Source organism: Hyalella azteca, unplaced genomic scaffold, assembly GCF_000764305.2.
Source record: "Hyalella azteca isolate HAZT.00-mixed unplaced genomic scaffold, Hazt_2.0.2 contig9912, whole genome shotgun sequence".
NCBI lineage: Eukaryota > Metazoa > Arthropoda > Malacostraca > Amphipoda > Hyalellidae > Hyalella > Hyalella azteca.
In genome coordinates this window covers 67568-196657 of record NW_025939968.1, presented here as the reverse complement: position 1 = coordinate 196657, position 129090 = coordinate 67568, and the positions used below count along the sequence as shown (strand labels likewise).

The 129090-nt window shown below is 40.2% G+C and overlaps 2 protein-coding genes across 12 annotated transcripts; one reads left to right on the top strand and one right to left on the bottom strand.

Annotated features, from left to right (window-relative positions):
• Window positions 1–7524: 7524 nt before the first annotated feature.
• LOC108680119 (nuclear pore glycoprotein p62) lies at window positions 7525–10209 on the top strand (the record flags this gene model as incomplete). The annotated part of the gene is given in 4 exon segments (XM_018168884.1): window positions 7525–7574; window positions 8439–8646; window positions 9085–9258; window positions 9907–10209. Coding segments are annotated over 4 exon segments (642 nt in total), but the record flags the coding sequence as incomplete, so codon positions are not given.
• On the bottom strand, window positions 10183–110739 carry LOC108680118 (MAP7 domain-containing protein 1). Of its 11 annotated transcripts, none has more exons than XM_018168874.2 (19): window positions 110073–110739; window positions 29465–29632; window positions 28226–28438; window positions 25881–26006; window positions 24557–24669; window positions 24099–24119; window positions 22774–22938; window positions 21854–21978; window positions 20845–21026; window positions 20156–20230; window positions 17726–18136; window positions 15931–16149; window positions 15345–15481; window positions 14184–15071; window positions 13873–14040; window positions 13197–13337; window positions 12575–13077; window positions 12092–12318; window positions 10183–11401 (listed from the first exon to the last, which is right to left on the bottom strand). In XM_018168874.2, exons 1-19 carry the CDS (start codon window positions 110506–110508, stop codon window positions 11388–11390), a joined length of 4332 nt encoding a protein of 1443 aa, XP_018024363.1. In that variant the 5' UTR covers window positions 110509–110739; the 3' UTR covers window positions 10183–11387. The 11 variants fall into 11 exon arrangements, with proteins under 11 accessions (XP_018024363.1, XP_018024370.1, XP_047738169.1 ...); XM_018168881.2 differs by having other exon boundaries at window positions 18017–18136; window positions 110073–110738; XM_047882213.1 differs by lacking the exon at window positions 110073–110739 and adding an exon at window positions 66837–66909.
• Window positions 110740–129090: the final 18351 nt, after the last annotated feature.

The following is a 129090-nucleotide window of genomic DNA, read 5'->3' as shown; positions in this document are numbered from 1 at the left end:
CTAGATCTGAGTCCTCAACAATAGTACCCTGAACATCCACTCCATCAATCACAATGACCCCTGAGCCAGAGTCAGCTGGAGGGCCAAAACCTGACCCAGCAAGACAGTCTGAGTCCATACCTAACAGTAACAACAAAGAACTAAACTAACAAAAAGATGGCAACTTGCAGTCAAAAGGAAGGAAGTAGGAAAGAGTAGAAAAAAAAGGAAAAAAAACGAATGACTGACAAACCCTTGTGGCGTTGTGGGAGAAAGCCAGTCGTGTTACTACTTACTTAATGACTTTGGTCTGGAAAATCTTTCAAAAATTAACTCTAAGAGAACTTTTAGCAGTAAATCAATCAGAGAGCGCAAAATGGCACACGTGCTTACACAACGAACGCAACTGACTTTCTCGTACCCTCTGATAGTGATAGCAGGCGGTTAACAGTCAAGTGATCGATAATCCTATCCGTCACAACAGATTCCCATTCCATTACATTACCAGCAATACTTGTAAGTTGTAAGACTGACAGGGCGATAGCATGGTAAAACTATATAAGGTTGACCCACGAGCCTACGAGGACATCCGTCTTTCAGTTCAGCTTTCTTGTTACGTCACTGAAATCGAAAAACGTAAAAAATCCCGTCATTCCCACGACGGATTGGTTGACTTGTTTGACCGAATTTCAGTGATTGGTCGATTCCCGTGACGTCATTTAGATCCATGGTTGAACTATTATAAGCTTCACCCATGAGATACTCATTTTTGGGTATGTAGCTTGTTGTTCGTCTGTGACGTCACTGATCTCAGTGACGTAACAAGAACGCTGAACTGAAAGACGGATGACCTCGTGGGTCAACCTTACATTGTTCAACCATGACTTAGATCAGTGACATCACAGATGAACAACAACCTATATCCGCAAAAATGAGCATCTCATGGGTCAACCTTATGCTAGTTCAACCATGAGTTCAACAATGGGGCGATAGCACCCCAAATAAAAATTTCCAGCGAACAGAATTTAAGATATTGCATACATATTTACATTACATAAGTTGCTGAAAGAACGATTGCCAATGTCGTATATCACAATCTTCCATCGGCAAAGCATACATAATTTAATGCCAACAGAGCCTGAGCTGTATCGTGTCTCCAAGAAGTATCATGTTGAGTTTGGATAACTTTTTGAACTACTAGCTATACATCGTAAAATTACGTAGAAATGTACGTCTCGGACAAATCTACGGCCGTCACCCGGAACGACTTGCAGCCGGTCTCCTCAAATTCAGTGAACATGGAATGTCTCCCAAAGTAAAGAACGTAGCTCGATAAAACTTGGTACACGTATTCATTAGGACCTACCGGTGATGTTTAGCTCGTGAACATTTTTGTACTTTCACCTTAATTCGTGAGTTATTTGACGATACGTGCCAAAATTTGCGGTGAGCATGAAATTTCTTCTAAACTACTGTACAGATTTGAACGAAACTTTGCATATAGAAACCTAACCTCCCAACGGTGATGTTTAGCTCGGGACAATTTTTTAGATTTTGCCTTCGTTACCGAGTTTTTTCCACTTTCACCTCATTCGTGATTTAGACAGCAATTCGTGCTTAATTCAGTGCGCCAAAATCGAACTTATTTCGCGAGCGTAGGCCCGCGTAATTGAACTAAAAACATAGTCATTTAACTCGCCTTCGCGCCGAAGGTGAGGTTTTCTTTTCGGTTAAGTCAGGTAAAACCCAAAGAGGGCATTTTCGCCGAGCCCACTTTTGCAAAGGCCTACAGGCGGATCGCGATTTTCCGGCCGAAAACTTTTCTCTGAAATCCGGCGCTTTTTATCAAACAATCAAATCTTTTGAACCAACAGTCAAAATTTTGTGAAATTTTCACAGCACCTAGAGAATTCTTGGGACTATCTAAAATTTTTGAACCAGAAAGTTTTATAGTGTATTTCATTAATTATGACCGAAAAACTGAACTTTACGTTTTTCTCAAAATTTTTCTAATAAAGCCGTGCCTCAAATTTTATTTCTAAGCTTTTTAGGCCTGGGCGCACATTTTATCACGAATAAATTTTTTTGTACGACCCGTATTTGAAAAGTTAAAAAATGCATTTTACAAAAAAGTTAATAATTATGGAAGGACTGCTTGGATCAATTTCGTTATATCGAGTGAAAATATTCTTTGGGTTCTGGTGCATCCAAAAATTTTTGTTGGAAAAAATCGAATATATAGTTTTTTCTCCACAGCCGGTTAAAAGTGCGAAAATTATAAAAAAAAACGCTCAACATGGTCTCACTCGAGAGGCGCTGGCGGCGCAACCGTTTGACTTGGAGGATTAGTTTTAATTCAGAATTATAGGTTTTAATACAAGCTACAACTCTTGTTTAGACGCTCTTTTCAATTGTCTTGGCAACTTTTTTAGTTAGGAGTCGAAAACCAAAAAAAAGTTTAGGCGTGTCGGAAAAAAAATTATCATACGTGACATGAATAGATATAAATGCTCGAGAAGATGTATCTCGACGAGATCTTCCGATCTGTATAAACAATTTTTCATTAAATTGATTTTTTTCCGCTTTTATTTGCATCTTCAGTTCTTCGATTATTCGTCCATAGTTGCCAAACGGATGCGGTTAGAGGAAAAAGTTACTTGGAAAAAATATTGTTAACTAATATATCTACATTTATGTCTCCGTCCATTTCTCTCTAAAACGTATATTTCTTATAGATATTTAAGAATAAACCACCGGAGTATAATGGTCACCGGAGGCAAAGTTAAAAAACGCTATAAATCCACGGGTTTTACGACCACGATATAACTTGCATTGTATCTTTATTTTTACTCGAGCTGTGTGAGGCGTAGAGAACAAACAAATATATCATCAAATAGAACGCGTTCAGACGCACCTGCCTGTCATAAAACGAGTTTTTCAAAATAATTCGTTCGGCCGTGAAACGGGGCCAACTTTGGCATCCTGAAAGTCACTCAAAACGAAATTCACTGACTTGCCCTTGGTTTCTAACGATGCAAAACTATCACACGTAATTGCGTTGTTCGAGGTAATTTTTCTCTTTGTTTTTTTTTTACCGATTTTTTTACAATTTTCTAATTTTTTTTAATTGGCAAAAAATGCATCTTTTAGGCTTTTATGGAAAAATTTTATAGAAGATGAAAACGTTTTCCCTGACGTTTCCTATAAGATGACGTTGGAAAACTCGAGTCGTTGTTTAGATTTTTTCTTCAGAAAAACATGGTAAAGATTTCATCGTCCAGGACGTTTCACAGACATCCTGGAAAAATCTTTATGGAATAAAAAAATGTGTCTTTTAACGTCTTTTATTAGATGCCGCATGAAAAAATTAGTCATCATTTGGAATTTTTTCAAAAAAATCGAAAATCCAAAAAAACGAAAAAATATGAAAAAAATACATTTTCCAGGCACTTATCTGGAAACTTCTTTGAATCAACAATGTTTCCTCAAGCAAGTTTTATGTTATGCTGCAAAAAAACGGAGACACGGTTCTTTTAGTTCGGCCACAAACTCCAAAAAACTGAAAACGACGAAAAAACGAAAAAAATCCATTTTCCAAGCATTTTTTGTGAAAATTTCACTGAAGTCGAAAACGTTCCCCCCAACGAGTTCTATCAGACTGCTTTGGACAAATATCGTCATCATTTGGACTTTTTCTTCAGAAAACGGACAAAACCGATTCATCGCCCAAAAACTAAGTCCAGCGCCAAGTTAGAGTACAAGATTGGCAAAAGTTAGAGTCCAGAATTGACATAAGTGCAGATAAAACGTTTTCTATGCATCCTGGAGAGACCTTTATTTAGTCGAAAAAGAACCCCAGACGTATTAAGTCGAATGGCGATGTAAAAATAGTCATTATTTTCCATTTTTTTCCAGAAAATCAAAAAAACTGAAAATGACGAAACTAAAAAAATTCATCTTCTAGGCATCTGATCGAAATCTTTATTTAGTGAAAAACGCTTGCAAGGACGAGTTCTATTATATGCCGTTTAGAAAACGTGGTCTTCATTTAGACTATTTTCGAGAAAATCGAGAACAAACAAAATTCGTTCAGATTCCAAGTCCCGTCGAAAATTAGAGTCCCCAATTCACATAGCCGCCAAAAAATACATCTTCCTGGCATGCTACAAAAATATTTCCTTAATCAAGCATGACTCTTCAGACTTGCTCTCCAAGATGCTGTCAGAAAAATTAGTGTTCGTTTGGACTTTTCTCAAAAATGTAAATAACTTGAAATGACATAATTGCAAATAAGTCATTTTCCAGGCATCTTGCATCAATCTTTACTTAGTCAAAATGTTTCCCTACACGGGTACTATGAGATGCCGTTGATAAATATCAATCGTCATATGGAATAATTTTCCAAAAAATCGAAAAAACTGAAAATGACGAAACTCAAGAAATGTGTATTTCCAGGAACCTGATCGAAATCTTTATTTAGTGAAAATTATTTCTCAAGACGAGTTTTATGAGATGCCATTGCTAAGATATAGTCTTACTTTGAACTTTTTTTCGAAAAATCGAAATAAATGAAAAATCGTTCAGAGACTAGGTGTTGTCGAAAGTTAGAGTCCCTGATTGACACATTTGAAAAAAAAAACACATTTTCCAGGCATCATACAAAAATCTTTATGGAATCAAATATGACTCAAATAGTCAAATATGTAGCTCTCTAAGATGCCGTTATAAAAAATTGCTTGCCAACTGGACTTTTGCCATGAATAGAGAAAAACGTAAAATGACATAACTGCAATAAATACATTTACAGGCAATTTGAGAAAATCTTTATATAGTCAAAAAAGTTCCTCCAGATGTGTTCTATGAGATGTCTAAGGAGAACAGTTAGGCATCATTTGGACTTTTTTTTAGGAAATAGCAAAAACCTAAAATTCATGCCAAGTTCAAGTTTCGCTGAAAGTTTGAGTCCACGATTGACATAACCGCAAAAAATACATGTTCCAAGAATCGCACATGAATATTTATAGAGTCAAAAGAGCTTCTCCAAGTATGTTTAATGAGATGCTGTTGCAGAAATATGGTCAATACGTGGACTTTCTTCATAAATTGAAAAACCTGGAGCACCCGTTCAAAATCGAACTTTCATGTAAAATCAAACTCCAAGCTCTTATGTAATTGACTCCCTATTTGGAGATGGGTGAAATGGGGTACACATTAACAGTCATTTTTTCGGTCATGACGGAAGACGCAGGTTCCAAACTTTGCACGCATGTCAGCATAATCATATGCCCTCTTTTAAATTCCTTAGGCCAGGCAACTGGCCAGAGGGCAGTTGCCTGGCCCCTTGACCATGTCACAGTGCTCCCTTATAATATCTATCGCTCCCGTGAGGGGGCGGGCGGAGTTGGAGAAATAGATATTGATGTGACTGCAAATAAATAAATATTCAATCCATATATAATAGTGATTAGGTCGTGCATTTTGGGATGAATTGTGGTAAAAACTTTTATTGGGTAAAGGCATCGGGAGCTTACCTGTTTGTGGCAATGAAACTGTGTGTCTGAGCCACATTTAACGCGCAATAGGATGCAAGATATTGACTTTGCAACAGATTAGCATGAGGAAGGTTTCTTAACGCCAGGGCTATATATGCCAGTTATCGCTCTCTCTTAAATCACATGTGAGAATCGTGCTTGGGCGAGGTACAACGGTGACATCAGATCGCATTTCGATATATTTTCGTGATCAATTATTGTGATGAACTTTACTGACTGGGATGCAAATTTAAACTGACACTAGATATATTTAACCAGATTTCGTCTCTTGTAGTGATAGTGAGACGTTTTAACACTATCATAGGTTAGATTAGGCTAGGTGTTGTCGGGTTAAAGGAGGTCAAGGTATAGGTAAGGGTTGGTTAGGAAAGGTTAGGTAAGGTTAGGATGGGTTATGTTACGTTAAACTAGGTCAAGTTTGGCTACTTTATGTTAGAAAAGGTTAGGTGGGGATGAACTAGGTTAGATTTGTATTTTTTATATATGTTAGATCATTTTAGGTTTGTTTACGTTAGATTAAGTTAGGTCAGGTTAGATCATGTTAGGTAAGGGTAGGTTAGGTAAAGTTAGGTGAAGTTAGGTTAGGTTAGACCAGGTTAGGTAAGGGTAGGTTAGGTTAAGTTAGGTAAAGTTAGGTTAGGTTAGATCAGATTAGGTTAGGGTAGGTTAGGTTAAGTTAGGCAAAGTTAGGTTAGGTTAGATTAGGTTAGGTTAGGTTAGGTAAAGTTCATTTTGGTTAGATCAGTTCAGGTAAAGTTAGGTTAGGCTGGGTAATGTTATAATAGGTTAGGTTAAGTTAGGTTAGGTTAGGTTAGGTTAGGTTAGGTTAGGTTAGAATAGGTCAGAATAGGTCAGGTTATGTAAGAGTATGTTAAGATAGGATAGGATATTTTAGGGTAGGTTACCTTAGGTTGGGTTACGTTAGTTAAAGTTTGGTTAGGGGACGTTAGATAAAGTTAGTTCATTTCAGATCAGGTCAATTTAGGTTGGCTCAAGGGAGGTTAGGTTAGGTTATGTAAGGTTATATCGCATTACGTTGTGTTTAGTTATGGTATGGAATGTTATTATATGTTTCGTTATAATAAGTTATGTCATGTGTTGTTGTGAGAGTTTGGTGATAAAGTAGGAGAGTATTATAAATTAGTTTTGAGAATACACGGCCGGTGTTTGTTAGATGTTTTATTTTTTTTCATTTATGGTGTTTTTTAATGGAAGTAAGTATAGCTATGAGTGACGGGTGGTGAGAGAAATGTGCGCGGGCATGTATTTTGATAGTGCGTGTGTTTTGTGGTGTTTAAATTTCATTGTTGTGTTTGTTGTTAATAGTATTTAATGTATTGTATGTATTGTTTTGAGAGTATGTAGTTGTTTTATGTTGTATATTAAGATAGATTGGGGGTTTGTTCGGTTATCTGGTTATCTCTAACACAACTTGTGTTATTTTAAGTGCAGTAATAGCTTTCAGTTTTTTCAGTGTTGCTAAACTAATACAAGGACACTACTTCTTGAATTGAATGCTAAATAGACCAAATTCTAAGAAACCATTGAATTCCAATTGATCCCATATGACAGGATTCTTTAGCGAGGGATTAGACATGTTGTGATCTCTCTTACCTCCCGTCAATGACACGCTTAGGTCGCCACCCATGAGATTCCGCACTTAACTTGCCGTTCATCGTTAAAAACCACGAACGTAATTCTTGTCAGAACTACGATTTGTAAGGATCGATAACCACATGACTAAAAAATTGTTCTGATCGCGCCAGAAAGATGTGGTTCGGTTGCCATTGACGGTAGTTAGCTGCACAAAAGATTTGCGTCCTGATGAGTCACTTGGGTTTGGTCTTAGAATGAAGAATTCATGGTTGCTCGAGATGGAAGCTGTTGGCTCAATTAGTTCACCAATTTTGAAGCAACATTTTGTGCAAATGATACCTAAGTTAGCAAGTTTTATCCATGCATCCTAATGTGTAATTACCGGACAGGTTTTGGAATCACGAGCACTGCCAGTAGTGGGACCGCCTCTCTCACCACTGCTACCACGTGAGATATCATTCCAGCAAAGTCTTTGCTAGAAACTATTTTAAATTGTTCGTATTAATCTCGGTGATAGAGGCATAGAGGTATTTGATTGACTCATTTCATCTTCTAATGACACAACTCTAATTCAGTAATTAGGCAGTGAATGAATACAGCTTACTAGATGAAAATGTCATTTGTACTGTGTACAAATAACTTGAACTTGTGCATCGTTCTAATCTGGCCTAGTTTTTTTCCTCTAAATGTACCGGGTCTTCCAATTAAAATTAAGACTTCGGTAAATATTTCGTTGGTTGTGAAAAGAATGAAATTGTGCAGTGTTGTGAAAGAAAAAAATGAAACTGTGTTGTGAAAGTGACGTATGCTTGAGCAGTTGCTTGATTTCGTTGAATTAGCTATGTACGTTTATCGTTGGTGTGTGTAGCGAGAGGCTATGTATGCATGATAAATTTATCCTGATAACAATATTCATATTGTACATAATAGGAAACCCATGCAACAACATGACAAAAAATACTCGTGCTTAATTTCATGGAAGTTTTGGGAATTTTACCATAATTTTAATTCAAATTTTGCGGCACGGATTTGCGACTATAAATAAACTCTTAACACATGTGTCAAATTTTCATGTTACTTAGGTTAGGCATTAGTACTGTCTCCACATAAAAGGTTAGGCATTGGTTCTGTCGCCACATCAAAGGTCAGGCACTAGTTACATCGCTACAACAAATGTTAGGCATTTGTTATGTCGCCACAACATAATTTTTTCATCATTTACGTTTCTATCTCATAGATTTGTCAATGCATAATCGGGCAACATCTGAGTTGAACATTATAAATTTATGTTAAAGAGTTTTATCTTGTCAGGACGAGCAGTTGGGGAGGCAGTGGTGCCGGCGGTGGAGGTGTGACAGTGCGTCAGTTGGAGGAGAGATTGAACAAGTGGCTGCTTGAGGCTCGGGAACAAGAGGAACGCTTCTTGAAGCAGGCGCAGCACGTCAACGCGTGGGACCGCGTGCTGCAGCAAGGACACGCGCAAGTGCACAGCCTGCGAAACGCTCTTGACGCAGTCCAGGTGCCGCTAGGGGCATGTGGCCTACGCGGTCATACTATGTGTTGCCTCTAGTTGTAGGAATCTGTTTGTAATTGTTTTGAACAGCGTTTAATGTGCAACTTGAGCACAGTGCTTGATAAAATTTAATCTAACATTACAACATTTATAAAGTACATGTAGCTGAACCGGTATTTCACTACCAGTTTTCTTTTATCAAACATCCAGTCAAGTTTTATAATTTGCATATATGTATAAGGTTGTCGTTTGTTAATAAATTCATCTGGGTGAAAGGATTAAAGATGCAGTTTAACGGCGTTTTAGCTCGTCGTCACAAGTTTGAGCGATGCTTCTGCTTACAATGTGAGTCATGAAGACAGTTAATTTAATTTCATATCGTTCCCTTAAACACTCTTGTACTTTTCAATAACTACGCTAAATTCACCAAGCATTTTTTCGCAGAGCGATCAAAATCGACTAGAAGCCGAGTTAGATTTTATTCGAGGTCAACAAAATGAGCTGGAGCAGCTCTTAGCCCCGCTAGAAGAAGCGGTGGGCAAGCCTGAGATTGTAGGCATGGGTTCGGGCATACATCAGGGCGACCGACAGCGAGAAAACATGTACCACATGGCACAGGTTAGCCCTACTTGACTTTGACATTCTCAACTTTTACTCTCTTCTTAACTTCGGCTTATCATACTAAACTTTAACTTGCCCTTTCTAACTTTGACTTGCTCTACAGAACTTTGACTTCATTGTTGTGCCGTAATCTCGCGTATATTGCTTTTGCTGTTATTAAATTAAACAAAATGTCTTGTTTCATATTGAGTTAAAGTATTGTGTCAATCAATTTACTTCTGTACTAAGTCTTTATTGAAGTCAATGTCGCATCTTTAAGAACAAAGCTACTCTAGCTATGCTAAAAGCTTCCGTTCGCTTACGATTAAGTCCGTGTAAGATAACGGTAATCTCATTACACCAAAACGCCATTGACTTGAAAACTTCTGGACATCGGCTGATTTTTGTAAATTACCAATCTTACCTAGATGCGCATTTTCGAAGTTCATCATAATGAAACAATAAAGTACTTGGAAGCGATATAACGCCATCATTTGACATGTTCATAGTCAATCCCGTTCCTTATATTCATCTAATATGTGTAATCTACTAATATCATCAGACATAACTTCCTCGATATAGTCAGAAATGCTTTTAGAATGTATCTAGATTTGTCGCGATTGAGTTCTCTCGTCACTAGCTTCTAACAATCTTAACATTTTTCAGAATTTGGACGGTCAGTTAAGACAGATGTCAGAAGACTTGGTTAAGGTGATCGAGCACGTGAATGCAATCAACGGGACTGCCGAGAAGCAAGATTCACCTGTAAGTCTTGTAGCCAAGATACTGTCTGCGCACATGGACACACTCAAATGGGTAGATCAGAATGCCTTACTACTTTCTCAGAAAGTAGATGAAGTTTCAAAACATTTTTAGACTTGATTCGATCAATCTGGACATTACTATTCCTCTCTTGCCAGGTTATAGAATTAACGCTCATCATTGATATGGAATAAAAGAAAACGTTTATTCGTTCATCATTTTTCACATAAGCATTTTTACACGGTTATTGAGTGTAGATACAAGAAAGCGGAGTGTCCGCACAAAGCCAAGGGGAAGCTGATGCCTGCAATTTAACCTTCTAGTTAATCAATCGTAAAATAACCAATTCCTACGTAAAAGCTAGCTTCAAATTGATCTATTAGATAAGTTGATCTCGGATCGAGACAAGCTGGTTGAATGAATTTATAGATGCCATTTTTTCGAATTGACCCTCAAATGTAACTAATAAGTGTTAGATGATTAGTTAAAATTCAGGATTTGAAACCTATCAATATCTAATACGATTACTCGCACTTTCATGCTGAAATGTGAAGCCCTTAATATGAAGTTAGTGTAATTAAATCTCTGTACATTATTAGCTTATGTCTTGATTATTACATAAAAAAGATATTTCCACTATCTAAGAAATTACCTAAGATAACGACGATAAACAAGAAGTTGCTATGCGGATAGGGAAGCACATCAAGCCCATTAAATTAAGACAATAATTGCCAGCTCGATCACATGCACATCCTTCACAACTCTTCATATTTAAAGATTTTCAAGATAACTCAATTAAGGCATTAGTTCACATCATTTCATGATAGTCTGTTCATAGATCAAGACGAGTACGATGATATTTATCTGGTACTCTAATCAAGTGCACCACACCGCATGCTCGACGCAATAAATCTAAGCAAGGCCTCAATAACGAGGTGTGGCGGCTGGCGGGGCTATCACTATTAAACTTGTTATCCTATCAAGGGGCACCACAACGCTCGGTTACTAGTGCCTTCAACATGGTACAAGTAATGGACAGATAGGCTAAGAATACTTGATTCTCATGTTAAGAGACAAATAACATTTTACTATTAATTCATCACAAATGTCACTCGAGTCATATGATATCGGTTTACTATAATCAATCACAAAAAACACTCGAGATACTTGAATCTAACTAGAATTGAAAACAATGGAGAAAAAAATTGAATGAACATCGCACGAAAATGGCTTCATTTTTATGCCACTAGAATCTAATGACTAAGAATTGGTTTTCCCCGACGGCTTGACTGCGGGCGGTGTGAAGAACGAGACCACATCGGCCTTTTGGAGCCGGGGAAACGTAAACGTAACACTTCCGACGTATCGTCTGTGAGGAGCAGCGCTCACATCAGAATATCTGCACAGGTGTAAAATTTGTCAAATCGGGGAAAATTCGAAGACTTGCATTTTTGTCGATAATCTCGAGTGTAACTGTTTAAAGAAAGGCCATTCATCAATCTTGAAACGTACAATTTCCACGGTTAGAAGACCAAGTTGAGCAATCCAAGTTTGAAATTATTGCTAAAAAACCGGCTCTGTTACCACATGACTGCTAAGCAATGCTCTTCTGTCGCTCACAAAAGGCTTTATGTGCATTTAAGCAATAATTTTAACATAATATACATCAATAATTTTCATTCCTAAATAACGAGCATTCGCTGATGCAGATTCAAAGCAGCAGTGAATACTGGAATTAAAAAAAAAATACGAAATATTTCAGTGTTGTCTACTAGTTCGAGTTTTCATGGTTTAATGGCTAGGAAATAGTTAATAAATGTATCCAAAAATGGAGTGAGAAAGAATTTGTTTTGTACGGTCGCTACACGCACTTTCAAAGAAAACTAAATTTGCACAATGTAGAAAGAAAAACAAAAATTCTGCAAAGCTTAGTAGCTATGATAATGACTGGAGCGATACATTAAAAAAACGCCAGTAATAACATGGAAGAATATTTTAGTCTACAATTACAAATTGAATTGGTATCAGGCACCAATATTGGTTATATATGTCGATTTCAGATTGAGTACTGTTCTATTCCTACACTCACCTGGAACGGATGTGTTGTTTTCTGAAGTTTTCTTATTCAAATTTTGTTCGAATGCTATAAATGGATCTGCTGGCGGGTTGCTGTTAATGGCATCTTCATTAGTTAGTTTGAATTGACCAGCGTCAATAATCTGCTCAAAATCTGCCGTGTTTGTTGTGAAGGCGTGGGACTGGTCACCAAACGCTGCATCACTGGTGATTGGATTGAATGACCCCAGGAGATCCACGCTGCAATGAAAAGTTACTTTTTCTAGAGCCTTTAGTTTCCTCAAATTCAACGCAAATTTTACACGAGGCTGAACCATTTTCCATTGATCGAGACTGAACCAGAATGAGTAAATTATCAACAACCATTGGAATAAGTATACATTTCCTAAAAATGTGAGTAAAATGCTATTCTGAGCTCCAAGTGCAAAATGCATTGACATAAACATGTTCGGTATTCATGTGGCATTAAACCTTTGTTACTCGAGAATAAACTCACCTCTCCTGCTCAGGATTGCAATTGTTGACGCCATTTGTGTGTCCATTAAGGGAGCCGAGCAGATCCATAGACTGTGGTGCGTTAGTAGTGTCTGTGAGCAATACGTTGCCGTTGGTGTGATGGTGCAACGTGATATCTGCGACAGCCGCACTCAGTAGGTCCACCGAAGCTTCTTGAGAGCTGATGATGTTACCCTGCACAGTCTGATCCAGCGAGCTCGCACCACTGGTGTCCACAGTACTGTGGCCGAGTGTGCTCTGTGATGACACATCACTGGACGGAGCGTGGGAGCTTGACACGTCGCTGTTAGGCTGAGATGATGCGTCACTCATCGGCTGAGAAGATACTCCGCTCGAGGCTTGACAGCTTTCATTTTCAGAGTCTATAGTGGCTGCAGCTATCATTGAATCAGACATTTTGTCTATCATCGAGTCGGTGAGATTAGCTTTCAGCAACGCCTCGTTGATTGTTTTGCTCTCATCCGAAGGAGTTTTCGATTCACTCTGAAATATAAGATCATTATGTAGCTTATCTTCAAAGCTCAGAGCTAGGGTTCAAAACTTAGATCACTAAGTTAGCAAATTCAGTAAATATGGGCTTTTGGAAATAGGTTTTCACTGACCTTGTTTGGAGTAAGGCTGCCTCCTCTCCTTGTGCGAGCCATGATGGCAGCGACGCGGTCCTTACGCGACTTTCGCTCTTCCTCTTCTTTGCGTAATTTCTCCTCTGCTTCCTTTTGCCGTTCAGCTTCTTGACGCTCAGCCTGAGAAAAGAAAAGAGTTTCTTTTTATTTTATACATTCAATTGGACATTATACCATTAACGCTCACTCAACTTGGAAGTTGATCACGCTACGAAGGGATTCATTAATCTGTCGCCAATTTTTAACATCGCAGAACATTCACAGCTTATAGCGGTCTCGAACTCGCAACTCACTGCTCCAATTCTGCTCTGCTCTATCACCCGGCCTACTAGCAGTTTCTGACCAGAAACTGGGGCACAGAGCTGGAATCGAACAGGCACCTCTCTGCTTCAATCTTGGTACTCTGAACTTTAACCACTGTGCCGCCCTACCTAGTGAACTCTTGCAACATTCATCAGTCAATTCATCAGCTAGGATGTTCATTTTCATGTGTATGTAGACTTAACTTGAAAAATAACTATAAATAACTAAAATACCCTTAAATGTCAAACGTAGGTGCATGAATTGGGAACACAATGATCACTATTCAACTGAACTAGAGAATCCCAATTGGGAGCAGTAACGCATGACAATAAATTCGAAGAGCTTCAGTTACCTCAATTCGTAGTTTCTCCTCCTCAGCTTTGCGTTTGAGTTCTTCTTCCCTCTCTCTATCTGCTTGTTCAATAGCAAGACGTAGTCGCTCTTCTTCGGCTTTCTTTTGTTCCTCCATTAAACGCAGCATTTCTTCTTCCTCCCTACGTTCTCTCTCAGCTTCCTCAATCTAAAAACAAACATAATAGATAACGTAAGACTGTGCAAAACAAGGAGCTCGAAGGACACCATGACAATATCATTCACAACAAAATGCGGCAGCAACAACTAACGAAATTTTCCTTTCATAGTTATTAAAATAAATATGCACACCTGCTTCTGGCGTTCCATCTCGATTTCACGTTCACGAGCTTCCCTCGCGAGGCGACGTTTCTCAGCAAGCACTGCTTTGTATTCCTCTTCCGAGGCATAGCCAGTTACAGGTCGATCTGTTCCAGACGGGCCCGTGCCATTTTGATTCTTATCGGCCTCGTTCATAGCGACCACCTCGTCAAACTCGGGAATGAAACCAGGTTTGGGCGCCTCATTGGTGTTGGCAACTTTTTCAACCTCAGCAACAATATCAGTATTTTCGTTGCTCGACACCGTAGTCGCAACTGTCGTTTGTTCCTGTGAAGGGACAGTCTCTTCAATGGACGTAATAACGATGTCGGACGTCTCGACAATAGTTTGGACGCTTTCGAGTGCTCCGTCTGATGAAGTAACCGTCGTCACCGTTTCAGTGATAACTTTCGTCTCATTGCCACCCTCAAAAGCACTCGTTTCTATTGTTGTGGTGGTAGTTTCGCTTTCGACAGTTGATTCTTTGTTCACAGCCTGTACCGCGGTTTCTAGATTACTCGTCGTATGCTCTAAAGTGGATGCGTCGCTTTTAACATCAGAAATAATTCCCGAGTCCGGTTTATCTGAGACAGTACTTGCTGGCTCAAAGATTGCCTCAGATTCAGAAACCTCTACGTTAGACTGTTCCTTTTCAAGTCCTTGCGTAGAAGAGTTTTCCTTGTCTTGTTGAGGGTCTGATGCCTTTGGCTTTTCGATAGATTTTTTCAGGGTAACTTTTCTGTTTGCCGCTGTTAGAGGTTTATTTTCAACGGTGGGAGAAGCGCCGGGACTTGCTTTAGGAGTAGGACGTTTCGGAGCTGACGTGGTGGCCAACGCAGCCGCTTTTTCAGCCTTCTTCGCATTACTGTCAGCTTTGACCTGTAAATGAAAGCGTTTGCCAGTTATTTCATAAGTTTACTCGACTAAACTCAGGTATAGCTTACGTCATTAAAATATCAAATAATAAATCAATGGAACGAAACCTAAATTCACTCTTGGTGATACGGATAAAAAGGTGGAAATATGAAGTAAGAAATAATTGTTACTTAACCATTCTTAAGCAACTATTGCTATTTATTAACATCGAACTCTTCAAGTACAGTCAGTACAAGAAAAAACTAGCCAGAGTATAGAATGGACTCGATATTGTACCTGAGCTGGCGTGCGCTTAGGAGTGCGAGGTGGGGCTATAGGAGCCGTCTTGGCCGGCGTCGAGGGAGCGCTGCTGTCGGGGCCGCCGACACTTTTGGCGCGGGAAGATTTGACAGACGTCAAACTGCCACTCGATGCTATCACAGGAAAAAAATAATACTTCAAACAAGTTGTTCAAATATTGAAATTCGTAAATGAGAAATGAAGTTCCTGTAGGATGTTTAAAAACTATTCAAAATTGAATGTCACAAGATGAAAAAAAGCAGCAGCGAAAGAGGAAACATGCTGGGATTCCTTGCAAGCAAGCGTACTTTATTCTCAAAAGCAGCGAATGGATTAATTGAAGCTCTTTTAGCATGATCTAATTAACACTGAAGTTTCTTTAAACACACGCTCATAACAGCAGAGTTTTTGGCCACGATGAAAAACAATATGTATGAGCATCAGCGTTTAAATTCTGATGGCGACGTGGACTAGTCCCCTTCAGATTTAATCGTATATCCTTGTTTATTGTATTCAAATGACTAATGTGTGTAGTCGGCCAACGAAAAAAATGTTTAATGAAGCCACGAAGCAAATTACGCACTGTTCCTGACGGCAGTCCTGCCCTCTCTACAAGAAGGAGATCGCGGTCTGTCTGCAGCAGATGGAGCAGATCCACCAATGCTCATAGGGCGCGGCTTGCGAGGTGTCGTGCGTGCCCTGAGTACTACGCCGGCAGGCGATGCGCTGGACGACGTCTGGCTTAGAGCGCTTGTTGGGCGTGAGGAAATCTGGTTGGGAGTGGTGCCGCCACTGCGACCTCCTGCATCACACCCACACACAAGCCAATGCAAAGCAGTCCAATTTTTGACACAACTCAAGCTTTTAACTTATTCAAAGCAGTCCACTATAGAAGATTTAGCAGTTTTTTCATAATAGCATTACAACTTACAACTTTAAAGATTGAATTTATCAATTTGGCTTATCATTCAGAGACAATTTTCCTAATTTGGGATGGTTTATGCACATGAACGCAATTAAGCTATAGCGAACAATCTTAAAATAATGGCTAAAATTAGGTGCGAATTATCAATGAAAGCAGAGGAATGTTAGGCGTGTGCACACATAAGCAAAAGAAATGCACATAGATTAGTAAAGTTTATGGAAGACAAAATTGATAAATCACAAGTCAAGTAAGTAATGAAAACTAACGGGCAAGAACTGCGACTAATGCATTTAGTGGCGTGGCATAGAAACAGCGTAGAAACTTTTTACTGGAGAACAATCAGCAGATAGAAACAGGAATAAGACACAATATGAACTATCTACAAATTTCTCACAATATTAGTACTAAAATCAAACTGTTGATAAAGTTAGTGAATGATGACTACCAAGTACTATTGGAAGTTTACAGTCAGACGATCTAGAGCTAAGACATTACAGACAATCTTTATGAACGGAGGTGAGATAAGTAAGAGTTATGAAATTAAAGATCAACTGAAGGAGTAATCAAGTTAATTCGTGAAATCAAAGGATCGTGTTTCCACTACGCACGTTTCCCCCAGTGCACCAAGAAATATCCTTCATCTATACCAGAACCGTTAGTCCAAATTCGATAGCATGCCTATTCTTACGAAAGACAAAACATTCTCGTATGAATCAATGCGATTTTTCGAATAACGACCCATGCAATTTCCATGGTGCGTCTGAGTAAACATACTGTAGGTCTTCGTTGCCGCCTTTTGTGCAAAAATACATGAGTAGTGGCAGCACAGACCCAAATGTTTATCCTGAGGCTACAAGGCAGAAGCACTAGAACCAAACAATGCACGCTAATTCAAAAGTTGGTGGTCAACATACCAGTGAGGCTTCTAACGGCCTCGCAATTCCGTTCCAGCGAAGACTCATAGGCGTACTTACTCTCTTTGTTGTATCATATTTTATTTTCTCATATCCACTAAACTTGCCCAAATTTAATGCTACAAACGGAAAAAGTTGCAAGGGCCTGTGGCGATCTTGCAATACGAACAAAACCTTCGATAAAAAGCACTTTGATCAGTTCCTTCGAAAGGCGTAAAAATATACATAGCGAAAAGTACCTCTCTCTGAAACAATGAAACCTGAATTATTTCCGACGAGGAAAATTGCATGAAAGTATTTTTTTGAAACATTTACATATGCACACCTAACTGTAGCCTGAACTACTAATTACGAAGAAAGTAACCGTGCAAAAATCTGAAAAGACTAGTAACCGCATCCCATTGTGAAAGAAGCCCCCTATTCTAGGAAAGGCGTTCCGAGTGAGTATACTCTATTCTATGGTGTAACAGATAAGCTGGTCGGCATGAAAAATATAAAGTAGAAAGATATAATGAGAAAAGAAGGACGCTAGACCGTACCTGAGATGAGTCGTGCATGTTGTCGCAGCTGTTCAGCGCGAGTAGACCGCACGAGTGCAGCACTACTACGTGACAGCTGCTTGTTGAGTTTCTGAGCAGTGACCTCACCCGCAGCGGGTGCGCGGCTCGAGCCACCGCGTCCACCTGCCAAGTGAGTCATGCTTCGGGTACGCGAGTGAGGGCTACTAGAGGTCATGCGCTCCGAGTCTTTCTCATGCAAAGGAGCCAGCAAGTGAGGATACTGCCTGGGTTTGGCAAGCTGGTCGAGTCGCGACATGGACACAGCTCTACCTGGGGACCGCCGCCTCGGCTTGTTCGAAGTGGAGTCCCTCAACGACGGAATGATGGGGTGCAGGTCCGTGCGGCGACGTGCTACGGAGGTGGTCGATGAGCGACTCTTGTCATCTGCGCCTGTCGATTGACAACATCAAAAATCACAGAGCCCAATAGCAAAATAGGGCAATATATGGATTTATATTTCACTTTCGCGAGCGACTAAAGTTAAGTTGGAGATCAAGCCTTAGTGTACATACAATTAGATGAGAAGTGTCAATAAAATTACAGTTAGCGAGAACAACAAATGAAACAATGAGTAGAGCATGCACGACACCAAATTCAGAAATGAATATATTGTAATAGACGAGGAAATTAAAGATGCCTGATAAATAAATTGTATAAATACAATGACAAAACATTTCTTTCCGATCTAAGGGAGCGAACAGCCAAGAGAAACGCTACAAACATTTCTGACAAGATAAAAGCGTGCCGAAGAAGGAATGAAGGGCTTGCTTTTGGTCGAACATTGAGTTCACATTTCACCGTACATCGTAGTAAGACTGAATTTAGTACCGGATGACGTAACTGAATCATCAAGTTCATTACGAGATAGCAGAAATTGATAGGGTTTCGGTGCATGCATTAGCATTAACTAGAGGAATTATTATAAAAACAATATTATTTAAATTATGAGCCTCCTGACATTCGAAGTTTGCCATAACTGTTTATTTAGTATAATTTGCAATGAACCTTAGAAGTCAGTCAACTCCCTAAATTAAAGTTCATAGTTATCACCATATCAATCATTGGCAGGTAATTAAAGCACTAAACCCCATATTTAAATAAAAAGAATAAAAATAAGACTTATTAGTCTCACGCAGATGAAGGTCGCTGGACAACTTGACACGTATTAGAAACAAACGTGAGCAATAATTTAGAAGTGATAATACTAAAACATACTGGTGATCGTGATGTCTCTTCGCACATTCTAGGGATAAATGTCCGTAATAGGGATAAATGTCTAGGGATAAATGTCCGTAATGTTAGAACAAACCGAATGTTTTTCAAATAAAATCGAAGTGAAACTACGAGTATAAGCAGGAACAATACGATGGAGAAATTGCAAAAATGAGTAATCAAACAAGCAGAAGATCAAGGTATACGTTATACACAATGAGCAGCATAGTTGTTCGGAAACTCAAGCTGTTACCAACCAATTACATGATAAATAGCAACAAGCTGGGGTCGACATAATAAAAGTAGCGATGGATCCGTCATCAGCTGAGATTATGACCTGAAATTAAAGCTTCATCACTACCTGGAACGTCGTCGTTCATATAATACAAAACACATCCATTAACAAAACACTCCATATACTACTACTGTACACTTCAGTGTCCACACTGAGGATTTTTTTGACATTAAGCGAAATAGAATTTATTAGTCTCTTAGGTTTATCTTCATGGCTGTAAACAAATTCGCAAAAAATAGCTTAGTACAGAGAAAGCATGCCGACTTAAGAATAAATTTCTTCGGCAAGTCTACTCTAACGCTGAGTAAAACAAAAGTTTGTAGCCATGCGTCCATCGAAGGGATGCTCCAGCAGCCGTAGAAGGAAAAGAAGAATAAGGGAAGACTCACCGCCAGCCTGGGGCGAGACGCTAACACTTGCAACGCTAGCAAGAAGCTGAGACTTCGAAGCCTGCACCTGGTGGTGCTGCTCGGTCTCTGGATTAGTTTGTGCGGCATCACAAGCTATATTATCATCGGCAGCTTCAAGAGTGCCTTGGGAAGCAGTAGGGCCAAGAGCAAGAAAGTTATCACCAAATTCCCACACAGACAAGCGAGAGTTAGTTGAATATTTAAGCGTGCCGACACCACTAGCGGTGCCAGGAGTCAATGTTTTATCGGATGAAGAAGAAGACGACGATGAGGATGATTGAGAATGCCCAGGAGCAGCTGTAGTGGTGCAACGGTGCTGCGGTGAGCGAGGAAAAGGACCTGCGCTGTGCTTTATTGGAGAAGAAGAAAGAGACTGAGAGAGAAGGAAAGGCTGGTGGGAAACACTAGGCGTAGGAGGAGGCAAAGACATAGTGGGTGAAGAAACGCGGGAGGCGGCCTTGGTGGCGACAGAGCGGTGAGGTCGGCGAGTACCTTGCGTAGGAGAGCCCCCGGTGCTGCTGTCGGTCCAGTGAAACACTTCATACATGGAGCTCGACATGCGTAAGTCTGCACAGAACAGAGCACACGGCACGGGCCTTTCAGTACGGCTTGAGAAATAATTCTCACCTTTACATCAGATTCCACAATTCCAGTAAGCTTAGGTTTAATGATGAAAAAGTAATGATGATACAATGTACGATTAATAATGAATAATTGTTATGATATAAAACGACCAATTCCCTGTTAACGAACATCAGTGAAGGCGTAACTCATACCTTACTCCCAGTTACAGCAACCAGCACGCGCTCCCGAGTACCAACAAAACAAACCGTTTCTCGAGCATGCTTCAACTTACATCAGACATGAAATGCTAACGAATAAAAATGCACTAAATTTTGATAACATGTACATATAGGAATACGTTACAGCATGACTTATACTTTCAGAAAGAGGGTCACAAAAGCTATGAAGGACATGAACTTTTGGCAATAATTAGAACTGTTTAACTCCACTGAAGGGATGGCAATTACTAAACAAAAGTAGTGAACGACTGACAATAGAAGGCAAGTCTACTGGAGACAAGCTAGCTACGTACATTAGCCTTTGACAATGCTCCATGTCATCGCTGACGTGACGACTACAAGTCAAGACATACAAAATCAAAGCAAAGGATGCCTTACCATTGAGGTTGCGGTCGAGGCCTTGCGCAGAAGTGGCCCGCTTGCGCGCGAGGTCAGGGGCGCCCACAGCAGCGCCTCCTGCAGCAGCGGCGGCGCTGTCCACGCAATCAGACGACCTGCGGGCTGAGCTGCCGGAGCCGCTGCCTTCAGCGCCGAGCGTCACGTTGCTGATGGATGTCGCTCTGAACACAGGTTACTTATTAACGGGTTATATGCAAGAAAACAATGTTACACAGCAGGAATAAAAAATCTAGTTCCATAATGATGAAGGAAAGTTGTAATTTTAATTTAAATGTAACGACAAGTGATTAACAGCTTTCAAGTAAAATACAGGCTAAAAAATACCGAACATGCTTTAAATAAATTCAAAATGGTGCGTTTGCTTGTGGGCGCGGTTGACGCCTTACACTGTGAAAATTTAAGGAATAGTATAGCACGCATCCATATTGCGAGATATTTTTCTGATTTGAAATTTATTTTGTGGGGAAATCATGAGGCATTGCAAAGCGCAGGAGAAATTTTTGGATGAAACTTTAAATTAAAATATATTTTGAAACTGTGGGAAACTTAATTCCAACGCAGGGAATTAAGGCGTCATTTGATGTATGTGAGTTTGAAATAGTCATTCAAAAATCAAAATTACTTTATTCAAAGTTCTGATAACAGGGAAGTCGATTTTATAAGAAAAAATTGCAGATCTCGAGGACTATCCATGTCGAGTATCGCCGGGATAAAATATTATATAATTGTATAGTTAATTCAACTGATTTCTAATACTTGCGAGTATTTAATAAATAAATAATCTCCTCGGCAGGTCAGTCTAGAAATATATAATATAAATCAGTCTAGAAAATATAAAAAAATTATTTTACTTTCTCACGTTATATTGGCAATAAAATACCTTCAGAACGTGCATCCATTTAGAAAGCTAATAATTTGAACAGCAATTCTCAAAAAAATTAATCCCATTTCCGAAGCGTATAAGAAAGAAAAATTAATAATACTCTACCGGCGGGCGCCCCAGAAAGAGCTGGTCTCCTTGGGGTCCAGCATGCGGGGCGTGGAGGAGCCGAACGCGAAGACGATGTTGCTGCGCTCGTTGCGCCGCTTTGTCTCGAGGCGCTGGTCGCGCTCCTGATGAAACCATACCAAAGTCGATCAACCAGAAATGGCTCTTAACCTCATAGTATTGGAAGTAAGAAGTTAAACGGGGGTTAATAATACGCGCAACAATGTAAAAACTAACAAGAAAATTACAAAGGTAAGAATACAAAATTGTATACATTTTCGCTGGCATTGATAGACATACCTACTTTAGCTACTCTGGGTCCAAAAAGGGACCGATTAGAAAATTTTGTAGAAATAGTAATAGCATGCAAATTAAGTTCAAAGTTTACCAATAAACACTCATTAGTAACGCTCGGCGGAGTTGCAGACTCGTAAACACAACAAGTTTGCAGCGATATCAAAGAAATAAAACTATAAACGAATAAATAAGATGTTTATACTTGGAAAATATTTTATTCGTTCAGCAGTAAAAACTAATAATGCCGTTGTAAATAATTCGGCAAAACTTTCGTACTTCCATTAATGCCAATGATAGTCGTCACCACACTGGAAATGCATTTCACATTCTACACATGAGCTAAACCACACTAAATAGGTAATGTTTGGAGGATGAGGAATGGGAGTATCATTAATTAAAAATAAAAGAAATTTTACACCCCCATTAAAGGCTTCCTGACTAGTCAGAGTTTTTTGCCCCAGGTTAGACATGAGTGAAGCCAGTCCAGCGATCAACATTATAGATATTATTTTGTTACTTTAATTTTGAAATTGAATGTCACACGTGCATGGTCGAGTCGTGCCTAAGGCCGCACAATACGAGAGTAGCGATGCGTTATCTCCAAGCTGGGCGCGACTGACCACGTTCTTTTTGATGCTAGCCTCCCGACGCTGCTGGTCGGCCTGTTCTATGACGCGCCGACGCTCCTCCACCTGCAGACGACGGTCCTGGTCACGAGAACGCAGCTCCTGGAGCCTCTGCCGCCGCTGAGCCTCCTGCTGCTCGCGAAAGCGCTGGGCAGCAGCGGCCTGAGCAAAACATTCCATTTATAACAATTGGATATGCGATCTAATCATTTCAATAAAATTAATTCATCGTAAGCCATTAGCCATGAAATCCGACTGGGCAGCAGCGGCCTGAGCAAAACATTCAATTTATAACTATTGGATTTGCAATCTAATCATTTCAATAAAACTAATTTATCGTAGGCATTAGCCATGAAATCCGAGCAAGTTTAAAATGACAAAGGATAACTAGAACTTAATTGATACTAAAAAATTGACGGAATTCCCAGTTAAAAAACAATGATTTTAGTCAAGTACCATATTATTCAATATAATTCCTCAATGTGGATCAAAAAAGCACACATGAACAATAAAAAAACACTGACATTTAAGTACCGTTTAATCGGTTCACATACTAAATCCTTTCTGTAGGAGCCCAACTGCTATGCAACAATTCAGATTGTTTGCAAGTTTTATGAAAAACAATCAAAGCAAGCAAGCATGCTTCAACATGACCGTTACTATTAAATAATCAAGAACGATAACCGATTAAAAAACTAGAGCCAAGATAATTAAGGCTTCTCAGGACATTATTTTAGATAGGTACGTTGGTTAGTAACAAGCAATTTCAATCAAGTCTGGTTTTCAAACAAGTGATGCTTTTGGAAGAGACGTTGGTAATGCAAATGGACAGTCTATACGAGATTAAGAACGACTAACTTTCCACTCCGCATGTAACGACGTTACATCAGTGTTTCCAAGATACTAAAACTCGGAGAGGAAAAATTATTTTGTAGGGCAGGAAACAATAATGTCGGCAAGGTAAATATCAGCTAACGAAACTATAATTTCTGTATTGGCAATTTCATTTGCCATTACTTATTGAAGGAATTAAGAAGTTAGACGTTGAGCCTTTCGTTTTTGGAATAAATGGTGGCCGCGGTCATCGTCCAGCTTTGAAATTTGATAAACACGAGTTGTGCTCATACACCTTTACCCTACAACAAAACAGTCCGTTGGAGATGATTAACATGTGTCCACAACTCAACAATAAAAGGAGTTAATTAGAACTAAAGAAAGTCTTTTACCCGGAACTTGAATTCCTACAGAAAAATGTTACTGAAGAGATAGCACTGCGGGTTAAAATACTCATAACTATCACACTGGACAACCAGAATACCTACCTGTTCCGACCAATCATTCGCCTGTCGGGAAAAAAATAATTATTTACCAATTCTCAAGGTAATATGAATAATAATTAGGAATTTCAGCTCAACATTCGAATAATTATAAAGCAAAGAGGCGTGATGCGTTCAATTACTAATGAGCAACGCTAAAGCAATATGGCGTGACCCTTCGCAATGAAGCGCATCGGGTCACGTGGCCTTAAAGTCACGAATTTGCAAATTTATAATTCGACAGGTCAAGAAGAGACGAACGTTTTTGAACATTATAGGCGCATTCCTCTCTCTTTTAAAAACAGCGTTTACATACATGTCATCAACGCGGTAAGTATTATTGAACAGAAATAAAGTTACTGATGCATGACGCAGCTGTCACTTTATGGCGGCGTAACTTTAAGATCTGCGGAATAATGTTTTTTTTTTCTTCCTTAAAATGTCTAATTTGGGCGTCAACTCACATGTTCTTTGAGCTCCTCGAGTTTCTGTTGCCTCTCGTTTTGCTGCCGCTCTCTGAGCTGACGAAGCCTCTCTTCTCTGTCCCTATGGGACACGTTGGAGGTCCGCTCAGCGCCTGCTCACACACGAACTCATCGTCAATATTATGGTCAGTGAGCAACCCCATTCATATCTAGCGCTCCTCTTAACCAAATACGGGTTAAAATAAAACTTCGGCACCCAAGTAAGATGTGAAGAAAATAAATGTTCATGCATAGCAATAAATAAGAAAGTAAAACAAAGAGGAACACTAATGTTACTACATCGTAAAAAATTTATTTCCCATCAGATACCTAACAGAAAAGATTTGATAATGAAAAAGCACTAGGAAATTCTCGCACATAATTACGTTGATGAAAGGTTAGAATAACAAGCTAATTGATTAAAATATAAATGCGCATAAAGTGTAAGGTTGAAATGCGCATAAAGTCTTAGGTTGAAATGCGCATAAAGTCTAAGGTTGAAAGTAGATGGCTGAAAGCAGAAATTAGGGGGTGAAAACGTGATTAGCAGTCTCATTAGCAGCGTAAGACTGAGCGACGCGGGACACCGCCCAGCACTCAAGCTCCGGCTGGCATGCATAGCAACAAGAAGACACAAGAAGGCTCCGTAGCGAGTTAGCGTTTCAGTTTAGTATGCATTAGTCTTGGCGAAATGTCGAGATCAGACAGTAGGATACTAGATCGTATGCCGCACGAACATGCGCCTTCTCTTTCATGCGTGTACTAATTTACCACAAAGTACGAAATTGTTCGGGCCTAGACATAAGTGTGATGAAACAAAAAATTATATAATTATTATAGTTCAATTACTAAAAAGTGTTAAACGACGAATGCATTATTCTAAATGGAAAGTCAGTTATTCAAGCGATCATCTTGGCTTTTAGACCAAGAAGCACGATGATACTACCAATCGATAGCCGTAATGAGTTCAAATTGCGAAAATAAATCGAAGAAAAACGACGATGCTACGATCACATGCATATAAAGACATTAAATATGATAGAAAAGCGAGAAAAGATGTTGCGAGCTGAGGTCGGAAGGTCCATACATGATACACCCAAGTTTTGCACTACCCACAAAAAGGGTAAAATTTCACGGTAAAAGCGGAGAAAACTTTTACGTCTATATATATATATTGCGCAAAAGCAAGCTTGGTGAAAAAAATTCAAAAACATCAATAAAAAAATCAGCATTAAAACAAGCGAAGCTATTGAAAAAATATTTCTTATGTTTTTCTGAGGATCAACTAATCCTAAAAAAATGACGACTTTTCTAGAGAACAAACCTGTTCCGAAAAATAATTCATTAGGGCCAGCTAATGGGGATTTAGAAGAGAGGTTGTGAGGTGAAGGTGCGGCAGCAGAATCGGCTGAGGTGGTAGATGTGATGGTAGTAGACGCAAGCAAAGTATCTGAGGGAGAACAGTAGATATGCTGCACACAATACCAACATGTGTGGTAGCTAAACAAAGGTAGCAGTGCTGTACTCACACAACACACACACTCACACAACACACACACACATCACACACACACACACACACACACACACACACACACACACACCGATCATTCAGCAAAACGTGTTCGCAGCAGTGATTGCGGTGATAACAGGAAATCTCAACTCAACAGGCGGCTTTTAGTTCGAATCTAGCAAAAAAATCTACTCTTTAGGAGCTATAATCCTACCAACTTGGATAAAGAAACACAATTATAGGTGTAATTGGTGGAAAAATCCCAAGAGATTTTACTAGAAGCAGGCCTTATCAATGTCATTGCGCAAATGGGCATCGAACATAAATCATCCACGTGTTAAAGTTACAAATTTAAAATTCTGACATGCCTCTAACGAACAAATGTTAAAAGTATGCAGACGTTAGACGTATCCTTAACTAAAGAAAACTAATACGTTCAAATCCAGTAATGGATATATAGGTGGAATTTCTTCCAAAGAAAGTCACAAATTGAAACAACGAATAATTATACACGTGTAAGTGCGCAGGCAAAAAAAGCAAAAAAAAAAATCTTTTTTTTTTTTTATAAAAATCATGAAACAAATTTTATAGAGTTATTGAAGTGCGACCAGATAAACCATATTTTCGTCCGAAGGAATTTTCTTCAATCACGTTAAAATTGAGAAATTTAATAAGTTGTGCCCGTTAAGGAGCGAGCAGCAGTTCCAACTATCACATTTACAGCACTAAACATTATATTTATAAAACCTAGCTCTCAATTTATTGCAAACTAGGAGCCAAATATTGTGATTGAAGAAGTACAACAGATATATACAAATTCAAATGAGTAGGAGCCAAATATTGTGATTGAAGAAGTACAACAGATATATACAAATTCAAATGAGTCTATCTAGGCTAGGATTAGTTGCTACTAAATTACTACTGTACACACGGAAATCTTTAGTCACATCTGCAATGGCTCCACAGGAACACACAGAGGGACGGGACAGCTCAAGTTCAAGATAAGATCGGTATAAAGAAATCACGAGCCTGATTGCGAAACTTGAATTTATACTGCACACTCAATCACTTCCACAAAACACGGAAAAATGAAACAACATCGCAACAAATTAATTTACAATACCAAGTGATAAGATTCTTTAGACGTCACTAGTTTTAAGAGGCCTTTAATTTCAACGTTTTCTTTTCGATGTTCACGCGCAAACCTTAGGTAGCGAAATAATACCATGGGCGCGGATTATTCTCACCAGCATTATAATTGTAGAAAATATGTCATCAGTACACAAGTGCAATTTTTTGCATGCGGGTACTTCAGGAAATATTACTACTACCTCTGGTACATTTACAAGTGCAATTTATATTCCAGACGATTTAACCCTTACAATTAAAACTCCAAGAGTTTCAAAGTAAGGTGAATGCTGCAAGTAACATAAATCACAACCTTGGGTATTTCCACAGTCGACTTTGCACATGTGTACAGGTCAGAAAGAACACATGGCGCTGAGACGTACAGAAATCCGGCAGGCAATCATAATATTTTAAAAGGTCCGCTCTGTTGAGACAACAGCAGTGCTTGCCTAGCCTAAAGCTACCGGAGCTCGGAGGGCAATACATCAAAGAGGTTAAAATTTACATGGAAAATCCTACGGAAAACCTCCACTGGGACCGGCAACTACGGGAGATTAGTGTGACACGTTTTAACGAGAGGACAATGGACTCGGAAACCAATCGAGATAAATGATCCTTGAAAAATAATAGTTTGGTGAGCAATGAAAGAAGCTCAAATCGCTTTATCTCGTTGAAACTGATGTGAAGATATACATAACAGAGAAGGGAACTCTAGGTTATAATGGAACTCGGTGTTACTCAATAAACAAATGATTCACGCATTAATGAAGTGTATTGTTTGAATTTGATGGTGAACCGATTGCCGTCAAATCAATAATCGACGTGAGAAATTAGTTGACGGGAGATGGGTTCGGACACCTCTATATGAGGCGCTTTTTGGCAGATTAGTTGTTAGTAAAAATCTACTGGAACACTAAGATCGACACTCGTGTTAGGTGGAGCTACTACGGAAGCAGAATTGCAAAACACAAAGTTAATTTACGCAGCTGTGTCTCGATTCATCAGGATGTTGGAGGCACACGAGATACCTTCAGAAATTGTGGCTAACGAGCGGCATTGAGAACCTAGTAGTTCGCGGTTGCTTCCAAATTCGAAGTCGATGCAGGGATGAATAGGTGATGCGGGAAAAGACGGTGATGTTGAATAAATCGTGAAGCAGGAGGAATGCTCAGCCCGTTGCGTGGTAACGAAACGATCTTCTGATCCGCCGTACTCGAACACTATGTTGCTCGTGTTGAACCCTATTTGTACACATCCAATCACTCATGATTAGGCTAATCCAATCACTCTTTCAGTTAAAACTTATGGATTATGCAATTTTGTAGTGTGTTGCACACATAGTTAAAACATGAAGCAATATACGTTACACGCCCTTATATCTCAAATGCAAGAGATGGTAATTCTGAACATAACCAAGATGCGGTTATCCTAACGTCAAAAACTTTTAGCGGAATGTTTGTACCTCAGTTGTGTCTCAGACATCTACAAACTTGAACTAGGTTCTTGTGACAAGCTAGGCAGATTATCGGTGCAATATTTATTTAAATCGGCCGGTACGCATAAATTCACGCCAGAGGCTACGGTCAACTCACTTTCCAATTCGCTGAAAACTTCAAAGTCTAAATCATAATGAATGACTCCAACAACGATAATAGAGAAATTGGACATAATATTTTTATTTGATTAAGACCAGAATAGTAATGAGAAACTTCTAACCTCTATGAGCTAAGCGAATATACCTATACATAAAGTTCTATGTGAGATTTTTTGCAAAGAATCTTCCGTTTCTACCAGTAATCTAATCTATTTTGGAAAAATGTCAAATAAAATATCGCTCAAACCTGGATTGCACTCAGCAAATATGAACAACTTAAACTATACATTCCTTTTTCGCCATAATATAATCCGCCATGGACGCACAGATTTTGCTTATTATGAGCATGCAGTTTCTGAAGCTTTTAATAAACACCGAATGAAGCATTGTATCTTAACGAAAAACACGAATTGAAAGTTAAGGTGAGCATTAAAGTGCAGTGCTGTACAGAGAGAGAACATATAAAGTACCTGAATTTAATCCCTTCCGAAGAAAACCAACCGTAACCACACAACTGTTGGTGCAACTTGCCTTCTTGACCACCATATTTTCAGAGAAACTAGAAATGCTTTCAAGTACGTTATGCCGTGTGATATTATTTCCAAAAGGGAAAGGTAAAATGAATAGGTTCTGTTAGAACTAGACAATTTTATCGCAAGATTGCATAACGCACCTTTGTGTGATTGTTCCTTGGAGTTGGAGTGAGCGTTGTTAGAATCGGCAAAGTTGGCAGGGGAAGATGAGGAGTCTGCAGCAGCAGGACCTTGCACCGCAGGCGAGGCCCCACTCCCACCTACCATCATGTTACCGTCTCGACCGTCACCGCTACCACCGCCGCCGCCTGTAAACAAGAGTCAGGCAATAAACACCAAGTTATAAGTACAGAAAACAAGAGTCAGGCAATAAGCACCAAGTTATAAGCACAGAAAAACAAGTGTCAGGCAATAAGCACAAAGATATAAACACAGAAAAACAAGTCTCAGGCACTGAGCACCAAAAAATAAGCACAGGAATTGGTCCAAGTTGAAATGGGTGCATCGAATACCGAGGCATCAAATTAAGGATCTTCTCTCCTAAAAATGTACTCGTGTAAATATTGGGGTTGCACAGTGTCAATGGCTAAGAACGATATAAAGATTAGATGTGTAAAATAAAAATTCGGGCGATATAGGAATAAGTTTCACCGAATGACCGTTTGGGGAGAGAACGATGATTCATATAAAAGATATTGCAAACACTGTTGTTGACAGACGAATCAATTCGTAAGAGGAAAAAAAACTTCAAAATAATATATTCTATCACAAATGGCTGGATTCGATCCTTTAGGACCAATCACTAAAATGTAAAATCATGTGAAAGAATAAGGACCTGCGCATCAGTCAAAAAGTAAAATTATATGACCCCATGAATTAGATGGTCGGATTGAGAAATCACACGGATATTAATTCCAAATTATTATCGATTACCACTTTGACATTTGAAAATTTCTTAGAAATATATATAAAAACGAACAACAAGATTGATATTAGACGCATGGTGCTTTAACGTACGGGTCGCCGAATCCTCCCGGGTACTTAACAACGAATGGGGATGGATGTTGAAGCTGGTATAAAATAAATGCCATCAATCTCATTCCGTCATTGACCAAAAGCCGAAAATATTCATGGTCTAAGCAGAGTTAATACAAGACAACTTGCTGGTCACAAAGAGTCGACACCGAGAAATGCGAGAAAAGAAGGATTGCTTGCGCCACGTTTACTAGAGTTTCTTTTCAGGGAAACGCTATGCGCGAGTTGCAAGAGCGACAAGGCTTGTCTTCACGGACGAGTAATTAGAAATTGCGAAAAGAAGAAAATGTTGTGCCATTTAGCCAAACTTTTTCAATATTTCCGGTGGCAATATTTCCGAAAAGCAAAATTTGGCACATGATATAAGAAAAACAGCAATGACTGCGTGTTCAATCATTCTCAAAAATTCACAAGGAAGAAAATAATTTTCCTGAAATTAAATCGGGAAAACCTTTCAGAAACGCAAGATTTTTTCGACAACGTATAGGAAGAGACTCAAATTTACGCCCACACTAACCAGTAGCGCTCGGCGACGTGCCCACGATTGATTGCGCGACATGTTGCAGGTTTCACATCAAAGTTCACTGAAGGAGCGCAGAGAATGATTTAGTTTTAGTCGCACGCAACCGGCCAAACTCTACAGTGAGAACCCGTAAGGATGTTTTGATGGCTGTGGAGTGTTCATTTCGTCGTACGGACACAAAAACTCTCAACGAGGCCAGGGATAAAAAAAAGCTCTGCTTGCAGCGTCGGCGAAACAACGATGGAGGTCCGTAAAATATGGCCAACAGAGCACAAATGAAGAAAATCTATGGCTGTTGGAGAGCAGATCGACAGAACAGGCCACATGTAATATTGAAGTGGTCACGGGAAGTTCAGGCTCCAGTAAATCGAACAGCGAGTAATTCCATAGATATACTATACTGGACTGCAAAACATTCCGCGGTAGCCTCAATGCCCCGACACAAGCACATAGCAAGCCAAATTGCTTCATATTAAGAAAATTAATTCGATGCATGCGCGTAATAAAAATTGCCGTTTCTCTAACGATTGCGTCGATCAAACAATCAGAATAAGTGCATTGATGTTGCTGCATGAAACAGTGAATGAAGCAGCCGAAACAAATAACGTTAAAACCACAGTGAAAGAGAATGCCAAAAATTCTCAAATAAATACAGAATATACACTGGAACTCCGATCAGAATAGCATAACTTAACATACATGGCACGAAAATGGAAAATAAAAATTATTATCTATTTTTAAATAGGCAACATCGTAGCCACATCTCAATAACAAAATAACTGATGCCTGGCGGTTAGCATGGTAAACTTATAAGAAAAAATAAATAAATAAAATTGAAGACAATGCGTTTATCGGGCAACACGAAATGAAATAAGGGTGTCGCAAAAATGGGGTTCAGCGATGTGACTGCTTAGAGAAATAAGAAGCCAACACTAAGACAAAGAAAGATGTATTTATGCGAGATATATTATCGCTAAGAGCGGTACCTCTCGGGGCGCGTATAAGCTTCAAATACTATTAATCGTATGATAATTATTAAGAATCTATGCAGCCACTACCTGAGAATTTAGAAAATGGGTGAACCAAGAATGTAATGAATGTTAAAAAATACTATTTATATTATCAAAACTTTCAACGTGATAATAATGACGAAGCTTGAGTGCATCGACCATCTATAAAAATTTTGATATAAAACGCATCTTAGCATGGTCGATTTGCCAAGCAAGATGCGCAAAAGAAAATGCCGTGAAACGAAGCAAGATACGCACTCCATACAAATCCTCTTGGACACTTGAATCCTAGAAAAATTCTGCAAACTAAGACAATGTGATGCAGAAGTCTCAATAGATTATTTATAATAGGTTTGTTTATTCATGAAATAAACTGTATCCAATAACGTATACCAGCATCAGTTATCAACATCGTGCATGGACAAGGCCATGATTTAAACTTCAATGCGCAAATAAGCACCACATGCAGGCTTGGGGACGTGCGAGGATATCTTGTCAAGAGAAATCAGTGATCGCTCACGTGCTCACAGGATTTATGTTGATGGACTTATACTTGAGTATGTTGATGGACTTTATATATAAGTTTGTGTAGGTTTAGTCCGTCTTTGTTAAGGCTTCGATCGCCAAGGAAACTTTAGAAAGCATTCAATTTGCGTTAGGACCGGGGATTTGTTGTTGCAGTGCTGGGAAGCTAAGCGTTGGGCGTGTCTCGCGGTTCCAAAATGTTAATTCGAAAGCATGACGCCTAACTTCGTTGCCGCATTACTCATAGCCTAGAGCATTTTAGATATTTAATTTTGTCTACTCCAAGCCAAGGAGTGAACAATCAACAAATTATCTAAGTGGAAATTACCTTATTTAAAACAAGGCATGAAACAACGGAGTGATAGAGTCGTCGCATAAACAATAATGCACATTTTCAAGCCATTATGCGCGTAAAAGATGTTAAAATTAAAGTGCCAGAAGAGGTGGACGGCGATGGTGTGGCACAAACGATCGTTACATTGAACGGCAGAGCAGATCACAGAAGAATTCGCTCAGCAAGCCTTGATGACCAACAATCTCGGCGATGGCAGAGCGTCACGAGCAAGACATTCCAAGTCCATTACTGAGCACCGACGCATTCTATCATGGAACGGATCTTCCCGTCTCATCGAATTTTAAATTTGGTCCATTTGCGACCATCATGAATAAACCACCAATTATTCAATGACTAAAAAAATTGGGTTAGAAGGGATGAAAATGTGCTTGAAAAATGACGGAGATGATTCGAATTGCCTCTTCAAATAACTGTCCTAAACTCTTCTAGATTTACTACTAAATTTTGTATATTATTTTCCGACAATAGTATAACCAATGTAGGTATACTTCAGTATAACCAATGAATCGTAGTACCTGACAGCCAGAATACCTTACAAAGAAGATAAGGGAAGAAAAGAAACAGCTTTAGCTGGCGTCAGGCGCATTACGCTAGTGGAGGTGTTTTGGAAGTGAAGCCGCAGACAAACACTTGACGCTCGCGCCCTGTAATTCACGATAGCGCCAACCCAAGAAATTTAGCTTCCGAGCGCGCTTGACGCTCGCAAACATACCTTCCAACACGTATCCCAAATTAGCAAATGAAAATCTACCGCGTGTCTGTTAAAAAAGTATGCATATGTGTAGAGAAAAACTATCTACGCGAAGAAAAACTAAATTTAATAAAAATAGCAAAAAAAAAACTCGCGTTACGATATTATTTTTCTGCCCCATGTGGTCGGTCGTGATAAGGCACGTACAAAACGCATAGCCAGTTTAAATTGACGCAAAAAGTTATCTACGAACTGCTATTAAATTTTACTTTAAAACACCATAGCTGGCCGGTATATCAACAAAAAACAATTTTTGATTTAATTATATCCTATTTAGGATATATTGGCTAAACCGATAACTCAGAATGATTTTTAATAAGATCCGTAAATAACTTGGCTCTTGGCTGATCTATCAATTTACTAAAAATTCTTCCGTATCTGCCATTCAACTTAGCAATTCACGACAAAATGAACTCAGCGAAAAAATAACAGGTTTCTCGACCGCGTTCGGACGAACAGCAACAAAGTAATTAGAGCACGAACCTGGACAGTATCGAGCGCTTTCGACAATGAATGCCCAGGAAATCCTGAGTCTGTGTTGGACGAAAGCAGGGCAACTGAGCTACAGCATATACAGCAAAACCGCTACTTAAATCAAGGCACGAGGTGTAGCAATTTGAGGGCGATCAATAAAGTGGGGGTAGGGTACCTCGTTAGTGGCGCCCAGAGATCGGTGCGGTTGTGCAGAGCGAGACACAGCCGCCCTCCAAGAACTAATTGGTCCGGTCTATTATGAGAGTAGATCTTGGGAACGGGCGCCATAATACGCTCTTTTTCTGCCATCATTCGGCTCAGTGGTTCGAGTCTCATCAGGTCTGCCAATTGATGATTAGACGCCCACAAAACTCGGATGCTCTGGTGGACTCCCTTTTGGTCGCTAGCATGACTGTAGAATGAAAAAAAAAAGAGCGACGCCCATGGGAAGACGAAAAATAACTAACAGGCATTTCTGACGAATTACCAAGAGACGCTGGTGCGGCTAAAACCAAAAAATGTAATAAAGTTCTATTGTACAGAATAAAAAAAATATATGCCATTGAATACTTTCCTTTTCAGATTATCTTTTGAAGGCAATTTAGACAAGCATATAGGTTCGGAAACCAATTTAAAAGTTCAATAAATTATTCACAATAGTTTACATACTCGAGGCTCAGTATCGAAGTTACGTTACTTCGATTAACTAATCTCATTCTAATATCTCTCATAGAATTCTTACTTCACAAATTCAACATCATGCCACTTCTTAAATTGTGACCAAACCCAGTCGGTCTACAGTTAACTGGCTAGCATATATGAAAGGAACGACATCTTCGCACAGGATCAGCGACGGCTTTTATGCGAAGAATAAAAAGGCTATTAACTAAATAAGGAAAGAACTGCAAACTGTAGAGTCCGTGACAAAGGACGTTATCGGCTAACGATCTCAAAGCGTCAATGTATAAGATGCGTAGCAAGCGAGACGAAAAAATGCGCTCTGAAAGATATCTCTTACATATTCCAACATAATATAAAAAATAGATCAGTACTCACTGCAGTGAGTGAATGAGAGTGCATTTTCTCGTTCGTCCGTGACGTGAAGTCACGAACGGACGGACGGACATGACGAGCACAGCAGCGCCTTTTTTCCATAAATGAGAAAATGCCCTAAAAATAAGTGAAATCTAAAGCTATAAAAATGCTCAAGTCTAAATGATTTCCGAGGTAAATTCACCACAAGCAGCTCGCAAAGACATCAACACTTCACGGCCTAGGCCTCTCCATAGAACTTTAGAATGCTATCTCTTTCACTAACTAATTTGCGATGCAATGGGAGAAGTTGCCTCAGGTCTTTAACCCACGACGGCTGCTATCTAAAAACTCTACTAATATAAAGAAGTTTCAAACTTTCAAGAAGCAATCAAAACTATGGACTGACGTGGCAGACTGGTGAAGATATTCGAAAAACCTGAAGCAAATGAGTTCATTACCCGAGGTTCAAAAATAAGACCAGACAACGGTCGAAGGCTGGGCACGTGCATCGCTTGCATTATTCCTAATTTAATAACTGTGTGTGCACTGTATCGCTTTCATTATAGTGAATAGATTCGAACATAATACCGGAGCAATGCAGGAAAGTTGCTCGAGAAAATAAGTTATTGCAATCAAACCGCGAACGTTAACCCTCCGATCTCAAATGCATTTACCGTCGTCAATGCTATTCGTACCTAGTGGCTTGCGACCGACAAGTCACGTCAGTTACGATAGGGTTAACTGATATTCGGACCAAAAATTCAAGGCAATCGTGTACAATATCATAAAAGAAGAACTTTTATTGAAACTTCCAAAATATATCAACGGACTATGGGATAATTATAATAGATAATTAAAAGAGAATGTTGTAGTGGAAGATTCCATTCATCTGAAATAAACTGACGTTTCTAACTTGGCTACAGTTGCAACAAAAATTCCTACTGTAAGTGCTAGATGTATCTATACAACATTTTTGAATACCAAACTGCTGCTGTAAACACACCCACTAATCGGTTTCACTGCCAGCTACCCTGGTACTGAAACATCCTCTTGACACATCGCTGCCTTCGCCACTCTTGCAGGTGTATAATATAGCCGTTTTTGGACAAGACAGTGAAACATGCGTTGATATAGATACGACTGTGGCGTTGAGGTATTGTTGTGGGTGACTAAACACCAATTCTGCCGTTCCTACAGTTGTTCATCTTCCTTATTCTTGAGTCGATAAACGAGATAAACGAGTGTCTGACGAGAGGCCTGTCCAGTAATGTATTTGTAGGTATCAATGATACAATTTTTATATATTACATTGCTCAATTCGAGGGACTGGAAGAAATGTTATGAGAAATGTTGTAGCGTCAGAAACTGGCTGCAAGAGTTTGAGAATCCACAAAGCTCAAAGCAGAAGACAATTGAGAAGATGTTTGTTTACATCCTTATTTAATGCCTTCACTGATATCAAGTGCTTGCAGTGAGTGCATTAATACTATCTTTGCAGCGGAGAAGGCAACCTCAGCGGGCTTATGCTCCAATGATTGCCCTGCGTTTTGGGCACTCGGTTGTTCTTCCTCGAGAAATACTGTCAGCTTCTGGGATTTTCTAGTATTTTACAACAGTGAAGCAGTTGCGTTGATTGCTTCCATCAAATTTTATTTCGATGATAAGTGAGAAGATAAATAAGGGCTGGGCAAGCGTAGGAGTGAATGAGACGAAATTCTAAATTTATTCGCTCTAATGTGTTCACGTTTTGGCATTTTCGGCGTAAATGGCAAGCAGTTTCATAGCTCCAACAACTTCTTTTGCGAAGTTACACCTGAGTTAACCTGAATAATTTCCATTGCCTGTAATAATACTCTTTGGAAATTTATGGACCATAGTTTATATCACGAAATAATTCACATTTTCATTTTGGATGTTGAACCAAAAGTCACTACTACCTATCATCATCGTTACAGTGTTGAGCGAACGCAATTAGAAAGAAACATAATTTGCAAGCATTAATTAAATAGGGAATTTAAGCGAGTAACTGCCATTTATATTGATTTAATATATTATGTCAAAACGATTTTTTTAATTGTCATTGTTTCTAATTACATCCTAAAGCTAAACAAAACGAAGCAACACTATTTAGAATATCGATTCCCACTTTTCAAAGTCATGACCTATGAACGATTTTACTTTCTTTGGGCCACGTACTTTAAAAAAACGCGTTTTTTGTTTGTAGCTTCACAGGTTTCTTCTAGTCGCATCACCAATCATAGGTTGTCGGACGACAGGCGAAAATTGCACGATAAAAACAGCACCAAACGCATTACCAGCCCAAGAGAGCATCTACATTGTTATGGTATTACCAGAGATATATAACCGAAGCAAATTACAATAACCGCTTAGACGTACGGTACGGAGATCCGCAGGCGTCTTCTTCAGACGTGACGCCAGACTAGGTGGTATCAATGATACTGCGTTAAAGCAACGAAGTTCTCCGTGTCGCGAGCGCTCCTCAAGATGTATTGCGACTCAGACTCCGGTGATTGGACTCGTCTGGAAGGTATTGCTTGCTGACATCGAGTGATAAAAAATGTTCGCTTTCATCACGACCGAAACCCTCCTCCATATTCAACAGAATTTCTTACTTACCGGAGTAACACGAGAGCGATCCAGAAAATATCTGCAACGACTGCGCTGTGCGACGAGTATCAGTCATGGTAAGTTTATGACGGAACAAGTATTTGGACTCCTGAATAAAACAGAACTAGTAGAACATCACAGGAGCTGGGATAGAGCATTAAAAAGGACGGCAAAAAATATAAACCTCAGGGACGAAAAGCTAATCTAGAAACCAATCATGATTCAACTTCAGATGATTTCTGCCAAGGACAAAAATAAAGAGTGAACAAACCTTCGCCATTAGTCACAGAGAAAGTAAATCAAAACAAATTGCGAGAATTCCGTTCAAGACAGACCATTGTAACGGACTACGTAAGGCATAACGGGTAGGCTTGTGAGTTAGTGCAGACAGTAAATGAAAGGGCAAGCAAGAACAGGGAGATTCGAGCCCAGAGCTGATTTCCCAAATGTGCAGTATCCGTTGACGCTTCCGACAATAGAACTTTCGGTCGGCCTCGCACCCGGTCGTAGCCACACTGTAGGTGCCCCTGAGACAAACGCTAGTGTAAAAACGTCACTTCAATCATGCTTATTGAGTCCTATATCTCCTCTTATCCTTTAGTCCAATATCGAGCCCGTTAAGTACAGCTTACACCAGCGTAACGATGGACAAAGGAAGGCTAAAATTGCACACGCAACTAGTATGAATGCATACATTTGTATGCGTTGTAATTAGTCACATTCTACAATCGAACTACACCTTGAATCCCCATCAGAATATCGAATACGTAGCTGCTGTTCGCCCGGAAGCCAATGAGGACTGAATACTGATGCTCGCCGAGCCGCATTACGAACGTTTAGTGCAGGAGGGAATATTACGTTGGGGGCACTGATGGCTGGCCAAAAGAAGGAGCTTTTCGTCTGCACCATCTCCCATCGGCATCAAGTGAAGGGATGAAAGCAGCCTTTTGCAGCGCCTCCTGGTTAGGATGGTATTGGTGCGGTGAGCATTTTTCATGAGGGAATATGTAGATGCAGTAAAATACTTGATGAATAATAAATATGAAATCCATGGCACTCCAGGACACAGTTCCATGGTACAATTCGAAGCGATGGGTTATCAGCAAGGACCGTCTGACGGTAGATGTGACTGCCTCGACTTTTATAAATAAAATTTATAAAAATAACAATTGAGGCATCGATCATCAGAATCAATAATTAAACTTTTTGAAATGCATTGTTCCAGCAAATAAAAAAAACGAAAGGGTGAAGATAATTTTCAAAAGCATTTCCACACAAAAAGAATTAAAACCCGACAGTGATCCCAAGAACATCAAATAGGAAAACAACATAAAGGCGCTCCGTAAATTTCAACGAGAGAAAAGTATGTTTTAAAATTCGCGGAGTGGTGAAGAGAAATGCGGAAAAAGTTGAGCAGTAAATCATGGAAGAACAACATTCATATAAAAATATAACTTATTTCAAAACCGAGTTGAATGAAATACCAAAATAGAATAAGGCTAAAAAGTTATAATCAGCACTGAATTGAGAAGATAAATCAGACTCGTCATTTTAATCAAGTGTGAGAAGTATTATGTTCGTTTTTTACCAAATCTCTACTGGAATTGCAAAATAAAATAAACGAGAGTTAACAAATCAAAATTTTCAACCCTAATATACAAACAGTTTTCTTGAACCTGAGGATTATTGCTGCAGAAGCCAAGAGAAACGTGTGCTTACGGCGTTTGCGCAATTACGCGATCAATGATGGGAATCTAGCATTAGTTGTTACAGGAAACGCTTTGGAGATGTTGAACGTCTAATATTTCCTCAAATTTACACTATTATGAGAGATCAAACACCGAAGTCACTAAATCTTATGAGATTAAAGACCAAACGAATTGTGCCCGCGAAGAAGGCTAACTTTTATCGAAGGAAAAGTTTTGAGAGCCTCATATTCGAGGCACCTTTTGCAAGCTAACCCAATCATGCGTGCAATCTAAGTGGGGGGCCATTAAAATTAAGAACTCGCAGGTTTCTGATAGCAGGCGCCATTATGAAAGATAGAGCTAATTTAATAGAGAAGAAGATGGGGTCAACAAAGGAAAATGCCCCTTTAAATTAAGAGCGTTTGGTCACCGGCAATTAAAGTGACCAATAGAGCCGACCGCTTTCATGCAGTTCCCCAGCACTGCACCTGGGACACATTTTGGAAAGTGCACGAAAATTCTGGGGAAAAGATTTACCGCAGTTCTAGGTATCAATACGAACAGTAGCAATTTTAATGAAATAATTTGCTGAAATTTTGAGCTAAGCACTAACAATTTGAATTAATTTATCTCGAGCTTGATACCAAAAGGCATGCAGAGGATGAACCAGGTTGGTGCACGTATTACTGACCATTTTGAAACACATTTCCAGAAGTGGTTCCTTTGATTTAAGCCAACATGCTGGTTCAGAGCTTGGAGCTATTCTATTCCTCGTAGCATTAGCCGCCATATTAAATACCGTTGGCATGGAAAAGATTTTCAGCGTAATTTGTACTTATAGAAGGAATCAGGCTAAACTTGCTTGTGGGATAGAATTCATGTCATAATGGAGCTATTTATAAGAAGTCGCGTCATAACTACCCAAATAGAAAAAAACGTCTACCGCATTGTAACATTGAAAAATTCTAATGCGTCAAGTGTGAAAGTAGTGCGCGCGCCTTGATATCAAGCCGAGCCCTAGCTCACGTTGTAATTCTCTATCATAATGCTTTTAAGTTTCGTTACACTTCAGTTTCAATTAAGTTTTGTGATTTGTTTATGATCGTTTCCTATGTTTTAAAGATGACGTTTGTTTTGATGCTAATAATGCTTGGTAAGTTACCTTCTAGGCAAATCTAAATCCAACTTATCTGTTGGATATGCAGACAGTTGAATTAAAACCAATATTAAAAAAATATATATATGGAAATATTTAATAGGGACTACTAATTGAATATCCTTCAAATTGCTCATGTTAACACTGACAGGTCAATTAAAGAAAAAATTCGATAGCCTTAAGTCCTAACCCAAGAGCCTTAACCTCGACTCACGCTTTCATTCTCGAATACAAAAGTTTCCATGACTAACTGCGGCGACATTTTAACAGTCACCGTTTTGAAATCAACTGCTCGTCTGGAGCACGCCTTTAGAAGCACTAATGTACAGTTGTGTTCGGAGAAATAAGATGAGCGTCATTATAATCGAGCTTAATTTGGAAGATGATGTCATCAAAGTCATGCCTGCGACTTGAAAAAAAAACTTTCGTTTCAATCCTACACTCGGTTTGCGTCCTAGGCGCCTAAAAATTTCATTTCTGTGGAGGGAAATAAAAATTCCACCTGAGAGTAGAGGCGTAATAGAATACAGAAACGTTATAATTATTGATTAGCTATTTCCTCAACTCAAATTCTAGTTTCCTCAACGATTTATTACTAGTTTGCAAAATTTGAAATGCAATTTGGCAGGACACGTACGTAAACCCAGTAACTGTGAGCTTCTCACGTCGCCATGCATAAATTGAATCTGAACAAATCTACGCAAGCCTTTCACAAATTATTCAAATCCTTATTAGAATTCAACGTAATTATTTCATAGCAGGAAGGTTCAATCTACATTATAATAATCTCTAATCAAGACAATTCCTGCAATATGAACTTCCAAATTGCACTCTTGGACTTCTCCATTCCAACTCTGGACTTCCATTGAATCGAATTTTTCGCATAGCATTTTGATATATTCTGCTCGACACAATTCGAAGTCATCCAGGTTTGTAACTACACAGAAAAGCGAAACCTCTACGCAAGCTTGCAAGATAAGACGAGAAAGCAGAGCCCTGAGTGGTAGCAGCCAATAAAATAATGGTCCCACTGTTGAGCCCTACTTGTGAATTTCGTGGACATGAATTAGGACTTCATCAATATTGAGAGGAAGAACATATCATGAACAGGAAACTTGGTGATGGTACCAAATTTGATTCCGAGCTGCTACATTAAATCAAAATACATAAAATGGGAGTCGATTCGTTGAACTGTAGAACGAGAAAACGCATGATAGATGTTACAAGAGATAAAGCACCATCTACGCTCGTGTCTATTCTGCACTCGACAGAAAAAGCGCCCAGGGGATGAAGCTTCAATGAAAGTAATATAAAGCTGCTAACAGATGAGCGTTTGTGGGGTCTGGGCAATCCTTTGTGGATCCAATAAGAGTTTCACAAGGCGGTCCATCACTCGAGCGCTTGATCCCGCAGATCGAAAGTTACAAATAATGGCTGCTGAGAAGATACATGTGCCAGGTCGAGCGCATGAAATGATAAAGGTTTAGGTTTTTCTGATTCATTCGATGCGGTTAGATACGACTGGGTAATTTGTAAATTACGACCGATATATGTACGAATATTTTCTACGAAAAGATCATGCGAGGTAAACACAAAATAAGGTTTCAGGAAATTTTCTATGATTGTACATTTCAAAATATTTGTCACTGGCGGTACAATCATTATCATTAGGTAGCCTCGATCTACCTCTACGTCGTCATGACGTTATGAGCCTCATAACGTCATGACGTCAACACCGGTACAACCTAAACCAACAATATCTCATGAAAATTTATTATGTACTATCCCCATAACCAAAATTGATTAAAGGGGTAGAGTCCGGTTAACTAAGCATTGGGATTAGCTGTCTCTTCTTCAAGCGAATGTTGATTCAATTCTCTCATTTTAATGTAAATTATAATTATTTCCTCATGAAAATAACAAATTCAATTTAATTATGCAATAAAACATGTAGTTTTATATTATTTATTATTACTTTGCAAACCGGATTATCAAGAACTTTTCAAACTCCATTGACTTTAGTAAGGCGTTCAGTGCTGCTCACCACAACTGACGCGCGTGCAAGTCACTAAGGCAATGGTTGAACATACTACATACACGTGATAAAACCCATTACTATAGCGAATGTCACACACCATCATCTACAAATCACGTACTTTGTTTCAACGATGGTGATAAATATTCAATTGTACGCCTCCATTTAATACACATTAAAAATGATCGTTCGTTAACCCTTCAGTAGGCGAGTTACCATAAATGATCACTTAAAATCTCCTCTCAAGAAAGCCTAGCGCGTCCCCTGGTTTGTGTTGGAGGCAACGCAATCGTGCCCCTGCTGATTACTAATAAATCATCTGCTCCATCGTTCCATCTATAGCATCATCAACAGCCACGACCACAAATTAAATTAAAATACGAGCATTTAAATGAATATTTTGACTCGGGCAATGAAAGTGGCACTTCCTACTTATTGGTAACTACCTTCATCCTTAACTTTCTCGCCTGATTGCACGGGGAAAAAAGGACATCAAGACATGCAGTATTACGAAAAAGACAATTTATTAAAACTCAGTTTCATTGCTCAACATTCATTATATGATTTCCCATCATCTGCAATATGGTAAGAAAGACTATGGAACTCAAATCAAAAGATAATATCTATCATAAAAAATACGTAGGTACACTTACATTAATTGCCTTTTGACCGACTATTTAAGCCATTTTTTAAAAGCAAGCAATTTAAAAGAATATTAAAGGCCAAATTTCACTTCTTCATGTAAGGTTAAAAATATCAACACATAAATAGGCGCACACCAAAATTATCAAGTTTACTCCAGGGCACCAATATCAATTTAAAGCATTTCAAGATACTCAGTGAATGGCTCAGAAACGCCGAAACTTCCGCTTATCCGGAAACGATGTCGAGTGACAGCTAAAGCCCGCATAAATATACGAGCACCAAGGGGAGACATAATAGAAGATTAATGCTACTTAGCGAGGCAACAACGAATGATTGTCGCAACGGGGAGCCAAGCACATCTATCTCTCTAGTCGATCAATGTATTGCTCACCAGAATCCCCTAGAAAATTTATACGGCCGAGAAAGCATGATCAGCAGATTCGCATCACAAGTAAAAATCAGTCTTGAACAAAAAGCTCCGACAGACGGAAGTGACAAAAAATTGTTTTTACACCTGAAGTTGGAGAGCCAGCAAAGTTGGAGAGGTAAATGGCAGTGGAGGATGTCTTGAGCTCTTCACTAAAGAAGATGCCTCTGTAGATCATGCCTCTAAAGAGGAAATTAGCAACACATGAGGTGTTGACAGCTCAAGTGCCGCAAATGGAGCCATCAAAGTTGTCAAACACGCCACGCTCTGCGCCCGTCTCATCAGTGTACGGTGTAAGAGGGGAGGAACTTAAGTCTTCTCGATATGCATCGGGAGCGCAAGCTAAACTAGAATTATTCTGTACTTGTTAGCGAACTGTAAAGTTGACAGAAATTGATTTTATTAGCTGAAACGGAAATATAAATGAGTATGTTGACAAGAAAACTAGACATTGTAAATGGTAACGAAAGATTTACTTTCGAATTGTTATGATTCGTGTAATATAAGTGAATTAGGCAACAGCCTGTCAAGCAGTTGCCGCGAGTCGCTAATTGTAATGCGCTGTATCACAAACTTTCAACTCAAATGCCTCAGAAAATTTTGTCGACATATAAGGTAAAATTAAAAAAACTGCAAACGTTTCTTGAAATCTAATCAATACATCTTAAACGCCTTCAATTTGAAGAACAATTTACCAAGTTTAGTCCAAAAAATGGCAATTTCAATGACTTTTCTCGCCGAAATGCATTTTTTTTCATAAAGTATACGTCGCTGTTGAGAAATATTTAGGCAACATTGCTTGTTAATTGAGTGTAAAACTGTAACGAAAACCATTGGCACGAACGAGCATCCGTGCTCGCTAGCATCCATGCACGCTGGGCGAAGCCTTCGTGTCCAATAGCGACAGTAAAATATCAGCCAACAAACGGCAGGAATTGCTATCACAAGAGCTTGCAACGACAATTTTTATACCGAGCACAGGCGGGTACATAAAAGTATACTATCAACCAACCTTTATCTCAGCTCTGAAAGCAGCTCATTTTCTGGTGTTGCGCGAACAAGACAAAATAAAGGGACGGAAAATACTCTAACAGCAATTTTGGTGGCGATTACCGGCTTTGAGGATTGCATACAAAACTTCTAATATTCAGATAATAGATCCGCACCAAGTCACTGAAGCTCCGATGGAGCCAGACCACTCGAACAAATGAACTGAAATTCTAAGGGGATCGAGCTGCTCGAAAATAAACGATCAGATATTGGACATGAATGAGATTATGAGAAAATGGTCCAGAAATGTATATGGCCAACTTTTAAAAATTTGGAAAACTATATTTAAATAATTTAACATATGCCCTAAATAGAAATAGGGCAGGATAAGGAATTAAAGAAAATCTAACAACTTAAATCGACAGAGAAAATGAACATCAATACGGAGAAAGGTGTTATGGACCGAAACAACCATCGATACTACTTATTATCTTGAACATTTCAACCATATCAGATTCAAGAGACTCCTAATTTTACGAGCACTTATCACAGCGCGGTTTCATCCAAATATTTACAGATAAAGTAGAGTAAGAAGTGTAATGAGAGCGGCCACTACGGCTGCTGAGCCAGCAAACAAGGCAGACTCGAGTTCCCTTTGATAGAAGACTTGAGGCTGAGGAGGACTTGGGCCTGGCAGCAATAATTAAGGCCTAGAAACTTCCGCGACGATGCTGCTCGAGCTCGCCGGGGACGACCAGAACATAGGATAACGAGGCTTTAACCGATGGACGAACTTGCGGAATAAAAATAATTAAACTTTATTACTACCTTTTTCAAAAGTGCTGCAAACTAAGTTGGGGAAGCAAAATTTAGAATACAGCATGTAGGTAGCCGGACCGATCAACCACACGATTAGCGAAAAAAAGAAGAAATAAAGAAAAAGGAGATACAAGTTGCAAAAGACTCGATATTTCACACTCCGGCGGATTAAGACACGATTTTGAGAATGTGGCCTTTATTTGCAGGAAGAAGTGGCTAACGTCTCTGTAACTCCTACCGTAAATTTTATGTCCATGGAAGCACCGGTCTTATTACCAGTCTAGTTAAGTAACCGGGCGACGCTAACTACGAACGGTGAGGAACAGAGTCATTTCAGACCTTCTCAAGCTACAACGAACAAGAAAGCAACAATTGCAACGTTATTTGCAATTGACGATCGCAGCTTACTCGAGTGCTACGAATAAGACGCAACTCCGCGTCGACCACTGGACTATAGGCAGCGTCAATATGCCACATCCCATGTCGAGGAATGTACTGGCCATCATGTTTGCGTAAAAAGATCGACAAACGTAACTGTTCGGTTATTACTTTTGAACAACGAAAATTAAAAAGGCGGGCTACATTTTAAAATCAACAATTTTGACGATGCGTCGTTAATTAAGCGAGTAAATCATAACTACATTACATGAATATCCTAATTAATCACAATAACATATAATCAAGGTATGACCCGTCCCACATTAATTTAAAATTTTGAGGAATTTTGGAGAGGAAAAAAGTTTCACAGTGGTAAAAAAAACTATTATACAAACAAGGCTGCATTGAGAATCCATTTACAAAAGAGATCGAGGGTATTCGTGGATAATAACGTGCACAGTGATGAAGACGGAGCCGTGGTGTCAAGAGGCTTTTTATCCGGCCGCGACAAGAGTCAAGCCTAACCTTACTCGCATAGCTTAACCTTCCTTACAATAACGAAGTATCGATCATGGGGACATTTTTATTTTCGAATGAAAACTAAATGAGTGGCCAAGTAAACTTATCCTGATAACACATCGAGGGAATATGCAACGGAGAGATGTCATGCCTGAAGGCAAGCTTAGAACTAACACGGTAGTGAGACTGAGCCAGAAATCCGGTAAGCAGACGACAGCTGTCTAGACTCAAATATTCTCTAACAATAGATTGGGCTAAATTGACTTCTAGGGAAACAACACCTCCAGCACTGTCACAGAACCAATTTCATGCAAATTGCTCAAGCAATGGCACTGAAAGTTCTTGGAGCGCTTTCTCAATACCAGAGAGCGTAAGACACGAGAGAAAGCAATGGGGGTAGGATTATCATAGGAGCTGCAACAAAGACTTCCAAAAAGAGGCAGCGCTAAAAGGAAGGCAAGGAGTACAGCTTCAGAGGCTTTGTCTGAGCTTCACAAGATGACATCGATCGTGTACCCTTCACTTTAGAAAATATACATACACAGCACGCCCCTCACGCCTGCCATTGTCGATTTTAATTAATGCCTTAAAAACCAAAATTCCAACAAAATTAGCACATAAAAGAATGAACGGAATTTGAAGGACAAAAAAGGTAAGAATATGCTAAGCTACAAATTATTCAGCAAAAAAAACTCGCGGCGAGGAAGAATCCAGCGATAAAATTCATCAAACTGAAAGCTGGTAAGAGTATTGTGCGAAATTACCTCATGTCGAAAGACAAATGATCGATTGCCAAGATGTAGCGAAATGACGAAAAAATTTCAAACGTTGAAAGGAGATATGCGGGATCAAGACGAGAAATTTGGCGCCGGAACAAAAACATTAAAGGGAAATAAAAGGTGACGAAGACACGCGCTGCCGCGAAAACACGGAGCCCTGGAAGGCAATAAAACCAAGATCTACATTAACAAGGCGTGACAAGCCCCCAGAGAGGAGCCTCTAGGAGCTCTATCCTGAGAATCTCAGACTCGCTAGAAAAAGGTTAATGTAACTAAGCACCCCGGTGGGTCGAACGATCCAAGTTCTCCCATAGCATCACTTTAAAGAACCTTTCCAGCGATGGGCCAGCGGCTCGTACCCTTGCTCAGTTTGTGACACCAAAGGCACACGTTGCAATTGGGAAACTTAGCTGCTGGAGGCTAAAGAAAATCGACACATATTCCCTGGAGCTGTCACACTTCAAAGAGGATAAAGAAAGTTTACGAAAAATCAAATAAAGAAGAATTGTAGAATTTAAATTAAGGCCAGAGTAAGATAGAGAGCATTCTGAGTCTGTCGCGGTTGGAAAGAGAAGTCAGGCCTGAGCGTAGCATAAAGAATGTATGGGCTGTCCAGTAGAGGCCGAGTTTTGCATGTGGAGGCCGCGTACGATCCTGGGCGTTTGGCACTCTAAAGTCTACGGAATTTTCGACAAATATTCAAGTTACTTTGTAGCAGACGGATCAAATTCAAGTATTGTGCATAGGTTTTTGCACAAAGAATTAAGTGGTTATTGTGGAGAGAAAACTTAATTAACTACATTTTTTGCATAACTTTTTACTACATTTTTTTTACATAACTACATTTTTTTGCATCTACTGTCCTATAAATGATTTTGTCAACAAACTTCGTGGGCCTGTCATCGATGATCTAGTGTGACGTTCGCCCAGAGAATTCGCTCGTGAGCGTTTTATTCCTAATTGATCGAAGTTCTGAAGTTTATTTTCCAAAAATTCACGCATTTAAAATTAGAGCAAAATTGTAACTCAAACTACTAGTCGATACTCTAGAAATTTGAAACACATCTTCAGAGTCTAAGATACAATTAAGCTTTACCTGGGGAGTTTTGACTGAACTTGTTCATATTTTTATAACAGAAAATTTAAATTTCAGCCTTACTAGTGAAAAAATATTACATAACAAAGAGAAAATCATTTTTCCCTTTCACATTTCAGCACCGAATCGTGAGAGGCACCGCAAGTCCAACTTCTAACTGAGACGCTTTCGAATGATTCAGCACAGCCATTGTACTATTTTTTTTTATTAATTATAAGTTATAACTACACACCGTGTTACTTAAATGTTATAGTTAAGTCTACCATCTATTGAAGAAAAGAAATTTCAACTGTGTGTTCGAAAAAATTCTCAAAAATGTCCCAATTTTGCGCAAAGTAATTTTAACACCAGTCCCTTGGATAACTTAAAGACAACACATTAACTGGTGCGCCAGCAACTGAAGATTTCATGAACATAAATATACTACATTCAACAGCTTGACAAAAGTTGATTGCAAATTACGTAACACTGTCGATCGACGGTTGCTTACCGTATGCTAGGTTGGATAATCATCACCAAAATCATGCGTACAAAATAAGCCTATAAAGTAAAGAAGGTAAACATTAGCCTTTAATTTCAATTCGATGTTCATCTGAATAAAAAATAAAGTGATAAGCATGTGGATGATCGTTATACTAAAACTTACGTTCTCTTGCAGCGGCCAGTAGCTCTTGGAAGGCCTGAAGTCCCTCGAACACAGATCGCTTCAGCGTATCTCGACAAAGTTCACTAAACATGATTCTTGCGCTCTCACTGGCAACACACACGTGTCCACTGTTTTTCTGTCTCATACAGCAACTTTGCTGCACACAACGAGTCTTGTAGCAGCAAAACAAAATTTCGATATCCTCTATACTTCGAAGATTTATTGGATGAACATTAAACGCTGGACGGTTAGTTTGCTCGCAACGATAAAAGCAACTCGGGAGCTGTTTGCAGAAGAGACCACGGCGTCCAGATACACCGTTTTTTCGTTCTTTTGAGAGACAGGCTCCCTGACGTCGCCCTAGCCCCGTACAGCAGCGCCCCCGACACATGTCAACGTACCGGGGAGCATACCAGGCGCAAGAGGTACAAACGGCAACACAATGACGCCGTCTCACAGGTCACTGATCAAGCTGTCATCATAAGACATTGAACTACGTCCAAACAAGGCTGCAGCACATGATAAAAATCGAAGCATAAACCATTTTAAAAAATTAGTTCGACGAGAAGCAGAATAAGTATTTGAGAGCTGATTCATACCTGAAATAAGATTAAGTTACCTCATTATTATTTTACATCGAATAAAGCAGAAAACGAATTTCAACATATGTAAACACGAATTCAACATTTATTGAAATTGATTAGAATAAGAGGCCTATTATAAGGAATCTTATTAATTTGATGAAGCTGAGAGCGAATTTATGTGATGCCTCTGCGGATAGAACACAAAATCGAACGATCAAGCGCCGTATACAGCAGCACGGTTGACACTCTCCGAGGGGCGAGAATTAGGCGAGCATTCCAGAGAGCGCCTCTCAGACGCAGGGAATGCGGAAGGAATTCTACAACACACACATTGACGCGAGCTTCATTGCACCAACAATGGCGATCCGGTGACAAATTCTAGTAGTTCTCATCACAACTGCAGTTAGCGAACAGATCCACCAGAGAGGAAGAAGCATGGTTCATAAGTGACGATTTCTGGAAAGCGTTTCATGCTTCTGCACATTTCAAAATTTGGTACCTAGTGCGCAACTCTAAATATTATCGTAGTATCCGAAGAACGATTAGGTACCAACAAACATCAGATTAATTCAATTGACTTGATTTCATTGTCGAAGCACAGACCGAAACTTATCCACTGCACTACAAATTGGAATCTATAACAGTCTATTTTAGAATAAAGTCATGCCTCACTGTCCGTAAATAGCCACTTATTAGCCCTCGTACACATGGTAAAACTTTGTTCGTTTCAAGTTCCGTTGTGAAGTTTAGGTTAGGCGACGAGTTCTGACAAGCGCTGCAGTTCAGTAGTACTGGCGTAGCAGTTCATGGGGCGCCGCGACTTGATCTTTGAGGAGGCGTAGCACTGCGATGGTGAGGCATATATAGTAATGCTAACAGAGGAAGAACTCTGCGACATCTCCAACAGATTATGGGCAACAAAGACATGAGAAATACGCAGCGGCAAGATGCCCTCAGCTATAATATGTCAAATTGAATCCCCCATAAACAATGTAAAACGAATTTAGTGAAAACATGATTTTTAATTTCAAGAGACAATGACAATTAATTTGGTAACATCTCGTGTTTGAAGAATGAAACAGACGACGACTAGACCTAATTTAGATCACTTAAAGAACATGGAATACGATGGGCAGCGATAGTCATTTCTGAATCTCGATTCCAACGTAAATAGACTCACACCATATAAGTGCGTTTATCACATATACTCGAGAATTTTTCAACCAGCATTATTCACTATTTCTCCATAGAACACAGCAGAGAGAAGTGTCGCCGAGTTTATAATCTGATTTAAAAGCTATGCGTAACAGTGGGTGAGTCTTCAAGGCTGGTGCAAGATGAATACAGAGCTGAGAGAAGCGGTTCATACATTGAAGGTCTTGGGGTGTAGGCGCAGTCGTAGGAAAGCAGTGAAGCATGATACAGGTGCAATTGTTTCTCAGTTCTATCGCAAATTCAGTGAAGCATTACAAAGGACACCCCAAGGCTCCATGCCTTAACGGTTAAGAACGGCAGGCTGTCGCTCGCAAATCAGAGCAAGATCTGCTGCAAAATATCCAACTGAACTCCACGGACACAAACAGCGCTAGAAAATAGACGTAATAATTTCAAATCACGCGGCAAGTAATGTTCGATGCAGAATATATCAATGCGTTTCCGAACAAATTTGCAATGTATTCCTAAAAAAATTGCGCTAACTTCACGTATACAGGAACTAAGGCACACATTGAAATATGAAAAAAATCGGCCGCTCCATCTCCACATGAACATCTGAATAAAGATCGTAGAATAGGCTCAACATAATGACGTGCATAGATCTGCGCGAGGTATGAAAGATGGTGTTTGCAGAACGTGTTTCAGCTCCAAGCGACGACGCTTCAAATATCACTCCTGAAGTGGTTTTGTATTTCCTGCCCTGAGTGGTCATTCATCACGAGAAAGAATGTCATGAAGAGAGAGGGAGCAGCACAATTGCTCATAAGCGACTTTGTGGTTCTGATGAGAAGGGCAATGACAGCAGCCGAATACATGATTAATGACGTTACAATGCAAATGAGACATCTTTATGAACTTCTAAGGCACGCGAAACCATTGAATAAAACGCAAAGGAGGCAATCTATTTGTGCAAATTCTACCAACAATCATCACGGAAATGAACTAAATTCAAGAATTTTCCAGCAAAAAGAGCAATGATCATTACAAAAAATCAATAGCGTGAATGAAGAAAATTTGCATAATGGCTCGTACAGCGAGAATAATGCGCTTCATCTTCAACGAGACGAGATTAGCGAGTTCGTCATTAAGGTTTATATGGGCCATAGGGTAGTGGTGTAGTTGGACTAGCAATAAACTGGAAATCTGGACCATTAAGGCACGGCAGGTAGCGGCAAGGGTGACAAGACATTATCGATAGACGTGAGTTGCTCAGAGACTCTCGACGACCCTGAGCTCGTGTGTCTCAATCTCCGGCTCCATCTCGATGATCCCGGCGAGACTAGCAAGAAAAGTCTACACTCCGATACAAATAAATGATTCGTGAGACCTTAAAATAAGCCAAAAAAGACACCCCTGGCAAAAAGGACATGACTAAGACTAAGTAAAATTCACATGAACAGTGAAAACAAACGGTAAAGTTCATACTCGTACTATAGGACATAATAAATAAGTAATTTTAAAACATTTTTGACCCAATCTATGTAATATAAATAAGTGAAGGCAGACAGAAACGAAAGCTTCGACAACGAACGTAAGAAATCACACTGACATTTCTTCATGAATAAGAATTACGTCTGAATCCCTGTAATGCATATTAAAGTCTGGGGCGGCGGCTGTGAAGAGAAAAATGCTGAAAATTTCGGGTGGCTGCTGACATGACGCAGCAGTCCGTCAGTCAGTGTCGGAGATGAGCCCCATCACGCTAACGGCCGCGCCTGAGGGTTCGGCCCTCACACGCCATGCCGTTGTACACACCAGCTCTGCCACTTCATGCTCATAATACCCTAACTAAATATGGTGGTCCAAGATAGTTCGTCAGTTATACAAACTAGAAAACTTCTCGGCGATTGAACTGACGATAGGAAAACGTCAGAGATGAACTTACGCAAGTGCTTTAAAACTTCAAAAGAATCCTGAGAATATTTCAAGTACTCTACAAATAATTCAGCAAGAAATAAAGTTGCATTCATAATTTTTTAAACACAACAGATACAAGCCTGTGCCACTAGGAGCATGGAGATGCAACGCAAATGAAAAGGAATTTTATGGACCAAAGGATTAAATCATTCATGCAAAATTATCTACACAAAATTCTGCAAAGCCACGACTGATAAGGATATTAATTAAAATCGAAACGCGTGTAATGAGCGAAACCTTGGGAAATTCTGTTGTAAATGACACATGGTCGTTGGACAGTGAGTAACAAGCTTACTAAACTGAGTTGTCATTTCGTGAGAAGATCTCGTGAGGACAACTCTAAAATACTAAGTAGATGAATGCTAAGTTCAAATCACCACCAGCAACAATTTCTCACCGAGACGGGCACTGCAAGAGCCGCAGTAATCTGGAAAATGCGGCGGTGTCGGCCGAGCCACGAGACTTAAAAGCGCTATCGCAAACTGCAGCCACAGCAGCTTGGCCTTAGCAGCGCCACCTCAACGCGGCTCAGTATCAACTACACAAATAATGATCGTGAACTTGCAAGACCGCAAATAAACTCAACGAAGAGAGAATCTACGCTGAGCAAAGTAATACTAAACTTAGCTACTTGTGAAACTGAAATAAATCGTGAACTTGCAAGACTGCAAATAAACTCAACGATGACAGAATCTACGCTGAGTAAAGTAATACTAAACTTAGCTACTTGTGAAACTGAAATAATTCACTGCTTTGTTATTTCCGTTGAAATGTCGGTCCCATAGAGATGACAATATAGAAATAATACAGGTCGTGGTGAAGAAACTTTAAGCCACCTCATCTCGTTAAAATTTCTAGAAACAATTGAATAAGCCATAAAAAAATCCTATAATCAAAAATATTTAGAAAACAATCTACCACAAACAGTGGAATTCGTTACGTTTCACCAACACGTGAGCCATAGAGAGACGAAGCAAAGTAGTATGGAGTATGGTGTCGAGTGAAGCTATTTGTAGACAAAAGTGGTGCTGGCGATGAAGCATTGGGTAAAATGAATCGTGAAATAAAATTTATCACTTCTCTAGCAACCGCCAAAGCCATCGAGATGTTCTCCTAAAAAAAGGTGATGCGTAACTTGAAAGCCGCTAGCTGCCACCTCGTACCATAAAATAGCAAACTCAGCCAAGTGAGTCGAAACATCGCTTAGGTAAGGATAAGCCGAATTATGATCAGAACGAGAGCGACGAACAAGCATCGGAATCTCGTTAGCGATCACGAGGATCTGCAGCACGAGCGAGATTGCAGGGCACCTTGATCAATACCGCGAGCTATGCAGGCAAACGGTGGTAATACTTCAAGCAGATTGGCCGCCGCAGACGCATTACTGAAATACCATTTATTAGCATGCTACAACGGAAGAGACCATAACTAGAACGAAAAATGACAACTAAGTGAATGACAAAAGCATTTAATTTTCAGAACATTCAACTGATTAGCGAATGCTCTCATATAACTTCTGGATCATGAAGTTAGATCACGCTTTACGCATGCGAACGCATAACAGGCAATAGCAATAGACTCCTGCATCTCGGAATAATTTTCTTGAAATGAACACAGACAACCAGGACGAGACGAGAAATTACAGGGAAAAGAATAACAGGACAGAGGGTAAAATTTGTCCCGGAATAAACGCATGAACCGGAATAAGACTTCTGCCCCCATACTTCAAAACTTGTATCCCGCTAATTATGAAACGATAGGAGACAGATAGATACAAAACGAGACGTGACGTAACGAGACGAGGCATGTCTTAAATATTCAAGGCAAAACAAGATACTCGTTACTATACGGAAACAAAGCGAAACATTGTGTAGGCGTGGTTAAGGAATACAAAGATAACTTTTAATTGTTGTTAATGAGCAGTTGCCAGTCATGGGCAGATTCCGCGACATTTAACAGATAAATAATTATTAGTGTGCAAATTAGGCTGCATATTTAGTGGATTATGTTGCTGTTGAGCTTTTAATTGGGCACGCCGAGAACCAAACGAGTTCAGTTCGCTTGATGGCGCATCAGCAGCTTAGTAGAAGAATGTGGATAGGCTTTCTTAGGCCCAGCAAGATGCCACGAATCAGAAGTGGTAACGGGGAATATTTTGATGAGTCAAGAGCAGGCGAGACCAATGATGGCCGGAGAATAAACCAGGGACCATACTTTCAAAACTCGTTAAGTGAACGTAAGTACTTACGCTCTATTTTCTTGTCTGTGATTGGTGGATTTTGCTTGAAAGGCCGCCAATGATTGGCTGCTGAACTTACGATCTCTTAACTTTTTTTGAAAGTATGGGCCCAGGCCAATAGTCGGTGTAAACTTTGTGGCGATATTTACAAGGTCAATGATGACAACACATCGGCCATGCGTAGATACATTCTTCGTACCGACGCTGGTCAGTTGTTAGGCTGGAGGAACATAATACGGGGTAAAACAGAGACTCTGATACGGCATTGGACGAACTTCAGAATATCTGCAATGAAGATGAGGCTTCATTAAATTTTAAAAGTCGAGACTTGCATGAGAATAGTAGACGGATACGTCCTAAGTTTTGATGTCGCTACACCAAAGCCAAAGTACACCCCTGTGGAGCATTGAAGAAAGTCTCTCGTGCCATCTCCAGCTGTAGTCTACCGGAGATGATGAACCACCTGAGATGATGGTGGTACGGAGAACGTACACCTTATGCTCTTAGAATTTGTTCGTTTGACCTCTCCATAATTTACTTTTACACCAAAGATTGTTAAAAAGAAGCATAATTGTTTCCCTGGTAGATGTTCCGTAAAAACATGTTGGCTGGAAGTAGACTCATAACGAGCAGCTACTGGCCGCTACTCGATATTTATTAATAACCCCTGAAGCAGGCAGTACACCTTTACAGGAGGCCACTAGCCTGGTAATTAGTAACGATTATTACTGACCGTAGTTTAAATTGAAAACGAAACAACGCAACAACTTGCGTCCATTCATGCGTCGGAGTCTGACTATAAATGAGACATGTTATAAATTTCATGCAGATCCGTTCAGAACAGAGTGACTTGTGAGCAGTACAGTTGCGTACTTTTTTTCGTTCTAATCAAAATCACGTAGAAATCTGTAATAACTTTTCCCTCTGCGCATTTATAACAATTAGGTAGGTTTCAAATTTCATCCTGACCCTTGAAATTTGCTAGAAGGGCAATAGCGATGTCATTTTAAATAGTATTTTACCTGAAACATAGCAAACAAACAGAATATATATCAGATAATGCATGAAACAATTCATTATTCAAATAACATATTAAGGATTAACTCGCTATGTCTCGATATAAAAGATGAAAACTCCGGTAATATTTAAAATATTTAAACCGGGATGTCAAGTTTCCGTAATGTCCCGGAATTCCAACAGAGTGCTAAAAATTGTCCCGATTTTTATTACTAACCGGGACAAACCATGTTGTCTCGTCTCGAATGGGAAAAAACATCAAACGCAGGAGTTATAACAGCAAGAAGCACTGAGGTATCCTACTGATGACGAATATTGTCTCAGGATCACACGCATTTATCATGCTGATAAAAGATCGTGATTTGATTCCACATCAATGAACAAGTAGTAAACTGTGCTAATAATAATAAAGTTAAAAGCAAATTGGAGGAATTAGAAATGTTTTTCATAGAAAAAAAACTGCTCATGGTCAAACAATAATGTTCAACACTGTTGCAATTATAGGCACAATTAACTTTACCGATGCATCCGCCGAAAAAGGCATTCATGAATCAGATTCATCGCTGCAGCACAGCACAACTTGGGGAAGAGGCTTTATAAAAGCGATATCGTTTAAACAATTTCATCCCAAGTTCACGGCAAGGCAAGCGTCACAGCCACATCTGCAGCAGTCATGAGACACAGAAACAGCGGCTATTTCTCCTAAGTTCAATGGCCCTCAAGAGGGTAGGAATAATCAAAGTTCAAGGGCAGTCCCAGAGCGAGAATATGCACTGCAGGCACCAACACTCACTGCCACCTCGCATAGAGCTCTGGCAAACAGTCATGGTCAGCTAAGGGAGTGATCCTCGCCTGAAGCGAGCACTGCTTTTAATAGATACACATGCGACCTGTGCGAGCGGGTAGATTGTAGCTTTCAACTAAATACAAGTCTTTTGTATGCAAGAAAATTCAGGAAATAACGACGTAAGACAGTGAATTTTATATAATATCAAAAGTTCAATCAACTGGCATAGTAGTGTATCCAGCTTTCATAATAAAATAAACAAGTCCAGCAAGACTTGTTGACACCCACAATAATCGCAGTTCATAACAAAGGAACTCATAACAACTAATAAAGCCGTTAAGGACCTGTGAACTTTTTTCAAACATGTGACGTAAAGGACGTAATCAGAGTCAGTGTGGGTTTATATGACTATCCTACATGAGTTTTGGCCGATGAAAGTCCCTTGAATATCAAGAGCGACCGCTAGCGCCGCTGCTGAGAAACCTTCCCTCGCGCGTCTGATCAAAGGCAGCGCCTGATTGCGAGCGCTGCCGGCCGTAATTCGTTGGTCGGGATCAAATTCTTACGATGCGGCTCATTTGAAAATAGAAGAAAAGCAATAAATCTAGGACATTGCGTAAAATTACAGTCTCCCATCCGATGCCCAATGGAGGGGAGGACAAAACTAATGAAGCTGAAACCATCGTGATTTACTGGAGAAAAATGAAGCGAGATCGAGGGTGAATTTTCCCTCGATCGTAACGACAAAATAAACGGACGTTATGGAGGATGCGAGTCGCTGTGAGATAGCAAAAACGAATCCAATAAAACGAGCTGTCATTCTTCTTTGCGAGTCTTTATGACAGCGCAGAAAAAGCCTCGTCAACAAGTCCGAGAAAGCGTCCTCTGATCGTCGGGTGAGGCTATCAACATGCAGACACTGAAGTCCAAACAAGGCAGTCACGAAACTCTTTCCTGTAGCACTGCTACTGAGATACAAAAACATGCAAGCAACAGAATAATTTCTCATAGCGATATTTGTTTTAAAACCCTTTACGAACGTACTCAAGAGACTGAGTTGTTTGTCAGTCTCCTGTAGCAGAATTTTATTGTCAGAAAGACGCAAGCTCAGGTAAATGAATTAAATCGACTAATTTATTGCTTTAAAATGCAAAAAAAAAAAGTGACATCAGGTACAGCTAAAAGCCTGGAGCACTCAAGTGAACGATTGTAATGGCTCAGCGCAATGAGCTCCATTACCGGAAAAATGAGCGATCTTTTATTACAGGGACACAAGCCATACGCTGCTAACGCAGGCTGGAACAAACATATAGAATCGCACAGAATTTTCGGTCATGAACAGAACAATTTCAATAAGGTGCCAGACATGAACTTAAGGACAACACTTTTCCAAGTCAGTCGCCAGTGACGATCCACAAGAAATTATTCAATACTCGTATACGTGGATTTCAAGTAAATAATTATCAATTAGCAGGAAATGTAGCACAGAGAGCTGGAAATGTAATCATTATTTATTAACAAGATTAAAGTCTGCATGAGAACACCTAAGTGATTATACCAGATTTAGGAATTTCCGCCTAGTTCACGGCAAAGAGAGCGAAATGAATTACGAACACTGGCAAATAAGCTGAGGTCTCCAATAGCTACCGTGGAAAACTATTAGTATTAAATTGCAAGAGTTTCTGTGAGCAGACACAAGGATTCAGAAAACGAGGATTCACCAACTGTAAAAAATGAAAAGATTACAACAAGGGTCACAATAACAACACATTTATATTTTAGACACGTGTGAGCGCGAAGTTTTTACCTAATACATCAATTAAATAGGAACTTTTATTGCCGCTATAATATAGGCAACTACATTTTGCGTCAGCAAATTAAGTACAATGTAGAAGACAATCCAACACGATATATTACATTTAAAATATGATACAAACATTTCATGAAAAGGCTATCATTTGGAAGTTCCAACGCTAAGGATATAAAAAATTAAAAAAGCGCTTAAGGTAGAAGGAAGGAACAAGGGTTATTCCGTGTAGACTAATCAATGATATATGTCTTAGCAAGTCGCCGTATCATAAATTAAAACAAAAATATATTGTAAACTGAGCTCAGAAACAGCGAGACATCAGATCAGCATCAAGAAGTAGCGTCAAAAATGTAATATAGATTGCATGACCTGCGGAATTCCTGCACATTTTTTGAAGCTTAAATGCGTACAATTGTATACGAAACTCTCAGGAGGCGCATGTTATGCCGACTAGATACGAGGATCTCAAGGGCGTATTTTACGGCCCCTAGATACGAGGATCTCAAGGGCGTATTTTACGGCCACTAGATACGAGGATCTCAAGTATTTTACGGCCCCTAGATACGAGGATCTCAAGGGCGTATTTTACGGCCCCTAGATACGAGGATCTCAAGGGCGTATTTTACGGCCACTAGATACGAGGATCTCAAGGGCGTATTTTACGGCCCCTAGATACGAGGATCTCAAGTGCGTATTTTACGGCCCCTAGATAAGAGGATCTCAAGGGCGTATTTTACGGCCACTAGATACGAGGATCTGAAGGGCGTATTTTACGGCCACTAGATACGAGGATCTGAAGGGTGCATTTTGCAGCCACTAGATACGAGGATCTCAAGGGCCCATTTTACGCTCACCAAATACAAAACTTGAGGAGCAAGGATATCATCCGTAACTGCTAAGCATTTTCAGCAACTCGACCGAATGTTTCCCGCAAACGATAGAAGGGTCTGCTTCAAGAAAGTTGTTGGGCTCATTTTGGGCGTGCTGCTGGTCTCAGCTACAAACCTAATCCTATCAGCAATAGAAGCCGCGGCCATCTGATGAAGGTAATTTTAGCTCTGCAATAAATAATGATCCCACCACACAAGCCCGTAGAGACAATAAACGGTAAAACAAATGAATATAAGAAACGGCGAGAGTTTGAAGAAGGCGAGCGTTCTCGCACATTGGCGAACGTAATCGCAAAGTTTATATTGAAATGCTATTATAATAAATGAACCTTCACTCATGCAGCGCAGTCAACAAAAGCTATTATAACAAATTATAGCAAATAAAACATGACAAGCCACATGTCGTTCGAGGCATTTAACTTTTAAGAATTGCAATATGGAATTGATTCCATCAAATGCTTTCAAAAACGAACAAAGAGGGGCCTTTATTGCTTTAATTCGTAGAATACGCACGGTCATTTGCATGGCAATTGCCCGAGCAAAAGAATTGCTACTGCAATATGAAGCGAGACACCGGTCACTTCCATATTATTTTACTGCTTTACACAACAGGATGCATTATGGGAAAATCGTTCAAACATAATTGCTTCAAGTTTTCTAGCTTTTCAACGAGACGAGCTCAACACATGAGTAAATATGTCATTAGATCGTTACTTAGATTATTAATTATTATAGTAAATCTAATTATTATTAGATTTACTTAGATTATCAATATTAGTAAAGTAAGTAAGTCATTAGATCGTTACTTAGAACGATCAAATGACTCGTAGTGTCGAGGTAATGAAAAATATCTATAGTATGATTCCTGGAAGCCGAACATCTGAACATTATTTGTATGTGAGAAGCCAGTGCGTCACGCCAGTTATAGCAGCCGCGAGAAGCTTGAGGTCGCATGCACAGCGACGATAAGTGCGCGACGTCAGCTTGCTCATTCAACCAAGATCTTATGGGACAGGAAACAAATTCAAATAGTCGAGTGATTAACCAGCAGACCCGGTTATTTATTGGCATCGGATGTTAATTAGAGGACATAGCGGTTCATAGTCCGAAAGTGCTTAAAAATAGTCGAAACATAACCTGGGCTAAAAAGAACAGATAATCGATAAATCTGCTCCATTTTACAAATAATCATTCATGTGGTTTCGTTCAGTACTTCTATGTTGGTCATTGGTCATTTAGAATAAGCTACATAGCGGACAATCAAGCCTATCTTTGTTGGCGCGCGTTATACGCATTGCGTTAATCAAGCACCTACAAGTCGCTTCGCCAAACATTCACTTATGCCCTCGATCTAAAATTGTTTACATAACTAAAAAAATGAAAGTTGTATGAAAGCGCAACTTAAGCGTTAAAGTTCGCTGTTCTGTGGCTTTGGTTCACGGATGCGAATGACTTGATTGAACCAATTAAAGACTTGAACTTTGACAAAAGGAGGATCTGTAACAGGTCAACCTGCTATATGTATCCGCTGCTTGCATAGTTACAAGATGATTACGAGAAGTTCCCTATTACTTTAAATAATACTCTACTTCCTATTCTATTTATTCTCATCGTAGAACGAGCTATCAGATAGCTCGTCGAAGACATCAGGAACACAATAGGCTCGTTTAGATCTTGTATGTTAAGTGTAGGAGCAAACGTGTCTAGTATGATTTTCCATTGCAAGGATATCACTTCAGCAGTAGTACAACAATTGAATAATGGAAACAGTGTATTTGGAGAGCGAGTTGCGAGTTCAATTTAATTGCATTTTGAATGTTAGAATCAAGGCGCTGTTTCCTTAAGATTTCAGCAATCTCGTTATAGACGTAATCTCGGCTGACAACAGCACAAGCACCACGTGGATGGTCACCAAACAAGATAAACTTTTTCATAGTCGCTCTGTGTTATTGGGAAAGTCAAATTGTTTTCGAACCCGTCATCATTCGAGTGCTTTAGTCATCAATGTTTCGCATCACTCGATTCACAAATCTTTTTTAAGAAATCATAAACAGTCGTTAGAGAGATGAGCATTCAAAGGCCCGATCACTAGTTACCCTAAGTAGAACAAGGGTAAAAATACACATCAACAATCAAATGGATAATTTAGAATGAATTTTTAGTTTTTTTTTGTTCAGTGGAGAACTAATATTTACGATTTTACAAAATAAATCTAGTAAGAAAAACTATACAAACAGAACAGGTGAAAAACACGTATGAGCATGATTTAAGGTTTCAAATATATTCTATGAAGAGCCTGAGCCTCTAGATGAAAACCACAAAAGAGGTCAGTGCTCTCGCAGCCATGCTGTGGTCAAAATAAACAAAAAAAATTAAAAGGGTAAAGCGTGTAGTGTTACCGGAATGCTACAAGCATGTAATTACGGCCGTGCGATTTTCAAATCCATGGCCGTCCCGTTTACTAATTCTAAGCATTTTATGAATGTCAAATGAATTGTAAATTATGAAGCGACACCGCTACACATAACAAAATTCTGGCGGTTCCTTTAATCCCACGGGTTTAAACTTCAAGTCTGAATTCCTCACCATCGCTTCAACTTGTAATTAAAGCAGGTCACTTTCATTGTCGACGCGCATGGAAAGCCAAGATGCTAAACTCTCTTCATCACAGGAAAAAAGTTACGGGAACTCTCATTTTAATATTTAAAAAATGTAGCGCTTGTCCCTTTTGTAATACTTCATCTATTTTAGCGGACTAACTGGAGGAAATTTGCTAGCGGGATATTATGAGCACATCGTTATATCAATATCCCTTGACTTTGAAAGAGAAAATTAATCAAGACATAATTGAAGTCCGGAATATAGTGCGGCAGAAGCAACCTCAGCAAGGTGAAGCCATGAAATTAGTTAAGCATTATGTGTGGGCGACGGCAGCGAAACTTCTCAAATGAGACTAAAATGGTTCCCCGTCAACGAGCCGTCGCCTCAACTTGCAACTGAGGCGTCGCTAATGAACCCAGCCATAATTATTTATGCATTGCCATAAAAACAAGGAAATCACGTCTGCCCAGACGTGAATCTTTCAAACGAAGAAGATGTACAAGGCAGTCAGATTAAATAAGCTGCTGCTTAATCTCAACAAGAATTATCATAGAGCAGGGGCGATAGAAATTTCTTCCCGGTTTCAAGAGTTAAACGATATATTTTCTCCGTTCTGACAAACAAAATAGTCATGCAACGCCAATATCGCGAAACCAAGGGAGATACCATAAGGTACAATAGTTATCCCTTTCGAACATCGTACGAACGATTAACTGGATAAATGAATCCGATATGACATGAAACATTTGAGCCCCTGTTGATGGTTAAAAAAACGCGCAATATATCATTAATGACATTAATGAGATGCGTCGTCCCGTGACTATGAGTCATGACATGAACATAACACAACCTCAACACTTGAAAAATGTTAATTTTTACACAAGTGACAGTTAGAAGTTAAAATTACGGCAAATGTTAAAAAAACTGAGATGTCGCTAACAGCCATTAACGATAATTCCTGACGCTAGAACAAGTTAGACTTGCAAAAGGAGCAGCCCTAAGCTACAAAACATTCTATAAGCCAGACTAGGGAAGTGCCGAGGCATCCTCGTTATGGCACAGACACAACAGATTCACGACCGCGACACTGACGTATTATTGCGACGCTGTCATGACAGATAGTGTACGCATCCCGTACCCTATCTGGCGTAATGTCGCAGCTTCCCTGGTCCAGCAGCAGATTGGCTTCGGAGTTTCAAATCAGGCGGAACTTCCGATCAGCTCAGAGAGCAGTTGGGACTCCCACCACCTCGAAACCTCATCTGTTCGAGGCCGTGCTCTTGGGTTTAAAAAATTCAGACCCGTGGAAATCAGCAAATTTATATCCCATACAAAATCTGGTATAGATTAATTACAAATGTTAATGTAAGCTGAACAACGAAAAAATTAAGGCCTAAACTTGTATACACATCAACAAATCTTGTGGGCTATCGTTTCGCAGGTTTAATTAGTATAGTATCAGTGGTACCTATCATTAGATTCCTCAATATTACGGTCAAACAACACAACGCCTATGCCCCCTGTATTTAAACCACTTGACATGTTTTTGTTGGAACACTTGCTCTTATTTTAATTTACGAGCGTAGCATAAAGTGATGTTTTTAAAACTACGATAGGCGCCTAATTAGTGAGTGGCAAAGGCGCAAACATAAACAGAGCTACGTTTGGAGTTTTTTGGGACAGACGTTGTGTATTACCCTGTGTTACCGTGCCATGGTAACTTATGTGTGTTACCGTGCATGGTAACTTGTTTGTGTTACCGTGCATGGTAACTTGCGTGTTACCATACATGGGAAATTTTGTGTGTTACCGTATATAGTAACTTGTGTGTTAGCATACATATTAACGAGTGTGCTACCTTACATGATAATAAGTGTATTACCCAACATGGTAACTTGCCCAACGAAGTCGTTATTGATCCTTCGATGGTATGCATCGATTCCGACTGGAATTCGTTTCGTAATTGGGGAACGACAGACGCTAATAGAGAAGACAAGAAGTTTCAGGTACAACGCCAAGGCACTAGAAGAGCTTACACATAAAACGTGTCGAGAAAACTAGCTCTAAAGGCACAAAGTGGAAGCTGTCACACATGAAAATTTCGCAAGAAAATGCAGTCGAATACCTAACCTAACTAGGGCTCAGCGTGAAATAAGAGCACTTGAAAAATTTATCCGCAAAGCTACTTAGTGTAATTCGTGAATCAACTCTCATAGATGATAATTGGAAATTTTGTCGGCTGTAAAGGGCATGCTGTGGTTACCGTACTGCGCTCAAAACATCACCGGGTAGTCCAGCCACTTTAGAAGGGCATCCCAGGATCAGGCAAATCGAGGGCCAAATAAACGTATGCCGTCCTGAGTCGTGGAATAAAATATAGCGATGTTCACCCTGAGCGATGGAAGAAATTCATGCATTTATATAGCCTGGCTTAGAGGCAGTAAGCCAAGTGCAGCCCGCCGGATTAACGGCTGATAATGGGCGCCGCCGACCATTTCCATACCGGATACTTTGAAGGTTGCAATCGAATGCCGATGAGTTGCACGCCGATTTCACTGAACACGAAGCATGTAAAGCAATCACAAAACAATTTGGGCTTTTCAGGATCAAGATATTAGGGAATAGTTAAAAGAATGACAAACAAGTATCTTACGAAATTTCAGGTCATCGATCAATTAAAATTATTGTCAAAAATTAGCCAAAACATTGCTTCGTGACTGTCGGAACAAAGGGGAGAAAGGCTTGCGCTACGGAGGTCCGAAATACGTTCCATAGCGTGACAAACAGTGAACAACAATTGAACTCTCTGTCCGTCTCGCAAGCATTTCAAAAAATGCGTTAAAACAAGCGGAAAATAAGATGACGGCCATAAACAAAGCCAAAAGCTCTTTCAGTCGATGTGAGAGTAGCAGCAAAAGGTGTGCGGCGATGGCAGGGTTCACGATCCACGATAGCGACACACGACACAGCCTCACGGCACGACGGCGGGGTGCAGACTGAGGGCAGGTCCTGAGAGAGTGCGTCCGAGGGAGCGTCATCCTCCACGGCGAAGCAGTCAAGCAGCAGGTTTCCCTCACGCCTCTCAACTGACCTCCGACCTAATCCCTCTATTGGGTAAAGTTATCCCGCATTTTTGGCAAGTTTCCTGCAGTAAAATGATATGAATAAAAGGTATACTAAAGGTCTGGTTCGTTTCTTATACTATAGTGCCAGAAGAATGACTGAACCTTCAAACGGGCTTGAATAAAACAGGAGAAATAAACAATTTTTTCTTATTAGCTGCGAAGGAATTTTATTGTACACACAAAAATATGCCCTGAGGGCAAGGGGAGAGCTAAACATTGGCATGCGTGTGACAGAAAATTGTAAGAAATATCTCAAAAATATATTCTCCTGAAGCGATATCGGTTTAATTAGTTCGTTTGGCCGTATATCCTCTCAATTTGTGAGAATTTGATACGAAGGCAAAGGGATCAGACCATGATACGTGCAACTAAAAATTAATTCTTGATTTTGTCATATATCTTTCTGTCTAACCAACACAATAATTAATATCATTTGCGAGTTAATAATATATATATATAATATATATATATATTATATATATATAATAATATATAAAAAAATAATAATTAATATCATTTGCAATAATTAATACTGTTTAGCGAGTCGTCTGAATGATAAATATTTCCGCAGAGTACTTAATTCGGCATCATGCAGTCGTTGTGCACTGAACAGTAAAATCGCCAGGAAGGATACCAGCGCTGCGTGAGCCGATCGACCCCGCACGCTCAAGTCCTGTACGAGTTCTGCGACTTGTCCCTGATGGCCAGTGGAGCATAATGTGTATGATACGGACTCTCATGTAGCGCGCGCGCCGTCGATGATCAGCACTGCACTTATTCTCAGCTCGTAAGTTCCGCATAATTGTTTCACAAATGTAATAAAAACTTTTCGGAGCGCAGCTCAAGATTCCATGCAAACAGAACATGAGGTAGGCTACGTCGCTTTGCTTTGTTAAAATTAGTGGCACAAAATTGACCCAAGAAAACAACGTGCTGCAAGTTGTCAGACTGGTGAATTAATCTCAATGAGGAATCTTTGTCGATGACCTGCAGCAATGGCTATGAGTGCTTCAAATCGCTTATGAAGGACTCTTAAATCAACAACAATGAACGTTAGGAACCGCGCCAGGCTCTAAACTAAATGCGTCAATGTTGAAGGAAAACTTGGTAGTGCGTGAGAGGGAATTTAAACTCGGTTGCACAAAAAAGCGCAGTAAATGTACCAATAATGTACCAAAAAATGTCAGTTAAACTGTCGTTAAATTACAGCGACTGGCATTTGCACATTTTATGAAATCAATGCCAAAGGATGCAGAATTCGAACAAGTTAGTGCAGCAGTAAAACGTACAAGAGAAATTAGAATGCATAGATAATCGATGCCTTCTGACGCAGTATCCGTTCACTTGGACATGTCCTTAAAAATTACCATTAGAAAATTTCTCTCACAGAAAATATGAACTTTAGTGGAAGACTCATCTCCAGTTGCACGCACGATTCTAAACTCTGATCCATGTTGCGCTCACTAGGAAGAAATACAAGGTAGAACTCAATCCTTATTTGATACTTGCCAGGGCATTATAAAGAACATGCGTGCGTGACTAGAGCCGGCAGTAACACGATTAGGAATCTAAAGTCTGGTGACAATAGGAATGAAGATAGTTACGAAAATAAAGATCAAAACACTTTACTAGCAAGTATCCTATCTCCGTTCATATAGAAAAATTCGCTCGACAATTGCGATCTTTCCGTCAGTAAGCGATAGTTCTAGGCCGAACTATCGACACAGAACAAAACGCAGATACCGAATATTCAAATAAAAACACTCGGTAGTAAGTTCCTCGTAATGGCCAAATCGGGAAAAAAAACACATACCTGCACATGTTTTGAGGAGCTCAACGCCCGCACGGAGAGAATGCATCTCAGAAACACTTTCAGAGTCAAGAACTGAAGGTGACGAGTGAATGCGAGTTCCTACGTCGTGCGCTTCTTTGTATGCAGATGAACTGCAGCCAGGGGACATGCGAGTCCGACATGACGTGTGTTGAGGCTGTGAAGAATTTAGCGGCAACCTGTGGGACCGCGTGACGCAGGCAGGATCGAGGCTTCGTTGAGGTGATGAGCAGAACCACAGCGCAGGTCTGTGAGCGTCGTCGACACCAGGCACTTCAAAGCAAGTCGTTCGTGGACTCGAAGTGCTCGTCAGAAAAGCCACCGCAGTAGGAGAACTTGACCTAATGGATAAGAATCCTGGAGGAGATTTCGTCGGAGAACTTCGGGGAGTCTGTATCAAAGGCGGCATCCGTAGTTTTAAATTGAACTTCCGTTTCACTCGTACTTTTTTATTTTTATGCATTTCCGTTTCGCCATTAGTTTTTACACCCGCCGATTTTTCTTCTGCGCTGAGATTTGGATTGACAACATTCTTCTCCACACAAGCACCAAGATTCCCAACAATTTTCATGCCACCACCGCCACTGACAGTGGCGGGTGGACTTCCATCCATAGAGAGCGTTTTGATATTCATCCCGAAATTCGACGACAAAGTTTCTACAGGATCGTTTTTCACAAGGGTATTTCTATTTCGTGCGGATGCATGCGTATCGTTGTAGAAATACTCTTCAGGACTGCATGGCTTCCTACGGACGCCGTCAGCCGAGACTTTTGGGGACTTAGCAGGAGAATGAGAAGTAAGAGCCGCTGTTTTGCTGGCCCATGCGAGGGCCTGTTCGGCGACAGCAACGGCCCTCTGCAAGCGAGCGGTCGTGAGAGAGCCAGATCGCGCCCAAGAATCGATGTCTCGCCGACGAGGTTCGAGGGAAGGCAAAGCGCCCCATGGCACTGGTTCTTCGCAGGTCTCTGTGATGACGGCAAGTCTTGGCTGAAATGCATCACTCGGGCGACAATGCCGGCCTCCTCCCATATGAAATTTTATTCCAGTAAACAATTTAAAGTGTTGAAAATATCAGCAAGTGATCATTTGAAAATTAACACAGAGGTACTTGAAACGTGGACACCTTCAAGATCACTTCATCGGGATGAAACATCGCGCGAGAGTAAGTCTTGGAACTTGTGCCCAGGAGAGAGCACGATCTGAACTAATGCAGCAGCCGCGCGAGCAAAGTTTGATGGTCAGAACGCCCACATCCTACGCGGGCGATGCATGCGAAAAAGATTCAGTGACGGCAGGTTGCTTTCATTGACTCTTGAAGCACCTGCACTTTGCGTATGCAGAGCGGAAAATAGTTCAATTATGCATGCGATGTTCAAACATGCATGCGTTTACACCGCATGCATAATTGAATTGCACCATGCATGCGTTTACTCTGCAGGTAACTAGACATTATAAAAAGCTAGAGAAGCTATAACGGAGTGACGCTGATCACGAAACAGGTCAAGGAAAACTTCCCCTCACACGGCCGCAGAGCACAGCGCATGCAACAAATTATGAACAAAGCATGAAGTAAGACGTGTCTACTTGCGTTATTCTGCGCATCTTTTCACCATTGCCACAGGTCAGGAAAAAATCGCATCATGTATGTATCCAAAAAAAATTTGTTAGATTTTCAAAGCCTAAAACAGTGATTTATTTCTAACGATAGATCTCGCTGCGGATCAAGACGGTACGCGGAAAAGCAACCACTTTATTTCAAATTGAACTTTAAAAATTTGTACGAACAAATAAACTCAGTATATGGCATATAAAATCATCTAATCACAGTAAATGAGGAAGATATGGGATATTCTCTACCCAACTCAGGTAGCGCTGACGAGATAGGAGGCACTCTGCACTTGCCCATATACGCGCCGGGCTTCGGCCACACCCCTGACTCTGACACGCGACGGCGCGCCTCGACACTCTTCATTATTAGCTGCTTGCTTTCAATCAACGACACACGAGTCCATAAAAAATCGGCACATCGAAAACTTATTGAGAACACGAGTGGGTGTAAATTTCCAAAATATTTTACGATGATCATGTCTCTTTTGAAAGAACGCGACAACCTAACTTCAGAATGCTGTATAAAATCATTTAATGGTCGGCGGCTAAAGAAAGTACTTGGATCATCGTTTCAGATTTAAATCGCACGATGACGGACCACTTAATAATGAAAAACAAAAATTCCGGTACTCACGTTTGTCCGTTGCGATTTTCAAATTCGCTCAAAACTCACCTGAAACGAAAAAAAAATCATTTTAAAGGCATTTCAATTATTAAACAACTACTCATACAAAATGACGGAATAAGACGTTGAACGAATGATAGGCGGCGCACGGACAATTTTGCACGAGGTTCTTATCTCCTGAGTTTCGGCTGCTTGATCTTTCAGCAAAGGTGAGAACGAAGGCATATTCGTTCTCGCAAAACACAGACGTACATTTTTGCCAACCTAGTGCATCGGCCACACATACCAACTGATTAGTTAGAAAACTGCCAGAAAAATCATGTTCCGTTACGCTTGAAACTCCTAGCATTTTATTTTTTCTAGAACAAGAAGCGGAAAGGGGACACCTTCAAAAAAATGTCTGCATAATAATTATTTCTTAGGCCTGAAGTAAAATCCCTAATATTTTAACAACAATAATTCCAACAACTATAAATCGCATTCAAAACTAAAGAGAAAGTACCATTTGATATATAAAAATGCCCGGCGTCCGAGGATTGGGATGCTGGCAACTGTAGCTCACAACTGCCTGCATCAGACAATTGTAGTCAAGGAAGCTTGCACGAAATAAATTTGCGTTCTCTTGAGCTAGAATGTGCAACCCTCAGAGCTTATCTCGCAACTAAATGAAACGAAGAAGTCGAAAATATTTTCGCTTCAACTGGCAGAAAATAATCAGAATATAATACCTACACGAATACTAAGGTTAATAATGACATCACTCATCCTATGAATGGATATGTTTCTAGCCTAAACGATCAGCATAAATGAGATGCAAAGATCACGAGGGAAATCAAAAATTTCCAGCACATTAAAAATAAATATTGTAAGAAGGATAAATGATTACACCATAACTCGCTTTCCTTACACAAATATCGAGATTTACAGACTAACGATCTATATAATATCGCGCGGACTTTGCTGACCCGTTTTGATTCGATTACTGACCTTCCGAACCAAGTGATGTATGACAGCTTCCTCTTCATCCAAGGCGAATGAACAATAACTAATACGAACAATAAACTAGCATAGATTTTCAGGATTAACGCTCTACCTACAGTATTTACAAACGCAAACGCGTAACGTCTGCTTGGCGAGTTCGAATTATGGCTCCCCCGGGGACCAGCTATCCCTCCGAGACTGGTCATAGTAATCCCATTCCATGTTCAACGGATCGTCCTCTTTTGATCCGTCAAGCTTGTCCAGGTCCACGCGTAGTTTGAGTAAAAGCGATTTTGGTTTAGATAAGGGTTCACCTCTAGTCGACTTTTGTTCGTGCTCTGATGAAAGTTGGTTAGAAATATTCTGAAGAGACTCGCTAACTTGGCGGCACAAAGGCGCTAAAGCCGTTTTCAACGGAACGTGATGTTCTAGAGGCAAGTGGCTCAGGTCTCCTTCTACCTCAATATCGGACGAGTCCAATAATTCCGATGACCGAGAAGGCGGCTTCACTCTTGCCAGGTTCGTGTTGAAAGCTGAAGGTAAATCGTCTACCAAGCCTAAATCAGCGAATGACAGGGAAGGCATCAATTTTCTATTGGAAGGCCGAATCCTTGATCTCGATAAATCGGTGCAGCTCACGCTCTGCCAGCTTTGATCTTCAATGCCAGGCTCGGTGCGATGCCGAAGATTTGAGGCCTTAGTGCCCAAGTCAGGCGACTGACACTGAGCCGCGTGGGACGCGCCAGGCCCTAAGTCAGTCACGTTCAAGGAGTTGCTCAATTGAGTGAGCAGAGCTTCGTACACGTTCCGGTAGACGGCATCCTGATCAATTTTAGGCTTCTCGGAGCCCATAAAGCGATGTTCACTGAACTGCCGTTTCACTTCTGCAGAAATCAAGTCAGGTAGACTAGGCAAGTTATGACACAGCGATTTCGAAATAGCTTCCTCGATCAAAGTTAATAATTTGTTACGAGGTATTACGCTCGCCTTGAAATTATGTCGTCTTCTCTCTAGGCTTCTAGAACGCCTTCGTTCAGATATGTCATCGAATGATTTCTCATTTACATTTCCGCGTCGTTTCTTTCGACGTCCACGACCAGGCTTCCCGACAGTATCAAGTTGCTCGCAACTTTGTGACATAACTTTTTTAGTTTTAGACAAGGCACAGTCTGAATCTAAACTTGCCCCATGCTTCAAGGTCTTGATTCTCATACAAGTGTTGTGGTCACTGATCTCTTTTTGCCGAGGTGAACAGGAATCTTGAGAAGTATGATTCTCAGGTTCTTGAACTGCAGAGGTCGGCACCGCATCACGAGGTACGCTGTATTGTTTATCGAGACCGAATCTTGCTCGAAACGCGCCTAACGGATCATCGGGGTTGTGAATGAGCCATTTTGGAGCATTCATTGTAAATTCAGACTGACTGCGTTTTAGAGGTGGGCGAGGCCTTCTCCGAGGAACAAAACTTTCATTTTCAATTGAACTCTCACCTTCATTTTTTTCAGTGGCAGACCTTGATAAAGGGGAACGCTCTATCCCCGAGATGTTTCGTACACCAGCCACAGTGGTTTTGGTAGGTGTTTCCACCACTTGTACTACGCTTGGTATATTCTTCATCGAGCAAGCGTCGCTTTCAGTTGAAATGTCTTTGTCTAGCTTTTCGAGATCGAATACAACACACATGGATTTAGTCCTTGGGCTTGTTGAGCATTCATCACAAGGCGAGGAGGGCTGAAGTTTTTCGATCACGTCGTCGGCATCAGGCAGCGAATCAGACTTGCCCAGAATCATAATAGGTACCCGTTTAAAAGACCGTTCGTTGTTAGCTCTTAAGGTAAGAGCAGTCGAGCTGCGCAAGAAAGGACGGCGGGGCGGTGCTTTCGGTCTCCTCCCGTTACTCTCGAGGCCATCTTTAGAAATAATTAGTTCTGAGGCTGGGTTATTATTCATAGGAATTTCGTGACTGTCTTGTTGAGAGAGATCGTGCACCGATGAAAACCTACGTCTAAGTGAACTTCCCAGAATACTGTAAGCAGCTGCATCCATTCTCATCATAATTCTGAAACACGCGCACAATATTTTGGAGACTAAACCTAAATTGAGTAGCCGACCGAGATGGTTTGAGCAGAAGTGTTACCAATGCCTTAGCTCCCCCTTCGCAAGGCAACTAGACTATATTTAGCTAGCGGAAACCATCACAAGCTCGCTGAGGAAATGAGGCACGCACATCTCTCGTTATTAGCAGCATCAGCAAGTACGTCTCAGTGGCAGGATATATCATTCGAGGCATATCGGTATCAGCAAATAAACTTGAGAGTTAGAATTTAGATTCATGTGAGCCACAGCGGATACGGATCATTGATAGAATTTCGTCACTCAATTCATTCACAGTATATATGTACAAGTGAGCAGTTGTGTTCGGCCTGAGAATTCACTAATCATAAATGGAAGATAAAAAAAATTACAGGAGATTGAGACAGCAGTTAATACAATACTGCAGGGAGACATAAACGTAGTTTTAAATACAGTAATACTTTCATTTCATAAACGAGCAGCATGTGCTGCCACAAAGAGTGGGCGTTACCCGAGAAATGATAAACAAGTTTTATCATATCTCTGCTTCACGCCGCTTATCTGCCTATAACCACAACCACGCGAAGGCCAGTGGCTTTGCTGATAACCATAAATAAAACTTAGAGTTTAACTTAGAGAGGATGCACAGAATAAGCTTGCCTTTTAGACGTACGAACCAAATTCAAACAAAAATATTCAGAATATCTTAGATTACATAACGCATCAAGACGATTGAAAATATAGTTTGAGTAGGATCAAGACAAGGTTTCATAGTAAGTTTGATTTACAAAAATTACGTTCTATTGAATATTTGTCTGTACGTTCAATCGTAATCAAATAACGGCATACAAAATGCTTTAAGAAACACAGAACTGAACTGGAATAATCCCGACCAATTCTTACATAAGGCTTAGACCGCAAAAGTTGGACGTTAGCAGATAGTATGTTGCTAAATAGACTGAAAAAAAACTATATTGCACAGGAAATAACGTATCCAAGTTTGAGAGTAGGAAAAAAATCTCGACATTTTCACTTATGTTATTTTTGATCGAATTTATGAACGCATCTTTACCATTTGAGATTTGTTACCAAAACAACACGCAATTCCCAAGCAGTGGGCGCTCATCAAAGGCGTGAATTAAGAAGCCATTACTGAAAATCATGGGTCGCCAGACACGTGAAGCAATGGGAATAGAAGTTTTGAATAGAACAGAGAATACTGAACGTCCGACTGTTAACTGATAGTTCCACAAGTTGTTCTAGTACAACTGCCAGTTCTACTAGTTGTCTACTGTTAACTAATTCTCTAAACCAACCACGAATTAACTTGGGAAGCTTTCACCAGACTCTTCTCATGTTTCATGTCGCTTATTTCGACCTAAAGTTCTAAGTATCCACGAAAGTTAAGCAAATACTTGATAAAGAAAATACTTGAACTACTTAACATTGTGATCAAACTAGCCAAATATTCAAATTCGAGTGATGTACAGAGATTAAAATAGAAAGTAACGCACAACACACTGAAATCATTTGCTTAATTATTTAAACTCTATGAATTTAGACAAGTTTTCCCGATTTAGAACTGCTGTTTCCCGACAACAATGGAAGAAATTATAGAAGCACATTAAAATGGTAATAATGGATCTTAATTAATTAAAAGTTTCCGAGCCGACGCGCGACCATTGACTGCAATAACAAAGCATGCACTGAATAATAAAGCAGAGTCACCAATAGAACAGTGAGAGCTGTAAACACAAAGACGCAAGAGCGCTGCAGTTAGAGTGGAGCGAGTGTGAAGAGTAAGTATGACCTCAAGCCTGCGGCGGGCGACACACAGAGGCACCTTCGGGGCTTCTTCCCCAGAGCTGCGGTCTCATGAGAAGCCACAATGTGTGAATCATCATTTATTGATGAAACAAGAGAAAATATATATAAACCGTTGATATATTCTCAATTTTTTATAAAATTAAATCAACTGTAGATGAAATCGTATTTCTTCACTTAAATTTCTGCATTGCATGGCAATGTTGACACTAAGTAGATTCCGAAAAAATAAGAGCCAAGCCAGAATGCAAACTAAAGTCAGCAAACGATACACGTTTCAATAGTGAAATACAATTAAAACTTTGACGATAGAGCATTTCTCGACAAATTAAAAAGTGTCCCACTTTCTGGAGAGCCTATCTATATTCCATGTTGGGTGAACACACCGACTGTATTGCTCCATAACCGGATCTTTCCTACGCATTAATACTAAAAAACACAAGACAACGATACATTTTATAATTATTATGGTGTACAATATTAGATACACATCAGGCCAAAACCCTGGCGTCATGAGTCTTGCCTACCGGCTAAATTGCATTATCAAAATAAAATAAAAATCAAATAAATTGCATCATCTTTTCAATTATTTTCAATTGAAAAGATATTACAATAGCAAAAGGCTAACACAGATCGAGATAAACATTTAAAGTAAATCTGCGTCGTGACAACACGCGCGTTGAGAAATAACCTAGATAAATTATGATAAAGTCGATGAGCATTTATTGCGCATGAATGAGCAACAAGTACATTTTGAGTGCCCAGCTCAAAGATTGAAAAAGCGACTATTGAATCAGTCATTTTATTGCAGTGTAACAGATAAGGTCAAGTGAATCTGCTTACAATGATTAATCATAAGCAAAAAATAATCGATGCGAGTCAGTCGTGCACTGATAAGGAAACCAACGCACTCTATGACGGGGGGCAGTGAGAAGCAACACAAGACAGCAGTTTAATACAAAATAATCTGAAACAAAACTTACAAAATTATCCGAGTGTACACATTGGATACCGATATAAAATTAAGAATATCTTATTCGTGTGTTTCATGATGCTGCACCACGCGAGGCGAGCTGCCGCACACCTGGCGGCGCCCCCCTTCCTTGCACCGCTAACGGGATATGCCGGCTGCCGCCTCCGACGCTCCAGTCAACACTCCAGCGAATTTAACCAACGTACCAAATCTCAATACCGGAATGCAGACGAACCGTTATATGCCTAACACTCCAGTGAAATTAACGCACGTACCAAATCTCAATACCGGAATGCAGACGAACCGTTATATGCTAAACACTCCAGTGATATTAAAGAACGTACCAAATCTCAATACTGGAATGCAGACGAACCGTTATATGCTTATTGTGAATGTGGGTCGAAAATGATCGGAACGCAATCTAATATGTTCAGGTTATATAAGAGGCTCAGCGAAGAAGCTTATAAATTATCTTCGTACATTGAGACAAGCGAAATGAACAACGATTAATCAGAGCCTTCAGGACAGTACACGTACTACTAAGGATACTAGGGATACACAAGCCTAACTCAAGTCCACAAACACACATCACACTGTGTACATATTTAGAAGAATTTTTCTTAAGCATTAATCGATCGTTAAAATTGATTCCCTGCAAATGGTGAGTATGCAGGGTTTGTCTGCATACGTGTAAGCGTATGTAGACGAACATGTATTCGCTCCAGGCGTACAACTTTTCACTTGTAACTATTAACAGGCTTCGAAAGATAACAGGAACACCTAGAACACCTTTGCAAGCGCACCACTTTCCTGACAAAGAGTTATGACCCTTCAACGTTAACATGTGACATAATTTAAGGGGATTTACGTCTTTCGAAATTTTTAGTTCGTAAGCACATGAACAGCTGTTAGGGGCGGCACCTGAGGCATGCAAGAGAGCAGGCAAGCACTAGCAACAGCTGATGCTTAAAGAGACCCGACGCTTGCATGGCCGCTACCATCGACCCGAACTGAACACGAGCGCACTCGAGGCAAGACCTCAAGTCAACGTAACTTGTGCACACCGCATCATCAAAGGGTGGCTATTCATCACAAAAGGAATGCCCTTATAGCTAGCCTACGAAATTCTAGACCAATTAAGATCGAGATTAAGTAATTGTGGTCCGCAGTAATATTTTGTAGTCCTTTAGCAGTTACGTAGGAATAATCCACTCCACACTCGATCTGAGTTAAGAGCTCGTAGATTTAACTTACGTCAGTTCAATTGTTTTAAAAGCATCACGATTTGATATTTTTTCACTCGGAAGGTGGCTACGTTCATTAACCGCAAGCACTTAAAAACTGAAAATTACAGTCATTACAAAAAATATAAAAAATATAAGATACAGTGAATAATTCAACAAAATCAAGTTCATATTTGAAGGTTTGCAGCTTACAAACGTTCAAACGCTTCTCTCAATAGCCGTTCAGAGTGTGCTAGCAAAAAAATGCGTCAGCCGGCAATGCGGAGGCTGGATGCAGCGCCACGAACGCATGAGGCAACAATTCTCTCCACGCAAAAAGCATTCGCCTCAATCGAGTGTTCGCTATTTGAAACTTCATTAAAGAAACGTACCAAAGAAAGACTTTGCAGTAATACTTTACATTCTCGAAATGATATTGATTATTGATATATTTTTAAAATACAAATCATTCAGAGGGAAAATGAAATGTGTCTTGAAATGGTTCTCTATTTCAACTAAGATCGATTGAATTCTATATGAGCAATCAAGAGCACCCACTGGTAAGTGTGAAGAGCAACACGCATTACTGAACACTTTATTAGGTGTTGATGGGAAACAAGTACAACACGACGCTGTCCCTGACCGCGACACAAGCGAGACACTCCCACGCACACTCGTCCATGGCGAGGCTATCGGGCAATTCTGATGTAGTTAATTAGTGATCAAACTACCTAGCGAAAAGTGGTCCATACAAACAGAAATGAAAAAAAACTTGATGGAAATATATCGTAATCCTGAACATTGTGAATGCGAATATGCTGTATTATAAGGCTCCTATGTGTTTAACTGTGTTAACCTATCTTTTTCCATTACGAAAGCGGTCTCTACAAGCAACACATGAAAAAAAAAATTCAGGGGTATAAATCGTTATCCTGAACATTATGAATGCAAACATGCTTTATTAAAAGGCTTCTATATGTTTAACATTGTTAATCAATTTCTTCTTTTTCTCTTTGATTTAAAAATCAAAGGAATGAGCGAAAAAAATAAATCAGATTCGACACTGTACTTAGAGTATCGGAGTTTTTGACGATGCCCAGTAAAAATTCAAATCCGATTGATTTTCAAAGTTAACTATTCATCATTAAAAATAATCATGTATAGACGATCATCCGGTACTATGTCAGAAAAATCACAGTAAAGATAAGGTGTACGATCTGAGTTTCATTGACCGGGTATACTTATTGAACGGAAGTTGTCCGGGAAAACAGTATTTTCATTTGACTGCAGCCAGAAACAACCTAGTCCTACCCGCAATAGAATAAAAAAAAAAAAAACAAAAAAAAAAAAATTGTCGGCGAAAGTTCACGAACCTAACACTCGACTATCGCTGCCCAGTCTCCATCACCTGAACTACTGAGCTCTTTGAGACTATATCACGTGTTTTCTGATGGCAGAATTTTGGAGAACGAATATAGATTTACTCTCGATCTTAATGAGTTCAGGACAAAATCATTTGTGTTTCTTTATTGAATTAATTATCGTTGGTTGCTAAAACCGTAAAATTCTTGTAACATTCAGACAAAAATCGAAATTAAAAAGTGAAGCAATGGTATAACCTGAATGCTTAATTATAATTTATTTGCATCATCTGGGAGGAAATTTCGTATTTTTTATCTCACGAGAGCAACTCACAAAAGTGCGCCATCACCGCGTGTCCATGTACTAATGCAAAAATTGCGACATTCAATTGAAATGAACATTATCATCAAGATCGGCTGTTGCATAACTATATAAACTTGTTATAAAATTAGTGAAATGCAAGACAGTGAATAGTAAGGTTGCGTATTTAATAAGTTTAATACAAAATAATCTGAAACAAAACTTACAAAACTATTTAGTGTAACCATTGGATACCGAAATAAAATCAAGATAATGTTATTCGTGGGTTCAGATGCGACCAAGCAGCTTGAGATATCATATTTCCAACAGTTTTTTGAAGCACTTATGGAGCATTGCATCAAGACCGTCAACACGCACAGACCAAACGAGGAGTGTTTAGGGAACCGCAGCTGAAGGCAAAACTCGAGGTCCTGGGGACCGGAAGGATGATAGCCAAGCAAGGGGAGGAGAGGAAGCTGGGCTGAATACAATTACCAACATAATAGCACACCAGCAACAGCGGAGCGGCAGTAATAACGGCATTAATACACTCAATGTTGAATATGGCCTTTATATAATAAATTGCCTAACAGTGAAATAAATTCCGGCAAATCTAATTGTTGTTATTGAAATTTATCGAAACCAGACGACAAAGTTACGTTTAAAAGAAGGCCTCACTGTCAAGCATACAAGAAAACAATATTTTCAATAGCGATAATTTTTTCTCGTTGAAGCACATTTCATCAATTATACAGAATTTCCTAATTTTTTATAATACTGGAATTGACGAGAGTGAATTTGGAACAAAAAAAAAAACAGACGAAGAAACATTATTGCAATAGGCGTTGTAGCAGCAAGAAGCACCAGATCTAAACATATTAACAATATCCATAAAATGATCAAAGAAGTAAGCAGTTCAGGGAAAGGCGCTACTTTGCACCGAAAGCTACGGGGGCGAAGCGCGCAACAAACCGACACGGCCATAAAGTAGCCCACAACGACTAGTTATAAGTGAAGCCAGGTAGTCATTGCATAGCAGGCGACATATGCACACTCATTGGACCGCATAATGAAGAACGTAGTGAACTCTTAAGCTCAATGAATTAATAGGGCTAAACGATCTAGCCGAATTCAAAAAGCGTGAGTGGAGTAGATGTGAGAAAGTTGTCACTAAACTATAGATACCTTGTACCATAATAATATACAAGACAGACCACAACCAAGGAAAATGAAAAGCAAACCGAAAAGAATGATAATTAAATAATACACCCTCAAATTAGGACGGCGGCACATCGAACAGAACGTGCCAATCGAATGCGATCAATTAATAATGTATATGACTAAGAATAAATAATATTAACAGTAGTCACTGAAAGTACAAAGCAAATGGTTGCGACGGAATATACGATATATACTCGTTATATGCTTATTACCGCATGCATAATGGCGCAAGCTTGCATGTAGATCACCCACATGCAAGACGCGATAAGAGGCGACGCATCATACAAATTGCCAGCCACCTTCAAAACTCGCTTAGGGAACGTAAGTACTTACGCTCTATTTTCGTGTCAATGATGGGTGGATTTTGCTTGAAAGACCGTCAATGATTGGCTGATGAACTTACGATCTCTTAACTTTTTTTGAAAGTATGGCCCCTGTATCTGATATATAGGACGCAGCGCGGGGCAGGTGAGCGGCTGGCGTGAGCCTTGCGCCCATGCAAGAGGAGCTGCCATCGGCAGCGCCGCCTATCGATCCTCAGGTCACGCGATGCCCCAGACGAGCAGACCACGTAGGCAGAGATCTTGCTTGCGCATTCTGGTCACAGCCAAGAACTGCCACGATACCAGCAGGCAATAATAACGTTAGAAGCAAACCCATACATTAAAATTATGCTATGCATGCATATCAGTGCGAGCTAATTCACTAAGTCAACACCCAGTTCTAACGGACTGATAAGCCCCTATCGAAAAATTGTGAATTTTTGTTTGATATCACGAGACCGTGGACGTTAAATTGAGCTGAGTTGCTAAACCATAACAGCTGAACACCACGCATGTCGATTCTAATCGCTATTCACGCAGCTGGACGCCAACAAGTAAAATACGTAGTCAGTCAACACCAATTCCGCTGAAATAAATTGCGAAGAAAGTGTTTGAACGCATCCATGTCCATCAAGCAGTGACGGTGAAAGCTAGCACACAAAGACGAGCGTTACAGGAGCCATATCAAGTGGTCAGGTAATTGGCAAGACTGAAATAGTTTCTATTTGATAGCGACTGAATAGAGCAACCGATGTTACACAGAAACTCATTCAGGGAAATACAAGTCGAAAACTTCATTAACGGAGCACCACAAAATAAAGATGTCCATCTTTATCGCTCAAGTTAAATATCTTGCAAGAAAACCGTTTTTTTTTCAGAGTTATTAACTGATAACTAACACCAACTATTCGATTTTTAACTAAAATAACTCAAGATACCAACAACAACGAAAAAATTCTTTAAAAAATGAACATCATAAGCGAAACATTCGTATTAAAGCAGACGAAGATCAGCGGTGAGCCAGACTAGTTTCCAGTAGACTGAAATTATTATTAGCTTATTTGAATAACAATAATAAACGAGGGCGTGCGAAGAACCTGTGAGAAATGTCATGGAGACCAAGCGAAGAAGGCAGGACCAATTGAGGTCGCTTTGGCAGCCAACAACTCATAACGAGTCTCAATGAATGCCAGGGGCTGGTCTGAGGAAGCTTTACTTAAAGGGTCCCCCATGACTTATGCCAGACGTCTATAAAACATACTTCGAAACAATCAAGTGAAATTTTGCAAAACAAGATGAGATACTTTATTTGCATAGGATTTAATGATCAGAACGTTAAATTCACATGTAGGACAAGAAAGCCGGCAGTCGTTCAAACAAATCGCCATATAAGGAAGAAACAACAAGTAAAGAGTAACGCCCGCACACCCTGGAAGGTGCTAGAGGCGTCTGCCCACACTTTATACTTGCGCTCACTGCCACCACAATAAACCACGATTCGAGGCCGCAACGCGAGAAAAAGATGGCATCAGAACAATTTTGACGGAGTGCACAACACAGTTGTTTAGGGCAGTCGGCGGTGGGTAGATGTAGGCGAAATACAGTTACGGCTCCTCTACATGCAACTTCATTTCATTTTATTCATTTACTAATACATTTACATTCATTTCCTAATTTTATTTGTCTAATGATTTTAATATAGAGATGAAAAATGGTACATGATAAAACCAATTCTCAACGAAAAGAAGCAGGCAATTATATTCAATAGTCGTGGGTTTTACAGTAGGCAAATAATTGCTCAAACGAAAATATGCACAAGTGGTTGCGAGTAGGAGAGCGGCAGCAGTCGCGTCACCGCAGCAGGAATGTCATCGCGTCCGCCGCTTCAAGAGCTCGGTCGACGGTGCACCGTCGACTAGTGGCGGCCACCTGGAACACGTGTAACGCCCTTCCTTGGGCGCCGCAACAAACATCTTTTCCCAAATATGCAACGATATTATGTCAATGCACCGTTTTACTGCTTAATGGCAGTAAAAATTTCTACATGTGAAATGCCAAACACTTTCAACCATATTTAGAAACAAAGGTCACGCAACACATGGAGTTATTTTTTTTAATTTTGTTGATCGCTTCACTTGAAACGGACATCTGGAGAAAAATCACAATCATCACAATTACTCTCTACTCGGAAAACGTTCTACCGATCACACAAACACGGTGGTAATTTCTCTGTTTGGTAAGCACCATTAGTAATAAATGACGCGAATAGTAGATTATCAGCCCTGATCATAACCCTGCACAAACCAATGACGCCAACAGTGTAGATTATCAGCCCTGATAAATAACCTTGCAAACAATAATGACGCGAGCATTATATTGTCATTCCTGATCATAACTTTGCGAACATCAATAATCGGCACATAACGTTCGAATCGGTGACAGCTCATACAACGTACAAATTTGCTGCCATATGAAATTTCAAGAGTAACATCTAGCATATGTAATGTAATTTATGCCAATAGCTTGACAGCATTTATCGGAGGGACTGCACTATAAATTTTCATAAGTGACAAGAAACATTTGTTCCGCGGTGCATATTAGACAACCGAAGCCGATCCTCATCAACATTACTCCGTTATCAACAATTAAGAGGAATGTTTGAAAAGTATAATAAAGTAGACATCACGCTACTCACCATCGGAGAAGATGTTATGGAGGGTGCTGGGACGATGGGTTACGCGAGATACAGGAGTGTTTTACATTACTCCGTTATCATTAATCAAGAGGAATGTTTGAAAAGTATAATAAAGTGGACATCACGCTACTCACCATCGGAGAAGATGTTATGGAGGGTGCTGGGACGATGGGTTACGCGAGATACAGGAGTGTTTTACATTGCTCCGTTATCATTAATCAAGAGGAATGTTTGAAAAAGTATAATAAAGTGGACATCACGCTACTCACCATCGGAGAAGATGTTATGGAGGGTGCTGGGACGATGGGTTACGCGAGATACAGGAGTGTTGACAGTTTCCGTGGGGGGCACAGCAGCAGCTTCGGGTACACTCAACATTTGCACTGATGACATTCTCTCGAGTTACATTCACTTATACTCACAGTGATCTTCTGAACACTTTACCACACTCACTAAATTAATTGCGTAGATTTATAAGCGGTAGATCACAACTAGGGCTGAATGAAGGAATTTTGAAAACGTTCGTGGTTTTTCTCAGTGATAATTCCTGTTCAATGTTAACACAGTTCAGCACTGAAAAAATTTGTGAATAAAAAATATTTCTCAATTTTCTAGCTCTGCGGTATAAATGAACTATTATTTCAGGCTGAAGGCCAAATGATAAGTCTAATTGAATCTGCAAATTTCAAAGGTATTTTAAATCTATGACCGAACAACAAAAAATTAATCATCCGGCAAGAAAACACAATTGAATTAAATAAAAATGAGCAGAGAATGCAATATGATGCCTACCGTCTTGTGGATAGCAAGCGCACTTTAGCAAAAAACGCATTTCCAATACAGTTTAGGTTAAATGCGAAAAAAAAAAAATAAGAATGAATGCTATAGAACTTCTCAAATTTTTCATTTTATATCTATCATTTTATATTTTGTGATTTCGAAAAAGTGAATTGCCTTCAATTGTATCGCGCAGCTTATCAGTTATAATCTAGACTATATTCAGCAAAATACAACGAATTGTTCCTCATAACCGTGCAGTGAAGGCGAGACAAGCGACCTGAGGAAGATGCTCGTTTTAGCGATGATCTCACGTGTCAGACAAGAGGTGCATTTTGCAAGCATTACACCGCAATAGCCAACAAATACAAACCAGACGAACTTGAAAATGAACTTCTACAAACCAATAAACAGCTGCAATAATTATACTATCGTGAATAATGTAACATTTCCGAAGTTCAAGGGGTTGATAAAGACTTTAGCAATCAAATCTTCTTTTAGATGCCAATAAAAATTCTGATAACCAAATTATGTAGCGATTACCAAGTACAATTTTAACCAGCATTACTTTTATTTAATGAACAGTAAATTATTTATTCTCTCCCAGTACATCTAAAATGAAGAAACTGGTTATATTGGTACATTTGGATTCTACTCAACAGTATAAGAATTTATTAAGACGCTACCCCGACATTATACGAGATTTCATCATTACAGACAATCAGATAACATAGATGCAGCCAGCGTACAGGTGAATGCAGTCGGGGTTTAGAAGGACGCAAGTAGAAAGGACACTTCTATTGGAGGTAAATGCTAGATGCGAGCTCGACAAGAGACAGCATGAGTTCACCTCCAATAAAGGTACAAACGAACGCTATTGGCAAGCGCCATGAAAGAAGCCACAATAGGGCAGAGGAGAGAAGGCTTGTCACATCACCAGGCCCATGTCGTCACACTCGTTACGTCACACACTCGAGATCGTAACGTCATCAACATTCGTGCTTACGAACGTCCTATGCATCTCCCGGCAGTTGCACGTCACCACCACTCGTGCTTACGAACGTCCCAGTATCTCCCGGCAGCTGCATGTCACTACCACACGTGCTTACGAACGTCCTAGCATCTCCCGGCAGTTGCACGTCACCACCACTCGTGCTTACGAACGTCCCAGTATCTCCCGGCAGCTGCATGTCACTACCACACGTGCTTACGAACGTCCTAGCATCTCCCGGCAGTTGCACGTCACCACCACTCGTGCTTACGAACGTCCCAGTATCTCCCGGCAGTTGCATGTCACTACCACTCGTGCTTACGAACGTCCCAGTATCTCCCGGCAGTTGCACGTCACTACCACTTGCGCTTCCGAATGCTCTGATAACTCCTAGCAGCTGCAGAGAGCTGAGAGCAACAAATATTGGCCGCGGTTGAATTCAAGCTCAATTTACAGTATTTTGCTGGCAGCGATAAAGATCTTACCGAGAACAATGGTTAGAACATCATGTTTATGTACCTCTGTCATACACCACCGTTCACCATAGACAATCGATACAAGGCATGTGATGTGTTCCAAGGCAAGATAACGAAGCTCGCAAGTCCTTGTTGTGCCATCAAGTCGCCTTGAACGACAGTTCGTCAACACCAACAAGTGCAATGAAGGACAATACAATATTGATTACAATTATTAGATAATTATCTACTTTCGCTTATTAAGCGAAATTAGGAAAATATAAATATTAATTTAGAAATAATTAAAGGTTCAGATGAATAATTCAGCAGATAATTAATTGAACCACCAAGATAGGAACGATATCATACTGCGGCGAAAGCACGTATCGCGACGGATCAAGTCAGTCTCTGCTGATAAGACAGCACGAAGACAAGATTGACTGGCGTCGAGGAACGAAGGCAGCAGCGAATCAAGAACCAAGTCAAAAGTGGCCAACACAGCAAAGCAATATCATCAAGACGCAGGCCAAGACTGGTCAACACAGTAGAGCAACATAATACTTGCATGGTCACGCATAGGGCAGATAAGCCAAAAAACTGCCAAATAATATAATCGCTATATACAGTCAACAAGGAGATATAAGCCGTATACAGTGGAGCTCCATTATTTATAATAAGCTGGTCTCGGGCGAAGAATTACAGATAGTCTTTGAAATAAAAACTCACCATCTTGAGGGCTGATCAAAATACACGAGATAATAACGCAGCCTAAATCAATATAAGTAAATTTTGTAATAGTTGTCGCACAACACCAACATAAAAGAAGCTTTTTTTAAGCAAAATATTCATAAACATTAAGGCCTCTACAGTTTATCTAAGAGCGAGCGCGAGATGACAACGAAAGAAGGGAAGGTCAAGCGGGATCACCACGGATTAACTGTCATGGATCATGCCATCACACGTCCTCATGCACAGGCAAAGCAGCTCAGAACAGCCGCTCTCGCCGCAAAAACTCGTCGACGGAACACCTCGTCCGTGAAGGTCGTGACGTCGCCGACGATTATCCCAGTTTCACTTCTGCCACAAGGATAAGCGCAAAACGCATGGCGCTATATGACGCGACGTCTATTCTCAGTGTCAGCACCTATATTGTGCGGCATCAGACTCTAAATTCAACCGCTTCAAAACCGCTTTACTTGCACACTCATTTTGCTTTCAACCGCTTCACTTGCAAACTCATTCTGCTTTCAACCGCTTCAGAAAGAAAATGAGTGTGTAAGTACAGGGTTTCTTTACACATATATTTACAATACGGTCAAGCAGAACAACCACATCATGAGTGCACAGGCTTGCCGCTGGTCGAGCAAATGAGGAGACGGAACTCGACGACTGACGGTTAAAAGACGTCGCGAGGAACTACCGACGCCACAACATGAGAGAACAATTCACTGCAACATGCAGTTTAGGTCAAGGCAGTGAAGACTCTGAATTTGTCGCCACTCAAATAACAAATAAAAGTCAACAAATTCAGTTTGCAAATATTTTCCAAATAGAAGTCATATTGTAAAGTATACTTATTACGACGAAGCAAACATACATTATCACGTGAATTCCTTAATGAGCCCAAGAGCTCAATACTGACCTCTTTAACAATTTCTATTAAGATAAGTTCAAATGACAGAAAGCAAAATAACTGGTACGAAAAGTTTTTCAGATTATACATTAACGTAAAAGTTCACTGAACGTACTCGCACAACGATTAAAATCATAATCTTTGAATGCAATATGATTGATTAAACATCCGTTGCAAGGCAGAACTACAGGCAATGGTAACGAACGTCATAACTCATCAAGAGATACAAAAAGGGAAATTGGTCGAAATATTTTGTCTGATAAGACAGAGGTCATGTTATGTTTAGGATGGGTGCAGTAGCTCAGGCTGCACACTGGTCGCATCAATGAGGTCGACTGCCAAGTTTCAAATGGAATGCAGTTCAGGCGTATAGGAAAGACGCCCAGCACACTGGAAGCCGAGATACCAGCTTAAATATTGCAATTAAAAACGTCGTCGAAGAGGCTGAGTTACGAAACCTGCTATCGTTTACAGATCACAGATGACAGAATGTACGAAAATACTAATACGTAACAATTAATAGTTACAGTGGTTTTAAAAAACTGATGCAAGTTTTCATTTTAGAGCGTTAAGTTTTTGCGAAAAGTGTTTCTATATAGGAAAAGTGTTCTCCGGACTGCAGATTGAGATCTGTTTTGTCGATCGACATCAGTGCGATTCATGTTGATATAAGCGTCATTCTAGTGCAAGCAATTTACACTTCTGGCTGTTCGTGAAACACGGCGCAGGTCGACAACCAATTGTTGGTCACGCTACTGAACCGCAAAAAATTCTTACGACCAACCAGTTGTTGGTCACGCTACTGAACTGCAAAGAATTCTTACGACCAGCCAGTTGTAGGTCACGCTACTGAACTGCAAAGAATTCTTACGACCAGCCAGTTATTGGTCACGCTACTGAACTGCAAAGATTTCTTACGACCAGCCAGTTGTTGGTCACGCTACTGAACTGCAAAGAATTCTTACGACCAGCCAGTTGTTGGTCACGCTACTGAACTGTAAAGAATCCTTCCGACCGAACTCGGGAGTTGGAGCGGGGCTGTAGCGTCAGAAGCAAATAACCCCAACATTCAATAAAGAGAAGCTGTTTGACGAAGAGCCCTCCATGCAACGGCAATCAATCTGAGAATCGCTCGTCCATAATATACTCTGGTCAATGGAAATTGCCGATGCAATGAAGAAAATAAACACCTGAGGATAGTCCGCCTCTAGAGCTAAATTGGCTGGGAGTGATGAACTGAGCAATTTCAGACAGCCTGCAGGGAACAGTTGAGCCAATCAATATTATAGCAAAATGTTTCTTAAAAACCAATATAAAAAAATTACTCTGAACTTCAGTGGCATTTAAGTATTAGCTCAAGTTAAGTTCAATCGTTATGGAGTATGAAGTGTAATCCGATATAAAGCTCTGATTAAAAAAATCCATTATAAACTTGAGAATATTCGAGAAACAACAATTTTAAATTAATTAATACTATGTTCAGAACACAGCAATGAACGAAGTAATCTTCAGGACTAAAAAATTGGCCACAGGCACCCATTTGAACGAAGAATTATTGATAACGGGAAATTAAGACCAGCTCTAAAAATGGTAGTTGTCAGGTCGTCGAAAGAAGCATTAATGCACATCGACCAAAAAGCGAATCGATAAAAATAATACCAATGATCAGAAGAAGGATATCATTGTGGTAATGACCAAGTAGAAGCTAACACCGCCTGTGCGCCGCACAAGTAAGTATTGAGCCACTGTGCAACACACGCCATACTATCGAACCTTTGCATCATGGCGTAGGCACAAATCAATTTCAGCGCATTTTTTAGGTGGTACATTAGAAAGTGTGAAGTAAAAAGCAAAGGCCGTTATTAGTAATTGGGGTGGGGTAACTATACGATTCATATTTATCATAGAGAATAAAAAATTTTACTCAAGGCACAAGTGAAAATACAAGTCCAGCATTCCTGCCAATAACAATAGACTACAATCAACACAAATCATACTCAAAAAACGAGTAAAAAGTCGGTAAATACAAAGTTCCATCTGAATTGTTCAGAGACCGTCACCTGCATAGCCTACAGAAATAAAAAAAAAAGTAGCAGCAGGTCGATATATGCGACATTTAAACGCAGTGCAAGCAAGCGAGAGGCGTTCTCAGGAGATCGATAAAGCCTCAATAACACACTCAAGCAAAGGTTAGATCGTTTTCTCGTTAGGCACGCACGAATGCACAACCTGCAGCGAACGGGAGTCGATACTTCGACGCATCACAATGGCCAGGAAATTCAAGGAAAATGAACAAGAGCGGTAGAAATTGGAGCAAAGGCACGTTCATAACACGCAATGACACCATTCAAGCTCTGCACAACGTAGCACTACGGAAAGCAGTCCAGCGTAGCGCTATACAAATCAGCAAACGCATTGCTATTAAAAGCAGCATGACGTAGCACCATGCTTGCTTCAACACGACGCAGCGCTAAACGTCGCAAAACGACGCAGCGTCAGACGGAAGCGTAACCGGAAGCGGGTCCCACAGACGCCCGTGAGCGACACAAAAACGAGCGCCAGGCAGCCAACCTGCACCACACAAACTCGAATGATGCGCCACGGCAACCGACAAACCGAACGCCAGGCAGACAACATGCATGGAACAAACTCGGATGGTGAGCCTGGGTCAACGACAAACCGAACGCCAGGCAGCCAACATGCATCGAACAAACTCGGATGATGCGCCGCGACAAACGACAAACCGAGCGCCAGGCAGCCAACATGCATGAAGCAAACTCGGATGATGTGCCATGACAAACGAGAAAACTAACTAACGTCAGTCAACCAACTTGCACCACACTGCTAAGCATCGTAAAAAAGTTACCTAGGCAAGCTAAAAAAGACTAACGAGATTCTTAACGGATAAATATTTTAACAAAGGTGAGATCTAACAAAACTTCAACACTCGATGGTAAACCGCATAAGTTATTAAATTCGTGGAACCTACAGCGGAAAACAGAAGCTTGCAAAAATCACATTCAGTCAACATGAGTATGAGCTATAGAACACCGAACACAGTTCCCTTCGAAGTTAAGCAAAAAGAGAAACTATTCTTGGCTTTTTGCACCAGGCCGCAACTCTGTGGCAAACTGGAGATGCCGCGGACTGGAGGCACGTAGGAGCTTCCGTGGAAAGTGGAACTTTAGGCGCAAGCGTGGGAAGCGAGCAGGATCCCGATGCTAGCTTTGAATACCTTGAAAAAAAAAAGCTTCTAGTTATCACTCGATACCAATTTTCAGCGGCTTTAATGTAACTACGATTCATAAATGATCGTAACGTAGCTCTTTATGCAACTGTTGCTTTTAAAAAATTGTCGCAAAAACTTTTTTAGTTTTCGATTTATTCCTAAATTGGATCACGAACCTGTCTTTGAGAACCTTTACCACAATTCTGTAAAATAATAAGATAATAGCAAAGGAAATAATCGTAGATAATAGATTAGTTTCATATATGCCTGAATTGGACCACGAACCTGTCTTTGAGAACCTCTACCACAATTCTGTAAAATAATAAGATAATAGCAATACTTCGCCGAAAAAAATTCTGTTTCTCCCTAGGTTAACAGAAAGTTCACCCGTAATCACCTAAATTAATTAGGTATTTATTGTAACTAGCAGAATCTGACGGCTATAATAGCTAACTATGAGCGAGCAATCAATCAGTTCGAAAAACATCAATCACGACAGCCCGTGGCAATAACACAGTATTTAAAGGTATTTACATGCTTCATAACTGACAATATACAAGAGGAACTGGTATAGCACGACAGGCTTCGGTCCAAGGGTCTCAGCAGAGCATCTTACTAGCACATTCTGCGCACGTACAGATCACGCGGTGGGAGTGTGGAGTGCTTCTGGTACCATTCATCAATAACGACCAACTAACTACGCTACCGCAACAGGTCTAAACATTATCGCTATTTTTTAATCAAGGCACTCACCGGTAACAGAACACAAAAATTAAAACTGACTAATAATCCACGTTTTGAGATAATCGACATGTTCCAGGAATTTACCTAACGATTTCAAGAGAAAGCATCACGGCGCCAATGCAGACTAAAAGAATGTCTCTCATTTATCTAACTCCGTCGCTGGTTCCTTAGAACATAACGCGCATTTTTCATCATTTTAACGTTCGTGACAGAAACGCTACAAAGCACATACAATGTTGATTTTGTAATAGCTATGTGCAGTTGGTTCGATAACCGCAATTGCCTGTCTATAATCCCATGTAGGTTGTATCGATCACACAAGTAAACGAGTGCATTAGAGCCCAAGCACATAAAATACGTTAAGAGCAGGCAGGCCAGGTGACGCGTGCAGCCGCAATGCAGGAACAGCGAGGGCTGTAATAATGTTATAGGCGATCACGCGCTACACCGCTCGTTCACAAGGGTAAGAATTAAGGAATAAAAAATCAGATGAGAAAATAATAGATCACAGCCAGGACTCGGTCTTTGTTATGGCAGAGAGAGTGTTCGCATTTGTAAACAACAGCAACATTATCGTGCTCATTTAATTTCAAAGCACGCAAAATCAATCGGTCTTTAGGCAGATGACTCAGCTCTTCTCGAATGTTCTCAAAGTTTGCATGTCAACGCTATGTCTTAGTCGGGTTTGGCCCTTGGTGTTCTAGGTCGCATATAACTATCGTTGCAATGAAGAATAACTATAACTAGTCGACGAAGGAGACAACTGTACAGTAACAGATCGTGTTCACTGCATGCAATCATCATTAAATTAACGCACAACGTTTAATTTTGATCTATTAATAACCCATTCAAATTGATCAGGATTAAATGTTGAGTAAGGTTAAGCATAGTATTCATGAGGCAATTTTCATCACAAAATAATTCGCAACACTCGTATACGGAACCTAGGAAAAGTTACCTGCATAAAACCTAAAACTGACGATAGTAGCGAGACGTCGTGACATCCACGCCACTTGAGTATAACAAAGAGAAAACACCAATACAAGAGAAAGGCTCTGATGAGCATCAGCCACTGTCAAAATAAGAAAAGAGAAAACAATACAATAGAGAAACAGTGAAGAGCACACGCCAATGAAAGACTAAGAAAAAGAGAGAAAACACCAGCATAAGAGAGCGGCTCTGATGAGCCGCATCCGAGTAAGAAAACGAGAAAACACCAACTAAAGAGAGCGGCTCTGAAGAGCACATGCCATGGGCTGAGTAATAAAAAGAGAAAACACCAACACAAGAGAGCGGCTCTGAAGAGCACATGCCATGGGCTGAGTAATAAAAAGAGAAAACACCAACACAAGAGAGCGGCTCTGAAGAGCACATGCCATGGGTCGAGTAATAAAAAGAGAAAACACCAACACAAGAGAGCGGCTCTGAAGAGCAACACAAGGTGAGGAATGCGACAAACTCGCAAGGACCAGGGGAGTGGCTGAGCCCCTTGAGGCCCACTGCTCTCTACGCTAACATGCCACCAAATAACTTCAAAACTCTCCAACTTTAAGCTGAATAGCATACATTCATCACCTTCAAACGTTCAAACGTAAAAAATAAACTATTTATTTGCCCGTGTTTCTGAACCATGAATGAAATTAAAGATTTTAAACACTCGAGCAATTATGATAAGTGTGTGTTGATGACAGGGGCTAATAAATCGACGCGATAATAAACCAACTCACGATATTTTTCTAAAATGTGCAACCTTGAGCTCTCGGTCTACGTTAAATTGATTGACATGTAGCTTCGGGATGGTATCAGCCATGACCGAATAATTCTAATTAGGAATGATACAATCAAATGAAAGTCCCAAAAAACTAATTGAAGAAAAGTTTCCCAGCAAACTGTGATGAGTATTCGCCGAAGATATTAAGCTCACGCACGAAGAGAATGCAGATCCCAGACAAATTGCATCGAGTGTTAATCAGAAGCAGTTTTCACACACTGCAACGGAGCTACGGCCTCTGAGCGCGTGCGTTAACACAAGCGCCGCACTAAATTCCCCACAAACTGGGGCATCAGCTGCGCCCACTCTCAAAACCGGTGGCGATTGGATGTCAAAGCAAGTGCGTAAAAGCAACCATATAGAGGAAATATTTATCTTCTCAAATCGATTCAGCGATATTTTCAGTTAGTCGATGGTATGAAGCTTCACTAGTGGCCTAGGTATATGTGGCCTTGTGCATATCATCTGCACTAAAAATAACGCATGAAATATTTTATGGTTGTCTCTGATCTTCAAGAATCATCATAAGAAAGCATGATCCGTTCTACAATAAGGCGTGCGATGGTCAGAGGTTCGCGCTCCTATCAAGATTTCCTGCTGCTAACAGAACGGTGTCCGACGAATATTTGCCTGTTCCCTGCTTCAGAATAATATAAAGAAACTTCAGACACATTTAGTACGGGATTGCAGAAAGATCATTAATCAAACGAGTGTTCTTATTATCAAGATGACCGTTTCAATCTTTGAAACCGATAAAAGGATTGCCATCACTGTTTCAGATCAGCAATTAGTATTACATTGAGGCTATCACTGCTTACTATTGTACTGTTCAGTCAACAGTCGCAGAACAGAGACGGCGCTCCAGCGTAACCTGGTACATCTACGTCCAAAAAGCATACTAAGGATACCTAGGGCTGCTTGCAGACGGCTCAGTAAATATGCACGGCAAGGCTGCTTGCAGACTGCTCAGTAAATATGCACTGCAGGGCTGCTTGCAGACTGCTCAGTAAATATGCACTGCAAGGCTGCTTGCAGACTGCTCAGTAAATATGCACTGCAGGGCTGCTTGCAGACTGCTCAGTAAATATGCACTGCAAGGCTGCTTGCAGATTGCTCAGTAAATATGCACTGCAACGCTGCTTGCAGACGGCTCAGTAAATATGCACCGCAGGGCTGCTTACAGACGGCTCAGTAAATATGCACTGCAAGGCTGCTTGCAGACGGATCAGTAAATATGCACTGCAAGGCTGCTTGCAGACGGCTCAGTAAATATGCACTGCAAGCAGCACTTCGAGCGCCGCGTGTTAAGCCAAGACTCGCGACAGCGGCGACGTCATCTTGTGCTCACCGGAAACAGCGCACGCGTCATGCAGCAGAAGCGTCTCCAACAGCTGCAAGCAGAACTCATGGCAAGACAGGCGACACACACCGAAACATCTTTTCTAAGTCATCCACATGCATTTAGGACATTTCACGCTATCTTGTGGCGGATTTATCAAGACGATAAAACTTTATCACAAATTGTACAAAGAAAAAAATAATCCTAGCATCTTACAGGCGAGGTGTAAATATCGTGAGCGAGAGAAGTGGGATCATCAACTAGCACCTCAGCGACCAAGGTATCATTATTGGAGAACCTTGTGCCAACAATTGTCAGTTATCACGCTTGTATGAGTTTTGCGGCACTAAGAATCTAATAACAAAATCGATGAATTTTCAGTATTAAGTTTGGAGTAAGAAAATAAATGAATTTACAGCACTAAAACATCAGTACCAAAAATAAATGAATTTGCAGCACTAAAACTCCAACAATAAAATAGATGAATTTGCAGCCCGAAACATCTAGCAACAAAATCAACGAATTTTCAAACCCAGAGTAAGACACAAGATCAATTTGAATAAAACTTCGATATTTCATTATTAATTATAAAAATATTCGATGCAACTGAACCTTGTAACTTGATCAAAAATGCGTTGTTCGCGACTGTGCTAACGCAATTATCATGGGTCTCTTAACCAATATTTCCTCTGAAGTCGAGCGTTCATGAAGGTCACATGACACATACTCAGGTCCCTAGGGATTCATAGCTTGACCTAAAGATCTCTTTCCATACAAAGTGAGGCGAGAAAAAAAAATGAGCACTAAACTTGACAAGTTAAAGACCGTGACCGCACGTACAAAAGAAACTTTTGGAAGCTGAACAATCACGCTTTTTCTCACAACAAACAGCGTTGACAGAAAAGTTGTTGGCGTTCAGAGCACGTGTATTGTTATTTTTTTTCATTTTTGCTAACGTAGAGGGATCGAGCACGAGTACACGGAGAAGCAGGAGTATCTAACACATCACAGGGTAGTAAGAAGTCGCGGATGTGGTACTTTGTGAAGACGGTCGAGGCAGCGCACCTGTGTACAGCAAACCGTGGACAACAAACCAACAAGCCGTCCTGGCTAGCCTACATCTGGAGCCGCATTTTTGCGTCTCATAGACATGCATTGATACAATGCTTCACCTCGATGTTTTTATAAAAAAATAATCAAGTCTGAGAACAGTGACCACTTATCAAAGTGAAAATCTGCTGTCAACTATCACAATCCATTAGCATGCTAAAAAGAAACTAAAAAATATATAGCTAGATGCGAATCGTCTCCGAAAGTCCAACAATTTATTACGTTGTTTTTTTAACAATCAAGATAATGTTCATGAACGGAAATTCAAGTGGTCTGGCATAATACCTACCGAAATTCCCAAAGCTTTCAAAAAGGACACTTGAATTAGTTTTTCTCCCAGTACAAAAACAAGAGTATAGCCAAATTTAGCGCCTAGGAAATTACCATACGTAAAATTATAGATAATAAGTGAGCAATATTAGAACTTGAAAGGGTTTTGAAAACTCATCTGGAAATTGGGGCCGGCTGCCTCGCATGAACCTCGTTACGAAAGAGTGGACATTTAGTACATGGGTGACCCCAACAGCTGTAAACACATACCTATCACGAAGCGACTGTGAAGTAAGCAATAAAAGCGTTCAGAAGAAAAGAGCACAATGGAGGTCAAGGAGAAGGAGAGGCAAGCCTCACGATGCAAGGGTCAACAAAGAATAATAATAAGCAGGTGCCAGCTGCAGTAACTAAATAATAATAAGCAGGTGCCAGCTGCAGTAACTAAATAATAATAAGCAGGTGCCAGCTGCAGTAACTAAATAATAATAAGCAGGTGCCAGCTACAATAACTTTTCTACACGTATATCTGCACGTTCCTGACCCTTCTGTTTGGACTAATCACGACAACAACAGTTATTTATAAGGCCTCTAATGTACATAAGTTTCGCTATTTTGTTTGACCTTAAAGGTGCATATTGTTGTTATATAGATGATAAGACAAGAGTTGGCTAAACTTGTCCAAATTGAATCTTAGAGCGCGCAGTTATCAAACGCTAAAAAATGAATGATAAGACCATCAGTTCCAGTTATTTTGATTCAGAGTCAATAAATAATTTCCGATTGCGTGTATAAGTTATCAATGTTTACAGGGATAATTTGGTTAAAATTCATCTCGCGCGAAATATCAACAACCAAGTCTATTTAGGTTAAAATAGTTTGATAGAGCCAACGCCCAACTAATAATGGCTAAGATTTTTTGGGGCTACATATGAGAAATAAACACAGCCGTTCTGCGTCATCAGAGCAACGGTGTTGCGACAGCAGCGTATTAAATATCGAGTGTACACACCTACTAACACACGCGCTTACGGAGCTCCCGACTTGCACACCCTCACACCACGATGGCATCACAGCAACTGCTGCTGTGCTGCACATGAAAATAGTGTGACGCGGCTGCTGCTGCTGCGAGGAAAAGCGGCAGCTCATGTGCTGGTATCCATCTAAAGAAGTGTGGCTCTTATACGTAAAATCCAGAATGTAATAGTGATGGCTCTTAAAATACAGAATGTAATAGAGATGGCTCTTAAAATACAGAATGTAATAGTGATGGCTATTCAAATACAGAATTACTGAACATGGCATTCAATGCACGCGTCACCACAACGCCAGGAGAATGACTATTCTATTGGCGATACTTTGAACGATACTTTCCAGCTATCATTAGGAGAATTATGATCAAAATTGAGAGCAATTGGCAGGAATCGCTGTTAGCACTGCGCGTAAATTGCAGTTCGCTGAGTGAAGAAACAATCTGTTGTCACAAACATAGCAGAGCACATCTAAACCTCAAAGTTACCACAGCCATACTGTGCAGGAGACGACATAAAAAAATTGTCAATACAAAATTCAAATGCGAGAATTGCGCAATAAGTTTTTTTTTCTAATTGAGAATGTTGCTGTTAATCGAGTTTATTAAAGCTTATTTATGCTACGATATTGATACTCTGAAACTGGTCGTTTTAAATTTAATGTATTATTACCATATCCTCACAGTAAAGAACTGGAATAACTTCATTTATGTGTGCTAATTATGGAGTACTGCCACAATTGTGCGCTGAGCTGCTAAAGAGCTAGCCGGTAACCAGCTACGACTGATGACGTTTTCACTAGCGTTAATCATACGAGCCGTGATCCAATTAAAATACAATTGCCTATAAAAAACAACAGCAAAGAACTTGGTATTTGCTGAACTCACTAAGAAGTAAACGGAGACAGAAATTTTCCCTGTTGTTGACAACCTCATTTCAAGACTAGCTATTTCGTGAATTTTTCGCATCTGTCTTCGGTTTGAATTTTGAATAAGTTACATTACATGCTGTAACTGTAAGTTCTGCTCTCGGCCAAAACAAAACCTAGTCTTACTACTGAGATAAATCAGCAGTGACGTAGAATTGTCAACAACTGATCACATACACTCGGGCATAATGCTTTTGGATCCAAAATGTAATGTGAATTTATGGGATGATTTATGGTTAAGCAACATAACCTCCTGATTCATTGTAACTGAAAAGAGTACGCTATAAATTATTGAACAAAAGTAGGACAGGTGACGTAGATCTGCACGCTATGAGAGGCACACAAGGCAGTCAGTTACGACAAGGACAGGAGCCGCGCTCAAGCGGTCATGTGAAGTAGCGTCTGCATCACGTAAGTTGCAGCCTCATGGTGCGCCGCTCCAACGGGTGTTGCTTCGTGGCGAGATCTCATATCATGCTTGCATCTTAGTAAACACCAACACTCAGAAAAATACATATTGTCCAAATAGTGACCCCATATCTTGAACATAGGAAACCGACATTTAAATATAACCCACACAAGGGCAAAATGAGCATTACCTTTTATAAGATATAAGACTTACTTCTCAGAGTGAGGGTTCAAAGACGGCGAATTTTGCCATTTCGATACGAATGATAGTTGTGTCCAGACCTAGCGTGAGCCGCAGATATGATTATTCGCTCGTTTCTTTCACTCCTCATTAGTATTGACTAACTTAAGGACCCCCATTAGTAATCGAGTCCAACTCGGTTCACCTCCAAGCCTCGCACTACGGTGGATTTTTGGTTGATCTTATACAACCAAGCGAGAATATTATTTCAAGACTCGAGAGAAGTATGACTGGCTTGCGGATCTTGTATGCGAGATTTGAAGCCGTAAGAAGCTGCTTTTTAGTCTGGAAATGACCGTACCATAAATTTACCTAACCATCATACCAAAAGGAAGCTTTAAAAAATTCAACGTTGGAAAATTACAAGGTCTTCGTGCGGAAGTTTTTCGTGAATTGTTGTGTATAATTTGTTGTGAATGATACATTAATGCGTGTTCCTTCTGGAATTGAATCATAATTGAATAAACTATTTTAAAACATTTCTCAGAAATATTTTAGGCATAAAATAATGCAGGAGCGTCTCGGTGCTCGAGACAGCGGTGCTCAGGACTGATGAGCTAATATGCGCACGGCGACTACCTAAGACGACTTGAGACGAGCCTCGGGCAGAATCTCAATAACAAGGCAGCCTCTCATTGCTATTCAAAGGGAACAAATATATACATGGTGAGATTTTCTTCAGTATTAGCTGATTATTCAATGTGTAGTAAAGAAGTATTTAATTTTAGGTAACTTTCCGTTTGTTGTTCATTATATACCGCCTTAGAAGCTCTATATGGGCATTCATTAATGGAAATTTTTTGTTAGCCGTTATCATGTCATTATTATTTGTGATTGCGTATTACCAATGATTGCGTCATCATTTTGTGATTGCTTACTACCAAGTGAATAATAATAACAACTCACGTTAGGTATTAGACCACTAATTAGGTATAGATATTAGACCATAAACCAAACCACGGCCATCATGGCAGTTAACACATATACCTAATCTCGTTTATGGTAGATAAAAAAAAAAATAAGAGTACCGAGCGGAGCTCTTTTTCTCAAGACTCGTCACTCTAAATTTCACAGCATTACAATCTTGAATGCACAATAATCTAGAATGAATAATAATTTAATGCACGCAGAAACGTAAATAATCCAATTGTCTAAACACTCGACATAAACTGTCATTAAAAGTTAACTCTTCATATCAACTCATTTGAACAACTCTAGTTTAATCCATGATCATATATACTGTATATGCACGGATATTTGAATCCGTCGGAAATCGCAACTCAAGATACGGATGACGCCATGACGGAACAATTTCATTCAGACATTCAAAATAAATAAGTCTGTCTTCAAAAAATAAAGATTTTCTACGGGCGGCGTCATAATTGAAGGTTGTCAGCTAAACAGGGACTACATTAGACGCAATACAATATCTTAATGGACCCTAATCCATGGAGACAATCAAACTGCACCTAATTACGATTAATCATTAGTAACTATAGTGAGCATTAATTATTTACGGACATTAGATTTAAATACTCAGCTTAACCACGATATACTTTCCGCATCCACGCATGTCAATTGTCAACAAAACAACCCAAAGAAACAACTCAATTCAAACAAGATGAGCTGGAAGCGAATCAAAATATTCCTCATGAAACGATATGTTACAGGATTTGGCGGTTGGAAGTGACGCACCCGTAACGGACCCAATAATTTGGTGAAAGCTTGTACCGTCCTTGCTGGTCGCCACTGTGAACAATTGTAAGAAAGGAACAAGGATCAGATGCTACCTACTTAACACTAATTCGGATGCTACCTACTTAACACTAATTATCAAATCAAGAGTATGAAAAATTTACAACTGAACTCTCTACATTGTGTAATTATACTATAAAACAACTTCGTGGCATTTAGTCCTTTTAGTCGTTAAAATATATGATTGCCTTTCCTCTCCCGATTGCAACAATTGATGAAATGTTTGTAGCAGGTGTCATTGACCTACAGAGAAGCTATCCTCTCGTAGCATTCCTTTCCAACATAAATAATGATAATGATGAAGAATGATAATGATGATAACAAGGCGAAGTTCATCAGTCGCTTTACTGGTTTTAGCGCGCATATATAAAATGGTTGCCTACTTTGATAAATTTAACGACGGAAAAACATTGAAGTCTCTCTTTATATTAATGAAGAATTTGAACATATAGGAATAAATTAAAACGCAGAATAGTACGAGATGTTAACAACTAAAAATGGCCAAAGAAGAAAACCTCAATCTAAACGTTTACGAGATCCAATGAGGGACAATGAAACGAAACCTATTACTAACTACCTCAGCCATGAATTAGTATGAAAAAACTAACGGACAACTAACCTAAAAACTAGTTAACTCAAACAGACACAAAGATGAAGTTCAATACTTCCAAGCATTTGTAAAGACATAGGAAAGCTGGAAGGCCTCATTCAGTAAAGAAATTCTCCTAGTTCTAAACGGCGCTCTGGACTCGCAACCCGTCTTGTTACAGGACGTAGTTAAAAGCCATTGAAAAGGCAGAGACAGCCTTGGCCCAAAGAAAAGAACCGGTTGGCGGCGAGCCTGGTTGTCGGTGAGTCAGTGAAATGCTGGCAAGTTCTGCCATGTGTGTCGTAATCTTGGTTGCTCAGGGCTGATGTGGGTACTTAGTGACTGGTGAACGGTTCAAGGCTACAGGCTGAGCATACCAACTGTTAAAAGTTACGACTTGTGATTTCTAGAAATAAAACGCGAGACAAACTCGGCTAAATCATGCTTTAGTAAAAACGAAAGAAAATAAAATATTCAGCAGAAACGACGTTGTCGACGTTAGAGAGAAATATTCAGTATCATGGGTGCAACCTGGTGCTGAAACAATACAGGATCTAGGACGTTCATTTAGTCGATGAGAATTTTCCAAAAAGAATTTCAAGGGTTAAAAATACAGGGTAAATCCTGAAAATGGCTGGACAGTAAATACTGGAGATAATGCCAGCAATTTGTAGTGAATATCGTCAGTTACTTCAAACAATGAGAAGGCAGTAATCAACTACAATGTAATTCAGCACGATATTACTATGTGATGCATATACAAACCACAATTTCATGTGTGTATGACTACGCCCAGCTAAAGTCACAAGGAATAGGAAAACCCCATGTGGAACTTATTTTAACGTCTACCTACGAAATAAAGCGAAGCTGTGAAGGACCCCCGATTTATGTGCCTTATAGTCTGCCTATAAATCAAAGCCTTGTTCACCTGGTGCATCAGAGTCTGGCCCACCCAGGCATGATAGGATACTCAATTCCATAAAACTGCTCATCCAAGGAAGTGAAGGGATTTGGACGTTGGACATCATTATCCTGGGTGATGACGACATCCACAGGAAGATCTAATGAGAGATTCGGGGGCCACGCATGCGACAACGGTGCCGCATGAAGCACGCGAGACTTGGTTGTCTCGCGCGGACCACGGCTGCGTCATCTGAGACATCCAGAGTACACACGCGTCGTGTCTGCACTGGTTGAACATTTAAAACGATTATCCATGCACGTATTAAAACGATCATCCATGCACGATAAATGATTCAAAGTCGCAAACTCGTGAGATAAAAGTGCCCTAATTTCTTTTATTCTAGCTGATTTGTAATTCATGGATGCGAGCGAGGTAGTTCGTATGCCATTATAGCAAGCAGATCGATGGGGCAATGAAACGAGTTATATCCGGTGCGTAATAAAATTATAGCTTCACGTTAGTGAGCACTGAATAAAGTCGAATCCAGCTGAGCGGGCAAACAAAAGCGCAAAAGACAAGATACAACAAGAGCGAGTAAGCAATGCGAACAATTAGCGAAAGATGCCGCTGTTGTAATATTTTTAATAAGTTGTAAAGGCAGAACGAATGATGAGCGAAGAGAGAGCAGGTATAAAGATGACGTGGAACATCAGCAGCCGTCGACATAGATGCTTTAATATTAAAGAAAGCAGGGTTTTTGCTCAGAAGAAAGCTCGACTAAATTTTGATTGTGGTAACGACACACACTACAATGGGCCGGAACCAGAGAAGAAACTGTAGTCATCCATCGAAACGTACCGTATACGTTTCAGAATAAATCGTTCTGTGAATCAAATATCAGCGCATTAGATTAAATCTTTGGAGCCATCCTTGCTCCAATTCAGTAACGGTTCGAATACCAATTCGAAAATTCTAAAAAAACTTGAGCCAACGAATGGGACGAGTATGATGTGCACCAATTAAATTTGAATTCATTCAACTCTTCTGACACTATTCGAAGGAAAAAATAAACCCGACTACCGCTTCGATATTTTAAGACAGCTAGCTGGCATAGGTTAAGGCATCGAGTTGAGCGCTAAACGAGCCTTGCTGCGAACTCTTATCGTTATCATCTGCTGAGATAGTCAAGCATTGCTTTTTGCTCAGATAACTTAGAGCGATTCTCCGAACGTGAACGAATAGTTGAAGTTCCAAGATAAATTTAATCATTTATTTGCGAAGAACCTTACGTTCTCCGGTGTATTCATACATATGGGAGCTGAATCAAGTTCTCGTTAGTTTCATTTTTTTTAAATTCGTCAATTGTTGAACAACTCCAATGTAGAGACTTCATATTGGTAATTCGAGAAAAATGAAGCTTAACCGTACTATATTCTGTTAGTTTAGTTAGAGTTAGTTTTGCTACAAGTTTCGAACAATTAATTGACCAACATTACCAGTCATATGAATAACTGGAAGCGGTAAATCAAGAATTAACTTCAATGGTAGCTCAGGTCTGCCATGGTCGACGCGTTTTAACTAAATCATTCCATCATTTCTTTCACTTGCTACGCATGTTGTGCTATATAAATTCAAAACAGATTGCAGGTAGAAGAAAGGAAAGGTTGAAAGGCATGGTTATTTGGTGCCGTTCCCTCATTGAAATCAGCGATACTTATTATATCAGTATCAATGATTGATTTAATTAATAAATAATAATCTTGAAGAAGAAGACTGACCTGCATCGCAATGATCGCAAAAATGCAGCGGCAACAATAAGTGAGCTTGCGTATCTCGACCGGCTGTCAAGACGCTTTCCGGACGCTCCTCCTATTTCAAGACTTAATTCTGCTACTAAAAAGACCGTAAAATTCCAAGACGAGACTAATTCACTAAATAAGAGGCGCTATTGCCCACCATACACAGCACACGGCGACTCACACTAAAAATCGAAGAAGCAAGGACAACGCCCCTCGCCTGCAGTTAGAACGTAGCGCACGCTAGGGAACCTGACTTTAAAAGTCAATTTTAATTTTGTTTCAACAAAAGATGCCGATAAAAAAGCTGCAAAAATTCAGAAATGATTTTTAACAAATCCGTCAAGACCTAAGTAGAGGCAAATACTTGCATCTTTTGCAGCTGGGTGTCCAAAATCTTTTAGTCATTCCCAACTTGGAAACAAATGGAATTTTTAACGACTAAGTCGTTAACGAATTGCAGCACAAACAATAATATTGGTTTCTTACAGATCAAATCTTTTGCCGACACAGAGTCGACTACATGATAAAAATGAATCAATAACAGTACAAACAAAGTTAAATAAATGGAAACAAAAATTTTGTTTTAAAGACGCCACTGCTAAGAAGTCTCTCTAGCAGATATATTAAGGATGAGATATGGCAGAGAAAGATGCAAAACATTTTGCTTCCAGAATCACCAGGTGCATGAGCTGTAAATATCCGTCATATACGTGGGATCAGTCTTGTCATGTACACAAGTTGGTCCTTCAAGATATAGCAAAATAAATCCACATCACTACAGTTGGCTCCTATGATTACTTGAAACGTGTAATTATTTATGATAACTTAAGAACGGTGAGCGAATCGAACTGAACGAATTTTTCTCGACACGTGCAAAGGGAGATATATTATATGCAGTTGCCGTGGCGATGAAAACCAGTGCCATTTGAGAATATTTAAGTTCAATTTTCATTGCTGACTACTCTAAGTACCAACATAAAGAGTAGTATAGTGCACTTTATATTTCATTCCGAACATGAAATTCCATAACTAGGAAAATGTCAGGAAAATTTAACATATCTATGATAAAAACGTCTCGGAAACCAACTTTGATCATTTCCAGTTACTTTGCAAACATTCAATTTAGGTTTAAATAATGCTGAATTAATTTCTTTCCCTAATCATTTTTTACTTGTTTTCGTGAATATTCCAAATTATGAAGCTAGTCTCAGAGTCATTGTTATTAAACTTGACGTAAATTACCGCGGCAATTTTTTGCCGTGGAATTCAAAGTGCAAACGCTTTCAATTGGCTGCAAACATAATTATCATAGAGGTTTATTAGGCTTTCCCAGCACAAGTCTGGTAAGACCAGTTTCAGCGTGGCACACGTCAACATTCTGATACTGAAACACAGACTTGAGAAATTTTGTGCCGACATCTCCGTGTTGCTCCAACGGATGAGTGGCGAAACTCATCCTGCGCACAACGGTGCTTATCAAATACAGTTAAAAATAAAATATTTTATCGTAAGTGCTTTTTAAAGCGAACTAATTGACACAGAAATTTGACAACCGATAAGAAACTAAATTCGACTATTCATCAAATAGTTAATTAGATGACTGGAAAAATAGTCAATTCACTGAGTTGGATAGAAAGTGCAACCAAAAAATATGATTTACTCGTATGTAAAAAATCATTCTCCAATGAATACAGAAGAGAGTAACAAATGTATGGCGAGTACCAAATAATAAAATGTTATAATTTTATTGTATATAGAGTATTAAACTTTCAGGTCAGTCAGTACACGTATCTTCCTTAAATATAGCAAAAAATTCAGTAGCCACAGAAGCAGTTCGCTAGTAAAACTGCGTTGATCACAGCTCAGAACACTGGGCACAGCTCAGAACACTGGGCACTGACCACACGAAACCTTCCCGCGCTACTGCAATTTGACATCAAACTAAGCTTATTCATGAAGCATTTCTTGCAATTAATGCAACAACCAGCCTAAACTTAAAGCGGAAAACAGCGAGAGCAAGAGAAGAATGTTACAAAAACCCGATAAATGAATTAATGAATGAGAAACTGAAAATTTGCAGCAGCAAAACTTTTCTGCTTCTCAAATGGAGTACCCGGTAACGGAGAAGTGTGATCATGAATTGTTCAAATGATGAACGTCTCTAAAAACAATTATTCAGAAACCCTAGAACAAAATCTCCTCTAAAGCTCAGCATCGCGAAACTAAAGTATTCAACAACCCAGATAATCCCATCATAAAAAGAAAACATTTATTGGTAACTATGAAAATTGCTACATAGCTGGTTAGCATTTCCAGCCTCCATGTTGCTAGCAATATTTAAATTTTAGCAAGACAAATTATTGCGTTTACCAGAGTAAAATTGACAAAGAAGAGATTTCGTTCCCTCTCAGCTAGTGTATGGATAGCTACTACTAATATTACTAAGGCGGCAAATAAAATTCCGGTAGCTGAACTTTCTTTTAAGGAAATGAGCATCGTCAGGTGTTGCGAGTGAGAAATTTCTGGTGAACGGAAGGTAACATTATCAAACTCAAATCTCGATATTCAGAATACGATATTTACTGAAAACTTTACAGTCTGCGGTCACGAAAGTAACAACATTGTGATAAATTGAACTTATAAAGTACACAGAAGAAAAACTATGGCACAGAAAAACAAACTCTGATGAATTCAATTGATTTAACAATTGTTGCATATAAAATAGAGTTACGGTCCACTAAACCACTTTCAAAAGTAATTATTGATCAATTGAGCTGTCATGCACGAAATTTTCACGGGAAACGGAAAAAAATTGCGTACGCTTCGCAAATTAGCTTAGCATTATGGAAATTTTTACGTAGGAGTCAAAATTTTATGCACCAGCGTTACGTTCTAGTGCATAAGATAAGCATCAAAATGTTCAAAATTTCTTATATTTTATATAATTTATTAAAAACCAATTAGTGGAGACAAAGTTAGTTGGTGGCCAAATGTTTACTAGCGCTTCAGCTATTTAGCTATCTCGCACCAAAAGTAAAGATGAACATCACTGAAGAGGTGGAAGGTATCAGTTATCGAAAGTTTCTTAAATAAAAAAAAATCATTCATCACCCACAAGGGGTGGAAGGTCTCAGATGTCCAGCCCGCTGAAGCTGGCTCGAAAGAAGCAGCGTTAGCATCTCAAAGAGACAAAGTGACAAGGAGGGACAGGTGAAAAGCAACAGAAACGAAGACACTCGAACAAGAGGTCGCTTACACGGGACGTCGGCCGCCCGCACGAGAGAGACAGAGAAGGGAAATGTAAGGAACCCTACCTACATAATAACTTAGTGTAAGGAATCCTACCTACATGATAACTTAATGCAAGGAATCCTACCTAAATAATAACTCAATGCAAGGAATCCTACCTACATAATAACTTGACCCCACCACTGAGCCCTGCAGTCAGACACCGCGAGCTCAGCGGAAGCGCTCAGAAACAATTTCACTAGGAGCCCGAAATCCCATAGGACTTCTGACGAGCATGCACAGACACGGGTCAGAAGTTCCCTCTGGGGGACAAACTGGTTAATATAAATGTAATCTATAAATGCATTGTAGTGCTAATGATGACAATCAAGCTCAAAGCAGATATTGTCTTCATTTTCAGAATACGTTCGAGCTGGGTTCAAGCCTTTCACCAGGCATGTGTATTTTCTGCCTGTTTGCTTCACCAAACGTAACGGAAGTTCGCGTACTTCGGCAAAAATATGAATTAAAAATCAATAGTTGCGCCACCCAATGCAAGGACTGCAGGGAGCATAACAATTATCGCGGCATATGAGCGTTTGGGCACGGGACAAAATCTGCTGCGCCTTGCAAATTCGTATACCGAGCTAAACACTAGCAAAAAAAATGGCTAAAGCATGAAAGGAAATACCCATTATTACAGAAGATGTTGAGTCTAAGATTATATTCCAGCAAGTCTAAAAGAAAATAAGAGTACAGCCAGAAAGCATCATGAAATATTTTGAATTGGAGAAATTTTTGATCGGTAATGAAAATAATTTTATTATCACAATGGTCGTGACATTTAAACTGGAGACTTAAACAAAACAAACTTTTACCTTGGTAATCTTGGTACTTGTTTGGGACATAGCAGTCCCAGGCCACGATGGATCGCCGCCTCTGATTATCGTTCATCCGCCCTCATTTGGGCCACCTGATGCACGATGCTGTTGCTTGCTTCTCGCCGCTGGTAGTGTTGCAGGGGAGGTCGATCTGGGATTGTGCCCAGGAAAACGTCCAGTTATCTCTTGAAGGTCTCCAGGGTGAACTCCCCATCTCTTAGATCCTTTGCTAGGACGTTGAACAGCCTTGGCCCTGCCACGGAAAGTGATCCTTCCCGCAGAGATTGAAATCTGACTGCGGATCTGTTACGCAATGGGGGGATCTTGCACAGTCTCCCCCTTCTCTCGTTGTGATGTCTCAATCCTGAAGGTCTCGCTCTCGAAGTTTGGCACCATTCCGGTTATCATTTTCCATGTATACAGAATGATATACCTCTCCCGTCTCCTCTGCAGTGAGTACAGACCCAGGCGCCTCAACCTCTCCCAGTAGTTCAACTCTTCCATCCCTCTGATCCTGGAAGTGAAGGTTCGCTGGACACCTTCCAGTTGCCGCACTGCGCCGAGTGTGAACGGGGTCCAGAGTTGGATCCAGTATTCGAGAATTGGAATCACAATTAAGGGCTCTTAAGAGTGTGAACCATTCCAGCTAACAATTCTTTAGTATTTAGACGAGTTTGAAATACTAAAATAGCGCTGCCAATGAAGCAAATTTCTTCAATCTTTGTTCTTAGCCGGGCGACGAGCCCAGAAATAAATTAGTTGGCTATTGCTATAGCTTTGACCAATTTCTCTATAGGCATGTAAGTTTCAATCGCATCGCACGAGAGGATGTGCGTAAAGCAGCAACAGTGCACGACGACTATCTTCTACCAACGAGCGAGCATAAGAGAACCGAAATATGACGGATTTGTCAGCTCATAGAAGGCACGATACTTTTGTAACGCATAAATAAATCAGCGTACAAATATAGGCAGATAATATAATTGAAGATAATATAATCACGATAATTTAAGAAACAGCAACTCAACTGAGTGGCATCGATAAGATCAAAGAATTCATTTCAGTCAAATACATCTAACCTTTAAAGGCAGATATTATCCAACCGATAAAAGCAGTTGGAGGCAAACCATCTGTCAAAAGATGAATCGGTTATCAATATACAGCCAACGAAATCGAGTAACGCGTCTGGCCAAACAGCCAAATTACAGAGCTTGATATGCCGCGTGCTCTGAACCACGCGTTTCCTCCATTACTCCCCTAACATCAGACCGCGTGTTAACATTAAATTATCCCACTGAAATAACGTATAACCAGTTGAATACGAGCGTATTCGCAGAATCATTGTTAAAAAGAGTGCAGTGGCATGCAAGGCTTATTCTCTGCTTACAAATTAAGCAGAGAACGGCTTCAAAACTTTTGAAAATAATCACAAAAAATTCCCTCTTCTGTATATGATTACACGAAAGAAATTTGGAAGCAATCTACACTCAGCTTCTGAAGAAAAAAAAATCTAGTAGTTCCAGAGCTGCCAGCAGTCTCCATGCATGAGACTACGCATTGCTTTGCAAGTTGTGGCTGCCCAACTGCTCACAGGAAACGCGAAAGTCTGACAGCCTCACAAGACCCGAACAAAATAATCACAAGGCGCCAGTAAATAATCAGGATGAAGGTTCGCAATGACTAAGCAAACTCTCTGAACTAACATGAGGCGAACGTCAACATCAAACAACGTACAGATACACTATGTCGTACGGATACTACAGATGAGTTTACACTAGATAAACGAAGGTCATGCCCAAGCAGTCAGTAAGAAGGAAAGCGCAAAGTAGTATGCATTCTATTGTGAAGGAGACGAGTTGTTAAGGAACCACGATTCCCCTGAAATTATGTTGAAGCGTGAAGGTATTCCACCATGTCTCCAAAATTCTATGAAGTTTTAAGCATGGAAACGCAAAGGCTCTTGTTTATATTGCCGTGGAACTCTTCTGCGGCGAGAGTATATGTTCAGTAACGAATATATTGGCTTTATTGCGCTGCCTACTCTAGAATTTTTGTTTCAAATTCGATCAATATAAGCATTGTTTTTGCATTAAATTAAATTAAAATATATAAAATGTTCTAGTCTACTAGTAAGCTCCGCATGAAACTTATGTTTGATTCGTAGAAAAGTCATTATATTTCAGATCTAATTCTCAACTCTTCAGACACGATGGTCATTTCAGAGGAAATCCTATTCATTTCTAAAGAATATTTATAGTTGAAAAGTTTCAATTTTAAACAAATTCTTTTTAGAGTTGAAAAGAATATAAAGAGTTGGAAAGTTTCATGAAGAAACCTTAAAAAAGCAAGAAATTCGGGCTAACCGATATAGCTCACGAAAAATACAACTAATTTACAAAATATATGAGAATTCTTGAGGCGAAGTTATCCACTTTCCTAAACTGCCTCTAGTTCTTTGCCCTAAAATGGCGCGCCGGAAAAATAGCCTGTAATAACGCCCAAAGATTTCCTTCGGCCGCGGTAGCCCTCAGATGACCAGGCAATAAAGCAACAGTTAAGCACAAGCCCCACGACCTCAATTTAGCGAGATAACCAATCCAATAAAGGAGGCAGGAGTTATCCCTCACTTGACATTATCCCATGCAAGAGTAAGTACAGCACTAACCATTGAAGGCTTTTGTTCTAGCGTTGCGATTAGAAATTAACTCACGTAACGGCGACTGTGAACCACTTAGCTCGGCTCAACAGGCGACAGAGAGCTTGGAAGTTCCTTGTTAACTCTCACTCTATGGCCTTACCTGAAAATGCAAATAATGAGAATAATTAGTAAAGAAATCTTGGATAAGATAGGATACGAGTCAGTTATAATATGAATCAACACAAAACAACACAGGTTTAATACTGGTAAACTAACAATAACTCAAAACACACGAGTCAATGAGTAACGTTCACGCGCAACACTCAATTTTTACAAATAGCCAAACAATCAAATTTCCAATACAGCTTCAATAACAGCTGTCGATCAACCGTCGCAGTGCATCATCGATAATAAAAGCATAATCCTGCTGTTTAGCATTAGTACTTGTAAGTTTAAAAGGTAAAACGTCCTCATGTTCATGTTCAGAAGTGTTCTTAATCTAGCATTAGTTTACCTACACCAAAACGAAGATGACAAAGAATTTTCTCGAATTTACAACAAATGGCTTTGTCAGTCGATTTTTCTCTCGAGACGACAGAGACGAACAAATGTTCTAGCTTCTCTAGTCTCAGGTCGTTAAACAACACTAAAAAAGTCAACCTACAGTTGGAGACCGACTGTCGCCCTCCAAACGAAGACCACGTGAGGGCAAAAACATCTGGAAGAAAATAGATTGGAAAACTCGAAATTCACCTGAACGACCAGACAGGCGAATGCCGAACATGAATTCGAACGAAGAAACAGGGACAGAAAATGGATAACAAAATGAAAAGCGCGATAATGAGTAGTAAACACCGTGGTGGCATTCGACTTTTTACCATAATAGTGAGAATACCGAAACCCATACAACAAATCAGATTACACAAGAAGTAATCCGCTCAAATGTGTCAAGCTTTCACTTCGGAATGCAACTGCGCAGGGGGCTGCACCTTTATTTCCAGGAGTCATGAATGCTCGCACAGGCTTACCTATAAGTATGGTGCCTCGACCAACAGTGGTGACAGTGAGGCACAGGGTTACCTATAAGTATGGTGCCTCGACCAACAGTGGTGACAGTGAGGCACAGGCTTACCTATAAGTATGTTGCCTCGACCAGCAGTGGTGACAGTGAGGCACAGGCTTACCTATAAGTATGGTGCCTTGACCAGCAGTGGTGACAGTGAGGCACAGGCTTACCTATAAGTATGGTGCCTCGACCAGCAGTGGTGACAATGAGGCACAGGCTTACCTATAAGTATGGTGCCTCGACCAGCAGTGGTGACTGTCAGTCCTTGGTGACTATGACGCAACGAAACGCCGGACCGTTCGTGGTTAGTACGTCTGTGTGAAGACCGAAGGTTCACGGGAGTGTTAGTGTCAAATTTGTTACTCCAATCCGGCAGTGAGGCACACAAAGCAGGGTCAATTGATGTGAGATCAGCCCTGAAGGCTCCGGCATCCATGCCCAACACGGAGTCGGGTAGAAGGAAGAAAGAATCACACGGCCACGAGTCGTACTCTCGGGGCGAGGGTGGGTAGTTCAGAGGGTCGAGCAGCTCGAGGGAGTTGCGGCGTGCAGCGGCTCCTGATGACTGAGGGGAAGTCGGCCGCTTGCCGGGACTAGCGGAGGCAGCGTGTGTATACAAACGTCGGGGAACTGCCGACACAGAAGCAGAGCGTGGCATGGTGCCCACTTGTCAGCACCACACTAGACTAAACGAACTCTTCCATTGCTATCACTCTAGCGTTTATATTATCTCTCCTGTAACTTCAGTGAGGTGTATCACAGATACGATTCGTCCACCTCTGCTCGCCGTAAACAAATCTGTCCTGGGCGCTGACCTAATATTAACTATCAATAACTTATCACATTTCATATATGTTTTTCATCAATACACAGTATGAAAATTTAATCACTCCTGAAAATAAAGATAAATTGAAGTCAGGACAAATTAGCAATAATTTATAGAGAAAGATCAAGCTCACACAAAATCATGATTACCTGACAAATTAGTTACAGATTGTACAGAACGATCGTATTCAAATATAATCCTGATAACGTAATATTTTCCGCGAGTAATAATGATTTCTCAATTAAGGCTCAGGAAAATCAACAACCAACCGGAAACAACTTCATGATCATATTGCACTAAGTCAGCAATAGAATAAATAATAAGAATAATTATCCTTTTAGCACCCATACTTGAACGCTCAAAAGCTTTTTAAAAAAGTGAAACTGGAATTACAGCAAAGCTCATGCAAAAAAGCATAAATCTTTCTAAAGCATAAGTATCATCACCCGAACTTCTGAAAAAATTGTTTAGTGGATAGTCTTAACAATATACTTAATTTCTGCTTACCAAAGGTAATTTTTTATTGCGATTACGGAAGCGTGAGGGCATGAAAAGAATCTGAAGAAACCATAAACGGGCTCGCAATTATTAATTCAACTGCATTAGATCGGAAGTGGAAGTCAGCGAAATAAATTATCAAATATAGTTAACTATCGGCAACAAACATGATTTGTGGAACGGACAGGAACAGGGCGCGGAAGGGATTCATTAAACGAACATAAATCGACAGGATACTGCACTTTAATGGTGGCCTCCCCCAGCTACTGCTTTCGTTAAGCGCCTGCGATGGCGAGCGGCAATTAACCGAGTTTTCATTGCATATTACAGGGAGCCAAAAAAATGTCCGATACACTCGGCGAAAGAATTAAAACTACATTGAACTTTTCCTTTATTATCATTGTATTACAGCGGTTATCAGTTGCAATTTAGAATACATAGATAAATGCTGAGTTGGGACCCATATCTCACCAAACGCAGCCATCAACTTTAAAGCGTGTAGGAGGCCAAAAACTTCAAATTCAAAGGGTAGCCCCCAAAAAATTTAAACGCCTACTCAAGAGCCCTTGTGATATTCTTAAAATGCCATTTCCCCCATCAAAGTGTTAAACTCAAAGAGAGACAAGATTTCACTTGTTGTTACTGAAAAAATTAATTTATTTGTCGAAATATTACAATTTTTCAGCAAAGCACGATACCATGCGAACAGAACGAGCCACACCAGCGCCCTGTGGAATGTAGAAGCAAAGCTAGAGAGCAAGCAGTGTTGACAAGCCGTAGAGTTCAGGGCAACGGCACAATTGCGAGAACGGCCACGAAGCAAGCAAACAGTCGAGAAGACAAGCTCTCCAGGCTAGTTAACTGCCAACAAAGACACACATTGCTCACATTCGAGCACCAACTGGTATTTGAATAAACATAAGACTCAGGGTAACAACTTTACAGAGCTATTATACTCACAAACAATTGCATCCCTGCTTCATGCAACATGTCCACAGCTGTGAAAGCTTATACTTAAAACCGGATACTAGTACAACTAAAAACTGCAACAATGCTTCGCTCGTATAATCGCAGTTACGTGGACAAGATAAATTGCTATACCTGTAAGTATGGCAATGTATATTTTTCTTTCTTAGGTTCTTCCTCACAGTATCGATCATGCGAGTGAGCTGCAGTCTACTCCAAGAAATGGGGAATATGAAAATTAAGCAGATCTTTAGTACCAGTAGCGCTGAAAGCTTAGTTGTGTTATCAGACCCCTATATTTTGAATTTAATATAGAAACTTAGAGTTTAGCCTCAACAAGAAGAAAGGTGCGAAATTTATAAATGAAGTTATGGCGTAAATTTTGGCAGTGAAGAGAAAGCAGAAATTTGGAAACTCTTGGAGCGTTCCAAGTCAATTTCAATTATGAATCAGAACTGAACAGGTTTACATCATCTCGTTACCAAAAGCACAGGAGCGCCCATTTTTCATTTCCTACAATTTCCTACCTAAACAGTCAAAACATATTAATTCAAAAAATAAAGAATGAATTCCAATTCTCAACTCGACACGACAGAAGCAGCTGTCGCAGCAGAGAACGGTCCGACGACACCAACAGGTAAAGCAGTATTGCCCGGCACTGACCACACCAACAAGTGAACTGAACAGTATTGCCCGGCACTGACGACACCAACAAGTGAACTGAACAGTATTGCCCGGCACTGACGACACCATACGACACCAACAAGTGAACTGAACAGTATTGCCCGGCGCTGACGACACCAACAAGTGAACTGAACAGTATTGCCCGGCACTGACGACAACATGCACCAAAGCCCAATCAATGGCAGCCTGACTGCGATAAACACACCACTGAACACAAGGCCACGACGATCGAACGTCGCGTATAGCGTGACGTCACAAGTATATCACGGTGCTCCAAATGTCATGCGTGAATCTGTCACAACTTTAGCCGTAGACCAAGAGAAGAGAAGCATACTAAGATACATATAAGAGTAGATATAAGATCAATTTGAGAAAATATCCTGCATAGTCCTTAAAGCATTTCCAACGTCTGAGCGTAGATCTTTCGAACATAGCATTCACTCTGCCCACGCAAAAAGTTTGCTTGCTTCGATAAATAAAATCAACAATGACAAGCTAAACCTTCCAACCTCTCTTCACCAAACCTGCTCCTTGAAAAGCATTTCAATAGTTGCACGCATTTAAAATTTTCAATCAGCTTAAGGATTAGAACTCGTTTCTATACCAAGATTCTGACATAGAAAATTAAAATTTAGCTATCGATTTTAGTCACGTATCCGCAATAAAATATTTTTAAAGTCCACGATCAGTGGAGTGTCACGTAGCTTATTGCGGTAACTTTTTGCGGCTGCGCCGGTGAATCTTGGATCGTCGCCGATGGATGTTGACCAGTCACTGTTATATCCGCGACCTCGATCGCTGGTGTATCTTATCGTGTAGAAGAAAAACATTATCGTCTTGAAATTTAAACCGCTAACGTAAATAACCATATTTGCAACGTTCTTCTCCATCGTAATTTGTTAAGGCCACACATATTACCCATGAGGTCTCATCAAGCGTTAGAGAATACAACATAAAAAATAATGTTCATTGTATCCTGTTGTTTTATCTCGAATAAAAATTTTTATTTTCATTTCCGGATGAAAAGAACAATGAAGGATATCAAACTTTCGTTCATTCGATGACTGTATTGAGACTTTAGCCCCCATTCGTGTAACGCCTTGGGCAACCCTACTAGTAAGTGGCTGCACGAAGGAAGTGTGCCACAAGTAGCAGACTTAAAAGTTGGATCCTTCAATTCAATTTTTTCAGTCTCATTTCTTCGGGATTATGGATGAAATTGGAGGAAGTGATATGAAGTGCGACAGGTTTCTGTGAAGGGATTCATTAGTGAGAATAAAGACAATCCTCATATACGGCTGATTGAGCCGCACCACAACACACGACCATGCAACATTCAAAACTTTTCTTTTCCGACATTTTTAAGCGAGAACGATACTCAGTAATTCATCGACTCGGCAGCAATTTTGAGAAAGAAATCCTCAATATCAGCGGGTACAACGCGAGTATGCAGAAAAAATATCTTAAGGGTTGCTTCAAAAAGACTAACTTCTACGTATAAATAATTCACCAACACGAGTAACCAAATCGAGTGGAATAATCTACGGATGAGGGATGATTTATCATAAGCATTAGCAATGACATTATTCATCGAAGAAGAATGTCATTACCATTTATCTTGAAGGTGACATCACATGCAAATTTTCAAATTGGAGAGTACAAGAGAAGAACAAATCTCGGACTCAAAAAGAATATACATTGCAGAATATGTTGATACGCTTGGACAAATTAATGCCAATATTAGTTCAGTCTTAAAAATCGCAAGATACACCAAGTATTTCTAAGGATGCCCCGGAAATTGCGCTATCAAGACACTCGCAATTGCAGGTAATATTGAGGTGACCCACGTGACCTGGTAATGCTATAGCTTCCTGGCTCCGCTTCAGAATATAATACAATGGCTCCTAAGTAAAATGATCATTAGAGATGACGCGAGAGTCAGAATATGACCGAAGTTGTGGCGAAATGGAAAACGAGAGCAGGTGGTAGCCAACCAATTGCAGCGGCTAGTGGGATGAACAAACGACTTCCTCAGCCACGATAAATAAATAAGGTTCATAAATAACTTGATGCCCAACTCGCTGATCGCGCTGTTATGGCTACACCCTCACAATGCACGTAGAGAGAAAATTTGATGAACATTTCCAAATACAGGAACGAGAAAGTCGACAGCGGGCAACCAACAGCGGATACAAGGTTAGCAGGAAATTACTCCGACCCAATTCAATAAGTGATATATACATTATTAAGGCGAGAATGAAAAAGTAACAATAGTGAACAATTTCAATCCAAAATCAGTATTAAAAATATTTGTACAATACGGAACAATTTCTATCCAAAATCAGTATTAAAAATATTTGTAACACATAAAGTCGGCTTCTTTCTGCCCTCACCAAATAAATTATGATTTAAATTGAATACCTAAGCTAGTGTTTAGGTTTTTAGCATCAGATCAATGAACAGAAACAACACTAAAAGAAGAAGAAAATAGGCTACAGTTACATAAAAAAGTTGAGAATATAAGCTGGACTTGCACATGGATTCACTTAGCTTTCTTGTCAAACAGACATCCACTGAGTATGAGGGAATGTAGGTTAAAAAGTATATGAATGAAAAACAATCTACAAAAAGCGCGCATGAATATTAGGAGAGGTGGCTCAAAAAATATGCTAATTGTGAGACCATCACAATCGGCGAGACCGCGAAATTTCATCTACTGCTCGGAATTACCATTTATTGCTTTTGGCTAATGAACCTAATAATCCAATAATAATCCTAACCAAGACACGAGTACCATCAAAAAATTCCAGACAAAATTATTGTTTTATAAGCAAAAACCTAGGTCCACAAAATAAGAACTATCGATAACAAAACATCAATTCCTTAGGAGAGCTTCCCCAAGGTTGACCCTACGAGTGCGGTTGGGAAGAAGCTGTGGTAAGACGTACGGAACGCGAGAGCCGCAGACGAACTTCCAAGTTAATAACTTGGTTTATTGAAGCCGAACACAAGGCAAGTCAGCCGTGAAAAAACAGCCGCATGAATGTATTCTCTACAGTTACAGAGGAAGAGCGACAAGGCGATGAGAGTGAATGGCCGCGTAATATTCGCTGCGGCACGGACGAAGTGCCGACTCCTGCATGCTGAGCTCGTAAAGTATACATGTAAAAATAAGGGTTACGAAAACCGATAACGATAGTCGCCGGCTCCCCGCTCCTGCATGCTGAGCTCGTAAGGTACATATAAAAAAAAGGTTTACGAGAACCGATAACGATAGTCGGAGATACTCATTGCAAAATGAATTGAAAAAAACTGTATGCCGATCAGAAAATTGCATGTGGGCCTCTCAAAAGATGATAAGAATATAATTTGAGTCATATGATTAGCAATTACATGAAATGACATTAGATGCGAGCACATAATGGCAGGATGTGAACTGCACATCAACAGAGGAACTTGAGTCACGGCTATTGCGATAATTATGAGGTAAAAATTCTTGCGTCTTACTTCTGTTGTGGTAATTATTGACGAGATGACTAAATAATTAAAAGAAAATTCCATTGACACTACGTTAATAAAATGATCGAGTTTCTCAGGTGATAATTTATTTAAAATTCTCAAATTACAAAGGGAATTCGCCAAGTTTGAATTTTTCTTACGGATATCAGGCAACGGCCAGTAGGGGCAAAACTTGTCAAGTTGTGATGTTCGGTCGTGTAAGCAATCATGATTTGCGCTCGAATTAGCGAATGTTTTTGTCGCTTTTTTAGATGCGTAGAGCTCTGCGTTGCCGACATAAAGAGAGGACGAGTCTAGCATATGCGGACTGTCAAAATCTGAGGATGACAGAGGATTGACATGATTCTTACTCGTCAATACTCGTGTAAAACCCAACCATCAATCACAAGTTTTTAAAACAGATGAGAGCTCAGACTTGTTAGAATATGCTTTCTCACACAAAAAGCAGCCATTGTTCAAGATGGTTCGATAATTAATTCGAAGATAAACGTCTTAAATTTCAATATAATTGATTCAACTCAGGTCTGAGCTAGGACGTTGCATGCCACGAGCCGAGGTGCGGCTCCCTACGCAGAAGCAAGTGCAGGGCAGAGGAACGCCTCCGACCAGCGAGGCATGCGGGCGTCGTAATGAGCATCGAACGCCATCACGACCACGAGCTTGACTATATACATAGCACACGGCATCACCGGGCACAGCCGCAGCGCTGACATTATAGCGGATCCAGCGTTCATTAGGCCGTAGGCCTGTCGCCGATTCTTAACATCGCAGAACATTCACAGTATTTTGCGGTCTCAAACTCGCAACTCATTGCTACATTTCTGCTGTGCTTAACCGCCCGGCCTCCTCGCCGATTCTGATCATAAACTGGCGCACAGAGCTGGGATCGAACCTGCGCCTCTCTGCGCCAATCTCGGTACTCTGAACTTTAACCACTGGGCACATCGGAGCTCAGCACATCAACGCGACTAGATGTTGGGTACAAGATGCGCTAGCTCTTCTCAACCTGTGGACTCAAGCACACGGGACACTAATTTTATGTAAAAAAAGAGCACCTATACAAAACCTTAACATTAAGTCAATAAACCCATAGCAAGCTTTGTGACCAAATAGAATAAACGTTTGATAGACAAAATTGAGAGTAAATTAAAGATTGGAAATGCTACATTCAGGTAACAGGAAGAAATTAATCTCCATATCCTTCCTCATTATGAAAGATAGGCTTTGATTTGCAGGAAAATTTAATGCTAAAAAAATATTTACAGTTGAAGTTCACTTTTTTTGAATTCATGAAATAAGATTAAATAATCACACATAAAATAATCGAATGCAGAAGCTAGAGCTCTTATACTTCAATATTTAGCTACTCGAGTCGATTCGATAACATCTTTCTAGCTCACGTGAGCCGATGGTGACAACTCCTTGTGAAAGCATCTAGGTGGCGTTAGCAATCTCAATTCCATATAAAGATAAAATTATACGATCCAGTTATTGTTGAATTATATTGATCTGATAACATGACACTGAAATTAGACTAGCAGCTAAGGCCTGCGTTGCAAGAGAGAAACTCGGTAAGAAGTTTTTAGGAGAGGCTGATCATCAAGCGATGCAGAGACGGCATGAAGACATCACCAGCAGCGACATCAATCATAAGTGATGCCATCAGCAAGCGATGCAGAGACGGCATGAAGACATCACCAGCAGCGACATCAATCATAAGTGATGCCACCATCAGCAAGTGATGCAGAGACGGCATGAAGACATCACCAGCGGCAACATCAATCATAAGTGATGCTAGCATCAAGCGATGCAGAGACGGCATGAAGACATCACCAGCAGCAACATCAATCATAAGTGATGCCATCAGCATCAAGCGATGCAGAGACGGCATGAAGACATCACCAGCGGCGACATCAATCATAAGTGATGCCACTATTAAAGGGCCTCTCATTTCCGGCGAAGCTTCAGTGGCGGCGTCAGGCCGATGCAAATGACTCAGCGACACGCTGCGCCGCACCTCCCATTCAGCGTAAGATGTTCCTGCGCTACTGAACCTTGCAGGCCAGCTAACGTATCGTTATTGCAGCCCCAGACGAGCACTTTTTATTACAGCCTCATCAGTGCTCGTATCAGCTCTATTTTATGAAAATAAATTTAATATTCCAACACTCTCGAAACTGTAGTACAGAGAAACAAGAGGACGCGTTTTCGAAAAATTGGATAAGAAAAAGCTTTTACATGAATGTAGAACAACATTGTCCTGATATTCCTGATAAATTTCTGGCTATCGAAAGTTCACAGTTTATAATACAATATAAAAATAACGTAAACTGACAATAATATCAATGATCTCAAACATTACTCGTAACTTTGAAAGACAGTAAAGGAAGGCATTTCTGCAGACAAGTCATTGCGTGAGCTTCATTAGTTAGCGATTGAGCAAAACTGCACTGATATCTACATATGAGCACTCACAAACGACAGCAAAGGAAAGTAACATACCCAGTTCTACCGAGGCGAAAAGTTTGGGTTGTTTATGCAACTTTAATTGCATATTCTTCAATCGTGTAACGGGATTCGTTCTCTTTAAATTACCCTCTTCAAAGAAATTTAAACGAACAATCTACAGATATAAAACGCAATGACCATAGAAATAAAATAATGAAAAAATAACCAATTAAACTTTTTTTACACTGCGCTACCTGAAATTCATTACTAAATTGTGTGCTTCGTCCACGCAGCTCTCATGACATTCGACAAATTGTACCTTAAGGCACAAATCAACCTGTTCACTGTTTAATAATGAGTTCAACACAACACAACAATAGGTGCGTAGAGTTTGAGATAATCTGACATTTCATTGCTTATTCGCAGCGTTAGATATTTCGATGAAACGCATCGATTTTATTTCAAAACTCGAATCTGAAATTTCAACTTTCGTTGGAACCGCGACTGAATTGCAAGTAGTAGGAACGCCTAAGAAAAGCATTTACAGTCTTCCTCCGTTTATTGCGGAGAAACTTCACGACCACAAGCGAAGTATAGAAAGGTATACCTTTTATTTAAAATTTTAGTATTTGGTAAACTAGTAGTTCACTTTTAAGTATTTTTTGTATTGTAGAAACTTTTAAATCTTGCCTTGCCTGCCTATGATGGAACAGAAAGCTTAATTATGAGTAAATGCAGAGCGCAAACTTTGCAGAGAAATAAAAAAATGCACTGTAGAAAAGTTCAACAAACTGTGCGCGAGCTTCAAGCTCAATGCGCCATTCAAAGGCCAGCCAGAAAATTAATGGGACTCGGTCATTCGTCATCTATAATCTAGCTGCGCACAAATCATCACTTTTTACTGACATTCTTAATCGCACAAATCACGTTTCTTTAATCTTTCTGGATTTTCGTTCAATAACCGTGATATAGCTGTCGAAGTCCAGCTGAAATTAATCATCAAGTAGGGAGTTCATGAAAATAATTTTGCTAAATCGAGAGATTCCATGAACTTTGTTAGCAGCGATTCATGAGAAGCTTAGACACGAGTTTAATGAAGCCCGAACAGCGGCCCATCAACGTGCATCTTGAGCAGAGATCAACGCATTCGAAGTGACGACGTAGCTACAGAGATCAACGCATTCGAAGTGACGACGTAGCTACAGAGATCAACGCATTCGAAGTGACGACGTATAGCTACAGAGATCAACGCATTCGAAGTGACGACGTAGCTACGTATAGCTACAGAGATCAACGCATTCGAAGTGACAACGTATAGCTACAGAGATCAACGCATTCGAAGTGACGACGTATAGCTACAGAGATCAACGCATTCGAAGTGGCAACGTATAGCTACAGAGATCAACGCATTCGAAGTGACAACGTAGCTACAGTGACGACGTAGCGGACGAGATGAAGTATAAAAGGCAGGACGGGGCGTGAAGACGCCGACGTGACACTGAGGCGTCCAACGGTCGCTACGCACGAGTCACAATTGGTGTGCTGCGGCCAGCGTCCGTCACGTCAGATCCGCTCATCTAAAGCTACAGGCTTGTATGACGCCCAACAACGTTGCGGATACAAAGAAAAACGAAGCTTGAGATAAAAATTAAGGTGAAATTGCAGCCCGATGGACTGAGCAATGATGTGCTAAGGTATCAAAGGCGAAGAAGCAGATGGGGGAAACGATTCTTAACAGGGAAACCATTTTTTCCGTGAACTTTTACAAGATAACTGTCAGGTTTACATAAGCTGCTGTTTTTTCCAGTCTCGTCAAAAAACGTTAAAATTCTACGTTTCCGTCAAATCTGCAGATATAATTCATCCTAATTTCTCAACATTTTGTATAATAGATTAAACAAATTAAAATTTGTACAAATATCATTAGAAATTTTAAAATGATTGTTTTCTCGAGAATCCTGATTAGAGTAAAATACCGAAAAGATCGAGCCATAAGTTGATGCTACCAAACAGTAGACTCTCGCGTATCATTTAAAGCCAATAACTATAGTTATAGAATTTAGTTTTCATTTATGGCTCTGTTTGAGAAGCACCAGGCCCCGGACAGGCTTAAATTATATTCCTAAGGAATTTTCATTAATTTGGCTGAACTTTACTCCATTCGTAAATGAGATGACGATCTAAATTCTACCATGCTTATTCAGATATTTATAACATCAGCTGACTCGAGCAGCGCAAACCTCTGCTCCACCTTTTTGCGTTCACACAACCAAAGAAAACGAAAGCCGTGCATTAGAATCACTCGAATGTACAAAGGAGTACCCCCACTAATTCGTTCCCAACTATAGACGATATCTGCAGCAGCAAGTGCACAAAAAGCGGCTTAGCGCGCGGCAGGCAGCACTGCTCTTATAAACTTGAATAAGGACAAGCAATGCAGTAACGTGCAGTAAGAACCGCCTCCAACAACCGGTTACACTAGCATCAACATAGCACCTGCTCGCCCAGAGGCGGTCTCCTTCAAACTTCATTCACATGCTGACCAGAAGCTACAGAAGCAGATATTTCACATAGAAATTCACAATCTATATTCAAACTTTACGTCAAATGATTGCATCGGCCATGATAAAGAAAATAAAAGATTAAATAAAAGACCGTGGGACTTTATTTCCAAATCTTTTCATTATCATTAAGATGAATATCATTTTTCGTCAGTATCGGTAGTCCATTAAATAAAAATTAACATCATAATTTCCCACGTAGTTTTAGTTCTGTCGCAATAGCTTGAGTGGCATACCATTAGTAGGACAATGAGTAAGTATTTCTAAGTGTATGCATACGGAGTAAAGAAATATAAGTAAACACCATTAGCGATTGGATTACGAGTAGCGACAATTATAGCATACAAATAAACCCAAATATATAGAACCTCTTGGAAAAAGCCCTAACCGCCGATCAAGTGAATGAATGAGAGCTGCTCTTTTGAGCCTATGAAAGATGGTGAAGTGCATGCAAGAGCTCCATGCCTCGGCCACTAATGTCATGTCATTGGATTTAGTTTCCCACACTGAATGAGCGCTGGCAACCGCAGTCTCGAGGGAACGCTCGCGTCATGCCGCAAACAGCCGGCTCCACTACCGGGCTGATTGTAACACATTATCATACAGGTGAGACGGCTTATACTTGCCACAAGACGGCTTAGAATAGGCCACTAAACCCTCTGCACGTTCGGAGACTCGTTGCACAGCAAGAAGTTGGAGTTGAATCCACCAAAAAATTCCCCAAACCGACTACAAGAAACATGTTGGATTAAGGCTCAATAAAAACAACGGGATTTTATGAAACCACAGATGTATTCTCATCGTGTAAACTCAGCCGTCCGTCGCACGATATCGATTGAATGAAAATCGTTGAAATACGAAATCGCATGATTTACAGTTCGAAGGAACGAATAGGTAATAATAGACATATGTGTACCAAAAACGTTTAAATTATCAACCATAAATTAACCTATGGAACGATGACTTGCCCACAGAAGTGAATGGGTAATCCCAGCGATAGCGCAACACGTGGCCGAAAACATCGCTAATCGAATGCTCTGATAGAAGCTGGCGGTTCGATATCAAGCGTAACAATAAATTACCGTGAGCAAATGGTCGGGGGCACGGAGCCTACAACACAAATTAAAGGTAATGAGGCCAGTGGAGCACGTGATCCAAGCGAGGTATCCTTGCAAGACAAATGCAAGGGACATAATTCAAGGCATTAGTGTTGATGACGGCCGTCGCCAGGGGTAATGAGGCGGACAAGAGCGCAGTCCTAACTTGCCGCTTTCACGCAAACTTCTCGGCTTGCAGGCAGGCGCACAAACAACACTTCGGTCCACTCAAAAAATCTGCAGTATAATGAATGATCGCAAGGCATGAGCCACTGGCATTTTCACTTTACATCAACTCAGCTATTAAATTAAACAGCGGTAAATTAAAAACAAAAGAAATAAAGAAATATATAAGGAAATAAAACACGATTCGTAAACATCTTTGAGAAGCGTGCATGCATCTTTGTTTTTTTAAGATAGCAATTAAACAAATTTTAAGCAGAGGCGACGAAGTACGAGGTCAATTAAGTCAGACATAAATAACTTGCAGGACTTTTTTCCCACATGAAACTATCAATAAAAAGAAACTATCAATAAAAGAAAGAAAACGGCAACTAGGAAATAATAAGATTCAACAAACTTGGCGTCCACAACATTTCATACGATGCAAAGCTCGTTCAATGATCTACGTTAAAGAAAATGACGTATACGTTTGAATCTCACAAGCTGGGGCTGAATGCAAGACTAGGCAGGAAAATTTATCAGTTTTTTATTTTACCAAACCAACCAATTAAAAAAGTTTTTTTCTCTACAAATAGCAAAAGAAACTTCATGGATTTTTAAAATACCTCTAATTCGTAAAGCCCCTTACACCAGGATATTGATTGCATTGCACCAGGGGACAAACATTACCAGTCACTAATTACCATGCTATTAGCCTCGTATTCGCGCCCTACTGGCCAAGTTAGGATACAATTTACATTTACAGGAAGCCAAAAATGCGATAATTAGTCACGGATGCTGTTGGAAAGTTGAAGTGGCAGTCACTAGCTTGCGACCCCTTGTTCAGGCACCTTATGAGAAACCCCAATCAAAATTTAAATTATAATAGAAAAAATTATAAAATGTTAAAGTCCTAATATGTGATCAATCAGTTCGAAAGATCAATCGTTGACATTTTTATGGAATCTGCTGCGATGAAATCACTCGTTAACTTGTTTTTTTTTATCTTTATTTAAGGTTGAAGTATAGCCAAATATGCACTTCCGCGAGGTTTCATTATACGAAATGAACTAGTAAGAGATTAACACAAAGAAAGGTTTTTTTATTAGAAGGCTTTTCTGAACTGGGCGAGGCGACCTACATAGCGCGGCCGTTTTGAGAGTTGGTCGATACGCGGCCGTCGACGTGTCAGTGTGTCCCTGACACTTGCCGGTCCCCGCGTCACGTGTCAGTGTGTCCCTGACACTTGGCGGTCCCCGCGTCACGTGTCAGTGTGTCCCTGACACTTCGCGATCCCCGAGTTGACACTTGTCATGGGCCGACGTATGATCGAAATATTGGGAAATCAACAATCTAAAAAAAGTCTCGCTATTTTGTAACGTGCGTGCGGGACATCACGCTACGATGTGACGCAGTGGCAAGGCCGCTGTCAGCCTGTCACGCTATATCGGGACGTGGCAGGAGGCCGGCTGTCAGCCTGTCACGCTATATTGTAGCGTGGCGGGAGGCCGGCTGTCAGCCTGTCACGCTATTTTGTAGCGTGGCGGGAGGCCGGCTGTCAGCCTGTCGCGCTATATTGTAGCGTGGCGGGAGGCCGGCTGTCAGCCTGTCACGCTATATTGTAGCGTGGCGAGAGGCCGGCTGTCAGCCTGTCACGCCATATTGCAGCGAGGCGGGAGGATGGCTGTCAGCCTGTCACGCTATATTGCAGCGAGGCGGGAGGATGGCTGTCAGCCTGTCACGCTATATTGCAGCGAGGCGGGAGGATGGCTGTCACGCTATATTGCAGTGAGGCGGGAGGATGGCTGTCAGCCTGTCACGCTACATCGAGATGTTGCGGGAGGCCGGTAGTCAGCATGCCACGCTGTATTGCAGCTTGGCGGTACGCCTACTGTCACGCTTTATCGAGGTGCGATCGTTTTAGCTAGTCGCGCTATACACTCAAGCGGGAGTGCGAGATCCTAAAACTATGGAAAGCATCTATAACTACGTCGTACTCACGATTGATAATAGAAGGCGTCAGAAAGCCAAAACAAATAACCTCGAGCCCCATTGACAAAATTAAAGAATTAAACACCGACATGCACTTAAATATGGAAGAGCATTCATTCACTGCAATTGAACGAATACAGCACGTGTTGTGTTTGATTTTGAAGACAAGCTCTTGACAATTGAAGCCTGAAGATTAGAGAAGTGAAAGCTTAGTAAAAGAGCGTCTCTCTAGTACAATCAATTTTGTGTGGTTTTACGCGCTGCAGCATCCGTGTCAGAGGCAGCAGCTCGCTGCAGGTGTACGCCTAATACCTGCAGTCAGTATACATCTAATACGGTAGCGATGTCGGTGCTCGAACAAAGTGAATGTTAGTTTTTTCCAGCCTGGCGCCTCATGTACGAGAGTTAACTCATTTTATTCTATACCAAAAATGACGTTTGTCGTAGCAAGTTATTAGAAAATGCAACTGAAGCAGAAAGTTTGGTCTTCAGGCGCATACTATAAAAGTTAGAATTACTTAAGAATAATCTAAGTAAATCACGAAATCTCGCAATAAATACACAGCTACCTGTACGATTTCAGTGTTTAGAGGTGAGTGATAAGCTTTCGAAAGTGATAAACATTGGCATCTCCTTTTGAAAAATAGTCTACTTCAGACTTAATATGATGATAACCTCTTACATAGAAGTGCATTACGAAAATTCATATGATGTTATCGATTAGCAGGAGAACTAACATTCAGATTTAGTACGCGATTCTCTTTTCAAGTAGCTGTTACGTTAGATGTTTGCTAATTTTGATCATTCGCCTAAAAAATTATCCTGACAGCAACTGGATTATCTTATCTTAGTCAGCTTCAAGATTATCTTATCTTCACATTATCTTAAACCACGCAAGACACCTGTGTGTTCAAATACAATTTTATCTCTCACGTCGTATCATGGAACAGCCAAGGATAAGATTGCTCCAGGAAATTGTTAGCTCACAATGTGGACGCGTTAATGCTCATGCAATAAGTTAGAGGGAGATGAGCCAGGGAACAAGTGATATCGAGGTCGAGCCGCAGATAGCAGCTCTGCAGTAACGGCCCAAACCTCAGAGCGTCTCATGGAGCGGCAAACCGCACCACCACCAGCCTCGCCACAACCTAGTCAGGCGGCCACCTAATGTGGCCAGCTCACGCGCTACAGTATCTCTGATATGTAGAACAGCATATTAACACAGTATCTCTGATATGTAGAAAAGTATATTAACACAGTATCTATGATGTGTACAACAACATATCAATGCAGTATCTCTGATACTGCTGTGCCGCATCTCAACGCGATCGCAATGACCATACTGAGCTCCACACATCGTCATTATCGTAGTAATCAAGCTCGAGTTACTCAACTAAATATCTTTCAGTGTAATTCTGTAGAAAAACTGTCGTTACAACTGATTCTGCACGAACGAGGTGTAAAAAGAATTGTCAGCTCCCATCATCAAACAGTTGGAAATATATAACTACCAACAATTATCGTGAGAATTAGACTCTTATATTTTCAGCGAAAAATACTTTGAATGGAAAGTCCAAATCTGCGCCCAATGCACCCCACGAAAGTCTACGAGTCGTGTTTAAGGCTACGTTACAATTCCTATATATCATTATGGTTCCACACAGAACAGCAAACCCTGTAAAAATCCAGAAAAAAATAAGAACGTTTTAAGAAATAGTTGTGGCCAAGACATCAACACGTACTCTCATTTTCTTCTATGCACGGAAGAACAAATATCTCATTGAACAATACCAGTGATTTCAATACTTTAAAGTTTAACCATTGAAAGTTGTGACCGTTCATGATTTCTCAACTGCTCTGCGTTAAATATAATTCTAAAAAAAATATTGTGATGTCCATGTTCTAAAATGACCATAAACGTTAAAATTTCATTCTTTCTGTTACGTTCTAAATTTTGGCCGAGACCAAGATTGATAGGTGCCGGCACCTTCACAAACAGGTCGAACTGGGTCGCCAATGACAAACTCAAGTAGCATGCCCGCAGTTTGCGGACGATTCGGCCGGGCACGGCGGTGGCCTTGGATGTTAGAGTGTTTCGACATGCGCGAGTGTTTCGATAGCTAGGACATGCCTGTCTGTTTATTGCCTTGAGGCGACGCTGGTGCGACCGTTGGGGCAGACATGTTCATCCGAGGCTGGCTCCTCGAATACGACGATTTATGCCGGTGTGGTTTTAGGGACAAAAATGTGATTTTTCGTATTACAATACCTGCCTGCTCAAGAGTTAACTTAGGGAAAAAGGATCAACCCTCCCGAATATTTTCCATCAGTAAAGATGCGTTCTAACGAAACTCAAGCAATGTCATCACATATCAATCAATCGTAAATATCCTCATACGCTATGACTCATAGCCTATGCCCTATAGCCTATGACTCATTGCCATTCCTCATAGCCTATGAGGAATGGGAAATAAAATGAATTGTGAAGCAGTCATCAGTTTCATAACTTTTTTATAAGTGCTAAAGGATAACGTAAATAGAGGCACACGTGACAGAACTTGTGACAATGCTAAGCTTCCAAAGAAATCTTTACACTATGCGAGCAAGGAATTGTAGCGCGCAAGTAGTAGCAGTAAATATACCTACTACTTTCCAATAAGCAACAGCAGCAGTCACTAGGCAACCTTTCACTCGTTGCCCAAACATAGAATTTAATTTAGGCGCTAAACGCCAAGCTTTCGATTACAGAACGCCGGTGCAGGCATGAGGCATAACGTGACTCGCCCATCTGTGTGTAGCTGGTAGCAGGAAACGGGAGTGACGCAAGCCAGCCACTATAATCAGACTAATAACAGAGACAAGTGACAGCGGACTTCAAGTGACAGTCACAGTACTCTGACAGTCAGAGGCGTGCGTACTATCTAACAGGAAGAACAGCATGCAAGGCTTACCTTCACGAGATGAACTTGCTGCAACAGGCTTGCATGGTATCTAAGTGACGAATGCTTTCAAATAAATTGCTTCTTAACTAAATAATTTACAAGAACAATGATGAAACATAACTAGAAATGTGAGTACTTGGAGATATTAGTCCCAAATGAGCTTAAAGAAACAAAATATAAACGAAACAAAATGAAAAATATTAAAGGAGAATAGTAGGAGCTTGCACGGTTATGGTCGAGAAGCCAAGCAGTCCCACGAAAGACAAGGCGTCTCACGCGAAGAACAAGGCGTCTCACAAATTATGACCCACATCCTTCAGTACTTGTCACAAGTAAAGTGGGTCACAATTAGCTGCCTGAGTAAAAAACAAAATAAGAATTCATTCCCAGGACGCCGAATGCCAAAGAAAATCATGCTCGCGTTGGTCATATAACATAAATGTACCTATACAATTAAAAAAACACTATCATCGATTAAGAGAAAGCTTGACAATTACTATTACCTCAAAACAACAGAAAACAGTCCACATGTAGTAGAGCTCGTAGGCTGATATCGCGGAAACAACGATAAAGCGAAGAAAATTACGTAACTAAATAAAACTTCTTCGAATTCGATGCAAAATCACGAAAAATCTGCGAGAACGTGCAAAAAATTAACAAAAAAACAGACGATCATAGCAAAATTAACAATTAACATTCGTCATAGGCTAAACAGACGATCAAGAGAACGGAAGTATTTTGATCAAGGGGTCTCACATGCAGAACTAGGTTATGCATCCCTAGAGCTTATTCGTGCTAATATATTTGGTCACTGAAGGATGAGAGGAGAGCAGCACCGCGGGAAACACTGAAGGATATTGCATTTCCGAGGAGCACAGAAAAGCAACTAGATATCCCGTGGTATTAGAAGCTGCGCCTGCTACATAATTGTAAACCAAGTTTTTTTTTTAATACTTTCATATACTATTATCGACTCTGTGGCTTCGAGACCATAATTTTAAATACATGATAAAAATCAGGTTCATTCGGGAACATCCAGATTTTTATCTACTTGTGCAGCACCGAATACCGTAATACTAAGCCCTAAAAGTCGAAAAATACTTGCTTTTGGCTTGCCAAGAAATTGCACTAAGGAGAACTCGCCTAATAGTAGTCAATTTTAATACGAGAGAAATTGAGAGGAACAATAATTTAAAATATGGAATAAGAAGACGATTCATGATAAGGAACAACGATGCCTTGTTTACAGATGAAGAAGCAGCGCAATGACGCATCCTCGCTCATTCCTAAAGAGCTGAGACACTACAGTTACGACCCACAAGTTCGGACCCAAGCTAAGACATTGCCTACCAACTTGATGGTAGTCAGTCAGCTGTTAAGTCTGACACATTCTCGTTCATTCCTTACGAGCTGAGACACTACTGTTACGACCCACAAGTTCGGATCCAAGCTACGACAGTGCCTACCAACTTGATGGTAGTCAGTCAGCTGCCAAGTCTGCACACATGCGGGTATCCTGCACAGCATGAGCATTATAGTGTTGTT

Coding starts and splice junctions, on each gene's coding strand:
- LOC108680118 (XM_018168874.2), bottom strand. CDS start 110,508: ATGCCACGCTCTGCTTCTGTGTCGGCAGTTCCCCGACGTTTGTATACA. Junction 21,979..22,773: donor AGGCTAGCATCAAAAAGAAC/GTGGTCAGTCGC, acceptor TGGTTTCATCAG/GAGCGCGACCAGCGCCTCGA. Junction 18,137..20,155: donor CGGGGGCTCTCCTACGCAAG/GTACTCGCCGAC, acceptor GTCAATCGACAG/GCGCAGATGACAAGAGTCGC.